This window comes from Hirundo rustica, chromosome 1, assembly GCF_015227805.2.
Source record: "Hirundo rustica isolate bHirRus1 chromosome 1, bHirRus1.pri.v3, whole genome shotgun sequence".
NCBI lineage: Eukaryota > Metazoa > Chordata > Aves > Passeriformes > Hirundinidae > Hirundo > Hirundo rustica.
This window is the reverse complement of record NC_053450.1, coordinates 116,806,606-116,928,501: the sequence shown is the minus strand read 5'-3', so window position 1 is coordinate 116,928,501 and position 121,896 is coordinate 116,806,606. Positions and strand designations below refer to the sequence as shown.

The 121,896-nt window shown below is 39.0% G+C and overlaps 2 protein-coding genes and 2 long non-coding RNA genes across 5 annotated transcripts in view; 3 read left to right on the top strand and 1 right to left on the bottom strand.

Annotated features, from left to right (window-relative positions):
• Window positions 1-333: 333 nt before the first annotated feature.
• NGLY1 (N-glycanase 1) lies at window positions 334-21,417 on the bottom strand. The gene is made up of 12 exons (XM_040079647.2): window positions 21,252-21,417; window positions 20,078-20,192; window positions 17,808-18,050; window positions 14,407-14,566; window positions 11,041-11,263; window positions 10,198-10,319; window positions 9,640-9,785; window positions 9,350-9,460; window positions 6,425-6,589; window positions 5,050-5,238; window positions 1,750-1,927; window positions 334-1,315 (listed from the first exon to the last, which is right to left on the bottom strand). The coding sequence occupies exons 1-12, from the start codon at window positions 21,377-21,379 to the stop codon at window positions 1,140-1,142; spliced, it is 1,956 nt and encodes a 651-aa protein (XP_039935581.1). The 5' UTR covers window positions 21,380-21,417; the 3' UTR covers window positions 334-1,139.
• Window positions 21,418-24,782: 3,365 nt separating this feature from the next.
• On the top strand, window positions 24,783-30,602 carry OXSM (3-oxoacyl-ACP synthase, mitochondrial). 2 transcript variants are annotated; one of them, XM_040085546.2, is made up of 3 exons: window positions 24,783-24,923; window positions 26,609-27,614; window positions 29,994-30,602. In XM_040085546.2, the coding sequence occupies exons 2-3, from the start codon at window positions 26,611-26,613 to the stop codon at window positions 30,394-30,396; spliced, it is 1,407 nt and encodes a 468-aa protein (XP_039941480.1). In that variant the 5' UTR covers window positions 24,783-24,923; window positions 26,609-26,610; the 3' UTR covers window positions 30,397-30,602. The 2 variants fall into 2 exon arrangements, with proteins under 2 accessions (XP_039941480.1, XP_039941471.1); XM_040085537.2 differs by lacking the exon at window positions 24,783-24,923 and adding an exon at window positions 24,973-25,143.
• Window positions 30,603-42,201: 11,599 nt separating this feature from the next.
• Window positions 42,202-94,336, top strand: LOC120757673 (uncharacterized). Its single transcript, XR_005702609.2, has 4 exons — window positions 42,202-42,413; window positions 89,965-90,062; window positions 91,354-91,453; window positions 92,679-94,336. It is a non-coding gene; the product is annotated as an uncharacterized LOC120757673 (long non-coding RNA).
• Window positions 94,337-107,313: 12,977 nt separating this feature from the next.
• Window positions 107,314-121,896, top strand: part of LOC120757678 (uncharacterized) — a 19,713-nt gene continuing 5,130 nt past the window's right edge. Inside the window, exons 1-2 of the long non-coding RNA XR_005702610.1 lie at window positions 107,314-107,438; window positions 113,345-113,443. This is a non-coding gene — a long non-coding RNA (uncharacterized LOC120757678). The remainder of the gene's footprint in view (window positions 107,439-113,344; window positions 113,444-121,896) is intronic.

Below are 121,896 nucleotides of genomic sequence, written 5' to 3'. Positions count from 1 at the left end.
AACATCCTTAATTCTCACCTATTTTAAAATAAAACCATCGTTTGAACTTTGCATTTTAGTTCTTTAATAGAAAATCTCTTGTATAATCCATGCATGGCCTTCCTCACATTCTGATAAAGACTATCTCATCTGAACATTCACTCCATGCTTTATTCATAGCACTGCAACATCTGTCATATCCTGGATAGTATTTTTTATTATATTGACTGAAAATAAATTTAAACACTGCATTAATTGAACAGAAAAAAAATGTATATACTTTTACATCAAATTTGGGAATGGTATTTAAAGCAAATCAAGACAATAGCTTAAAAGAACTTTGACCTACATGCCTACTTTTTAAAAGATTTATTAAGCAAATCTGAATTAATATCATTAAAAAGTATTTATATTGAATAACCTATTTTTTCATAGAAAAAAATATGATGTTCTTACTCAGTTTTAAGCCCGAATTTCATATCATAGGCCATGACAATCTTAGGTATATAATGAACACTTCTTTCAAAAAGAGGTTATTTTCCCAGCAACCATCATGCTTCCAAATAGTTCTAGGTATTAAACACAGGTTTAATACTTAGACATCTAAAAACAAAATTTTGATTCAATCTTGAAATTAACTTAATTTCAGCACTTCTGGATACTCCACAAAATCAAATTTTTCTACAAGTTTTTAAATCTTCTAATATTGTTTAAAACACTTTAAAATCATCACAAGCATCCGTTGTAATTGGAAAATAGAATTAAAACTGTTTTTCCAAGTAGATTATAAAAACAAAAAAAAAATCAGCAAGCCAATCCCAAAACTCCAAATTAAAAATAATTACAATTGGTTTGTGCTTCTATGATCATGTTTTGCTTCCTAAAAATTGTTTTCTTTTCATTGTAAAGTTTAAATCCCTTGGTTCAATCCCAATTGGTTCAAACCCTTAATTTTGGTGTTTGTTTTTATAGCAAAGAGGTTTTCATTGTGATGTTTACCTATTTAATACACGTGCAGTTTCAAGTTGGTTTAATGGAAGCAGTGAAACAGGAAATAAGCTGCCAGAAGGATGAAGAGGAATTGCCAACCAAATCTTCATGTTGTATCCATGATATAATGTCTTCAAGGAATCCAAAGTGCATTTCTGCAGTTCAGACTCTCAGAGGTCACTGAGTTTTATAATTATCTCCAAGCAATTTTCCCCAGGTCCTGTTAAGCTCTCTCTGAACAGCTGTGTGTGTTGCCATGCAGCTCCACCATCCCCTCCATTTAGAACTGCTTCCAACATCACTTCCGTTGCTCCAGAAAAATCTGAAGAGGAGCAAAGATTTTTATCTATTGGAGGAAAAGATAAATAATTCAGTAAGCCAGAGCTCCAGACAGCATATAATAATAGAATGCAAGTCAAAAAGGCTAAGCTGTAATGGACGTTTAAGGACCTCAGTTGCAACTACTCAGATTTATTTGCCACCAGACATAGAAGCATCTATCCTTCCTAGTAAAACACAAGTATCTTGTACTCTTGCATTTTTGCTTGCCCTGCTCTGTTGCAGGTAGGGCTATATGTATGTTAATAAAACTGAGTTTTGTACCAGCTTTAATTAAATACACAGTATTTTCTTGATCTTGCTAAAAAATGCTGTTGGAAAAGAAAAGAATATTCATATTTTAGTTTTAGTGTTTGCACAGTACTCTCTCCATAGAAACGATTTATTTCCAGTTACACCTCTGCTACATGATATAATTCATTATTTAAATTCCACACTTACCTCCTATCAGAGCAATTTCTGCTGTAGGAGAGCAAAGTCTCCACTGTATTCTTCCACTCTGAAATGTTTGGCTGCTTGTCCTAACCGAAATGTTATCTATTTTTAGACCAACTGACTTGCACTCAAACTTCCAGCTGATGGAAGCAGAGGATGACCCCTCTTTTCGGGCTAAATAAACCTACATGGAAAGAAGACACAACCAGCATGTCAAAAACGGAGATGACAAACACACATCAAATTAACCATTGTAACAAGGACCTAAAAATCTTAAGACAACACACCTCCGTTCTTTGTCAATCCCCTGAACCTTTAAAACTGTACAAAATACAGTTTTACATAAAAAGCCTTTTTCTATATCCCCAAGTATATTCCACAGTTAAGTAATTGTACATGCTCACAGCCCCTTGCTAGGGAACACTAAAGTATTTCAACATCCATAGTAAAGTTCAAGTCACAAAACCACCTGAGCTTATTATTTTTTAAAGAAGGAGAATTCAGGGTCTTTTTAAATGCACAGAGCACTTCAGTTGTTCAGTATTGTTGATGAAAAGAACTGTGCAAGCACTAGATTCTTCAGCTGTGGCTGCATGCTGTTTCTCCTAGGACTTGATGGGTCTCAGTTAAAGCAAATCATACATGCCAGCCATTCATAAATCCCACATTAACATTATTTGAACTGTTACAACTTTGCATAATTTAATTTAGTCCCAATGCTGTTCTGAACTTCACCCGGCTGAACAGTCACGCACACACATTAACATTCATTAAAGTTACTATGAACCCTCTCAAGAATTTGGTCACAAGAGCCTGACAGTTCTTTCAAGTCCAACATCTATTATCAGCAAACCTAAAATACAGACAATACAGATTAAAGAGTCCAAACTACCATGATCCTTCTGGAATCCTAAATTAATAAAAATTCTGCCAGGTCCAAGCTTTTGATTAGTATACTGAGTGGACTTAGTCAGATCTTTATTTTTTAATCTTGAAAGAACAACCCAGAAAAAAATTATAATAAAACACAGTAGTTTATTTTACTAAAGATCCCACCCTAATATAGAAATGTAATTGATAGACTATTAAACAGAATTTTAGTATTACTATTTTCACATTGAAGAAAGTTCAAAATCCCCAAAGGTGCAAGGTCTTACACTGAAGATCAACTATGAAAATGTAATGATTTAAGCTGTTTCCATGTGAAGATAGTCTTAATGTTCATTAAGGTGCTGACCTCCACACATCTTTTAGGTATCTCAGCTGGTTCTGGCAGGAGCTTTCCCTTGATCAGATTCTACTGAACTGTTGTACTTGAGCAAGCCAAAACAAGCCATTAAATACTACTTGGTTGAAATGTACTAAACATAGTTCTGAACGCTAAAAAAGCCTTTAGTCTGTTTCATCTTTCATTAAAATATCCAAGCATTTAATCAGAAAAAAAGAATTTCAAGTTTTCTATTGTGTATTTTTGACTTTCCTCTAACTTTCAAACTTGGTTGTTTTGTTTCTAGTATTATTTGAAAAATGTCTGAAGTCAGAGGAAAAACCTAACCAACCAAGCAACTCATTCAAGTTCTCTTCCACTGCAGCAGTTCTTCTGGAAAACAAACCTTTTAATCCAAGGATTTCAGATCTACAGGTTCTTACACTATTATTATCACCTACTGCGGTCTGCCTGTTTGAGTCCTGGATACCAGGTTGTCCCTGGGTAATCTGACTGAATGTGTGGATTGTACCTGTTTGCATTGTGTACCATAAAGCCAAGTCGTTCTTTTCTGTTACTTCTGGCTTAATACTTACAGATACATTTTCTGTGGCTTTTAGATATAAATGCCTTTCCATTCATCACATAATAAATGTTAACCAAGTATTTCTTAAAAACCAAGGTTCCCTTGGCTTTTAAGTTCTTGGACAGCTGCTGAACAAAACTCCAAAGCTTCATCTTGTACAAAAAGAATAGGCAAACCCCAAACAACCTTTCCCTCTGATGTTATCTCCCATTATACAAAAAACACTGAATGAAAAGGAATTTTAAATTCTTAGTTTCTTGCACATTTTCTGCAGGATGCAATTCCTGACATGCCTTACCCACAAGTCTGAGAGAGACCTAGAGTCGTAGCTCCTAATTTCTTAATGCCATCATCTCAACCTTTTGAGGTGTTACTAAATACAAGGGTATTTTGCCTGGTCTTATAGATCAATCCCACCCTGTCTTATCTGACTAGCAGAGCAGAGAACAATTGTAGTTTAGTTTCAGTGCAGGGACAGCATGTTTCTTGCAAAAGTGAGGATAACTGATCATTGCAGATTTGAAAGCATAATGTGCTATCAGATTTTTTGCAGATCCTGGAGAAGCAGAGAACATCTGTCCCTTACTCTGAGTTCTTTTTACTTCTCTTTTACTATTAAATCTACCCTATTTTGACATCATTCACACTATTCTCCTGTTTCTTTCCTTATTCCTTCTCTTTAGTGCAGCATAGCCTCTTCAAGTTATTCTGCCACTGCATTTTGCAAGTCAGTTATGTACAGACCAAGGTGAGAAAATCTCAAAAGGCAGATACAAACTTAGTTTTATTTTCATTAATGGGAAGCTAGAAGAATATTTGGTCAGACTAGTAAAGTGGCAGAGGAAAAAAGCAGTAACATGCTCTAGTTCCTGACAAGAACATTCAGTTCCACAACTTGCTGCTGCTGTGGAAAAAGCTGTTTGCTAGTACATGACTCCTTCCTACTTCACAGGTAGCAGCCCTCTTCTTAGATTTGGAACCTAGAACTCTTGTGCTGCTCAGTCCTGATGCTTGGAAAGGATTCTGGGCAGGGTCTACAATATTGTGGATAACTGACAGGTTCTTGTCTTCTTGCAGATGGAACTGTATTATTTAGGAGGACAATTTCTTCCTTTGGCTGTATATCAAAAAGATATTATATGCTATAAAGCTATTCTTAAAAACAACAAATACCTTTTTTTATTTTGAGAGAAATGCTGCTTTTCAATAAAACAGCATTTTCCCAAAAGCCTACAAAGCTTTTTTTTTTACAATTTGGCGCTCTGGCAAGGATCTTACTTACCACAAAGAATTCAATCATCCTTTCTGAAAGACAAGTTCCATTTATTTCTAACTTCTTGTACCATCTGGCCATCTTGCTGAATCTTAACAACAGCATTTACTAACATCAGCTAAATTCTATGGGCATCAAGAGAGCTTTTGAATCCAAACATTGGCAAAGGTGTTTTTTTTTTTACTGGAGTTACCATAATTTTACTGTACATTATAGGCTTTTAATAATTGCTATTCTTACCATTTTCCAATCTGTTTCAACCTTTCTCCAAATAGATTCTGCCTTCCAAACACCTGCTTCCCAGCCACTTATTTTTTCATTGTTATTGGAAATCCGTGTGTAGCTATCGTCTATCACATTGTAGACGAGATGGAACAGTTTAGATGTCTTCTCCTTTCCAGAGGGAATAAAAACAACTTCTTTTCTTTTCTGAAAAAGCCAAAAATACAAGCACCTTCATGCCTCAGTGTCTGAATTCCCCCAAGACCATGTTACTTTTAAACAGTATGTCATGGTTTTTCAATTCAGTTTTGCTGCCAAGTCAACAAAAATGTCCTTTTTAAGGAAGGTCATGTACAGTGCAATTTCTGCAGAAGAGAAGTCTTAAACCAGTTTCCTACAGTACATCTGCAACTTTTCCAGAGAGGAGGAGTAATTTTATTTATCATTTAAGTAAGAAATTAGTTTCAGAACAGAAAATTTATATGTTGAGTACATTGCTTGTACAATGACAAGTAAATGATTACTTTGAATAGCAAACCTGTGACTACCATATACAGGTGCTTGTGTACGCCAGTTTCCAAATCAACTTCAAAAAACTTAAAAATACAAACTTTGTAACTTCACAGTATTTTTTTTTTTAAGTCATTGTTTTTCCCAACAACAGAGCACTGTTATAAACTTTTAGTTTCTCAAACTTACACAATTCGAAGAAACTCATTAATTTCACTTAACTGTTTCTATTTAGGACCGTTAGACATTCCACATGATGGGATTGCTACAAAATTGAGGTCACACCTTTGCATCCTGTCTCAAGCTAAATATTGTTATGGTTCTGGGAAACTGTATTTAAGCATAAAAAAAATAAGCCTTGCTTTTGGAAACAGTAAAAAAAAATTGATGTGAAAATTAATCAAGCTTATTATTTAAGAGATTGCTTCATTTACACATTTCAAATTGCTCCCACATTGATTTTTTAAACAAAAATAGTTGCTCAAAACCTACTATTCATTAAAACTTGGAAATAACTAATAATACAAATACAAGAATTTTTGACAGTTTTCCCTATTTTTTTTCAACTAATTTAAATTTCCTAGTTCTGTCAAACTAATTAATTTAAATGAAAAAGTATTTTTAATTTTTAAGACCAAAGCACACTTTATATCAAGGAGTCCCAAACACTATTAGAATCAATGGACCACCATCAGTTCTCAAAAATTACTTGTGGACCCCTACTGAATTCACATCAGACTTTCACCTAACGTTTTCGCAAGATTCACTTGTTTGAGCTGAATCTGGCTACCTACCATGAAGTGTCTTTTTCCTTTTTTTTACAGACCATAATCACAAAGCCTTAGCTACCTCTAAGACGGTTATCAGTGCAAAAGTTAAATACCTCTGGACCAATTTCACCTCTGGCTACTCGCCAAGCCATTGAGCCTGATGTCCTTCCACCATATTCTCCGGGCTTAGGTGTTTTTGGAGAAATAAACTCAACAAGCTCCACAATTGTCCTTTCCAGGAGCTCTCTTTTTCTATTTTCTGACAATGACTTTTGTCTCTGAAAAAAGACATTTAGGAAAAAAGAGAACATTCAGAAAGAATGGTATTTGTAATTCTTCTCTAGAGCAACACCAACAGGGAAAAATAGAATTGAAAAAAACAGATTAACATTTAAAGTCTAGACCGATTGTTAAAAACATTAAACTTATACCACAGACACAAATATAAACCAGTCATAAGTGCAGTTATGTGACAGCAGTGCCTTCTCTAGGAACTTGCAGGCACTATGGGGAATTCTTTTAAAATAATGTTTATGCTTTGTTTTTAATACATTTACTTGGATGATGAAACACTTCCATAACAGTTTTTTATAGCTATTCTTAAGAATGCTGTACCATAGCTGTTCTCAATATTATTTGGAGGAAAGAGACAGCAAGAATCATTTGTGGTCAAATTTTTCTTCTCTAAGGTGGAGTGAGTTGGTTGGCAAACTTGGTTTTGGGATTAAGCCCAAACAAAAGTCTTTCAAAGAGTTATTTCATTGATTCCATCACAAACAAACCGCGACACCTCTATTTTTCAGATTTGAGAAAACTAAGAAAAACTTAGTTACAGAAAAATTAGTGAAAAATAAAAAGAATTACATGTCTTCTTTGCCTACATGAATAAAACAGGGAGCAATTTTTTGGTAAACAACTTCAAAAAATTTTACTGAGATGTTGGTATTTTGTCTACATGATTTTCATGTCAAATATACAAATCTGGAATACAAAGCCTTTCAGTTTTTTAACTGTGGATAAACCCACATGGGGCTGAAAAAATTAAGTTCAACACTGAGTATGCAAATTATTACACACATCATTCTTTTTTTCCTACTTTGGTGATCACCCAAGGCATGCACACTCAAGCCCACTGGGATCTGAAACTCGAGGCTGATAAGCATTTCAATTATCTCAAAAGCAGTTCTGACCCCAGCAAGTTTTGCTAACAGAGATCACAAAAGAAACATTTGAAGACTTTTTTTGTTCCAGACAACAATGTGGAACTATATAAAGGAAAGTAGATACAGAGAAATGATTAGAAACAGCTCCAGCTGAACAAAATCCAGATGCCAAATACTAGTTCTAACACAGCAAGGGGGGAAACACCTCTACTTGTGTTGATGGATGACAACCAGTGGTTGCAGCAGTTTCCCATGAAACATCAGGCCTTCCTGAGTGTAACAGTTGCCTTGACACTTAGGATATTCCCATGCAGCACTACTGATCTTGCTCCAGCTCAGAGGAAGTTTGGTATGGTTTATCCTAAATTGGTAATAACAATCCACAATTCCTGTAAGCACTTTGATGTAGGGGAAACCCAGTGTCAGTGGTCATCACTGAAATCACTGATGCCATGCTAAGAACTGGATGCCTTTGCTGAGTAGTTTTTGTAACAACAGCTGAAAAAACCTATAGAGCAGTGTTTCAACACAAAAAGGCTTCAGGAAACAGACCTCTTTATGCACAATACAAGAAATCAGTAAGTTCCTCAAGTATAAAGAGCACAAGTACGCTAACTCTTGTCATCTCCTGCCACCCAGGAGACTCTTGCATAGAAATGCAGCAGGTCTGACATGCCAAACACTCAGACTCTGCAGACATCAACACAGCCTGTGCTGGGAAAACCTGTAACTAGATTTCCTATCATTGACATGGTCATGTGAAATGGATTGCAAAAACTCCAGCTGCCATGGCTCAAACTTCCTGCCTTTTTTTTGTTGTTATGTTGTTGTTGGGTTGTTTGGTTCTAAATTTTATTCTGTTGTTGCTGTTTGATTTGTTTGAAGGTATTACCCTCTACATACCTGCTCAGGCCACAGTTTTCTTTCGCAGACAAAAGTACTAAGAAGGAAGAGGGATGGTGAACTGCACCTTTAAAATCAGTCCTGCGTCATGTTCGAATTGTGCTGTTGATGCTTCCTGAAGGACTCTGTGCCTTCAGGAGACCAATAAGCTACAGTTTATGTAGACCCACTACTGGCTGAGCAACACATAATTTGTTTAAGTTATCAGCTGTATACTACCACTGGAACTAAAGTTTCCATGCATAGGAATTAGCCCTGTAAGGAAGGGAGGACAAAGTGGAAACCTCAAGGTGGTTCAAGGTTTTATGGTATTATAGAACATTGAATCCAGTTCATGGTATCCCAAAAGCTTAGCAGACAGGTTCTGCAACCATGACATGCAGGTGCAAATGGTTCCACGCATTTTGGGGATGTTAAGCATGAATAGTGTAAATACATGCAGCTCTGAGTCAAAGCTCTGCTGATGGAATCAACACCTTTTGAAAGTCTTGGAAACAGCCCATGAATCATTCCTCTCACTTTCTAAAGCTTGTAAAAAGTCACTGAAAGCAACTTAAACCTGCATTTCTTACAACTGTAAATGCTACTGTTTTCAAGTTATAGCAGCATGGATGTGGGAAACGTTCAGTTACTCTGAAGGAGTCCATATAGCTCTTACGGAGTTGCAGTTTACTCCCAGCAAATACAAGTCTGCTGCAGAGTCCCTAAGAAAAATAATATATACACACACATCTGTGTATGTAAGAGATAAATAATGTTATGTAAAAGGATTATCATATTATCTTATTTCCCACAAGTTCAGCACTGCAACTGATTCCTTGTGTTCAGGGTATAATGGGTAATTAACAGCATTTTTTCTATCTGTAGTGCATTCCTATGAGGTTACCAAACAGATTCCTTTGTTTGAGGACTTCACATCCTGCAGACACTTGTGTTTCACTCTCAGAAACGCACTGAAGCATAGTTACATACCGTTCTATTTAGCGCATTAATTGTCTCTCGCAGTGTAGCCTCGCTGAGCGCCGTCCTCCTAGAGAGTACTTCTTCATGTTTACAGCTGTATCTCCAGGTGACATCAACAACCTCAAGAACAAGTGGAAGAAAATAAAGCAACCAAAAACTTCCAGATCTTGCTTCATTTAAAGAGGCTAGTAAATGAAAGCATACTTTTCTAGAATAATTCTGAAAATCACACCAAGGTGGAATACATTGCACGCTTGCTTCAAGGCGAGTTTGTTTATTATTAACATCATCACTCCTACCTCATCTTTGGAGAATGCAATTATGTAGGAAAGCTTCTTTCCCCAGCCAGTTTCATAGAGAAGAGGCTTATCACAGACATTTTCACAAGGATCACAGTGAAGCCATCTTTTCTGAGATGAAGAATATACTTCAGTCCACACATGATCTATGTAACAAAGGCCAAGAATAAGCAATGACTTATAGACAGAGCCTCTGCTCTAATCTTGCAGAATATTGTAACATTTTCCAATTTATTAAATGAAGGAACAGGTGAAAGAACATGTTTTCTGCTCATCTACATTTAGAAACATTACCAAAGCTTCCTCTTTCATAGGATCACAGTCCCTTACAGTCAGCCAAAGATTGTATCATTCTGAAGTCAGTCATCTGACCTCACTTGCAGAACTGTATTCCATCTCATCAGGCAAAGCAGGAAATTGTATGTATATTGTCTTTGTTAGCTGACTGCATAACTGCACGCACTGCGTGATGGCTAATACGATCTGAGAGACACAGAATACATAACCTCCTTTTGCACAGGTTTGTATTAATGTTACAATACTCCAGAATACTGATACCTGTATAATCCCAGACGTATCTTGCTTCAAAGCCGACAGCCCTGCAGCACAGTGTAAAACAGTTGGCCCACTCGCCACAGCGTCCACGTCTGGTTTCCAGAAGTTTTTCAGGGTTGTTATACCTACAGGAGAAAAACAACACAAAACAAGAACAATTGAAAATACGTTTCACCTTTCAGAAATCTTTACATCATGTTCTGCTGATCTAACCAAACTTCAGTACCAATCAGTCCACAGAAGGTAATGGAAGTAATTGCTGTACAGCACAAAATACATCTGGAGCAGAATGCTCTCTCAACTCACGTGACTTCATCACATGTTTATAGCAGCACTAAAATGAATCTGGTTAAGTTTTCAAAATTGATTTAGACATCTTAAAATATGACTTTTGTATGCTGGTCCTTTAAGTAGTTAGCAAAATGTCTAAATGTCACAAAAGTATAAATAAATTGTATTTGCTCTTCTGCTACAGACTCAGCAAAAGACGTATATTGCACCATGATTTCCTACAGAAGTGAAGTTTTCCCTGCAGTAACAAAACACTACCTACATATGTTTGCCATTATTAAAATATTTTATTTAGAGGCTGTAGTTCACCAAATTAACCATAAAAAAACCCCAACCAAGCCAGACAAGCATTCAGAACAAGCCCACATAGGAGAAAGCACATACTGTTTTTAAGAATCTCTGATCTTGTAAAGAAATTGCTGATTCATCAAACATTCTATCATGTTACTTAAAACAGCTACTCTCTGAACTAACAACTTCTCACCTGTTCACAAAATGCACAAGTGCAAAGCTATTTCTTTAAAGAAAAAAGACAGCAAGTCTCTGTATGCTCACCTTGGGAATCTATTACTGAGCTGACACTGGTTGCAGTAATGGTTTTCCACCCGACTGGCATCCCACCTTAGATCATCATCGGTAGGCAACAGGTAGTCTCTTTTAGGCTCTGTCTGCCCACCACACCTGCTGCAAGGAAGACTATTTACCCAATGAAAAAAGGAAGTCTTAAACCAGTCCAAAAGCTCCAACAATAAGAAGTCCTCTTCATTCACATGTGCACCTGTAAAATTTATACAACACAGTTAGTTCAAATGGAAAAGTAATTAAACTGAACTTGACAGTGCCTATGCAAATCAGCATCTCTGGGCCTTTATATATTTTTATGTACTTTTAAATACAAAAACTGGATTAAAAAGCCTCATATATTACTTAAACACATACAAAAAAAAAGAAAATCTAAATTGTCAAGACTGAGTAAGTTCAAACTTAAGAACAAAAAACTGCAGTCCTAAACACTACAGCTAGAATAAGAAATTGCTCAGAAAAACGAGTCAGATTTACATTTCAGCCTGGTGAAGCTCCTGATGCCCATCACATTCTTCTAGGACTTTGGAGCAGAGAGTTAATTATTTTTCTGCTCCAAAATACTTTCCTATTCTTAGCTATTAAACCAGGAAAAACAATTGCTTTAATTTCAAAATCCCAAAGAACCAGATGCTGGCAGCAGCCTAAACAACCAGGGGTACAGGCTTTCTAAAAAACAGACTTTCTACAAACACAGCTTAATTATTTTGGAAAATATGTATATACCAGGAAAACATGTTGAGTTTGTTCTAATTTCAGCAAATAAACACCTTTCTCAGCTTACCCAAGGTAGATACAGGATGTCTTTTGTTTTCTACTCTGATTCCACCACACTCATCTGGTCCATTTTCCTGATTACAATAGGTTTTAGAATCTACTCACCATGCACTCTCACTGTTCTGACACCTGGAAATAGCCCCATTTTACTTAAAAAAGAAAAAAATCTAAAAATCCAGATCCATTCCTCTAAACTCCTTAGAATCTTTAAATGCACATCCTGTTACAATGCCCAAAGAGATACTCTTCCTGCTAAGATACGTAAATATCAAAATAATTCTTCCTAATAACTTTATCATCTAGGCCACACTCCAATCATAGGTATTACTGCCTGGTTATTTTTATGCACTATAGCTTTATTCTAGTCGCAGTGCAGACAGGTTCGACTAATGAATATTAGGCTAAAAACAAATTTGTAGAAATACTGCTTAAAGGAAATTGAAGGCAGTTGCACTAAAAATTTATGCACTAGCTCCTTTTTCAGGATAGTGAAAAAACCCATAAGATGAGTGTTTAAGCTCATTTCACATCTTGCTCTGAAGCCATAGCCATCTTTGGTACAAAAGACTCTGTAGGAGCACTAACACTATTAAACACACATTGCCAAGATCATGAAGTGCATGAAGATCATCTGTTAATCAAAGCAAAACACCCTGACTTCTAATTATAGTAAAATTTCTTCCATTTTTACTCATGTATGTGAAAAACCTTTGTGCTGGAACACTCAGACAAAGGCTAACTGCTTACAAAATGCTGTATATTCAAACTTTTTGCTAAGAGTTGAATGAGAAGATTTCAAGCACAGGCCATACTCTCTTTTCCTGGATAACAACGTTCAAACTAAAACCCATCTGTGAAAATATGACTGCTATGCTACAAACATTCTTCCCTTGATTTGCAAAATAAATCCTTCATTAAAACATCACATGGAAAAATGACAAATGTGATTTACTTGAACAGAAAACAGTTGGCTGAGATACACAGCTATTTTTGACTGTTCAGTCCATCTTTCTAATGAAATGTGGCAAAGGGAAATAAAATCAAAGCCTATCTTCCTAGTATAGTCTTTACGAGCCAAAAATGCTTGTTATGTGTTGCAAGGCCTGTCCTAAAAACAAGTGTCCCCTAGCAATAAGTATTCATTCTCACAGGTGCCAATATTAATGCAGCAGGAAAGAAACCAAAGAAGCTGAAAGCCAATTACCAAACATCTCATATACAGTCCACTCCAAAACAAATGTTTCTATAAAGCTCTTGAAAAATGCTTTCAAGCTGTCACAATCCCCAACAGTGGCATCCCATCCCTTCCCCTTTATTTGTGTCTAAATTAAGGTCTGGAAGCCATTTTGGCTAAGTCAGCCTGATGGTTTGGGAAGAAGCACCCAGAACACTATCCTCCCCTTTCCTTTCCCTTTTTAAACAATGTGCACAGCAGTATTAGAACAGTGTCTAAGAGGCAGACTTGGTTTTTATTTTTTTCCTTTATAAAGAAAGTTAATAGTTGTAATTTATTACTGCTAAGTCTCTTTTCCCCATTGTGTTGTCCCATGCTGAATGAGCATGCTTTGTACTTGTTCATGTGGTTTCTTACTTCCCAAAACAGTTTTATAATAGAAGAAAAATTACTAAGAAAATCCATTGTCAAAAATTTCCTTAATGCCAAAGGCACAATTACATATTACTGTGTAGCTGTATGAGACACCACAAAGTAATTTATTAAAAAATGCATTTACAGAGATTATTTTTTGGTTTGCAAACCAACAGCACTTCTATAGTTAGCAGAATTGCTTGAAGTCTTCTATCAAAGATTCACAGTGAAAAGGACTTTTTTTTGTTCAAATATGGTCTTGGGATTGTATTTTTTTTAAACATTTATCCTACAGAAGTAACATTTCACTATACCACTGAAGCAAATCTAAAACCATCACCTGAAAATAGAAATATGTCATTTTAACTGATAAAAACTTCCTACATTCACAAATCCACATTTACAAAGCAAATATATATCTTAGACACTGATGCCACAAGTATTTATGCCTATATTTCATATCTAGCCCCATGAAAAATAGGGACTAACCCTATTCATTTAAGCATTAGCAAGGAAAGTGATCGTTTGTATCAGGTTGCATCTTTGAAAGATCTCATTCAAAATCTCACCAATACCCCTTTAAAAAATAGAAGCAGTATTTAAAAAGAATTATTCTGAATTTAGAACTGTAGTATGTACAGGAAAACTGCACTCTGAGAATTTCAAAACAATGACTACTGGAACAAGAAGTTCCCCTCCTCTTGTAGCCATTTCACCCCAAGGAATGAAACATTTGTTTCCCCAGCACTTTTTTCCTACTAATTCAGAAATTAAGAGTCCAAAATTTCTACATAAAATCAGTAAAAAATGGATGATAAAAGCAAATTAAAAATAAGAGAGTAGTAAATTAGGAAGACAGCAATTCCAATTTAGAAACAGCATTTGGAACCTGCAAACATACGACCAAACACACACAATGTATAGTTTGAAAGAACATTTCTATTTTCATATACACTTTAACTTGGCAACATTACCTTTGTCCAGTCTTGTAGCTTGTGCTAGCTTTTTCTGAGCCTTGCTTTTCAATTCCTGGAGGGGAACTGCAGCTAGTGCTTTCTGCTGAATAGCAGGATTCTCATACAACAATACAAGGTGCTCAAATTTTGTTTGAAGTGTTTTCAAGATATTTTCAGCCTGCAAAAGGATTTTCAGTCACAACATGATTTATGAAGTGTCACCTTCAGGCAGAATAACCAAGCTCTTCTATTTTAATTTAAATCAGTCATAATTCTACATTCATATTTACATTATATATTTATTTACAGGTGAAATGTTTATTTGCAAAGGTTTCAACAAAAACTGAAGACACTACCAGCCCAACTGTAAAGCCAGTCTTGCTGTCTCTGAGCATTCTGAATGATGTCTTGAGTGAAAAGTGTACTAACTTACAGAGAAAACTGTTTTTAAAGGCACCTCTAATGGGAAAGTTTTTGACTTCTTTTTCCCACCTTTCTTTTGGATACCTTTTACCCAAAATCCACAAAAAGACATCACTTTCATTTTCTGGACACTGCTAAACTGGTTTGTAGAACTATATTATTGATTAATTCTGCTTATTATTTCTTATTCATGAATGTTGCTTCTCTCTTTCTACTTCCTTTAATAGATCAACTCTGAAAGGTTTGTATCCACCCATTGAGCCACCCAGTCTGTTTCAGTAAGAACTGGATATAAGAACTAGGTTTCTTCAGTCAGTTATCCCAGTGTCACCTAGTGGCACGTTGCATCCAAGAAGTTACACACATAGACACTACAACCAATAGCCGAAGTTAATCATAATGAAGTTGGTAGCTGAGCAAACTATTTGTTCATACAGAACAATACAGAAAGTGAAATGAGATTTTGACAGTAAGAGTCTGGCATACTTTTGGGGGAAGCCTGTGACACTGCTAAATTACCTTTTCTCTATTGCTACATCATGTTTCAGCCTTTAATTTTGTTAACTACCATCTCAATTTAGTCAAAAATGCAATGCTTTCCTTAGATGCTGGCAGCAAATGCAATATAATACACCCAGGTGTGAGAACTCTTCAGAAGATAACTTCTTTTAAAGGAGCACTTAAATTACAAGTGATTGTTTTGATGCTGTTACAGTACTGCAGGATCAGTCCTTAGTCTTCACAACTGCTAAGACAGAACAGATCTGGTTTTGCTCTTCCTGGAGCTCATAAACCTGGAGTTTATGATGGTTTGATATCATAAACGCCACTGTATCCAGATTCACATTAATGCAAGCTGAAATAAAGAAATAAGGGACATTAGAGACTGACAAAGGCCTAAAGACCTTCATGGTCTGTCAGCTTCCTGAAAGGGTATGGCTTCATGAAAGCCACTGTATGAAGTGTTATGCAAATACTTCATCTTAGAAGCAAGGTGAACTTCACTGCAGTTATAAGTTTGGATACACATTTCCTCCTGTAATCACTATGCCATTCAGGAAGGGATCAGAATCCATCCACCAGAATTAACAACTAGCCATAGCTCTCCTTTTCCTAAGTCTCAAGAATATTTTATGACAAGAAATGCAGAAGAAAACAATGAGGCAAATTAATGGAGGGTTAGGTCCCTAGAACTTTGTATTTAGGAATATTCCTCTGTTCTTTCAAGAAAGCTGCTTTTCCCTGCACTAACCACGGCTCCTATGAATGACAGGTGAAATACACAGGCAAGGAAAAAAATGCTTGCACTACAGAAACAATTCTAAATCTCTCTGACATCTGTCAGCACTGCATACAACAATAATACAACCATAACTCTACAGCATACTCACTGGAAAACAAACCCCCACTGCTGTGCAAGCAAAATGGCCAAGTCACTGCCAGACTTTCAATCAATTCAGACTATAAAGACCAAATTCAATGGCTCAGAGACCTATCAATATAGTTCCCTGCAGAGATCAGCTAAACACGGCATTCTAACAGAGTGCCAACATCGCCTTACTAATGCCTCTAAATAGTAGTAAGTTTGGTCCCATCGCCCAGGCATAGAAGTGCAGAAAATGAACAGTTTCAGAGAAATGGATCCACAGCTCTGATGGCCAGGGTATGTTGGGGCAGAGTAAGTAGAAACCGGAAGGATTAACCTCAGAATATGTTGTGTCAACATTGTGCAACATTGTTGTCATTGCAGGATCAACTCCTAAAGCTTCCTGTCTTAAGCACAGCTGCAACAAATCCCTCTACAGGTTTCATAATTGCTTCCAACCACCACTGCAGAAATGGCTGAAACAGTAAAAATCAAGAAGCAGGCCAAAAAACCAACCCAGAAACACCCAAACAAAGTAAAACAAATCCAGTCAGTATATTTTAGAGGCAACTACTGCCATGCTAACATAATTAGATTAATAAAACTGTCTACACTAGCACCTTGCCCAAAGGACCTTTTGGGCGAGGATAGGTCATTTAGTGCTCTCTGTCCCCAAAAGCCATCACTTCAAACAATGCTTTGCCATTTCTCATTCAATGGCTTGGGCAGGCATTGGGAAGAAACAATACATCACAGTTCATATCCAACAATATACTGATAATATATTTCAAAACATGCAAACTGTTTAAGGATGCATGGGAAATGAGTTTTTGGAAGGATTCATCTTACACCAACTTTGAGACCAAAGTAACACTGGTTCTAGGAGAAAAAACTCTTCAAAAAGTTAAAACATCCTTAAAAGCTTCTATCAAAAGGCGTAACTTAATTTTTGAAAGTTGTATGAGGTGCTGAGTCTTCTTCCATCAGGCCAGTTAATATCAGATGAAAGGACTCTGCCCTGCCTTGATCAGGAACTTCATCTCAATCTCCTGGACAAGGGAAACTCAGCCTAAATAGCAATAAATCTGCCCTTGTCTGGCTAAATTCCTGTCCTTAATGACAAGCACACGTGAAAAAAGAAAGCCCTCCTCACAGGCTACACACAGAGATCATAATGCATGAACCAAGACACCAACAATTAGTTATGCTCCTGTTCTTCTGTTGGCTTTCAAATACCAAACAGAACCCTAGTCTTAGCTGCCCACTCTCCCCCCTTGTTCCCCATCTTGCTGTTCCTTTGCAATACATATCAGCTTTTTTCCTTGACACCCTGATCAACAGACTATTTATGGACATCTTCAACAAAATCTCTTGCTAATATTCTGTTTATGGCACGTTTCATGCTTAAGTTGCATGTAAACTGAAGAAAACACCCAAAAACCTTCAGAAACCACTGGGGGAAAAAAGTCTAGTCCAACCTTCTTAAAGCAAGATTAGCTATGAGGTCAGACCATGCTGCTCTAAGAGACTACTCAGTTTCTCTGAGCAACCTGTCCTAATAGACACCCCTTCTTCAATCTTTATATGCAAGATTATTAATGAGCCTATAAAGTTTTCAGGTTAGAATTACCATTTCAAGAGATTGCACAAGTGATGTTTCTGGTTGCTGACGGGCAGGAGCAAGAACAGAGTCAACAGGTCTCGAAGGCCGTTGTGCCGCTGTCTGAGGGCTGCTGACAGTTTCAGAAGATCCTGATCCGCGGATTTGGCTTGACTCATTCAGTCTGCTACTCCTCTCCCCAGCAATTAAATCTCTGATTTTACGTAGTTGCTCAATTGAAGCTTCCTTAGGGAAAACCAGGTGAGTTTCTCCCTGAAATTTAGACAAATGAATTCAGCGGTTAATGCAGGTCTAAGCTGGTGAATGATCTACCGTTATAGCTAACAGTTTATAGGAATCTACCATCCTAAGGCCTGGCAGGATTCAACTTTTTAGATTAGGTTCTTCACAGTAGAAGCTTGAAGCCTCTCACAGCTTCAGAAGCCTACCAGATCAAGAACCTAAAGTCAGTCTAGACAAAGAAGGCACATAACAACATGCTTTTGTTAGCAACTTATTTTGCAGAGCCATTTGTGGGCTATGCAGTTATGGTTTGGCACAGAAAGCAGCAGCAACAGAAATGAACAATTGATGCTCAGTTCTCACAGTTCAGCAATGAAATCCTAAGCAACAAGGAAGACATCCAATGTTGAGGGAAGAAGCGCCTAGAATGGCATCTGCTGGAAGTTCTGTAACATACTGGTATTTTTTATGTTTAAGTTTAAGTTGTCAGATAGGCAATATTACTCTTATTAAAACTGGTACCTGGGTTGATTTCTGGGTTTTATTTTTGACTGCAACATGATTACTGGTAGCATAACAAGAGAACAGTAACTATGACAGAATCAAATACCTGTGTATCTAACATAAAGAAACAGGTTACTAAAAACATGATTATCCTGAAGCATTCATCCTTTAACAGTTTCAGCTTCTACCACTGCAGCACTTCTATTTAATAAGTTAATTTGTTTACCTACAGTTACTTGAGGTCACATATCACTGCAGATAGAGACTTTGCCTTTACACTTAAAATCACCACCAAACTAAATGGAATGTATCAAGCCATTATCAAGCAGAAACAAAAGAAGGAACAGTATCATCAGCCATGCAGTTGAAGAGAAGTTTGTGAGCTCCAGCTTTGACTGAGACAATAACCTTAAGACTGAGCCAACACAGGCTCAGAGATCTGCCCGAGTGCTTCTCTAGCTGCACCACCCACCTCCTGGCTAAAATACACCATTAAAAGGCTCCTGAGCACCAGCATGAGAATAAATCCACTGACCATTTCTCCCCCTGCACTCACCACTTCTTTCAGCATACTTTTTCTTTTAATTGAAAAACTACAGTAATTCACTTCACCCAAAGGCAGATGTCTCGTGACAGCTGGACCTAAATAACAAAATGTACATACCCATACGTGTGGCATCAAACAAATTAAAGCAAAGCAAGAGCTTTGCACCGTTAAACAAGAGCTGGGTTTTCACATCAGCTTTCCAGTAATTACAAAAACTGCTTCTAGTTTAACAAGCTTTGGCAGTTCAGGTTCCACCAAGACCACCACTTCAGAACACAAAGCAATCATTGAAATACATCTTTCTGACTTTCTGCAACAGAATCAAGATTCACTCAACACTATTTTAGGATAACATTTCATAACTTTCAAAAATGGCTTTTGAAGGACTCACCCTCCTACAACTACTTGAACAGTCAGTATATTGCCCTTCACTGCTGTCATGACAACACCAGTACTTGTGCAGCTGCGCTGCGAATTGGCTGAAAAACATTTCTGGTTTTGTTTTGGAAGATCAAATTTCAATCAGATCAGCTTCCCTTAGCTAAATCACTACAGGACCCTACTGATGGTAGGAACATGAAGAAGAGCAGAGGTTTTAAAAACTTTTTTTCTCTCTTTAAAATGGCAGTTTCAACACTCATTTACAATGTCTGATGTTCGCCTAACAGCGGAATGCTACAAAGAGAAGGGGTTTCCACCCTGCTTCCCACCACTTCTTTTGTGCCAATATGAATATGTTTCCTGCCATTCAGCAAACCAGCAGTGTGCCTGAGTAGCAAAAAATAAATCTTGTTATGCATCAGGTTAGCTCACCATTTTTCTAAAGCAGCCACATCTAAATTCTCTGCTGGTTAGTTACAGATATTTGTCTACAAGGACTGAAAGAAAATAAAAACTGCCCTAAAATCTCCTACCTTGTAATTAGAGAAGCAGGAAAAAAAAATCCAATTTTAAATTTTACTATGCAAATTGATTAAGACACCTGAAGTTACTACATTATACTCACCTCTTGAAACCCCATCTCAAATAAACATTCAACTGCTCCTCTGACGGGCAACAGCCTTGTGGAAAATGCTGGATTTCCAATCCGAATTAATCTGTATTTTTCCTCGTAGGGATTCCTGAACAAATTGAAAGTTATAATTATATTTGCAAAGTAAGTAAGCACTTAAAAGCTGGGTAACTGCACTATGATTTTTTTTTTTTTTTAATGTTTAGCTTCATTTACATCACTTAGGCGAAACTGACTTTATAAATGTCTTTTTGTACTTTGAGAGTTACCAACTGGTGCTAAAGTTTAGCTTGCAACTTATGTTCATGAATTCATGTTTTATAGCCATACCCAGCAGGGCTAAGACACTTACAGACATCTTCACATCTCCCTATACCTGGTGCATTGCAATTGAGCCCACCACGTTAATGCTGGATGGCTTCAGTCCCACGACGGAAGCTGTGCTAAACTACCTGGAACGTGAGTGAAACGACTGTGGTCTCTGCGCTACCCCCTTTGCTCTTTTAACTCTTCTAAAACCCTTTTTCTCTCGCCTCTTTCTCTAAAAGAAGCCGGGGGGGACTCGCCCATTCTCTGTCACACAGCAGCTTTTACAAGTGGCTGGCGAGACAGATATAGACAGGGAGGGGCAGCTCAAACACCTCGAGCTGCTGGAAGACATCAAGGTCAATCACACGTACCGGCGTGTATGTGCACCCTAGAGAGCCACCTCGCAGAAAATTCAGCTACAATTAACTCTTAGTACCAACACCGCGAAGTCAGAAGCAAGGGGCAAGCGAAAAAAAGAGTAAAAAAAATAAAGTGAAGCTAAAATGAAGTAAAAATGAAGTTTAAATCAAGTTAAATTACTTGCTGTCCATCCACTTGTTTTTAGGTAGTTCAATACCCACCTAAGACGGAGAATCAGGAATAAGGCATCATTCTGTGGTTAATACACAAACTCCTAAACTTTCAAAACAAACTAACCAGCAATAAATACGGAAACAGAAAACCAGAACACTACATCTCTAGGTAAGCAACAATAATTTTAAAATAACGACAAAAACACGCGAGACGCTTCTGAACTCTGGTATTACACAACAGAACAGAAGGCGCCGCGCGGAGCCGGGGAGCGGCCGGCGGGACCCGGCGGCACCGCCCGCGGACCGAGGGCGGCGACTCCGCTCACCGGAGGATGTTGTCAGCATAAGTGAGGAGCAGCCGCGAGGCCTCCAGGAAGATCTCCCGCCTGTTCTGGCAGAGCTCGCTCACGGCGGGGGAGCCCGGGGAGGACGAGAGCCCCACGGCGGCCGCCATCGCCGCCCGCCCGCCCCCCGCAGCCTCAGCCACGCCGCACCAGCCGCTGCGCCCGGCGCACGCGCCCCGCGAGCACCGAGGTCACCGCCCTCAGCCGGGCAGCGCCGCCCGCCGCCGCACGCATGCGCAGTGGGAGCGGTGAGGTCACGGCGCGCAGCCCCCGCGCGCACAGCCGGCGCATTGCGGGGGCCTTAAAGGGCCCGAGCGGGTTTAAAGCGGAGCCCACACCCCCTGGGCAGCGGGATCTTCCGGCCACACCGGGCTTTCGGTGTCCCAAAGCAGCTTCTTGCACCCCGTGTGCAAGGGGCCAACCCACGGCCAGGGTCAAGGTGTTTGTTTTATACATAGATCTGCGCAGAAAGGGGTGCACAAGGCCAGCACGACTACGAAAATGTATCACTATATATACATTCTTGTCGCTAGTGGACACGAGTAAATACTCACAGATTTGACTCCACAAGATGAAGGCTGAAGAAAAACTTTATTCTTTACAAAGACTTCGCTTTTATAGGTTTTGAAGAAGGACCAGGGGTTGGAGAACAAGGCTACCACCTCTCCATCCCACTGGCCAGGCTAGAAGTCTATCAGTTGACTATTATCAGAAAGGAATGTGAAAACAAGATGTTTACATCAGCAAGCTGTAGAAAAAATTCAGTCAGAGCTGTAAACATCTCACAGAAGCTCACATAATATGGCAACACATTCTAGCAAGAAAAAGCATTAATGTTCGTTGGATACAAGTTACACAGCTCTTTTATTAGTTAACATTCTATCTTCCGTTGGTTAAATGATTCCCTCACTTCTTATGCTGATTACTGCACGTGCTCGTTTTTTCTCTGGAGTCGACAGTTGCAAATTCTCCCTGCCAGAATTACCTTTTATCCAGTCAGAGCTGATCCCAGCACAGCTGCTGAGTTGCCTCGCTACTTTCTTCCTTGTCTTGGGAGTTCTGCCAAATGTCCTTGTGTCCCATGAATCCTGCATTCTTTGTGCCCACTGTCAGTGGTACATCCTTCTTCCCAAGCTTTGTAAACCTCCACCTCTTTGAGGTTTCTCATTGAAACATGTGGAGTCCTACAATAGCAATTCTGTCAACAAGCAATTTGTCTTTCTAACACCAGGGCATAACTTAGAGCTTGATTAAATCTCCTTTCTGGTTGATTTGGCTTGAACAAAGATCAAACATCAAAGAAAATAATTTCTTAGAAAATGTTTACCTATCCCATATTTTGCAACATCGGGAGCCCCTTGGCCGGCAGTAACATTGTTAAGAATAATAAATCCCCTTTTGTACTGCCCTGGTTTGACAGTACTGAGGGTGCCACACTTTCAGACTCACCTGGGTTACCATGAGCACGAATGTCACTGCAGCGACTCGCCCCTGCCGACACATCTGCCCTGCACTAACTAAAGTCCTTCCCAGAGAAGCAAAAAACCCTCGGTCATCCTATTCTAAACAGCTCATTTGTGCTGCTGCTGAAAGAACCGTGGTGAAGAGCCTTGGACACAAGGGTCTGTGGAGATTTGCTTTATTAGGAATGCAGGTTCAAAGAGTTCCAAGCAAGAGAAGTCTTCAAAATTCAAGGTGCCTTCTGATTTTGTAGGTGATATTACACTATAGCTCGGCTGCCTACAGGTCACTGCTTAGCTTCTATGACTTTTTAAAGATAGTGTTACATATCCCTCACAAAAGCTGAGATTTAACACAGGGCAGTTCACTTTTGCTGAGATTGACTTATTAAAGAAATATGGGTAATTATCTAGTATCAATACCCAACTGTGACGGACAAAAACTCTCTAACAGTTTAAAGTTAGAAAGTGTATTTTTATTACTGCCGGACAGCACGCGGGATATTTCCCTAATTCGCACTGCGAATTCACAGGTAATTACAAAGCCTTTTATTTACAAAAGTGTTGAATACCCAAAATACAAATACATACTCATACCCCTGTCACCTCCCATTTCTCGCTTCGTATGCTAATTGGCAAAAAGGCTATTAAGCATGCGTACTTTGTTTCCTAAAATGAGTCGGGGGTCTATCTTGGGGAGGGGTCACCCAAAATGAGGAAGTAAGATGAGTCTTCCTCGTCCTGACCTTTCTACCTTTTCAATGCATTCATGACAAATGATTCCTTGGTAGAACTTACAGTTTCCTGTGTTCAATGGGTCCTTTAAGCAGGAAATCTGCAGCTGTCTTATGTCCTATTTACCACATTTTGTTTTTCATTACAAGCACAGCTACATAAACATAAAATTGACAAGCAATGAGTTACTAAATCCAGGGTAGCTTATCTAATATCCGGCTTCTGTTAACTGCGAACAAAGATTACCTATCTACTTCAGCTAATTCAGCAACTTATTATCTTAACTTTCCTAAAAATCCTTAGTTCCTCAAAATTAACGTCTCAAGATTACATTTATTATTCCTACTAGCATAGTTAAAATTTACTATTTCAGCCCTCAGGATCATGGAACTGGTACCAAAGTAATAAAATTTTAATTTAAGATGATGCCATGTTCCTTGGCTGCTACTTCAGCTTTTAATTTCCTTTCCATGTGTTTTATGGAGGCATGTGACTCTCAGTGTTGGCTGCCTTAGGAAATATAAAGATTAACTAAATTGCTATACATGTATGCATATAAATACATAATGCATCTCAGTATGGCATTTGTAAACAATGCTTTGGAAGTGCTCATAGGCAAGCAGTGTGAAAAATTTAGAAAACCAAGTGCCAACTTCCAACAAATCGCTAAGGCGTTAAATGCCCAAGGAATTTTATTTCTAAATTAAAAACAGACTCTTCATTTTTAAAAAGTGCACGTGTTTATTTTTTCTTTATTAAATATTGCTTTTATCTCCTTTTTGGATTTTTTTCCCCCCCTTTTTCTTGCAGTACGTGTCTCATTATTGTGCTGCAGTTTGTATTTTTAAGTAGCTGTGTTTGCAGCTAATAAACATTATTGTGTTGCATGGGGGTAAGTTTATTTCAGTTTTCTTACTGCTGTATACTAAAATGATATAAAGGCATCACCTAACAAGTAAACTCACAATGTAATTAATTCATTTCTCTGTTGACAAGATTTCGACGAACATTTTATACTCTGCCATGGCAGTCTGTCCAGGATAAAGTCTTGCCTATTACTCCACCAGAGTGTTTGTTTGAAGGCTTAGGTTTGGTGTTGGTGTGGTGCTGGTGTGGGGGTTTTTTTAATTATTTTGTTTTGGTTTGTTTTTTCGTTTTTGCTTTTGTTTTTTTGTTTTTTTCCCACCTCCTTTGCGTGATTGAAGCACGTGGCTTGGGAAGGAAATTATTTCGCCGCCTTTTCCTGTTCTCAGGGCTATTCACACGGTCCCCTTGCCCGCCCGCCCACAGCGGCGCCCGCGGGGCGGGGCCAGGCGGGAGGAAGCGCCGTGGGCCGCGCGTACCCCCACGCCTCCTTCTTTCCCCCCGCGCCTGCGGAGTGGTGCGGCCTCGCGCCGTCGAAACGGGAGAGGGAGGCAGAACGAACCATCGCGGGGCGGGGGGAGGGCGGCCTGTGGAGGTACGGCTGAGGACTGGAGCGGGGGGAGGCGGGGGTTTTAGCGCGGGCCGGCGGGGGACGCTGCCCCAGCGGGGCGGGCCGGGCCGGCAATGGCGGCGCCGGGGTTTGGCTCCTGGCTTACACATTAAAAGTGGCCATAGGCCTTGAAACGCCTGGGGGGTGTTCGGTAGCGCTTGTTCCCGGGGGAAATTATCCTGCGCCTGGTTTTGCCGCGCACCAGGTATAGGGCGTTGTTGGGTCAGACAGGACGGCTCGGTGCCGGGTGACGGCATTTCAGTAAAGGCTGCGTGGGGCTGCGGGACGAACTGCCTTGCAGAGCTCTGCAGTCATATTATACGTGTATTTTAAGATATATGTATATACACCGGTAAAATATTTTATCTTATAAGTTATTATATACATGTATAATAATTCGTATAAAGTACATTATGCATTGTATGTGGTATATAACATATATACTGTATCTGTAAAACATATGTTCTATATTATACTCCATAAATACACGTATAATATTACTGCAGAGGTGTTGTATATTCTATGTGATATATAGAATGTATAATATTCTTTATATATATATGTAACTTGCATTATATAATACATACTATGTTATACATACTGCATATTTTTTATACATATATACATACACACACTACCTCTTTTATAGAGTCCAGGCTAAGTGGCTTAAAAAATGAAATGGAAAATTTGAGTCAGAACTTAAAATAGGCTCCTTTAATTTTTTTTAAAAATAATTAAATTTATTAATTGCATAAAATATGTATAAAATATAATATGTAATTGTTTTGAAGCTAGTGTTGTAGGTGTTGGCAGAGCTGCTCCAACATGTCAGATGTGTGCAATCAGACTGGGTCTGGACCTGGCAGTGGCCAAGGCCAGGAAAAGGGACTATGGCACAGTACAGCACTATCACTGCTTGACATAGTCCTCTGCTGCTTCCTTATGTCCTTGTTCTCAGCAGAGGCTTTCTGCCATCACTTGCTGTGCCTGTTGTTACGCAGGGTCTGGTGGAGTTGCCTTCATCTGAGGTGGTGCTGTGCTCCACATCTTGCTCAAGCTACTTGAGATATTGTCCCCTGGTAGTGTAATAACCCAAGGCTGATAAAGGGTAGGTGGAGGTGGAAAGAGAAGAAGTCTTGTCCTAGATGTGTAAATACATTTGTAGCAGAACCAGAACCATTGACTCCTGTTTGAGGTTTCTCAACTGTTCTGCCTGACATGAAGGTTGAGATGATGATATCCTCAGCTTGGTGATAGTAGGACATACACTTTTCTGGTGAACACACACTTTTTCCCTTAGAAGAATGAAGCTGTTAAGGCTCATTGTTTCTGCCTCCAGCCAGCTGGGGAAAGCTGGTTAAAGCTCCAGGGGAAACCAGAGAATGCTTCACAGTCCACAGTGGTGCAAAGTCATATTTATCAGCAGCTTAAGCTAGGAGAGCCCACTAGAGGCATTCCTGAAGAGAACATGTTTCTTTGCTGTTATCTGCCATAACTCATAGTATTCTTTGTTACAGACACAGAATCTGTATCCCTTTCTCCAGGGTTGAAAATAGGCTGTCATGTAAAAAGCAGGGTATTAATTTAATGTTCTTGGAAGGTTTTCCACAATGGCTGCTTTATTGTTTTGTTTGTCTTTCCCTACCCCCTCCACCCCGCTCCATTTACAGGAATGTGCTTGATAATTGCCACCATGTTCTCACAGTGCTCACAGGATCTGTTAAAGATTGCAAATCTTCATCTCCGGAATCTGAATTTAAATCTACATTTACAAAACCCTAGAAGGGCTTTCAGCAAGTCACTGCCTGCATGTCGAAGGAAAGTAGTTGTTACAGGTATCGGTTTAGTGTCCCCTCTTGGTGTGGGGACTCAGTTTGTGTGGAAGCACCTTCTGGAAGGAGGCAGTGGGATTACATCACTAGATGGGGAAGAATATGCAGGCATCCCATGTAGAGTGGCTGCGTGTGTGCCAAGGGGAAACAAGGAGGGTGAATTCAGTGAAGAAAGCTTTGTGTCGAAGTCAGAGATCAAATCCATGAGTTCTGCCACCGTGATGGCCATTGGTGCAGCAGACCTCGCAATGAAGGACTCTGGCTGGTCTCCCCAGTCTGAACAGGACCACTTAACTGCCGGTGTGGCAATTGGGATGGGAATGGTTCCACTAGAAGAAATTTCTGACACAGCTGCCTTATTTAAAACAAAGGGTTACAATAAGGTCAGCCCGTTTTTTGTCCCAAAGATTTTAGTCAATATGGCAGCAGGCCATATCAGCATTAAATACCAACTGAAAGGGCCGAATCACGCCGTGTCGACCGCTTGTACCACAGGCGCACATGCAGTTGGAGACTCCTTTAGATTCATTGCTGCTGGTGATGCTGATGTTATGTTGGCTGGAGGAACTGAGGCTTGCATTAGTCCTTTGTCTTTGGCTGGATTCGCGAGAGCCCGCGCCCTCAGCACGAGTTTTAACTCGAGCCCTAAAACGGCCTGTCGACCCTTTGATTCACAGAGGGAGGGGTTTGTAATGGGGGAAGGTGCTGCTGTGCTGGTCTTGGAAGAGCATGGACATGCTGTACAAAGAGGTGCTAGGATCTATGCAGAAGTTTTGGGTTATGGACTGTCTGGTGATGCTTGCCACATAACAGCACCTAATCCCGAGGGAGACGGTGCATTCAGGTAAGAGTACTATGTTGATTATAATGGCTACTCATATGTTAATTGTAGTGGGTACATTTGTTTCTGTCATTGTATATTTTTTCACAGAAAAGGGATGTTCAATCTTGAATTAATATTCCAAAATCTTGAAAATCTGAAAAATGAAAGAGCTTCTGGTAATGTTGTGCCCCGATTCTCTTTTTTTAGTAGGAGGGTAAAGGCCAGTTCTTGGTAGAATCAACCTTTTTCCATAGAGTTATGAAAGCTTTCTCTGTGTGGAAATGTTTTTCCTTTGCTGCATACAGCTATTCATATAAATAAATCTCAATGGAAACCTCTTTTTAAGATATTTGTGGTGAGATCTTTTCAGGTTCTACTTCACTCTTTTTCTATCAAGAAGGTAGACACCCCCCTGCAAAAGCATGTTATTTGTTGTGAGAAATCTGAGGTGATGAAAGCTGTAGAGCACTTAGAAGATCCAGTTTGTTAGAATATTCAGTTCTTCATTGGATGCAGCTAAGAGTGTTGGTGAAGCGGAATAACAGAAATACACTTCAGTACTTTTAGGGATGTAGCAAAGCTTCATCAGTGGTTCATCAAAACCTGTTCACAAGTAAATGATACTCATCTAATCATTATCATTGACCTAATTAAATTTTCAGCTAAATTACCTGTGTAAGTTGGAGAGCTTCTTGTAGGCTGAGTACCATTGCTGGCACTGGAATCTTTAGTAGGGATTTAGTTTGCCTTATTCTGAATATATGTGAAGATTTAGTACCAAAATTCAATATATCACTGCGCAAATAGATCAAACTTCTGCATGGTATTGTAAAGCTGTGTTTGCATCTTTATAAGGTTAACAGATTTTTTTAGAAGTGTAAATATACCATGTTTCCATCTATGCTCTTTGATTTATATTTAGTTGTTCTGCAGATTTAGGTGTGAGATGAGTAATCAGGAGTGTTTATCTCATATTTTCAGACTTGTTTGTTTACTCTTGAGATGATATGGCAATATATTGTAATAGAATTTTTGTGTATTTTATGATTGCAGTGGCATATAAATTAAATTCACAGTAGGAAGAGTTGAAAGTTAATCTGGGTATCTCCAAAATGTTGAGCATTTCCACCCTTGAGATAATACATTTTAATACTGTCTTCAAGCCAGTATTTTGTTACTGCAGTGCTATATGGATTAAATCTGGAATGTTTGACTTATCTCACTTTTCTGCAGGAATTTTATTTGCTACATTAAAAAAAAAAAAAAAAAATCAGAGGAATATATTTTTTGTCATCTTCTAAAAACCACTTCTGTTGGAGGCTAATATATATGTTGGAATAAACCAGCAGGAAAGGAGAGGCAAAGCTAGACTCAGAACTGTAGATATAAAGAGTATCCTACAGAAGTAATCTGGTATCTCCTTAAGTGAATAAATTCATTGCAGATAATGTATTTAACTAAATTAATTTATCTCGTAGCTATCAGTAATCTCTTTTGCCTGAATATTGGCTCACTATCTAGTGACAGTGAGTGTGGCCTCCACCCTAAGCTAAGCTGGATGCTTCTAAGGGTAGGTGAGACATTTCAGTCCAGAAGCCTGTGCGATCTGTTTTTGAGCTTCATTTTATTTCCTTGTTTTTCATAAATTTCAAAAAGGTCAGTGGTCTTTTGTCCAGAGGTGCTTTGTTGTTATGTGCAAGGAGAGATGTCTGATTCATCTTCTAATTTGAGGGAAATCTATGAGAAATTGCAGTATGGAACAGTGTTAATCCTTCCACAGTTTTAATAAAAAAGCATGTTTTAAAGAGGCAGTCACAGTGCACAAGTCATCAGGAGTCAAACGAAGCATACCGTGCCAGGAGTAGAAGAGTGTGACTTTCAGTAAATTTCATTATTAATGAAATATAGGGATTTGTGCTATCTCCTTGACATTTTCTAGTGTCTGGAAAGCTCATATGGAGAATGAGTGCAGATTTTGTCTTTAATTTTCCAGTATTTTTGTTGTGGAGAGCCTATCTAAATTTTTGTAATAAGGTTGATAGTTATTTCTCTCTCAAATGTTTTCAAACTTTACAGTGAAAAGTATGTTTTATACATTAATGTAGTCTTGCAGAGACTGATTTTTATATCTTCTTTTCTTCTTGTTTTCTTCCTAGCTGTGGAATTTTAACAGCAAGTCTTATTTTATAGTGGGCCTCACTTCCGTTGTCTTCTTCTGGTACTTAATGTAGGTGCTAATGTGCTTTGGGAGATGAGTTAACCTCTTGTCATTTACATCTGCTAAAGCAGATCTTCAGACTTGAAAAACATTTTAGAACAACGTATACATTTTCTTTTGGTTTATACATTTGACAAAAATACATTGGGTAAGTCAGCATTCTGTTGTCTTTTTTTCCTTAGGTGCATGTCTGCAGCAATTAAAGATTCTGGGATCAAACCTGAAGATGTAACATATATCAATGCACATGCAACTTCTACACCTCTAGGAGATGCTGCTGAGAATCAAGCAATCAAGAGACTTTTTAAAGATCACTCACGTAATATTGCAGTTTCCTCAACAAAAGGAGCAACGGGACATCTCTTGGGGGCTGCAGGAGCTATTGAAGCAGCTTTTACTGCACTGTCGTGCTACCACGGGATTTTACCCCCTACTCTAAACTTAGAGAAAACAGAGGCAGAGTTTGATCTCAATTATGTTCCACTGACGGCTCAGGAATGGAAAACTGACAAACGGCGTGTAGCACTCACAAATTCATTTGGCTTTGGTGGCACTAATGCAACTTTGTGCTTTGCAAGTGTTTAATTTACACTGTGAATGGTGTGAAAAAATGGCACCAATGATGATTTTCTGTACTGCTCTCCCTGGTGTGTTCTGTAATCTTTTTTCAGCTTTGAGAGTTGCTCATTTGATACATAAGAACTTTATTCACCCTAACATTTACACCAGTAATTCTTTTAGAAAGAGGAAACTTCTTTCACTCATTTTAATAAAAATAAATAAAAGCTCCATTCTTTGCATGATGAAGAAGTTTTTGATCTTGACTAGAGGAGGAGACATGGTTAAACTATGTTAGAAAGGATTTTTCTATGCATGTGATGAAGAAATAGCTTGGAATCATTTATACAAAAGAGAGGCTGGCTAACAAGCTAGGACTCCACACCTGATTAATTAACTGCCTGGTGATACAAGGTTTATGACTGAGCTCCCCTTTGTTACCCACTCTGTGTAGAATTCTGCCTTTTTCCTCATGGTGAGTTGTCTCAAATATCATAGATTTATGTACATTCTTTCGCACAGGCGATATTCAGGGGACAATAATATAGACAGACATTCATAAGATTTCTGTCACTGGTTCATTTTCTTTTTATCTTTATTCATTTCCGTTTGTTGGGTTTCCTTGTTAGCCATGCGCTAACATTGAGTGGTACATACAGCATGGCCTGTATGTCTTCCATGTGGCACAGAGATAGAATAGTAGGTCATGACCTGTTTTGTTTTGAAGTTTTGTACAAGCATAGTAAGTTACATATTCAAGAATGGCACTGAAGGTTTCAAAAATAGTTATACAGAAAGGAATCTTGGGAAGTATCTGGTTTTTCTGCCAAAATGGAAAAGTAGAACTAGAAAATTTATGAAACAGGGCCTCTTTTAGGGGAAAAAAAAATTCTCTTCAAGAAATAAATCTGAGAGAACAGGAACAGTAAACTATACGTAAAGCAAACATATTGAGGGTGTAGTTTTGCAAAGAAATAGTAAAGGACTTTGCCTGTTCCTTCTGGCACCAGCCAAGCATCTTAGCCAAATAGTGACTTGATTGACAGTGCAGAGGTGAGTGAGGTTTGATATTCCCATTGGTGGGTTAGTTCATTAACAGACTTTTCAGCAGTGTTCTTTTTGAAATTGTGAGTCTTAGCCTTTGACCTGTGTAAGTGGAGTTAAAGTAACTCACTAGATTTAAAATGACATGAAAAGTAGCTGCACTTGTAAGTAAATTTCATTCTGGAATGAGCTTACTAATGGGCTATCATGAGGCTGAGCTGTACCCTAAAATCTCATTATTTACACAAATGGTCTGAATGCTGATATTGAACAGCATAATTTTTGCATTTGCTGTCTTTACTGGATAGAAAGTTAAGGAGGCTGTTGTGAAAAATGCGGTTGGAGAATGATTAAGTCTATTTCAGAAGCTGAGTTCATACAGAACAATGCAGCCCAGAACAGATTAATGAATGATAAGTGTGAAAGCTAAATAATATATTAGCAAAGGGAAAATGTGAAAGCATACAAGCAAGACAAAGTATGGGAGTTTGCTGTCAGGGAAAATACCAACAACTCTCTTAGCTTATGTTACTTAACAGTGGCAGTACAATGAATGAGAATCTGGATTGCATGCAATATTAAAGGCAGAATATAAAATTCAGCAATACTCTCTGCAAATTATATGCAGAAGGAAATTTGTTTAAAGAATTCAGACTCCGGGAGAGAGAGAGCAGGAGGGGGGTGAATGTGGAGGAAATCATCCAGCAAGCTTCTTCTGGAGACAATGTTTTTTCAGGTAGTTGTGATTCTGGGCAGAATAAGGGAAGATGAGATAGTGCTGCATTATTGTGGACTGTAAGTACAGTGTGAATAAACTCACCCAGTCTTGTTACTGAGCTGCAAGCCTGTAATTAACACTGTGACAGAGATGCTTCCTTTTCCCTCTGATAGCAGGGATCATGGCCCCAGGACTGTTGGGTGCAGGCTGCAGTGTGCCAGCCATAAAAAGATAGATTATACTGTCACAGAGAAAAATAAAGCAGAAACTGAAATGATTAAAAAAATTTTCTCTCTTCAGCCCACTGCAATTTAATCACCTGGTGCAGGTAACCTTTAAACCATGAAAGTTTTGTGACAACAGTTATCTTAGGTGTTTTGATTATGGACCATTTTAAGACACCTAGATGCAGTAGTAGTGTATCCTGTAGAGAATCTGGATTTAAAAAAAAAAAAATTAATAGAGCCCAAGTTTAACCCCTGTCTATTTGAATTTAGCTCATATACTTTTCATTTTTATGTACTTTTTTTGAATCATCTCTTTTTATCATATACCCCACTGAGGTGATCAGGGACTACTTACTGCTAATTACTGCTTTGTTATGGTAGCTGCAAACATAAAAGGAAAATAGGTCTGTGTTGCTAAATTATTAAGTGAGGAAATTGATCAACACATTAAAACAATGCTCTCCCTTAAAATGCTCTTTTCATCTTCAATAATTGAGAGAGCCAAGCATCCAGAGACTGGATTAAAAAAGCTTCATATTTACAAGTCTGGAATTACTAACCATCTCATAAACAAAACTTGGAGCTGCTGGTAGAGTGTTTATTTTGAAGCCTACTTTCCAAGTGGTCCAACACACTTGTGAGAGCCAAATGCTCCAGGCAGGATCAGGGAGTGGCTGGGGCTGGAGATTGCCTAGTCCAGTCCCACTGCTCCAAGCAGGGCCAACTAGAGCAGGTTGCTCAAGGCTGTGTCCTGCTGGGTTTTGAGTATCTCCCAGGGTGGAGACTTCTCTAGGCACAACTTCTCTAGGCAACCTGTGCCAGTTCTTGGTCACTCTCACTCTAAGAAGTTTCTTACATTTTGGTGGAATTTCCTGTATTTAAATTTGTGACCATTGCCTCAGCCTTTCAGTGGACACTACTGAGAAGAGTCTGGCTCCCTCTTCTTTCTTCCCACATCAGGTATTTAATCATGTTGATAAGACCTCACTGGAACTTTGTCTCATCCAGACCAAACAGTCCCAGCTCCCTCATCCTCTCCTCCCATGTCAGATGCCCCAGGTCCTTTATCATCTCTGTGGCTCTTCACTGGACTTATTCCAGTGTGAACATGTTTCTCATGTACTGGGGAGTGCAGGACTGAACCCAGCTCTGCAGATATATCTCTGATGAGTAGCGGGGAAGGGTCATCTCCCATGAGCTGCTGCTGCTGCTGCCCTTCCCTTCAATGATTTTGATCTTTACTGCAAAGGCAGCTGCTCCATGAAGACCACCGGACATTTTTTGTCAACCTATTTTGCAGCTGGTTAAAATATTGTTTAGATTTGAATCAAGGATTTTAAGTTAATATTTTTAAAAATAAATACATTTGAAACAAAAATTGGAATTATGATAACTTACCTGAACTGCAAGTGTAGAGAGCTAATATTGCTCATGTTAGTTTACTGCAGATCACTTTAGTTCAGTGCGAAGCAGTTTTTTACTTAGGTATACACCATATTTTTGGCTACTGAATGAATTTTTACTATAATGTCTTTCCAGTTCGTAAATTATTTCAAATTAAATCCAGTTAAATCTTTAAAGGAGCTCTGAGCAAAAGCTTTTATTTTGCAGAAATGGGATTTGTAGTTTATAAGTATGATAATAAAAATCAACAATAGGTATATACTATAATTACTTCGAGGCATCTATGGCATTCTTTTGAACAAAAAGCTAACTAACATGGAGACTATCTTTAGATGCAAGTCAGCATGATTTCCTGCTTACCAGCTGATGATAGTTTGCCTTTCTCTAGCATGGCTACTCTGAGTGTACTTTAGATTATATTTCATGATTTCTCAAGCCATGAGTGGGTCTGTAGTGAGAAATGTGTACTACAAAACCATGGGTGGCTGAGGATCAGCCTTGTCCTGTCACCCTTCCCACCTGACAGCCAGGGTCATGGATGGGACATCCATGCTGGGGGTCTGTGCCAAGTCCCTTGGTGCTATCAGGATGTTTGGGGTGGCATCTTTGTGGGACCACCCTTTGGACTTTTATGACCAGAAGGGGAATGGGAAAACAGTACAAAAACATCCAGGGAGTTTGTTTCCAATTCCCTGTCACCTAATTTGTCTTTTCTTTTATGTTTTAATGAATTCAAAAGCAGACTTTAAGGACAGTTGGATATTGGAGTATGTTTGTTGAAATAAAGAGAAAACTATCTGTGATAGGAGAAACATGAGAAGCTCTACTGATTGTAAAATGTTGGAATTGTTCTAGGAGGTGGATTTTTGGAAGGCAAAGAAAGGCAGTATCTCAGAGGTGTATGGCTTTTCAGGTAATGTGAAAAAAAAACCAGTATAAGTTTGCAAAATAATTAATTTTGCTATCTGTTGTTTAACATATTCTTTTTTACTTAGTGAAGCTTTACAGTGATTGTTAATGTCAGAAAAAACTCCTGAATTTATTTATATTTTCAGCTATGCACTGGTCTTCTATTAGAATATAATCAGGAGAGGAGGCATTTTACTAGTTTTTTGAGGGCTATATGGAGCATTTCTGTCCTGGACAATTTCTGAGAAAAAGTTTCTAAATACCTTTTTTCCCCCCCAAACTGTAGGATTTGGACTGGCAAATTCTCCTCTTATTCTGAAGCTGACAGTAGATGTTTTGGTATCAGAAAATGAAAAGAATGTACCATTAATTGATAACTTTTTCCTTTCCTTTTTTTTTTTTCCCCCAATCTTTACTCTCTTACATCTTTTCCTAATTTATGTGAATAATACATAACCATTTGCTTTTGCTTTCTGAAAAAAAAAAAAACAAAACCCCACCAAAATACAAACAACCCACAACTTTGCCTATTGTTTTTCAGTTTGAATCATGGGGGTAAGTACCATTTGAAAGCAATATACATCCCAAACATTGGAATGTATAAACCTTGCTTTGTAGAAGTGCGTATTTTGAAGAGAATCACAGTGTTTAAAAGTCAGCTGATACACTGGAGTACACTGCAGAATGGAAATTTTTAGTGCTTTTAAGGGAATGTAAAAATCCTGATCTCTTTGATTTCCTCTGTTTGTCTTTGGGCAGTGGCTTGTGAAAATACACCACTTTAGTTTCTTCTGTAGCTGTAAAAATGGATGAACATGCTTGCATGGTACCTGAAATACCTAGACTACATCCTTTTCCTGTCAGAGGTTCTCTGTACAACTTAATTTATAAATATTCTTACTGTTGTTCATTTTCAATATGTAAATCACATTTCACCTGGAACAAAATGACATTTGATCTTTAAGTAGCACTGTGAGGTTGGGCAAGTCTCCCAGGACTTCTGCTTGTCATCTGGACACAGTCAAACTTCTCTATCTCTTGCAATGTGGGGAGAGTAACTACCCTCAAAATTTGGATTCTGTAGCAATGTCGGTTCATAGTCACTAGTTAGCTTTCACAAAATAGGAGATTGAAGGAAGAATTAGAACTTATCACAGCTAAGACTGTAGTGAAAATATTTTTGCCTCCTGGGTATTTCCAGCAATCTCATAAAGGCTTTTAAGTTTAATCAACTTAGATTTCTAATAATGATTCTGTATCTATCACAGATTTAGGAATATGCCTTTAGTTCTTTTATCTATCTATCTATCTATCTATCTATCTATCTATCTATCTATCTATCTATCTATCTTTAAGATGGGCTCCTGTTTGCTTTCTAAAGCTAAGATCAGTAATGAAAGAAGCTAGGATGAAGGCAGTTTTATAACCTAAGCAAAATGTGCAGTAGTTTCTGCTTGGGCAGTAGATACTGCTCCAAATTTTATAACAGTGATGATTAATTTTAACTTGGTAGAAAGCCAATTTCCTACCTGCAGTTATTGAACTGTAAAGAAATATGCCAATATCAATTGCTTCTAGCCAGTACTTCTGTGTAGGGGGCACAATAATTTTAGTATGATAGCTAATACACAGGTATATTAAACTGGTAGCATATATGCTATTGCAGCCCAAGGTCTCCAACAAAATATGATAGGAATGAAGTGTAATAAAATAGCAATAAGAAGGATGGAAAAAAGACTTATACTCATGAAGAGCAGAAGAAATGCAAACAAGGAACTATAATTGAAAAATAGATTTTAATATGTGTCTTGTGGTTCTCCTGGAGTGTTGTAAAGCAGATCAGATGTTAAATAGCTGGACATACATGTGATAGTTAATATAATTTTGTAGTTTTCCTCTTTTTGTCATTGCCAGGATTTTGGTGTTAAATGTTACTGCTCTAAGCAGTGGTCAGCTGCTTCATGCCTAATGGACTGTCTCTTGGAGTTCAGAATGCCATGAAACAGTCTCTGGGCTGAAACAAGATAATATATAAAATGTATTCTAGGAATTAATTTAAGAGTCAATTCTCATGATGTTTTGAGTTTGATGGAAGAGAGGAAGGAAGGGAGGAAGGGAGGAAGGGAGGAAGGGAGGAAGGAAGGGAGGAAGGAAGGAAGGAAGGAAGGAAGGAAGGAAGGAAGGAAGGAAGGAAGGAAGGAAGGAAGGAAGGAAGGAAGGAAGGAAGGAAGGAAGGAAGGAAGGAAGGAAGGAAGGAAGGAAGGAAGGAAGGAAGGAAGGAAGGAAGGAAGGAAGGAAGGAAGGAAGGAAGGAAGGAAGGAAGGAAGGATAGAAAGGAAAATGGATTGCTGACATTGAGCTTGATGTAAAATATTTGTATACAATGAGTTCTGAAAGAATGTCAGAGTGCAATAATTCTATCTGCAATTTAATTATTTTTATAGAAGTATTATAATTTCTTATTTTTTTCCTGAGGGCTTTTTTTCCAAGAATGGTGTCTGACTAGGGAGGCTTACATGTAGCTTTGTATTGTCTATCTGTATTTAATGTGGGGTTTTTTTTTTGAATCGCCCAGGGATGCTCAGGGAGTTTCTTAAATCAAAGGTGGCAATACCCTTGGCTCTTGAGAAAATTGGATATCACTTAGATAGCAGAACCAGCAGATTCAACCACCTCCATAACTTCTCCTATTGGGACCAGCCAAATTCTTCACACTTGGTGAATAACCTAAAGCCCTTGGATGAGTGCAGAAGGCCAGGGCAGTAGAACTGAGGTTGCACTTTCCTGGTCCTGATCTAACAAAACTCAATCTGCAACCAGCCCAGATTGGATAAGGAGAAATGCTGCTGGCAGCAACACACCAAAAGGAATTTCTGGAGCCAGGCTTGTCCCAACACTTCCCTTTAGCCATCCATTCCTTACACACTAAAAATCACTTAGATACTGACATCAATCAGCTTTGTCTATTGAAACATCAATGGACAGAATGACTCCTCTCTTGGATGGAAAGTAAAGGCCAGAGCTGAGCATAAGCAAATAAAACTGAGTCTGATCTACAACCTGTAAGTCGTCCTTCGGTTTTAAAAAAGAAAGGTCTTAAGTATACCTTTAATTTAAGTGCTGTATGGGGGATGTTATTGATGTCTTTGTACCAGAACATAAGGGGGTTGCCTCTGTTTCCCTTTTTGGAAAAGAAAGAGAATAACAACCTTTGTCATGGATGTAAGTCAGTTTTTGTCAGTGCATTTTTTCACATTAATATAGGCAAATTACTCATTGCACAAACCCTTCTTAGCAGATTATGTGGGGGTGGGATTTATAGAAATAGCTCTCACTGAATTTCTTCAATAACACAGAGAGAAGAATTCAGATGAATTTAGAATTAAAAAAAAAAAAAAAAAAAAAAAAGCCAGAAGTTCTAAGAAAAGCAGATTCCTGAGACTGCTGAGAAATTGTATAGGGAGTCTAACAGAGACATGAAGACAAGGAGTATTAATTTTTCTATTCACATCTGTTTCAGGGACATTCTCTTTGTAATTCAGCAATATAAGATGGTAAGGGAGTAGAGGACACCTTTGTTCTGTTTTAGGTATCTGAAATGTGTGTGGAAGAGTGTTCAGAATAACAATTGGTGAAGCCCTTGAAAATAATAGAACGTGCTCCCCTAGAGGCAACTGCAATATCCAACAAACTAGGTGAAGTTACCGCTGGATGCATTTGGGATTCTTGCCAATGTCATGCTTATAATAGGAGCGAATAACTTGGCCTTTTTTCAATTAATTAGTCTTTGTTTCCCGTCTGACTGGCAATGATTGGTTGTGATGGTTGTGTTTTGAATGTGAGTGTCTTTCTGCCAGGAATCAGACTGACACAAAAGATCTCACTCCCAAGGGTCACCTTGCCTGAAATAATCATGCTTACTTAAAACCTTAGCTGTATTTACTATTTAGATCCACAAGTTTTACAGGGCTCCTAGAAAGAACTTGTACCTGGTCACCAGGTCACTGGGACATCCTAATTTCTGTGCAGAATGATTTGTTCCCGGTCTGGAACAACACTGTCCTCTTTAGAAACAGATTAAAAAGGTGGTATTGTGGTTCACGCGCTGTGAGCCAGGGTTTACTTGCTGATAACCACGTTCATTTGCCAGCACACTGGACTGTTCTGGAATATTACAGATTCCTGCACTGGGCCAGATTGGTCTGTACTTCATGATGGATGCTGTAGGATCACTTTAGTAAGAGGAGTGCTGTAGGATTTCTGGGAAGAATTTTAGTATCTCTTCCACTCAGCTACAGTAGGTCTCCAAAAGAAACCTTAAAAATGCCCTGGTTAAAGAGTGTGTGCTTGATCCTCTGGCCATACTCAGTGTAACAAGCTCAAGAGTAATTTCCACCATTAGTTAATGCTCATGAGGAAATAGACTTAGCAGGCTGCTTATGTCTGCGACACTTAAAGGCCAAAAGATTGTGTCAGAACAGTCTGAATATTAAGCATTTTAAACTATCATCAACTGTCAATATATTGGGAGGAGATTGAATAGACCTTTCCTGCTTTGCAAAGCAACTGCTTCTGCCCTGAGCACTACTGTTTGTCCATCTATAATGGGCAACACTGGGGAACCAGTGCAGGGCCATCAGAAACCACGGAACAGCATCTTCCGAAGCTGGGTAAAACTGGTGAGCCTCCACATCCTGAGAGCAGCCACCCCTGCTCTCCAAACATGCATCAAACTCAGGGAGCTTGGCTGGTTGGCCTGAGGGTGCGGCTTAGGGTTTGGCCGAGCGCACGTCCATGCGAGGAGCAGTTTTGCAGGAAGATCTCCTTTCTCCGCCTCGGCAGCCGGGCCCTTCCCCTCGGCGTGCCGCGCTGGGGCCGCCCGCGCCGGGAAGGTCGCGGCGGAGCGGGGTGACCGCACGGTGGCAGCAGTATCCCAGTTATGCCCGAGCTCGGGAATCCCTGGAATCGCGGAGCGGCTCGGGTTGGAGGGGACCGCTAGAGGTCATCTCGCTCAATGCCCTGCGAGCAGGGACATCTACCACCGAACCAGACCGCTCGGAGTCACTGCTTTCCTTTTCAAACCACCACCGAGCCGCTGCTTATAAAAGGAAAAGAGCAGGGCAAAGGAGAAAGACCAAACACATTTCATCCAGCCTTTGTTTTTCTTTCATAAAGTTAAGCTGAGTTCCTCTGTGTGGTTTAAACTCGAGTTTACACTGACTTACTGAAGGGCACAGACTTTGAAGGAGTCAGCAGCTCTCGAAAGCCTTGATGTTACACCTTTAGGCACTAGAAGCAGAGGCGGAGCAGTGAAGAGGGGAAACGATTCCATGTTTCTTAAGCAGCATACTGTACACTTGGTGAAAGGAAGAAAATACGAGAGAAAATAAAAAAATACGCTGTTTAAATATGCTGTAGTGTTTGAATGTCTCTGCTGACACAGCGAGGGCAGGTTGCTGTTGCTGTTGGCTCTGGCCCTGAAGGAACCATACAGTTTGAAAATCGAAGTATGTTTGGGATAACTCAATATTTTCTGTGATGCACTCTTCTTGTTTTGGACCTTCTTCATGAGTGTTTTAGGACCAATTATTTCCCATTATAAATTGCAAATTAATTGAGACAGCTTAGGAACCCCTCTACTTCACTGGATATTGAATGTGACTCAGACATTGTCCCTGCTCTTGCTTCTTTCCTCCGCTGGCTTCATCTCTTGACATCTCCATTTTCTGTGGATTGGCCTACATGACTGAAAGAAAGGAAGACTCCCCTGAGAACAGTTTCAAAAGAAATTCCTAAATTTCATTCATAGGCAAATGATAACATTTATTGCTTAGTACTGGTTTAGAGAAAAGAGGAAAGAGAGGGGAAGATTTTTTAAAAAAGGAACATAAAGACAGTCACTGTTCCATCCTCATGCTTCTTTGTAATGGACCAGGTAAAATATATCTAAAAAGTTTCAGGGATTTGGTTCTGAAGATACTTTAAGTGTTTGAGGTTGAATTCCAGAACTGGTCTGGAGGAGGGAGGTACTTACTTCCACGGTTTCTTTAGTGCAAGTGCCGGGCCCGAGGCTGTGGGCCCGGGACTGAGAGCTGGTGTGGAGGAGCTGCCTGGTCCTGCCGAGGGGAGAGGCTCTGAGAAGACTGACCCCTGCCTCTAGGAGCTGCTTTTGGCTGAGGCCATACTGCAAGGCCAAATGCCAGGTCCTGCACTTGGGTCACAACCACCCCAGGCAGTGCTACAGGCTTGGGGAAGAGCGGCTGGAAAGCTGCCTGATGGAAAAGAACCTGGGGGTGCTGGTCCACAGCAGCTGAACACAAGACAACGTGTGCCCAGGTGGCCAAGCAGGCCCATGGCATCCCGGCCTGTACCAGCAAGAGTGTGGGCAGCAGGACCAGGGCAGGGATTGTCCCCCTGATCTCTGCACAAGTGAGACGGCACCTCAAATCCTGCGCTCAGTTTTGGGCCTGACCTTACTACAAGAAAGACACTGAGCGGCTGGACTGGGTCCAGAGAAGGACAACAGAGCTGGTGAAGGGTCTGGAGCACAAGTCCTGTGAGGAAGGTCTGAGGGAAACTGGGGCTGTTTAGCCTGGAGAAAAGGAGGCTCAGGAGAGAACTTAATTGCTCTCTGCAACTGTGTTGTACTTCTTATAGCAAGGTGGAGGTCAGCCTCTTCTCCCAGGTAGCAAGTAAGAAATGGCCTTGAGTTGCCCCAGGGCAGGTTTCGATTGGATAGTTGGAAATTTTTTTTTCATGGAAAGAGTTGCCAAGTATTGGAACAGGCTGCCCAGGGGAGTAGTAGAACCACCATTCCTAGAGGTATTTAAAAGTTGTGTGGATGTGGCACTTGGGAACACGGTTTAGTTGTGGGTTTGGCAGTGCTGGGTTAACAGTTGGACTGGATGATCTTAGAGATTGTTTCCAAGATAAACCGTTCTATGATTCTATGAATATCCCCAGGCTGACTCACAGTTATCTAAGATGTTGCATTTTGAACAACCGGTGAACTCTAGGAATGTTAGAGAGGTCAGCTTCAGAAGGCTTTCAGATCCTTTCCTTACTTTCCTGCTCAAAACCTGCCTACCCTAAATTGCAAAACTGCTACTGCTTTCAGCAGGAATAAGGCTGTCAGTCTGCTCAAGAGCTCCAGAGCTCTAAGAAACCTGCCTGTTGCTCTAGGTGTGCTTGCACAATGACTTGCATATCTCAGAGGAAAAAAAAAATCAATCAGCTGAGAGAGCAAAGTGGGGTTTTTCTCCCTGATTTATGGAGCACATAACCAAACCAATCTCCTCTAAGCTAATGCAGGGAGCCATACATCCAGGACACAATGATGTCTTTTACTGAACTCTAACCAACCCTTTGCACATCTATGCACATGCTTTCGTGTGTGCCAGGACCCTGTGGGCACCTGTAGGCTGTAATTGCCCTGAGGGCCCTCAGCTGGGACCCCCACCCACATACTCTCTGCCCACCACACAGGAGCCTATTTAAGCTCAGATCCAGCACCTGGGCTCACCCTGTGTGGTGTGAGTTATCTGTATGTTTTAATTCCAGTCTCTTGCTCTCCCTGCTATGCTGTATGTACATTCTGCATTGGTGGCAAATCCCAGTTTATTTCCTAGCTTTTGGCTGAAAATCACCAGATGGTTGATGAGTTCTGCTGCTGTTTATAAAAAATGGCAGATCTAACTGGGGAGATGAGCAAACTCTTGCTGGGGACTGACTTCAATGTACAGGTAAATCAGATTACAATAATGCAATAGATTTATGTTGCTTGCAGTTTCAAAATATCCTGGTAAAATCTGAGAAGAGCTGTCTTAGCCCAATGTGTTAGTCCCTTCAGGTAGACCACATCTAAGGAAAGTATTATTACTTGTATCAATTTCTGCATTTTGTTTAAAGTGTTACCTAACTTAGGTTAGTGCCAAAGGACCCAGCAGGTCGGGACCATTGTGCTAGGTGCTGAATATGCATTCCTTTTCCCAAAATCTAAACAAGTGGGCTGATAATGGAGCCATTTAGAGGACTGTTAGGGAAGAAGAAGTTAGGGCTGTTAGTGTTTGCCCTAACTGTGCTATTGAGTCTTTTCAAAGCCATTGATTCTCCAACTCAAACAAAATGTCAGTAGGACCCTCAAATTTTCTGTATTCTGCCCTGATGGGTTAGAATGGAATTTAGAATACTGGCTGTGCCTCACCAAGAACACCTTAGGATATTTGATCCTTGGTTTTTTTGCTAGTGCTTTGGCTCTGGAGTTATAGACAGATTGGAAATAGATGTTCTGCTGTCTCTGGGGTTAGTTACTCATCTGTAGGCTTTTCCATCATTATGAAATATGCAGGGTATGGGTTAGGATGTAAACAGAGAAATAAATTGTTCATTCCCAGCATTTGTTTGAACAGAAACACACTATCTATAACAGATGGAGGGTTCCAAGATTATTCTAGTGATAGATTCTCTTCTCTTTGCTTATTAGTGAGCATTTAAATAAATTATTTGCCAGTTATACAGCTCAGGAATATTTATTTGAGGAAATAAAAAGTGTTAATTTATCTATTCTGATGCAAGAGGCCAGGAAAATAAAGAAAGTGGAGATTTAGACCAAGGTGTGGAGAACTTTATAAAGTAAAGATTAAGTAGGCATTCTAATAGTAGAATATGAAAAAAAAATTCCTGTGAATTGCTTTTTGTTTATGATGTATTTTTGTCTTTGATACATTTTTCTCTTAAAATGCTTCTGGGCTTTGTGATAGCTGGGCTGTTACTGAGAGAAAAAGTAACAGCAGGTACTGAAGAAAAACTTGTGTTCATCATGTTTCCACTATTTTGCTGCATATCTGTTGTTTTCATAAACTCTTCTTTCATGAGATTCAGAAGAGTTTTCATTGTCTTCTGGAAGGTGTGTTTTAACAAGGGACTTGTTGAAAGAGAAGTTTTCTTGATTGACCCTTTTAAAAAGTGAGTCAGACATACAGAAGGAACACCAGAAATCGAGTATCTTGGGCAAAGCAAAGGGAGTTAGTGAAGTACAATATTAGCAGAGAATAAGTGGAACACTGAATTGTTCCAGGTCTTGAGAACTAGAACTGGAATACATTCCAAAAGGCAAAGAGTGGATTATATATCTGTTCAGGAGGCTTCTGCCATCCTTATTCTTATGAAAAATAGGCAATATATTAATTACCTCTGCAGCTTTCCTGCAGATGTCATGTTAAGCTTAAGCCAGTCCCTGTCTGTGCCTTAGTGGGTATTCTGCACCCGGACTTCAACTGTGTGGTCTCTTTCAGGGCTTATCTACAGCCCTATTATTTATGAGACAAAGTCACCATTTCACCAGGTTTCCTAGTGTAGTTATTTTTGAGCTTGGTCATAGTTGCATTTAGCAGCTGATTAGCCAAAAAAAGGGCTGATACACCTTGGTTTGTCTCCTTCCCCTACAAAGCTGTGTTCCAAACAGCTGAGAAATGTTTGTTGCTTGGGATCCAGTTTTGTCCATGGCTACACCATGTTGGTGTGTGCTTGCAGGAATTGTTCTTGGTCAGAACTTCTTGTTCAGTAACATACACTACTCATGGCAAGGATATAAAGGTATGCTAGACATAAAGCCTAGAAACCTTCATAAAATTCTTAACAAACACCATAATTACAGGTGAATTCTCCCTCAGTGTTTACTTCTTACTTGGAACTATTTGCAATATTTCAAATTGTGTCTTATTCTTCCCCTTCTCTGGTTATTTTTCATCTTGAGCCAATCACCACGTATTGACTTAGTTCTTGCAGATCTTCCTGTCAGCCTTATTTCTGGTTTGGAGTAATTAACAATAACAGTAAATAACAATCACCACTTTTTTCCATGTGCTTTTTCATGTTTTTCAAAATACTCCTATTTAATCTCTGGAGGAGTTTTCTGCTATAAGAATCCTGAACTTTTGTTTGAAAGTTTTTCATATTCTGTTTTTTCTTTAAAAAAAGTAATCTTGAGCATTTTATTTGGTGGTTGTGTTATGTTTAATCCAAGCAGACTCAGGTTGTACCAAAAAGTCAGGTAATTGAGTACTAATCTCGAACTGATATCCCCTCAAGATCAGAGGGCTTAATAGCCTTGCATCAGTATCACACTGCACTGAAACATGTGGAATGGTTCAGAATACAGAAAGAATTTTACCATATCTCCTACCTTTTCCAACCGTGTCATGCTTTTGATAGCAGTAAATTCTCTGACATTGTCACTGGGGGCTCTTTTGTATTAATGCAGACTAGGGTTATCTTCCAGTGTGCTGTTTCCAATAATGCTGGGATACCTGATAAAAAGGGAAAGTAAATGTCACATGCAGAAGGCTTTGGATATGCCGGCCTGACAGAGCAAAAGGAAACCTGTATTTGTATGAAACTGAAAATCAGGAGGCTAAATTTTTAAGTATGCATTCTGTGGGAAGTGGTTTGTGTGAAGCATAGTATTTGGATGGGAGTGCCTGTAATATTTTTGTGTGAATTAAGAACATGTCTGAGCTGCTAATATTAAAGGCATTTTGATGGATCAAGTTTAAGAAATAGGAAAATGAACAATGACTCGAGAGTCAGGCTATAGGTTAGGAATTATCTCATCTTCAGGGAATTACTCCAGGAAAGGTTTGGTGTAACCGATGATAAAAATTCCAACACTCAAACCAACAAAACCCCCAAATACTGGCAATGGTTCTTTAGTCATATTCCTTTCTAATCTGTCAAGGTTTCTAGAAGTGTTTGCTTTGGAATATGCATTAGAAATTAAGACCAAAGAGATGGAACTTCATCCAACCTTCTTATTTTATGTGTTCTTTGTAATGATTGATGATATTTTTTTTAAGTATTCATATAGTATCCAGCTGCCATTTAACTTTCTGAAAGATGTAGATATATCTATCTGTGCTGTATTTTCTTGTGTTCAGGCTCAGACCAGAAGTAAAAATGTGAATTACAAGAAAGGTTTTTCAGGCTCTGGGATCAAACAGAAGAGGTCTGTTTCTTATGTGTAGTGTGGGGGGAAGGAAAGATGGAATACAGAAGGACGTTGTAGTAATAAGTAATCCAGTTTGTAATTTTGGAGGAAAAAGCAGGCTTCAGAGTTCCTCAGAAGTGTTTTAGAGCAGGGTGCCCTCAGAGCTAGGACTGAAGTGATGGCTTAATGGAACCAAAAAGCAAGTCTGTCTTTTCTTGTTTTCCTATTTTTAATGTCAGTGATGCTTTGTACCATTCACATTGCTCATGTGAATTAAATGTATGTTCACTGAAGTGATTGTGAGAAGGTATAGCTTTACTAAATGGAGTCATCAACACTTTTCATTAAATGTGGTAAAGCCCAAAATGCATTTAAACCCTCCTTTTTAGTCTGCATGTGTATTAGCTTCCCTTGAACTTCAGATATTCTTAGCTGCATGACATGCATGAGAATAAATCTGCATATTATGCAACAGGTTTAAATTTAGCAAGGCATGTTAAGAGGCATAAATTTCCCACAGACCCCTGCAGCTTTGGATCTGCCAAACTGACACTAATAGCTGCCAATTATTGCACAAAGAGATGCTGCTTGTTCAAAAAGGAAAAAAAAAAGGTAAATTCCGAGTGAAATCCTAGACCCACTGATATCAGTGGGAGTTTTGCTGCTGGGGATTTCAAAAGCTGATGCTACCCTTCTATCAATTTTTAACAGATCATTAAATAGAGACGATATTTATCTACCAAGATTTAATGTCAAATGCTTAATGTTATGCTTTTTCTGTGTGCAGTAGATGAAGTTTTTTCTACTTTTAACAGGCTTACCTGAAAAAATAAAGTAAAATCTGTTTTATATTAAATGTGTTCACTTTCCATAATTTAAAAAGAAAGAAGTAGAGAAAGAACAGAGAAAATCAATATAAGGCCACAGAAGCTCAAAAGCTAGGATTATAAAAATGACACAGAATCAGATGAATCGTTACCCCTATCTCCAATAGTGCCTATTCCCTTCTTATTTTTTAAATGGATTTTGTTTGATTTTTCAAACTGTGCATAAAATCCTGGTGAAGTTCTCACTGCATTCAAATGTGTCAGCATTTCCATACTGTGATTTGTGATATTGCACTTGGTGTGCTATGCACTAACTGGAACCACTGGATTAATTAAAAGCAGCAAGTATATACTAATATTAGGGAAAGAGTGTAAATCTGAGTGCCTGGCATTTTGTTTCTACGAAACTGAAATAATCAATAGGAAAATGTTTGTAGGCTGAAACATTGATTTTTCTCTGAGAAAATATTTTAAATATTTTAAATTCATTTGTAAGTCTATCTGCCTGAAATGCTTTAGAAAGGCACATTCATCCCCTTCAAAGTGTTCTGGCCTCCCTGTGCAAAATAAGGCTGTGCTTTGTCCCGTGTTTAGGTGTCCTGTGTATCACGGGAGTGTTGTGACTGCAGCAGTCATGGGCAGCACTCTGGTGGAGAGGTCCAGGTTGTGAGAGATCCATCATTAGCTCCATATCCCTGAAGGCTTTACATAAAATAGAAGCATTTCAGGCTTGAGCTCTAATGTGTTTTGACACCTTGAGTTTTGAAGGGAGGCAGGGGACAACTTTCCATTCAGTAAAATTTGCAACTACTGTGGCATCTGCCCTGACATGGAAACAAATATACATGGGTAAGAGTTTCCTAATGGAAGAGAAACTCCAGTTTTTGATGACATCAGTATTTTATCATATTCTCAAGAAAAAGAATTTTTCTTTGTATTAAAATGAAAACAATGTCTTCCCTAGAGCATATCCCATATGAATAAAACAGTATTTCTGGTTGGGTTTTATGTAAGCCAAATGAATGTAATGTTGGATTACTACTTTGGTATCTTTTGGGGCTAAGCATTAGTCAAAGAACTGCAGAAAATCTGTCTGCTTGACAGATTTCTGATTCCTAACTTATAAACCGATTACATCTGCAATGACTTCAGGTCTCTCTGCCTCAATAGATGCTGTTTTGACCTTGTTGCGTGACTTCCCTCCTGCTCTGTCTTCTCTTGCCTAGCAATGCCTTTCCACACTTTGCTCCAAACTTACCAGTCAGCTCTCTGTGCCTTTGAGATATTTCTTCTGGTTCACAAGTAAACATGAAAAATTATACTTTATGAAAGATTCCATGTGATCCCAAGCTGATTGGATGCTTATGGATCCAGTTACATGTCCAGCCTTGTTGGAATTTTCAAAATTCTGAGCTATGAGTATTATGGTCTTATGGTTGGTTGTTTTTTCTCATTCTTTTGGCTTCTGTTAAATCGAAATGAGCAGATTTCCTGCATATCTCTAAGGAAAATATAAATTTCAGTTCACTTTCTCCACCAGCACATTCCTACTTTTCTTGATCATCTTGATTAACTCACTTGATTTTGTGCTGATATATTTTATATGCTTTTTTGTAGAGCTAGGTAGAGTGTTTTAAGGATCTGGGGGAAGAACATGCTTTTTTATAGAACCTGGATATTTTCAAGGATTTTTAACAGCTTTGGATATATTTTTTTGGGTGGAGGGGAATGGTGGAAGGAAATTAAGTTACTTATTTTTCATTTTTCTAGAAGATACGGTGCTTGTGACTCTGCACTAAGATTTGGAGATGCAGTTTATCTTCCAGCTCTCAACTGGAATTAATCTTTTGCTTCTCCAAAAGTCTGCTTTGAATCAGAGAGTGCAGAAACTTGACTGGATCTTCAAAACCTCAGACTGCAGCCCTCACCTTCAGTGTGCTTACAAAAGCTCCTCATCCTAATCCAGACAAGCCTGCTATGCATTTTGAGGTTTAATCTGAAAGCAGACTTACACAGATCCTTTAAAAAAATCTTTCAAAGTTTTGGTTTTGACTTGAACAAAACAGAAATAAATCTCTACATTTTGAAAGGTGTCGCAAGAGGAGCTGGCTTTTCCTCATGTTTCTACTTTCATGCAGGATGAAAAGACGAGCTATTAGCCATGAACAGCACTACTGCACACATCAGAAAGTTCAGTAGACAGGTGTGAAGTATATTTGACAGTGGTCTTATTAACACAGAATTAAATCCATTGCTTGTTATCTGATGGGTAAATTTTGCTGCGCATTAGTTTTGTTTTCAGGGAAATGTTAGTTATTCTCTGGAGTATATCCTACAAATACAGTGCATGTCTGTGTGAAACTTAAATAACCAGTGATTGAAAAGTTTTGGTTCATGAGCAGTGATTGGAAAATGTACTACCTCAGTCAATTTATTTCTATTTTCAGAAAGCTGTGAAATATCAGACTTGTAGATCCCATCAGCTTTATCAGCTTCATGCTGTGCTATTTGTTTTTATTTCTAATAGGAATTGGAAAGTCTTGTGAATCACTGGAGTTAGAGATTAATGATCTGTTTTTCAGACAGTTGGGGTCTGACTGCATTTTAATGCTCATTTCACTTGAGGTAAATGCTGTTTTCACAAGTTTGGCAGTTTCCAGTTAGGGGAGCTCCAAACAAAACAAAAAAAATATTTGATTATGTAGAAACTGAAGCATGTCTGTGCCATAATCTCAGCCTTTTAAGCATCTACTTGTCCTTTGGATAGCTGGTGACTAACTTTGCAGTCACATTCTGAGCTCCAGGGGAAGGGTGATAGCAGGGGTTTAAGCACTCCCTCCTTTCCTGAGCAAGAGGTTTAATCACTCCCTCCTTTCCTGAGCAACATGTCAGATTTGTGCTTGAGACAAGCTCCTTTTCTCCTGAGTATCCCCATTTGCCTCTGAGTGGGTAGGCAGCCACATAAAGTGGTGGTAGTGTGTGAAATGCCAGCAGCTGTGTATGAGTCTGCTCCCTGGAGCAGCACCACTTATGCCACGTCAGGGTGATTCAGATGCTCCTGAAAATGATTGATTTCACTGTATTACAAAGCAATCATACTTTCTCAGAAGGGTGGTAAAGATGTCTACTTTGTTCCAGAGGTTTGCCTCAATTATTTCTTTGTAGTTAGGAGCAGACATTGTATAGCATAACCCTACCTGGTGTACCGTTTTTCCTGGCCAAACTGCTGACTCAAAATCTACTTTGATTTTTTTACAATATGGAACGTCTTTTTTAAAGTTTTCCTTGGCAAAATGAAATATCTGAGGGTGGATGAGTCATCTTATTTGCCTGAGAAACATGTTTTATTGTAGGAAAGTAACGTCTCCTTTCTTAAGGAAATTATGGACATTTGGAAAGTTAAAGAGTATTTCTGCTTTTCTTACAGCAGAGTCTTTAATGAACTTGAATCTTTATTATGAGGAAATAATCCCATCCCATTTTATGATGTCTGTTCTAGTTTGGAATAATCAAATGAACATTCTTGGAGCAAAAGCCAGAATAACTACCACTTCCATGTAGGCAGAGCCTATGGGAGGAACTATCAGGGACAAGGTTTTCCTCGGGCAATTCTTAGCATGATGGAATTTGGTGACTAGAATATGTAAACCTTTTAGTGTAGCATGGAAGATGGTGGAAATAAAATGAAATATGCATGTAGTGGGATTCTCTTCTGCCATACAGACCATGAGGAAATCAGAACAGGTGAAGCACACAAACAGTATGAAATGTTTCACGTAGTTTTTGTATTTCCAATTAATTAACATGCAAATGTACTTTCACTCTGTGTAAGAAGATGCACACTAGTGTCTGCAAAATTGGTCCCTAAAAACTGGAAGATTTTTGGAATTAAACTATGCATTAGAATTGCCCTTTGCACACACATCATAAAATCCCTGCAATTACAAGGTTATATGCTAGGTTGTTTTGTTGTGTTTTGTTATTTTAATCCTTTAATACATGGGATATATGGTGCTTCTTTAGGATAGATTAATTTCATCTCACTTAAGCTGCTTACCAATTAGGCACATAGCTTAAACCTGATGTCTAATTCTTGTCTTAAGTCAAGGGGGAAATAGAAAGAGCTCTGGATGGTTATTCTTTCTGCTCATCTCAGAAGACTACTTGGGAACATATGAGCTGCTGCTGGAGATGTCTGCATTTCTTCGACAAGAGCAGAGTCTGCGTGACTACATTAGAGTGGACTTTTTATAGTGCTAAATTTAGGTGAGCTATATCCTGCCTTTAATGGGCAGCTTCTCAAGGTTGTTTTACTGCCTTCGTGTTCAGTTTGCAGTGCTGGTCTTTATTGCCATGTTGGGTAAACATCTTTTTCAAACCCAGCTCTGAAGAAAGAAGTATTAATTTCCTCTGACCTTTTCTACACCATTTGTCACTATTTTATCTGTGTGTTTCACAAACATTATTCTTATAGCCACCTTGAGGCATACTGAGATACTATAACCCTCATTTTATAAGGCAAACTTCAGTTTTGTAATTTCCCTGGGTTTTGAATATCTGACTTTGCCACTTCAATTATTCACCTTAGTAACTTATTTTTTTAATTAGAGATAAAACTAACCATGACAATCTGGTGGTAATGCAGAGTCATATCTTACTTTCCAACTCCCTTTTAGAAGGTTTCTGCTTGGCAGGGATGATGTCTTCAAACCTGCCCCTTACTGATAGTAGCCCTGAAAGAAATGCTTGCAGTTTTGTGGGAGAGATCTCCTGACTCCTGCAGCCCAGGTCACTAGTGCCCCTGAAAATCTGAGTAATAGTACCTCTTGTTTCTCACTTTCATCTGGGTTTTCTGTAGTAATCAAATTTCAGGGTAAGAGATATTATTCTAATATGCAAACATTTTAGTACTGATAACAAAGTTGTAAGCATTTGATGTTGAACTTTCCTAGCTTCTCATGGGGAAGTCCTGAAGCACAGGAGTAATGGGAATGACTTAGCTCCCAACCTACATTTTCCTTGCTGGTTTAGGGTGACTTACTGTGTTGTGACTTTGGTCAACCTGTGAGGGTCAAATTAAGTTAAATGTGAAGTATTTTCAGTGCTCTGAAAGAATAAAATTGCAGCCAAAGTTGGAATTTCTCCTCTGTCTGTAAAAACGTGCAAATTCTGTCTTCTCAAAAGTTACTTACTTTACAGAGACTTAATATTCTGGCTTTTCCAGAGCTCTCACAGGCATTTCTGCAACATGCTGGAAGGGGAGCATGACACTTAGAGAGGAGTTCTTTCAGCATGAAGATGATGTCAGGTTTATGGATCATTCTGGCTAACTAAAGGAAGTTAAAACCACTTAAATGATTGCTTATACTAATGGATATAGGTAAGAAGGGGATTAAATTATATTCCTTTTCATCATGGGCAGTCTTTTCTAATATTGGCAAACTTCTTATGGAGATCTGACTCACTTTAAGCTTCAAACAAGTGGAAAAGTGCCTTTTTTTTTTCTTTTCTTTTCTTTTTTTTTTTTTTTTTTTTTTTTTTTTTTTTTTTTTTTTTTTTTTTTTTTTAATTGAAAGACAGTAGTCTCTTCCTCCAAATAGTCTGGTCCAAAGCATCTGGAAAACACTCATGCTGAGGAAGATTGAGGAGGACTTTATCCTGAGTGGTGGAAGCCATAAGCAATGGAAAAGAGAGGTTTTAAAAAGGAAATACTGAGAAAATGTTTTGTCAGTGCTTGGTTTGTTAAGAAATTTTTATAATGCAAAAAGGGAGCTTTCCAGTGCGCACACAGCAAGGAAAAATTGTGTTCATGGTGCCATTTTTGTAGAAATCTTGCTTAAAATAAAAATAAAGCTGAACTCATGAGCATATGAAGCAGGAATTTTAGTACTGACTGCATGATGTTTACCAAAATGAAATTATGGTTGCAGTGGGTTACAGTGAATACAGTGAATACGTTTTCCTATGAAAACGTTTGTTGAGGTCAGACTTTTGGGACAGATTGGAGGGCATATACTGAAAAATTATATTTAATATGCTATTCTACTTCTCATTCTAAACAAAAGAAAGTTTTGTTGGAGACTTTCCAAGTCTCCATGGCAAAAATGTTTATTTTGTACATACTGTTGTTAGTGTTACTTATATGTTTTGCAATTCCTAAATGAAGGAAGTATTTACTTGTTTCCAAGATATGAGTGTGGAATATCTCAGACTGTCTGGAAAAACCAAGAGGTTACTGAATTAACCCAGACAACGTTTCTTCTATTTGTTATTTTCTGATTTCAATTCTCCATGTGTGATTTTAAGTTCTCCCTCAAAGATCTGTAACTATGGTTTACAGGTTTTGCTGGTCTTGATCTAAATATCTTGTGTGATGTTTCCACACTTTCTGATGCTTAGAATTTTTTCTTGGAGATAAATGTTCTTTAACATTATGAACTATCTTTATTCGGGGTTCCATGACTTGCAAACAGTCTGAAGAACTGCATGATACAGAGATGCCTGCATTTCAATTCAAGTATCATTTCTATCTTTAATATTACTTGATGAGATGGGAAAGAGTCTTTCTAAAATCAAAAAGATTGATTTATTAACCTCTACAACCTTTAGCTGTCAGGAAACAGATGGAGACTTATTAATGATCCATAAGAACTCATTTTAAGTCTCCTAAGTCAGATATTTTCTTTAGAAATGCCCACTGGAAATTAATCTGCTGTGAGCACCGTAATTGTTTAAAAGTGTTCTTGTATGTGCCTGTACATGGAAAAATGTTTTTATCTTTACATCACTGCTAGAGAGCCTGTATTGCTGGTGGCTAAGCAGTTTTGAAATTGATTGATCTTTTCTGCTGCTATCTTTTTGATAATTAAAGGAATCCCTAGTAAAGGTTACAAAACTTTATATTGTGAGGCTGTGTAAACCTGGCTGTGGTTCCATCGCTGAGGCATCAAAGGAAATCCATTTTGCAACTTCCTTTTATTTGAACTTAAGGTTTTGATAATGATTGGTGAAGTTGCTTGCTTGCTTCTGCATTCCTCTTTTCCATAATGCACATTACTCTTCCTTTGGAGATGGAAGAGGTTCTGAGTGAGACCAGATCAACACAGTGCTCCTCCCTCCGCTGGGATGCAGTACATGTCCCTGCCTTTGGAAGATGGAGTGAAGTTTACATTTTGTAAAATGGGGTGGTAAATTTAGCCAGAGAGAACATAGTTACTATGGTCCAGAAAGTGAAGGGCAAACCCAACAATCTTTTGAAAAGTGCTATATTTTTAAAGATGAGGGACCAAGACCTTTATTTTATATTCTCTCAGAGGTCTGGGAAGAGTTTGTACACAAGTTCATACACCTTTTGGAGAAAAACCTGATCACTTTCACTATTCAAATTCACTCTGTGTAGTCATACTTCTAACTAGCACAATCACAGCTGATTTGTTACCACAGCTGATTTATGTTACTTGCTTGCGTGCCTGAAAGACTTGGATCATTATCACAGAAAAAAGTGAAAAAGTAAGCATTTCTCTCTTCTTATACAAAAAGACAAATATCTTTTGCATATGTAGGTTTTATTTTTTTATTATCTACTCTATACCAGTTTTATGTGAACTCATAATTCTGCATTAATATGTAATAATTCAACTGCATTAGTTTAATATAATTTTATCTCCGTTTGAATACATAGTATTTGAAAATATCTTCTGTCAGACTAGAGTACAGCTTAGGAGTTGGGGTTTTTTGAGTAAAAAACGCAGGCAATATATAGGACTGTTAAATAAAATACAGAGAAAGAAAGTAAGGAATGGCTGTTCAAGATATTTGTCATCTCAAGTGGCTGGTATTGGTTACTTTGAAATAGTTAAATACCAAGGGCGGAGAATTAGGCAATAGCTTGCTTAAGGTTCAGCTATCTTGAAGCCACTCTCTTCTGCTTTAAGAACAGAGGAAAATTTTCTGCTGCTCTGTTCAGAAAAGCACTTCCCCTTCTTCACTACTGGCTTAAATATTTTACTAAAGGTCCTTAAATGGATAAGTAGTAATTTTGGTGGTGCAGATGACAGAAAAGGAATGTTAAATTCAGGTCTTGAGGATGATTTGCTTTTGGCTTATTTCAAACCCTTCAAAGGCATGCCTCAGTGGGTAACTGTGGAGAAAGTGATACCTTTCTCCTTACCTTTGTTGATTCTGGTCCTCTTTGACATGAAAGTTTTTAAACCTTTGGGATGGGTAAAACAAAACATTTTAGTTTTCTTCTGTGTTTTGTGTGTAACAGCTTTGTGTTGGGATTTAACAGCTTTGTGTTGGGATTACCAAAATATTAGTCCAACTGCCAGATTTTGGACAAACACAATCCCACCAACGTTCTTTTTATCTAAGATAGTGGTTATAACATGAACAAAGTCTAGAACTTGAACACCACATTTCCTGTGCTTAAAGTATTATTGAATACAGAGAGAAATCCAGTGAAATCCTACTGTTGTACTGAGTTCCTAAGAATTTGGCAGGATGGGTTGCTCTAATGAAGTGAAAATATTTTTGATTGTTGGAAGCATTCACCTGTGTAATATAGAAATATATATTAGTGATGCAGTAACTAAGGGATCTATGAGAATCAAGTTCAGTGAGAGTTTATGCTTTGGGATAAGACCAGTCAAATTATTTCTAAATATATTTTTAATATTTTATTTTTTCTTCATATTGATTCATTTACAGCACTATACAATTAGTGTCCTGGAAGGTTTGACAGTATGGAAGTTTTTGGGATGAGCACATTAACATCCTGACACAATGGCTACAGTTAGAAATTCCATGCAAAGAATGTTATGGTCATTTAAAAAATGAGGAATTTAAACTTCCTCCACACTGGCAAGGATCTCCTGATCAGAAAAGAGACTAAAGCTTTTTCTAAAAGAAATTTTACTTGAGAAAAGCTGACTCTGTTGTTAGAAATAAGTAAGCATGGAATTATACACGCTGCTGATCCCCACGTGTGAAGATGGACTAGTTATTGCAGAAAGGGTGGTGGATTATGGTATTAGAAGATAAGTGGTTATGCTAGAGGCATTATTGAAGGACAAAAGAACTTTGTGAGAAATATATAACTCCAAGGAATTTTGGAAACATCAGGATTTTTTGGAGTTACTTTAGAAACAACTTTGAGAGAACAAAAGGAAGGGTGGTATGTCGTTTTAATAGAAGACAACCTATAGTTTCCTATAGCAGATTGATGGCAGATCTGGTGTTTAAACGTGACAATAGGAAAGAAGTCTGGACATTCTTGATATGCTGTCAAATATATTTAGACATTAATAATTGGCGGCTTATTTCTTACATTTCTGCCTGGTTTTAAAATAGGTTAGGTTTTAGGTTGTTTTGTAGAAAGAAATTAAAACAAATGATCATTATTTTGAGCCCCAGCAGATAAAGCTTTAGCTTTGACTCAAGGCTGCCATACTACATATCCCTCCAAGACATGCCTTTAGGACATTAAAATAAATGATGTAGTCTGTCAACTTCTACTTCATACTGCATTCATATGTTACCATTTGCCTTTCACACTTCAGTATCTCCGACATTCAGGATGGGCATTATTATTCATCTATGCATATTGCTGAGATATTTGCCTTTTTAACGAATATTTAGTGTTTAACTACAGTCTGAAATGAGAAAAGGTGCAGTGTGGTGTGTGTTGATACCCATAGGCCATAGCTGGTCATTCTCAGAGTGGGTGGAGATGTATGTCCCAAAGGGAGGCTACTGTTGTTGAAACGTATATACTGCTGAGTAGAATACTGAAGAACAACTTATTTGTTGTACTCCATTCTGGTGAGCTCTCTCTAGAAAATGCAAGCATAAAATTATGTATATCGATTGTCTTTCTTTTTAAGAATTTTGCATAAAAACGAGCACTTACTTGTTACTAGGTAGCAATACTAGCATGTTTCCTTGAAGAGTTCCCTTACTCACAAAGATTTCTCATGGCATGGTATCCTTTTTTTCTTGATGGTCCCTATAGGCATGTCTAGCCTGACACCACTACAGTCAAAACCAGCTGTTCCTCTGACTTTTCTCACAGTTTTTTTGTAAGATGCGCTTCCCTCCCTCCACCTTGCTCCTTTGCGAGTTGCTTTGGCCAGTGTTATAAGAGTCTCTCCTTTTTAATAATTATTTTGGAACAGTGGTCATCAATCAACACAGTATTTTGAACACTTAAATATTTTGGACTTCAGAGCACAATCCAGTGTGCTCTTGTGACTGAGTTTGTGTGGCTTAAGAAGTTGCCACCTCTTGATTTCTATCTGACACTCTCCCCTGCCAAGCTCTGGCACTGTAACATATGGGTTGAGCTTTTCAGTCAGGGACTGTGCTCAACTGACCAGTGTGTTGTACATTCTGTGTATGGGTATCATAATACACAGCCCAGTGAAGATGAATCTTTCTCACATATCAATGGTTTTAACATTGTTATCCCTGATGTATTACTGAATATCACAATTGGGGTTTTAACCCAAAGACCACTAAATATTGAGGTTCAATCTTTTATGGATTCTCAAGTGAATTTCTGAATGAAGAAAAACACTGAAAATGTTTGGCAAAAACTACACTGAATCAGTATCTTATTTTTGCTTTCCAGTTTTATTTGTAATGCTATTTAGAACTGTTGGCTATATTTCTGTCTTTATGTAAAATACTGCCATAATTACAGTTGAGTAGAGGGCATATCTTCTGTTTATCAAAATTCCTTCAAAGCCACAGAGTACACAATGCTAACATTATTTTGCATTTTATTAATTTCAAGACTTTATTTGCTATAAAAATTCTATTAAAAAACCCAACAAATCAGCATTAGCCTACTCAAATGCAGTCACCTTTTCTTCATACAGGTAAATAATTCAGACAATACTTTGTACACAGATTGCTTTAACATGATTGTTTGTCTATTTAAATGATTAGCATGTAAGCAATGTTGCAGAGCTGTGGCATTCTGTCTACTCAAGTTAGAGAACTTTTATTAAAATAGCACATCTTTGAATAACAAACTTCTTAATTGTGTCTATCAATACCCTCTCACTCATGGTTTGTACACATAATCAGCAACAGTACCATTATTTTATTGCAGACTTTATGTATGTTCTTTCTAGGCCTCAAATCATCACAGTAGTTCCAAAATTAACTAGCCAAACATGTGCTAATTAGTATGGGGACACCATGTTAATGATAATGATTAATATCCTGCTTCAGGACCCAGGCCAGAGTCTTTAATAATTTTTGATACTTCTGCATTTTTTATGCCCATAATCAGAGGGTTATTCAGCCTGATTTGCTTGGTGTTCAGATTAGGTGCCAAGAGGTTCCTGACTGAACCTGTCTACAGCCCCTGATAATTGGCAGAGTGAATGCCTCCTGCCTACAGATGTACCCTTAGAGGTGAGTGAGGCAAGAACCCCTGTATCCATCAGAAATGCCCAATGGATTTTTAGAGGGCTATTCAGAAGCAACTCTGGTACAGCTTGGACTCTTTCTTTTTCTTTCCCTTTCACTCCCTTCCTCCCTCTCTCCTTGTCTTTACTCAGGGACATATAATTCAAGGGCTGGAGCATGGCACCAATGGAGACAGTCTGAATTCCCAAAGCTAAAAGGATTGCAGCCATTATATAAAAGCATTGCATAGCAACTTTCTTAAATCAGGTGAGGTATCGATTGCTTTTCTGAAGGGGCTAATTGAATCTGATAACTCAACATAGAAAGCAATTTTTTTGAAACACTGCCTTAAGAACTGTATTATCTAAAAGACACATTTAGATGGATGCAGCAACTAACATTTTTGTCAATAGCTCCAAGAATGAAGACTGTTCTTAAAAGGTGTTAAAATTCAAACATTTAGCATTTCTCTTCCAAAGAAAAGTGGTATATTAGGTAAATATAATTTTAAAAAGCTTTCTTATTTGTCCTTAAATGTAACTTCCTTAATATGCCTTTCAAAAATAGCCTGTGCTTACTAACATTTACAGAAGGCTCATGTGGAAACTCATGTAAAGTCAGGACTCCTGATTTAGCAACTGCACTTTACACCTGTGCTTAAAGCTAAGAATATTTCTGAATGCTCTACTGGATATGAGAGAAAAAAAAATTATGTAGGATAGATGTAATATCTGATTTGAAAATATGCCAAATGTCCAAACTCCTGAAGGAAGTTTGAGTGTCAGCGTATTAATAAAGTAAAAAGTCTTGTTATATAAATGCAAAGCTGATCACTAAGTCTTCTGGTAGGTTCTTGGGCTTTTCAGTTATCCAAGGCCAAGGAGTTTTATGAGATCATCAGGACATGTGACAAACTTGAAAGTATTACAACAGTTAGTTTGAAACATGAAGGAGTATTGGCCCCTGGGAGTGGTGTTGGTTGACTTAGCAGAACCCCTTGAAACTGAAAGCCATTCTCAATATTACAGCTCTTGAACAGAAAGGTGTGACAATCATAATATTATATGAGGATATATGAGAATGTCAGTATTACATTGACCTGAAGAATGAACAACTGGATACTGTTGGGATTTGGATTGGTACAAAACAAGGTGATCAGATGTCTCCAATTTTGTTTAACTCATCTATGGACGCTGTAACAGTATAACATGGATGAGGAAGGGTGTGGGTTTCAATATTTCTTGCAAAATAAACAACTGTGATCTTTGCACATAACTTGCACCTATTGAGTGGATCCTGTGTAGGAATATTGAAACTGGGGAGGTCTTTGGTGAGTTAAGCCTCAAGACATAAAAGGATATAGAATTTACATCAAGACCACTAAAGACTCATATGATCAATTACCCATGGTCCTGGGCAGTTAACAGCACCCCCTCAATATGATTGAACCTGGTAACCCTGAAAAGTACCTGGACTATGTATTGACCCATAGACTGGTATATAAACCTGGAACTACTGGAAAAGATGAAAGTGTGGTTGCAGCAGATTGGAAAGGCTCAGTTTGAGAGATTTTATAAAGCTGACATCCTGAAAGGATTACTATTCTGTAATTACATCAGTTTGGTCTGCCAGGTAAAGCATATCCCATGTTCCTAGAAACTCCAGACTTGCTATTTGATCTGCTGTCAAGGAAAGGTCACATCTGTTGGAAAGCGCCTGCCAAGTCATAGCACAGCATGTGACTTGGGTGTTTAGTTATTACCAGACTGATCTCAGGACTGATCCCTAGTGTGGCCAGCTGCAAGACTGCACAGAATTGTGCTGTCATTGGGTGAGACATCAAGAGCAGTTGTTGAGCAGGTTGGCATTGAGAAAGATTTTGAAAGATTGTGAAAGATTGTGGATTGCAGCAGGAGGTGATGAAGATTTCATCTTTCAAATATTTTCAAATTCCATCAGTTTGAAATCTAAAGGAAGTTATGGTTATATCAGAGGAATTATGTGGTGGGGAACCAGACTTGGAATAGGGCATAACCACCGGAAAAGTAATTTTTCCTGCAACTGTCAAAACCAAGAATTCATAACTTGGACCTAGCTTGTACCCCAAGGCTGTAAAATTTTCAGCTTTGAGAAAGGTAACAGTAACAGCTGGATTGAACATTGGAGGAATTCCCCATAGAAAGCTCATTACAGAGAAACAGCTGAGAGCTAATACCTACCCAGCCTGAGAGTTTCTGACAAGGATAGGCAACTGAATCAAATTAAATCATCAGACACTGCCAGGTGGAGAATGAGACCCATGCAGTATTATTGCATGCTGCTCTGTGGTACAAGATGGTAAGATTAAGAGACATAACCATGTGACATCTAGGTGAATGAAGCTTAAAAAAAGGGAAGCAATATTAAAAAATTAATAAATTGAAATATGTAAACCAGATATGGTATTTGTTAAGGAAAATCAGGCTTTTGTAGTAGATATCATGGTTAGATATGAGAGTAAATGAACATGTATAACTTGATAAATAATTTGGTAAATATCTCGCAAGGAGGGCTTGGAAGATTACACTTTCACTCCCTCACACTCTTCATGCTGGTGATGTTCACAAAACACCTTTTGGCAATGAGCCTGTTGGGGCCACCATTGTCCACTCCTCCCCTGTCACAGGAGCAGTGTGGTCCCCTCAGCTCAAGGGATGCTCCCAGGTTCAACATCTTTGCCTGGGTTATGTGTGAACTAGGGACAGAGTTTTTCTTCCTGTCCTCAGGAAGGACAACGTGGTGTGCCTGTTATTGTCAGCCCATTAAGCAACAGGGTTTCTGCTCTGGTTTCAGTTAGTTTGAAGCCTTGGTGACTAAGTCTTGTTCTTGCAGGCTGCTATAAAACAATGTAATAGGCACTTTTACAAAGGGATCCATGGGGCTTTAGCTACACAATGCCCATTAATTTCAGCAGAAAGGTCAAGATCTTATTCTCTTACCATACTATGTCTTGTTTAGGGTACATTTAGCGTTATTGACTTTTATTAGACTTGTGTGTTAAGCATTTACTTTCTATAACATCCTGTTACATTTTCTATGAAGGTAAAAGATAAAGTTGCAATATGAGTTTGCCTGATGAGGTGCTTCCTCAGTATAAATTCATAACAATCTTGAAGTACGAAAGATTACTTTCAGATTGGTGAAATCTCCGTTTCAAAGGGAATCTCTCAGTGTCTGAAGTTTAGTCACAGAACCCTAGAACCACAGAATCTTCTGAACTGGAAGGCACACACAAGCATAATCTAAGTCCAGCTCCCAGCTCTGGTTTCTACTGCTTCCTTGAAGTTTGATTCTAAAACTACTAGCACAGGTTATTATGGTATGGCTATGGAACCTAAAACAAGATTTGAGTCTTGTTATCCTTCACCAACAGTGCACAGGGAAGATTTTCAAGTACTTGACAATTGTCTCATTTGCATGTTTCAGCTACGTTTTCAGAGCAAGAAAAATAATAAAGAAATTACCCAGCACTACAGAACATAGCCTCTGTCTGATTTGTGGTTCTATTACCATTGTGATTCATGGCTAATTCATACAAATGAAATTAGGTTATATATTACTATTAGGAGATTAACATTTCATGAATTTAATAAATGCTTCCATGGCTACCCTGAAATCTAATTCCCTGGCCTAAAATGTCACCAATGTCTGCTTGTTTTAGGCAAACCAACTTAATTCAGTTTAGTAGTGCTGGGAGAATGTTAGCTGAGATTCGTTTTGAGTGGAGTCACTGTCCTTTTCTTCTATTCTCTGGCCCCCCTCTCTGTAAATCTAAAATGCTATAATGTTAGAATGATGCAGGAAAAACACTCTTTTAGTTGACCACATGCAGGGGAAAATGACATACTAGTTTACATCATCAGGATTGTGAATTTCAGGTTGTTAAGGATAAGCTTATTGAATACAGATATATAAGAGTTAATTTATGGTAATATGTGTAGGCAGTGGTTGTATTCTATTAACTTGAGGATATGATCATTATGCTGTTCTCCATGGCATAATATGATTTTCTTAAAGGCCCTCAGCGTTGTTCATTGCAGCCTTGGAATGGGTAATATTAAAGGCTTTATTCAATTGTGGTAAATATAAATATATAATATTATTTCATCCCTAACTCAGATTCAGATTTACTCATTTTATGGATGGAACAAGGATGTCTTGCTGCATTTGAGTATAAACCTCATTTTTTTCTGCCTGTACCAGCTTCTGAAGGACTCTTCAACATTTGTTCAATCTGAACTATGACCCACCTTGCACCCACATTCAAGAGCCTTCCTTAAATAATTTGCATAGGTAAATTTTATGGACATCTTCATGCCAAAGTTCTACCTCTGCCCAACTTTAGTTTGGTCATGGTACCCTGGAGTAACTGAAGCCATAGCCAAAGCCCAGAAATGCAGGGTTTATTTTTGTCCTCTGATTTTTGGCACAGTTAAACTTAGTGGTGGATTACTTGTGGGGATACATATATATATATATATATATATTTTTTTTTTGGGGGGGGGGGGGGAGGGGGGGGGGTGTTGTTTGTGGTTTTTTCCTTCCTTTCCACTCCTGCAACAGAGAGCACTGAGAACTAGGAGGAAGGAGGGGACCTCTTCTCAAAGCCTACGCTTTGGTTTTGGAGTGCTTGTGGAGTGTCTGTGAGAGTGGAATGAATCCTGATCAGGTTGAAGAGAAAGATGGGGTGGAGCTGGGCTGGAGCTGAATCTAGATCAAAAATCATCTTATTAGTGAGCTGTTACTTAAAAGAAGGCTAGATCAATTATTGGATTTTAACTTAGAAAAATAGATAAAGCGTTATTTGTTACATGAAATAAATGGCTTGAATACCAAATGTCAGGAAATAACTAACTGGGCTCTGAAGGGAATCCAAAACCCTGAAGAAAATTGGCTGTATTTAAACTGCTCATCATGGTCAGTCTTAAAGTCCTGGCCGAGCCCCAATGCGCTTTACAACTATTAGTTATGGGTAGTGGTGCCAAGTCACAGTCTGGCTCTTCTGCTTTGCTGTGCCTGAGGGCTGCTGGGTCAGGGCCTGCAGCTTGCCCATGCTGTTGTGTCTCAGAGTTTTTTGCTTCTCCTTAGCCTCAAGACCAGAGGTCGTCCCTTTGTGAGTCTCTCACCCCTCCAGTCTCCCTGGCAATGGTGGGGGCTTGAGAGAAGAAGAAGGATCAGGCCCTAAAACTGCCTGACCTTGCATGGGAGATCATAAAACTGCATACATTTCTTTCTGCTCCGCATTTACAATTATGACCTCCTTGAGCCATTAAACAAGAGAGAGCACTTCCTTCATTTGAAAGGAAGAAGTTTCCTTCCACAAAGACTTCTCAGCCTTTTAGGTAGCGTACATTTCCCTTACCTGCAGTTTTCCTTGTTTCCAGTGTATTTGTATTATTTCAGGAATCTCTTTCCAAGTGGATATCAATCTCTAAATGATATCTGAGCTACTCGCTCTCAAAATCCATTCCCTGAATCATCTTTATTATAGTGCCTAAAAGACATATACGATGCACTGTTAATTGGCAACTGGGGATCACTTATCATTATTGATTTACTTTTAACTTACTCTGACAAGATGAGGAACAATAAACCTGAGCATGTAACTCACTTTCATAATGGTATATTGTTGCTGTTATCCTCATGTCCATAAATTCGTATCTGCAGTTTGCCTAAAATCACTGACTTGTTTTTGTTCTGAGACAACCATCTGCTAACAGGCAGTGCTTTCCTGTGTCATTCAACAGCAAATGCAATATTCCCCTGATACTCCTTAGAGAAATGGAAAGAATCTAAACGAAAGAGTTCATATTCTTACTGAGGTTAATTTGCAATATTTTGAACAGAACTGACAAAATGAAACATCAGATTGTAGCGTTTTCTTTGACCTATTTGATCCTGTTTGAAATAAAAACTTGCGTTCTAACATGGGAATGTTTCTGCTAAGCTGTCACAAGTTTTTGTGTTTATTTTTACTGTTTTTTTCATGGCTAGACACTTTTTGATTCATTATTGATAAAAATGTCTTTTAAAAAAATGCTTTCCATATATTAGTGGGAGAATGTAACTTAAAAGTATTTATTAATGCAATTATGTTAATCCTGAATTATATCCAAAGATAATTTAGAAAATTCTAAAAGCTCTAGGCTTTCAGGCTTTGTGATTGGTGACATTGCATGAATTTTAAAAATGCTCAGATAAATTTCTTTCCCTACTTGAGCTGATGAACAGAACTTGATCGTGGTGCATGCCTGTGCGCTGACTTTTTTGCCTAAGGACCTTAATGGGAAGTTTTGCAAGGCTCAACAAACAAAACTCAAGAAGAAAGGGAAGTGTGTGTCAAAAATCCCAAACAAATCTTCCTAAAATCCTCTTGTGGGCCATCTTGAAGAAGTGAAAATACTAACAGGAAACTGCAGCTTGTAACCAATCTTGGGGCTTCCCAGCTCTGTGCAACCACAGTGGGTGCTTTGGTCCCTGATGCTGCCCCAGCGCTTACACATGAGAGGCCACAAAACTCTGAGCTGATGCATTTATGAATCCCCCATAATCTTAAGTATAATTTTAAATCTTAATTTCATTTCTGTTGCTTGTATTTTATTAGGATGAGAGATATCCCAACTTCAACTTTAGGCTATCAGTGCATCTTGAGAGCTTTGTGAGCTCCTGTAAACCTCTTATTGATAAAAGAATAAAAAAGAAAAGTTTTGCAAATGGAAATAATTCTGAAAGCATGGCCTCAGATACCTTAACTTTTGGGGTCTATATTGGAACTTCTAGGAGCCTTAGAACCACGTTGTATAAATCTGCACTCATCAAAATGCAGCTTTCCCAGAAAGATGCTCAAGTAGGCTGAGACTGCAAATTAGATAACTCTGCTTCACTGCTGTGGGAATGTACTTTAAATTACTCTGGCTTCAGCTGGAGATTCAGTAAGTTGATTGTTACTTTCTAGAATTCGCAAACAGATTATTTCTTGAAGAAAATATTTCTTGAAGATTTAATACTTTCTATAATTGACTCTTGAGTCTTTGCTGAAGTTAGACCCTTGATTTGATTTTAAATTTGGGAGCAAGTTTTTTTGATTCTTAAGTTAAAATTAGAAATAATTGAATTATGGCAACATTTTCTTGTTTTTATTGATTTTTTTTGGTTGCAATTTGTTGTCAGTGATTTTAGTAACATTCATGCAAAGAAGTAAAATCAGCTATCTTTCAATAAGTAGTGTGGGTCTTAAATCCTCTAAGATTACATCCACTTTTTAAATTCTTGATTAATAAGCCTCAGGATAATATAATTGCTAGGTTTATATTGATTTTAACTTTGATCTTTTAGCCATATAGATGCATGAAGATTCAGGCATTCTGTTTCAGCTAAGCTGGAGTGCATGGAAGGGAATATAAACACTATCTGGTGATGTGGTTGTACAATAGGTTCATACAGGCCTTATTTGATAACAGGTGAAAGCATTCCCTCTGCTTCTATTTTAGGATAGCTTTGATCTTATTAACTAATTTTCATCTATCCTTTTTATGTACTGTTAAATAAGGGTATAGGAGTAGCAGCTGCATCCCAGCGGTTGGAAGACTTGTACTCATGTATGTTCCCATTAAAAAAAAAAAAAAAAAAAAAAAAAAAAGGGTAGTCTTGTGATGTTATTTTGCTTTTGATGAGACAGGCTGGGTTATACCAATGGGCTTCTGTTTCAGAAACTGTATGGAGGGATAGAGAGGAGCCCCTGAGAAGGCTCATGGAGAGAAAGTGGTTTTGGGTTGTGGTGTTGTGTGGGTGTTTTTTTTTTTTTTTTTTTTTGTGTTATGCAGTAGAATAACTCAATAAAAATTCATCAGTTTTGTTCAAACTTTTTGATAAGGAGAACAAAAGCTGAGGAATCTTTGTGAGGAAGGGCCAGGTTTCTTCTGTGCTTGGAGCAGAGCCTTTGTGTTCATTTGTGGGAGGGCTGAAGAGTGCAGGGAGAAATCTCAGCTCTCTGCAAGTAGTACTACTGAGTTTGGACACTGCCTAAGTTTTGCACCTTGTCATTAATTTCTTTAGCTGTTGAATCCCTGCTGGCCTTAGACTTGCTTTGCACAAATCAAATTGCAGACCAACAGTTTGGAAGGGGCTTGCTTCATTTTGTGCTTACATTTTGGAGAGAATTTTCCTCACGAGATGGTAGACGTGACCTAGCTTTCCTTACACATCTCCAGGTTTTTAATGAGAATTTTAGATGGATAAAAATGGCATGGAAGAGCTCCCACATCCTCTCTTATTTTTCTTGTCTGCTTTAGTGGAATATCAATATCATAAAAAGTGACACCATGAAGGGGTTCAAGCTGCTTAATGGTGTAGGTTTAATATAGAGGACCTGGACTATGACCATGATCTTACAGCATTTGTTCTCTCTTTCTGTGTAAGTACTGCTTACATGGTTTCAGCTGCAGCATTTAAGAAATAATTTTTGAGTATTAAATATCTCTTGCATGTCAAGATTTTAATATTGCTTTAATTCTCCTACCATCACTTGTTTTCATGACTCTTTTGGTCTGTTGTTCCACTCCATTGGCAGGACGTTAAAACTTACTCAAAAATGAGAAACAAATTGCACATTTCACTGATTGTAATAAGAACATACCTAATCCATTCCAGGAGAGAACATGCCTGGCTTCTTCTAGAAGGTACTCAGTTTCCTTTTATAATCCACTTGGAGTCCTTTTATGAATTAAATTAGAGATTACTGTCAGTTTTTTGGAAAAAAATCTGCATTTCCAAAGTTTAATATTATTGACAATTTTAAGATTAAATGCCTCTTCCAGCTGGCAAAGAATTTTATACTTTTGACCAGAAATCTTCAGAAAATCTGCTGCAAAAACTGGCAAAGAGAAAAAAAAAATGTTTAAAAACCCATTAATTATTTTTCTGGAGCATGTTTAAGCCTACAGCTTACTGTCTCAGAGATTTAACAGTTTAGGAAGCCTTATCATTGAGCAACTGCAGGAGACTAATTTTTATTTTTCCTAAAACTGTGGAACCATGGAAGAAAGATATGTCTGTACCCATGATTGATCTGCACTGCTGTTCAGCTGTTATATGACTCTGCTAAATGTGTGTAGTTCAAGGCAGGGTTACTCCCTGATAAGAAGGAGAATTCAGGCAGCAGGGCTCTGTGAATATTTATGTCTGCACTTTCTTTACACATGCTGCTTAAGACTGACTGTGGTTCAAAGAAAAAAAAGACATCTGCAATATCTGTGTTTTGCAATAGGTCATGTTTATAGACGTGCTAATTTCTTGCTCCTCAAAGCATTCTAACCTTTGCCACTCTTCTCTGGCAGCCTCTTACTCTCCTTTCTTCAAAAATTAGCTTTGTTAATGTTTTATTGTCTACTTCTTATTATTTTCTTTATTTAAAGTAATACAGCATTACTTACTGTCTTCTTTCAGCTGGCATTCAGTCTGTTGTTTCCAAGAGACTGCAAGTCAGCCACGTCTTCTAATTTCTTTTATGACCAAGTCAGCATCTCCGTTTTCATCTGGTTTGAACTGGATTAGATCATGGTTGTTGGGTCTGAGAAACCATGGATTTCTGGAAGAGAGTTTATGGCTGTTGTTCTGCCACCTCATATCTAGTTTTTATACTTTTTTTTTTTTTTCTTGTACTGAATTTTGGCTGCTGATGGCAGCTTTCTCCAACAGTTAAAATTATGGAAGACATACTGGTGGTAAGAGGTTTAGGAGGATTTTCTGCATGGTTGTTACACACACAGGTTGTTGATTATGCCTGGTGGTGTCTGTGCACCATGTTTCACTGGATACTTCTGGTTGCCCTGTATCTGCAAGCTTCCATGGGCCTCACCTGACTGGGGCATCTCCTTCCTGCAACGGCAACCACTCACCACTGCTGCCTATTTCCAGTCCGTTTTTCTCATTTCTGGGGTCAGCCTCACCGTGCCTTGCTCAGGCTCAGGGCCCAGCAGGGCATTTCTAACTCAGGTTATGTGTTAGGTCAGAGATGTTAGGCTCTTGTGTAGCCAGGAACAAGAAGCCCCCCTGGGGCCTCACCAGGCAGAGCCCAGGCATCCCAAATCTAGCACTGCAGCCTTTCTTTATAAGCATTGTGCCAGGCCCTCAGACACTTTCTTCTCAGCGATTATCTTCCCTAATGTGTCCATCGTGATGTATTAAATTGGTTAATTAACTTATTCACTAAGCATGAACTCAGGCTCCTGCAGCTGGCAGCATTAGACATTCTTTAGATACAATGCAACTTTAAATGCTGTCTCTGATTATTTTCCTCTTACAGTAGCAGGCTTATACTGTGTAGCTCTTTGATGAACTATGCATATCTATTAGCCTACTATCTTAGCCACTTACCAGTCATATTCTCAAGTTCCCCACTACTTCTGTGGCACTGCAAGTATAATTAGATATAATTTTTTTTTCAGGTCTGCACCACACTAAATCTACATGGCTAAGCAAAACTGGTTTAATCTCAAAGTAAGAGTTTTTTCAGAATTTTTCTTACAGCATGATCTACATAGTCATTGATTCATTCCGTTAATTAACTGAATGAAACAGTTAATTAATTTTTAACTATAAGATATTGCTAGCTATTTTTTAGGAACTGAGAACATTACAGCTGTGGAACAACTCCAAAAAAATCTTCACACTTGCCTTTTCTGCTGTGGTTGAGATTAAGACCCTGTGATAAAATACTTTTGTTACTCTGATACCTCAAATTGTACCAAAAAAACCCCCAAACCAATCCACCTGAAAGAATAAGATAAACATGAAAGTTCTTTTTCAACACATAAAGCTAAACATACATGCTGGGGTCTGTGCATTATATATATACATATCTGTATCTCCTATTGATCTTGAGAAAGGTTTTATTCACATGGAGCATTTTATTCCATGAAGTGAATCTGGGGTATTTTCCTGGAGAGACGTGTGGCCCTGTGGCACAAAGTGCTCTGACCACCTCAGTGCTGGTCAGTCCCTTGTGCCGGATGGGACTCCCTTGCTGCTGCAGGCTGCCTGTAGGAAGTGACTGGTGAGAAGGTCAGGCAGTTTTGTCCTGGAGTGCCTGAGGCCTCAGCATCTTCCTTTGCTGATGACCCAAGAAGATTGCATGTTCTAAACTTTGTCTCATAGTATACAGATGTGTCATACCCTCTTTCCTTACCCTAAATTTTTTATTCATTCACATTACTTTGATGTACTTTGTTGGATCCAGGAATTACAATAATATAGCCAACTCAAGGAGCTTTAGAAATGTATGGATTTCTGAGTGCTCAGACATTTCACAGTTTCACTCCAGTCAAAAATAAATGTGCAAGTTATAACCAAAAATCTGCAGAAATACTATCTATGTTATCATAAATTAGAAAAGCAGTGAACTGTAGGTAATTGAGAATAGCTTGGATACAGCAATTCTGAAAGTAGTGTGAATACATAACTACAACTTATTAGTGAAGAGTTGAACCTAAGCTATTTTGAAATCATTTTATATCTTACAGTAATGAAAATGTTGGACCTAAGACCTCCTTTGCAAATGCTCCCATCCACTTCATTGCATTGGCTGTGCAAAATTCTGTTGCTAGGACACGATGCTATCAGAACTTCATCTTATTTCCTTCAGAACTGATATTTTAACATCTAAGACCATGATTCCTTCCCAAAGATGTGATCAGGTGGCTCACATGTTCAGGTGGCTGGATCTCCAAGCTGATACCTGTTGGCATATACAAGAGAGAAGAGATGGCTATCTCTTCCTCCCTTGCAATGAAATGTCATAGAATCATAGAAAGGTTCAGGTTGGAAGGGAGCTTAAAGATCACCTAGTTCTGACCCCCTGCCAAGAGCAGAGACACGTCCCACTAGACCAGGTTGCTCAAATCCCCATCCAACCTGGCCTTGAATGCTTCCAGGGATGGGGCTTCCATGATTTCTCTAGGCAACCTGTTGCAATGTCTGACCACCTTCACAGTGAACAATTTCTTCCTGAGACGTAGTCTAAAGCTGCCCTTTTTCCATTTAAAGGCATCACCTGTATCACTACATGCCCTAAGAAGTCCCTCTCCCGCTTTCTTGTGGCTCTCTTTGTAAAGTCTCTATGGACACTTTTCTTCTCCAGGCTGAATGATTCCCACTCACTCAGCCTGTCCTCACAAAAGCAGTGCTCCAGCCCTTGGTTTATCTTCATGATTCTCCTCTGGGCACGCTTCAGCACATTCACATCCTTCTCATGCTGAGGGACCCAGGTAAGATGTTGCTACTTGTTTCAGTTGTGGTTTTCTTTGTAGCTGTATTGAAGGATGTGAAATAGGAATGCAATTTGTCGGAAAACTTCTCATTAAAAACTGGAAACAAAATATTAGCAAATATTTGCCTAAAATATGTTTGGGTTTTCCTAAGTGATGGTAGTAGTGGGCATAATCAGGAGGTGAAATCACAAGAAAGTAAGGAAAAGTTAGGGCACAGGTGTCTGGATATTTTTTCTATGGGTGAGAATGTAATCCTAGAGCATGGCAAAAACAATTTACTGAAGTGAAAATTGCATAGAATAAAAAAGATCTTGAAATAAAAAAATTCTCTCTTACATGAAAACTTGGATGAAAAGGCTGTTTTTTAGGGCCTTATCCCAATGCACTGCTGGAAGCCAGACAGAACTTTATACTTGCCCTGATATGGCTGTTCAGTGTACTTACAACTAAAACACCTCTATGTGTCTAGTTCCTAGGATCATAAGTTCACACATGCAATCTCTTTAAACATAATGAAAAGTGTATATATATATATATATTTATGCCTGAATAGTAGAACTTTTTAAGAGTGGTAGCGGGAGGCATGAACATACAGCTACAAATGCTTAGGAGCACACTTTAGACACAGTTAACTGATGCCTTGTGGCTTCCTGGTGCTCAAAAAGGGAAAGCCAGAGAAATGTTGGCAGTTTGGAGCAGAATATGTGTAGAGAGATATGTGTAGGCTGCTAGAGAGAAAAGGGTGAGTGTTTGATTTTACATGTTTACATGGGGCATATGTAGCTTAGGAGCCATTCCATGAGGATAAACCTGAAAGGAAACTTTATTCCTATTGGGTTGGAGAGTTGGTTTTAGCTGCCTTGAAGGTGATCCTGCTGCTTGAGCTACCTTCTAGTGGCAATCCTGGACGACAGCTCTGCACATCATGGATACTGCAGTTAAGGGCAGCCAGCTGAGCAGACTCCTGCCTGCATAGAATGTGCATTTAAATGGAAACGGGTTAGGCAGAGTCCGCTGCATGGGCTGACTTTCCCAGCCTGGGTTTTATTCTTCAGTGGAAGGACACCACCCTTGTGTGAGATAAATAGTATCCATTAGAGTTACGTGCTGCTGCTGGGCTGGACTTGTGACCTTCAGCCGCTTGACAAAATGGCTGCAGCATTCATCCGTAGCTAGTATAGCTTAGTGGGTTGTGGTGGCTTTTTATATTTTTTGTTTGTTTGTTTTATTTTTAAATGTAATAGGAATTTCCTTTTTTCATTATGGGGGCTCCATTTATCCAGGACATGGCTTCATTCTGCAGTATATGTGTTCTGTCTATATATTTTTAAAAATTATTATTTTTTTCTAATTTGTTCCCAAGGCAGGAGTTGCTTTTCCTTTGGGGGGGGGGGGGGGTGAAGTTTTAAGGCACCTTTGTAAAACTCTGTATTCTAATATTTATACAGGAGGAACAAAAAATGGTTGATGCCATCCTAATAAATAATGTAATGTGTATTAGACTCTTCATTTCTCAGAGCCCATGAAAAGAATCTGGCTTTGTGTTTGTTACCAGCTAGTGTATATTACAGAAATATTTTTACTGAATTTAAATCCAGGGGTATAGGATACAATTCTGAATTTTCCATATACAAAGAAGGCATACATAAAGTGTCTGCCTCCTGGGCAGAGAAAGCAAGCAGTAATCATACATCTGCGAGTCACAGGAATAAAATGGACTGGAAGGGCCTTTAATGCACATTTCATCTCTTGTCTTTTTTCTGTTTCAGCTCCTAGCCTTCTGGCTTTGCAATAACAGAGGCTGGAATTATTGTTGGGTGGGCACAAGATGAATGCTAACAATCATCTTCATCCTGGGATATTTTTTCACAAGAAACATGAGTTGCAATAAGTATTCTTACTAGTTTAAAATAATTGCATTTACTTCATGGACTATTAAACCAGTAAAATCTATGAGACCACACCATTCTTGCCTTGTCTCTTAGCACTTGGAGCATGCTCATGTCTGCTTTTTAAATTTCTTTGAAAGCTTATTTATGTGTCCACAAATTCATTTCTACCTTTGCTAACTGGACACAAGTATTTTGCACAAGCTGTTAATTTGAACCTATATGTTGAACTCTGAGGAATTGGTTGGGTATGTTTTTTGAAGCAGGATTTGTACCCTGGGCTCTGGGAGGAAGGGAGAAGGAAGGATATTTCAACCCAAAGACATTTTTTTTCTGAGCTGTTTAATTTGAACCAGAAAAAAGCTAAGGAGGTTTCCTATTAGTGATTAAGGGTTAATGAAATGGTAATTCATGTGATTTGGCTGAGATGTTCAAACAGAGAAAGGTGCCTTAGATTTTGGAAGCCTTGGAAAAAAAATTCTTGAAGCCTCCTTTCAAAATCTCCACCTTCACACTGACTTTTGCAGAGCTATTCAAGTAGTGGATCAACTTTTGGAACTCCAAAAAAACCAACTGAAGAATTTATATTTTTATTGCAGTAGCACAAAATTAGGCTTCCTTTCTTTCCACTTTTTATTATTCTTAAGAAGAAATAAGATGGATCAAGAGATGTGCTTTGAAGCTGTAAGTCAGATGTCTATTTACAGAGTCCCAGCCTCCTGAGGGAACAAATTTGGACCAGGAATCACAGGGAGGATGGCTGTCAAGAGCTTTCCCATTGATTTTTCCCAGAGTGCCTCACTGCATTTTGATGGCTATAGCAGAAGAGTCCCCAAAGGGGCAGAAACATTTTGTCAAGGACTTTTGAATCTCCAAGGCCTGGTTTGGGTTGTCAGCAAATACTACTGAAACAGCGGTGCATTCTTACCTTGAAAAACGCACCCTGCTCTTGCCAAATTTCGACAGGGGCATAGGAGTGCTCATCCTTCAGGTGAAGTTTAAAACAATGTTACCAGGCTTTTACCCCAAGCAGCAAGACCAGCACAGTGGGGCCAAAACAAAATTCAGGTACCTGCAGTTGTTTCCCAGGTTTGCTGGATTCCCAGGAAGACATGCTGTCATCCATTCACGCAGAACATACACAGGCTTAATTAGCACAGGATGGGCAAGAGACCATATTTCTTTTCAGTGTGAGTTCTGCTTATGAGCAGCCAGTTGAGGACTTTTGAAAAGCTGTTTATGCATAAAAAATCTTGGAGAGAATACAAGAGAGCTCTTCTGAAGCCTTACTTTTGCTATTAGATTATTAATAACAGTTGCTTGCTGTTTGTCTTGGACTATTTGTCTTCCATAGTGAGTAGGTACCTTCACCCCTCCTGCTCACTGCAGTTACAAGAAATACTGTGCCAAGATAATTCTGTTTCCTGAGCTTTAGCTTTCCTGCCTCTCTCTGGAAAGATAGCAGGGTTCAGCTCTTGCCTTCCTTCCCACCACAGCCTTTGCTGCTCTGGTTGTGAGGTGAGAGAATAAACACTGGGTGGCAAAATTCCACCTTATTAGAAACTTATTAAAGAGTTTAATGGGCTGTAAGTCATATCTGTCAGCTCAGAAGGAGCCTAGACATTTATACAGAGAACTCAGAGTGCCAGGACAATGAATAAAATGCTAGGAATCCCATTGTATAATAAGGCAGTCAGCAATAAAGATGCATTCCTCTGCTCTTACAGGAAATAGTGGTGGGATCAGATCCAGATGAGATCTAGGTTGTTCTGGAATTGCACTAGTCATTCTTACCAACAGAGGATGTTAAAGAACTGTGTGCTCAGGAGTGTGCTCACTGAGGGTGCTCAGGAGAAGATAGAGAATTTAGAATAAACAGATTGAATTTAAAGGTTCTTTTGATTTTTGTTCGATTGGATTATCCTTTAGAGTTCTGGAATCTCTGCATCTGGTTGTGAATTAAAAATTGCTTCCTTTCAAAAGAAAAAAAAAGGGCAACCATGATAGCAGACAGAAAAGAAGACAATTGTTCTCCATTGTCAGGAGACCAAAGGGACAACTATTTAGAAAGAGGAGTTTAAAAAATAGTTTAAAAGCAAATTTCTGGTGTTTTATTCTATTCAATTTGCAATAAACCATCAAGGGGGACGAGTGAGTACCAGACCAAGCACAAGCAGTAAAATACAAGCAGAAGCAATAGAGATTATTTTTTCCCTTTAATAATTAAGAAATCATCTGTCCCTATCAATACAGTGTAACAGATTGCTCTATTCTGAAAGATTCATCCTGGACAGCCATTTGCTTTAATTGCAGCCACTGATAATCTGAAGACAGCTTTGCCTAGGCTCCTAATCTTGAGCAACTGCACTAACTTGTAACACAAGTCTCTATGTTTTCTAGTTATGCCCTAGAAATGGTTCTACCCAGCTCTCAAAAGTAGATTTACTCAGTGACCAGTAGCAGACCATTTGTGGCTGGTGATCAACACTTGGCTTGTCCTGTAGTTTTGGCATCTGTTCTCTTGTGCTCCCAAGTGCCCTTCTCTGGACTTTTTCAACAGTATTTAACATGTCTCCTCTCAGTAACACAACTATGGCTTTGTTAGTGAAGCCTAGTCCCTCTACAAAAATAATAGTCCATTAGGAGATACAGATATTCAGCAATATTATTGCTGTGCTAAAGCATCTGTTTTACAACAGGCACATTAGTCTGTCGCAGGAAACTGTTATTGCCAAGGGGGAGCAAAATTAAGACATCAGACCTCCGTATGAAGATTGAGACTATCTGGAGTTTTCAGTAATAACATCCATAACTTTGAAAACACTGTCAAGCAGTAGGGAAGCATAATTAACCTCAGTAGTTAGCTGAAAGTCCCCTAGTGGCTGGGAAATGACCTAATATTAGAATGGGCAGACTAGCCCACACTCTTTGAAGCACATGACAGAAACCCTGAATGATGCCCAGTACTACTTTGTGGCTGTAACTCGGGCCTGGCTCCTAGGGGCAGCTGCTGCTGTGCTTTAGTTGTGTTTGATGGAGCAGCTCAGCTGGGCCTTCCTGCCCCATGTCCTGTGGCTTTGAGGTGAGGGAGGAGCTGTGGAGGACACTCAAATAGGGAGAGCTACAGAGAGGCTTAAACTGTGTGTAAGCAGCTGCATGGAAAATGGAGGCTTTGTAATACTCCCCAGTCTAGCAAGCTGAGGTATAAAAAACATCCCTCAGTAGGAAGGTGTTACTAGATGTGAAAAATGCCAACTTTTCACACTAGACACAGATCAAAGTGGGCAAAACACTCTGAAAGTGGCCGCAGCCAGTCGCTGGAGCAGTTTGCGAAATGGAGGATCTTTGCAGAGACATTTGAAGTTTTCTCCTTGAAAAGATATTTTGATTCACTCAGCCATTAACTAAGGACTTTGTGTTACATAGTTTAGACCAGCCAATCCTGGTGGTCCCTTCCAGGTCTGGGCCCCTACCAGCTGCTTTGACTCTCTGACTTCAACAAAACTAAGACTATAAAGTCTGTCTTTGCTGAGTTTCGTTTCAGTTCTCCTCTCCAGGAAGCATGTTTTACTGTGGCACTGGACAGAAGACTTACAGGAAGAAAGGTCTTTGAACTTTATGCCCTTGCAGGGTCAGGTGCTCTGCACTTGCTATTTGCACTTGCTTTGCACTTGCCGAGCTGTACAGTCAGAACAGATCCTTAAAGCTTTAAACCTGTGGCTAATGCTTCCCTCCTCCATCACAAAGAAATAAGTGTAACTCCAAGTGTTTGTTGTAGAAACTGTTTCGTACACAAAGTCCAGTGGAAATCATGCTGGCATGGCAAGGAGTAAGGCTTGAAAGGATTTTTCCCTGCCTCTGCAGTCCATCCCCTCAAAAGGGAATTTGCACTTGCTGTGTGATGTTGCAGTGAAAGTTTTATTATGGATGTGTATTTGCTCCTGACTTCTGCTGCTTTGCATGTCAGTCCTCATGCTGGGCTGCAGGAGGGATAAGTCAGAGTGCAGAACCTGGGAAAAAAAAACAGGTATAAAGAGGGAAGTGGGGTCATCAGGGAGCCATTTCTTTTGCTGGCAGGAATCTGTGAAGAAAACAAAACTGGATGTAGAATAGAAACAGCACATAGGGACTGGAATGTGTGGTGCCCAGCCTAGAAATATTTCATCTCCCTGTTTGCAGTGTTGTCAGACCACGGGGTGGCAATATTTAGACTCAGTGTGCAGAAGTTAGCCATTTGAGGGAGTCATGTTGTGCTCAGTATGCAGCAGAGATAGAAAACAAAATGACTTCAGTTACTGTTCCAGTTAATACTTTGTGTTCTTTGTTGTATTTCACACAAGGCTATCGCCTCCTCTGATGAAAACAACAGTATGTCTAAGGATGCAAGCTGTATCCTTTCTGGTAATCTTTGTCCTAAGTTAAAGTCTATACCTGTGTTTATATATCATATGCTGTGTCTTTTCTAGGAGGAAAACCAGCCACCTCTGGAAGAGAATAGCTTTAGATGCTAGGTCCTATGAAATAATGATGGTCAATAGCAGAGTCAAAACTTCATCACAGAGTAAAAGTCTTTGTGGAAAAAAAAAAAAAAACCACAAAAAAACCCCCCACAAACCACAACAACAACAAAAAAACCCCAAAAAACCTGCATAATTTTTTGCAAATGATGTCAAATGGAGAAGCTTTTGTTAATAAATAGGAGTGGGACAAGAAATAGAGTGCCATCTTTCATAAAATTACTGGTAAGAGCACAGATCAAAATTTAAACTCCCACTTCTGTGCTTTCTTTGATTTTAGAATGCTAATGTCCATTACTTAATTTTGTTGATGTAGAAAAAACAAGAGTGGAAGCAGATTTAAGCGCTATCTAATTTTGCTAGCTGTCCAACATACACATTGCTACAAAGTGGGTGAAGAGAGGGTGCTGATAGCTATAAGTAACTTGGCAGTTTTATTTCCATCCTGAAACACAGGAATGTTTTTTGCCTATGCTTACATACCTGAGGGAAGAACTTAGTGCTGCTTTATAAAGGCTCAAACTTTTATTAGCTCTTCAGGCTTCAGTCTTTCATGCAGTGGAGAATAAAACAAATATTCCACTGAGCTAAACAGTGGAGAAGTTATTGTGGATGGTGACAGAGTTGAACTGTGTTGTAAGAAAAGCAGTATATAAACAGAGGCTCATATATTTTTTTTATGTGTGCAGTCCCTGTTCCCTTAGAGCAAACCCTGCCACAGATCAAGGGTTTCACATAAGGATGAAAGGTCATCTCAGCTGGTTGACTACCTCAGACATCCCTGAATATTCAGCATCTTCTGAGAACTTAGAATGGGGAAAATGGACCCATCTCTTAAAGCTGTAGATTTGCATCTGAGAGATGGTGAGCTAGCTCACCAGAGTTTCACTGGAAACCTGATGCTTAAATTGTGACTGGTATTGTGGTACTTAATAGTTTTTTGTCTCTTGTGAGTTTATATAAAATACCAGCTGCTTTACAGAAATGTTCTATATAATTGAATAATTAAATGTTTTGATATTTACATAGAATAGGCTGCTACATTGAAGAACACTGTTTGAAAACTTGAATAGTTGGAACAGTGGAACATAAATGCAGCTTGACATAATGGAGCAAAGTGCAGGCTGGTGAGGAATTTGGATTCCTCTTCTATTTAAAATGACCAGCACAGAATTTCTTTAGCAGCCATTATCCTGACAAGGACTAATATGCTGTGTTTCCACTAGAATTTATTATGTGGATTTACAGAAGAATAGTTCTTGGCCTCTCTTTGCAATTTGACTTAAAAATTTACACTACCTTGGTTTTGCTGCTTGCCATTGAACTATCAGAACAATGATTTAATAGAAGCTTTCAGGCTGAACTCTAAAAGTAGAGTGAAAACTGAATTAAGCCTTGCAATGAGAGCACTCATTAGCTGGGATGTAAGGGCATTTAGCAGGCAATATTAACTTAATTGGTTATAATGTGAAACTCTTTCAAATTCCCTGTTATCTAGACATCCATTAAGACCTTGGACCAGTATCTCCAGTGTGGCATGTGTGAAGCTCTGGAGATATGTTTTAGTTGCCCAGCTAGAGGCACCATTGCTGGAAGAGTGACTCCTGCTGAAGAGGGACCCTCCAGTGGCTGAGGGGAAATATAAATGCTACTGTCAGAGCTCTTGCTCTTGGCACAGGCAAAATTTTCATTTTATCACTCAACAGACTTGAGTTGTGGTTCAAACACAAAATAGGTGCCTTTGACCAATGTCAGCTATGGTTAGGGGGTTGCTGCTCAAGTCATCCAGAACTGGGGAGATCAAGTGGCTCCATCCACAAGGATATGCAAAATCAATCACATTAACTTGACAAGCCCAGCTGTGCTTGCCACCTGCAAGCTCTTTGGTCTGGGAGCTACTGGCAGCAACTGATTAAAGAAGCTCAGAAATTACTTATTCAGAAGTGAGCAATCATTAGTCACTGAGTTGTGTCTGGTGTGCTGAGATGTAGATTTTAAAGAGGGGCTGAAGTATTGGCATCCCTTAGTAGGCTGGGCCTGAAGGTGCCTCTCCACAGATCTGTTGGCTTTATTGCCAGGTTTTCACTGTATGCCTTGAAAACATCCTCTAAGTGAAGTTGTTGTCATCTCTGGTTTGCTGAGGTAGCTGTTTGCTGCTTTATCACCCTTACTGCACCTTGCCCAGCCTCTCCTTACTGCACCTTGCCCAGCCTCTTCCAGCTGAAGACCTCTCACTTTCCTACTTCCTGTATTCTTTTGATCCCACTGTGCTGTTTCAGACTGCTGTGGCTGTGACAGTCTGATCTTTTGCAGTGCACTGTTGTGTGGTTCCCAGTACAGAGAAGTTCCCCATCACACAGCCAAGGCTTTTTAACAGGTGTTTCCAGAAACTGTTTACCTCAGATGCCTTATTTCTATTCTTGTTTTGTTTCCTGTTTAGAAGGAAATAGAACTTCAGTAACCAGTCTTCATAAAAGTAACCTGAACAGCCAGTTCCTTTTGCTCCCTGTGTTGCTACAGTCTTCCTGAACACAAATTTCCAGCTGCTGTTCTGGTCCTGTGAGGCAGTGCCTGAACAGGACAGCCTGCTGTAACTTATGTAGACAGGCTTGCCCATGCTGTCTCCAGCATATGAAGAATATAAAAGTGAGTTTCCAGAAAGTATTGCACCTTCCTTGTAATTGGCCCCAAATCCCGCTGGGTCTGGCTGTCAGATTAAAAGGTTCCCTTTGCAGTATCGAAATAAAAAGTAAGCCTGGGTTTCTTCATTGCTGGATCCCCTCTTGGATCCTACCTAGCAGGGTTATTCTGTCTCTATTTCCAGCTTTCATATTGGTTTGGCACATCTGCTTTAAGGCATCCGAAGTAATTTGTGCTGAAATAGCACCCTGGTTTTATTTACATATAAAACTGCTAAAGTGAAAAATGCATTAGACAGATCTGAACAAACTTGGACCCCTGGGGAATTTGTCTTCATCTGCAACTTTAGCCTCCTTTTCTGTCAACTGCAGAGAACAGTGTTATAGTCACAGCAGAAATCTCAGCAGCAGCACTCCGATTCAGACAAGTAGCCCACAAGGACCTGCAGCAGAATTGCCAGTTCTTGGTTTCTCTAGATGCACTGGGCTTCCTCAAAGACTTCTTTTTGGTACTGAAGGAGGTGGGCTCTGGACAAGTCAGTACAGTATTTTAATTTTATGAAGAGAGAAAGGAGTGAAATAGCAATTCAACAGATGATTCCTAGAGAACTTCTTTTTTCACCTTATATCTTGCTTAGAAACTCTGCTGAGGGGTTATCTGACCAGGATCCTAAGTAAGTGATAAGACAATCACAAATAACAAAAGTCCCCGAGCAAGGAACCACCTTGTTGCTTATGTAGAGGCCTACATTAAGGAACTGACTGGCAGTTTAAGCAGTTCTGTATTTAGCTGGATTTCTACTGGCAAGGAAAAAGACTTCTGAGCAAGTTTCCATGCTCTGCTGAGCACTATCAAGTAACCACAGTGTAGAGCGGTGCTCCCATTGCTTTTCAAATCTGTGTGTACTTTTTGTAGCCTGAGTATTCCTGGGTGCAGAGGTTGGTCTCCTGAATAGGAAATGTTTCATTTCATCTGATATCCCATCAGTTAGGCAGCTCAGATCTCTCTATCATATCCTTCCTGCATCAGTGATGATTTAAATTCTCTTTAATCCCTTTCCCAGATGGCAGCAAGCAAGACTGGTTTGTCTGGTATTCCTTTTCCCACCGACATGGATGTTGTACTTTGCCTAGCACAATCAAGTACATTTACTTACTGAACCCATATTTGTGTTTTTTGGTCACAAGAGGATAAGCAGTAGAGTTTGAAATGCATAATTTACCTTTGCATCAATATTCTCTGCGTCTGTCTTTGTCACATCTTTTGAACAATCCTTAATGCTTACTGTTAGGAAGCTTCCTCTCTGTTGAGAGGGAATATTGGTGGAGTTGTGCCGTCTCTTTTAGTAACTTCTTTTTTCTCCTAGCTAGAGAAGAAGTAATAGTGACAAAATATCTAATGCAAGTTTTGATAAAACTTTTGTCCTTACCATGAGTATATAAAACCTGTTTGTTTCCTGTGAAAGCAAGAGATCACTCAGAATTTGATCACTTGAGTGTTCTGGGCACTAGTAAATGGGACAGGAGAGTGCCATCGATAAAAATGTGTTGAAATTAACATACATTCTGGAATAGTGCAGTGTCTGCACTGTTTACAACAAATGCTAAAATGTCTCTTTGATGCCTGTGAATTTTCCCTCCTGTTGCACAGAAATTTATCCTTGGATTCTGTATATATCATGACTCATCAAGGTATCTTGAAATAACAGTTTTTGGAGCACTAACCAAACTTTGTATATGAAGCAGCATACTAGTCTCCCAGCTCTGAAGTGGCTGGACTTCTATCAGCCAGGGACTTCAAAGAGCTTGGATCTTCTTTCATGGAGTGCCCCAGGGAATCCCTAGAGATTATTGAAAGTGAAATGGGCTTACAGAAATATATGCTGAAAAAAAAGCATCATACAAGGTGAAATCAAGAAACCATCCTTGAAATGCTGTATAACTTGGTCATGAAATAGGATCTTCAGATACTCAGAGCCTCTTATGTTCTCAGATGTAAAATAAGAGGTGTAATTTTTATTCATGGTTGCTCATTTCTTGTTGTCTTCTATAGCTCTGAGCATTGTTAAATATGATGTACAATATACTGCATTCTGATATTACGCTCAAAGTTGTAAATCTGCTGAGAATCACATAGACCTGGTAAACAATATTCCCACCTACTGAAGTAAATAATAGAAAAGAATAAGGCATGTTTACAAATCAATTTAGAATATAGTTTCTGTACCCCCAGAAATATGCTGCTATCTTCCCTAATGGAAAGGTCTGATAATCGTACGTAACTCCCATTCCATAAAGCATTGCTTTCAAAACCTGTAATCTCATTTTAGCTGAAAGGAAAAGCTGACCTGCATCATTGTGGGGGTTGTTTGCTTGTGTGTAGGTTTTTTTTTTGGGGGGGGGGTTGTTTGTTTAAGTTTGTTTGTTTTTATTGTTTTTACCTTCTGAATAATCAAAAGACTGGTTGGGTTTTAGGGGTAGTTTTTTGGTTTGGTTTGGTTTGGTTTGGTTTGGTTTTTTTTTTTTTTTGGGGGGGGGGGGGTGGGACGGGGGGGCGGTGGGGGAAGAAGTGCAGTAATGGCCAAATCAGCCAAATCAGCTGTTGTAGTAAATATTCAGTAGTATATTTCAATTGCTTTGTCTGTTGGCTGAAGCCAGGAATGTTGCTGTCTATAAAAGAGAATAAATTACTTTTCTGTATAATAGCCGAACTAGACAGAAATTCTCAGTCTTCCTTTCATCGTGATACTGATGCCAGAAATACTGTGTTACAAAACAACATTTAAACAATTTTCTGATTATGCAATGCCTCTGATTATGCAATGCCTCTTAATAACTTATCACTGAATTTTTCCTAAAATTACCGCAGGAATACATTAATTCTAGAAATACTAACAAATGAGCTGCTCCTATTAATTACTTCTTAAGTTAAATTAGGAAATTAATTAATTACATTTCCTAAAAGCTATGGAGAACATTTTCTTACTGGAAAGGAGTGTCATGCTTGTAATTGTGGGATCTGTCTGTAGTTCCATCTTTTTCATAGGAGAAACAAAATTGGGACCTGGTGCTTGCTTTGTGTTGTGTTTGCCTCGTAACATATCCTACAAAGTGCTGTTCTGGAACCAAGGCTCCGTGGTCATTAGTACCAGCTCTGGCAGCTGGGATGCATGCAGCAGGATGCATTTGACTTGATTGTGGGCATGAGGCTGTATTTCATTTTGATTTAGGCAGGATACATGATAGTCAGTGTTGACTTTGAGGATTTTATATCTGCCTCCTTCTGGCTGCTGGAGGCGCTCTCAGCCGTAAAACATCCTATAAAAAAAACTTAATCTATGACGGTCTTCGAATGCATTTGCACTTGGAGGATGTGTTCTTAGATGGACTCATGCTTTGCTTCGTGTAGTGGGTGCACTTCTCATCCTGCACAGGCCGTTTTGAAACCCAATTTACTGTTTGCTGAATCATGACCCATCCTTGCAAGCAGACTTGTCAGTTGGTTGGGCAGTGTCCATTCTCAGGTAGTCTTTAGCCTCTCTCCCTCACTGAAATCGGTCTTGGAGTTTATCTGGCCCACAGATACCTGAAATAAAATTTATGAAGTGGTAATGTTTACATGGGCAGTTTTCATTTTATTAAGGGAAATCCTAGGAATACTTCTCTTCTTTGCATCAAGAGACTATCCTTGTTACCTATTATAAAATTTCAGTATTTGTTTAAATGAAGGATGGGCTGTAAGGGATTGTTGAAAACCATCAGTCCCTTATAAGGAAGATGCATGAAAATGTGAGAGATTTTGGAACTACTAAGATTTTTTTTTTTTTTTTTTGTGAAATACTGGAAAATATGCAGCACTAATAATCATACCTCACAGGGGTCTGGGATGGAATCCAAATGTCAAAAGGCAGATCAAAATATAATATATAATAATGAACTTATAAATACAGAATTTGGGGTGGGCTGTGGTTGGGTAGCCATAACTTAAAACTTCTCTCAAATTATATAAAATACAAATATAAGCTAAGAGACAAGAGATATCCACAGTAAATATGGTTAGAGCTCTAAGAGATATCTTCTGACTGTTTAATACATATTGATCATAGCCATATGAAATAATTCTGTAAAATCCAGGCAGGAGGACATTATTTATCATCTTTGCACAGATGTACATGCAAGAGGACTATGAAAAATTCTGCATTCTGACTTTAAACACAGGTTTAGGGGAAAAAAAAATAGATGTTTGAATTATTTTTGTTGAAGTTGATTTTATCAAATTCTAATAACCATTCACTGTAAGTATTTAATATTCAATATTTGAAATTAAAACTGTGTAAAGTATAGGGTACAAACTTTTGCAGTATTGTAACTGAACAATGACTAAACATTTACATAAATAGTATTTTTATCTCCCACTTAAGTGAGAATATATCTTTTTTATTTTAAGAAAGCAAAGACACAAACTTCACCATTTTTCTGTGTGTTACCAGGGTAGCAGATTTAACTAAATTACTAATTCAACTGAGGAAAAAATTTGAATATGTGAAAATAAGCTTTAACAGATCTCTCTCTATAGATCTATACAGATAGGCTTAAAATCCATTTATCTTAATATGTGAGAGTAAATAAAATAGCAGGATCAAAAAAAAAAAAAAAAAAAAAAAAGTGAATGATCTCTTCCCATGAGCAGATGACTTTATTTGGCTTAGTTACCAGGGTACTTGTTATTTAACAAGTTCGGTAACATAAATGTATTAACCTGCTCTTAATTTTGTTTAAATACATTGACTATCATAGCTAATTCCAGAAACAACGGTCAACATCTTTAGTTTAAATTATTCCTCTACTGAAGAAAACTTGTTTATAACTGTGCTCTAATAGATCTGCAAAGTACTTGTTCTTGAGATGGTTTGGTTTGATGTCTCCCATGGGTGTGCTCTTGACTCCCAGTGATTTAATGTCTCCCATGGGTGTGCTGTGTGCAGTTACTCAGCTCTGCTGCAGTTGCTCTCTGAGTGCAGAAAGTACAGAATCAGAGATCATCCAGTATTACAGCCCACAAAACAAACAGTTTTTTTTCTCATGCAGTGTCCTAAAATAACTGAAAAGTTTTATGGTTTTATCTGCAAAGCCTATGTCGCTGTTTTCTTGTGCCAAAATGCTCATGGCTTATTTATATAACAACCTGTGAGCAAAGTTCTAATTTACTTTGACATTAATTTTTAACATATTTGACATATTTCTATTACAGGTTTTCCTCTTCATCAGCTAATATCATATTTATAGCAATTTCTATTATATTTGAGTTCTTAGTATATTGCAAAAAAATTACTGGGAACTGTAAAAATAACCATGATGTCAACCAGTAAGATTCCTTCAGCTGCTCCTGCTCTCTTGTGGACTCTCTGGTAGGGTTCCTACAGCAAAATATTTTTTTTTTGTGGATATTATACGGTAGATGGCTTCTTTGCCAACGGACATACATTCAAGTCATACTTTTGTGATATTTTGTATATAATCCCACAGTTTTTTTCTGATCGGATGAGCCCTTCGTATTCATAGAAAAAAGCAAGACCTCTCTAATAGACTCTCTAATAACATATCTTTCACAATGAATCTAGATTTATAAAATTAAGGATGATTTCCAACATTTTATTCAAAAAAAGTCACCAGAAAACTAAATGGGAAGTATAAGACTGGGAAAACAGGCAATTTTTATCTATCTGCTTAACTCAAAAAGTAACTGCTAAAACTCTGCTACATCCCATGGTCATCAGTAAGTAAGCATAAATCTCTGCGTTCCTAAAACAATCTGTATTTTATTACCAAAAATGAGCTAAGAAGTTGTTTCTTTCACTAAGTTTTAACAAAATTGCTCCATTACGTGGAGCAGGTTTAAATGTCACAGGTTTGAAAATGCACAAAAGCACCTGTACATTTTATAATACAAGTAAAATATTTGGGTTTTCTGTGAATACCTTGAAAAGGCATGTTCTAATTTTTCACACACTCATTGAAAAAACTCCCCTAACACAAACACATCAAATAAAAGTAAGAAAAGAGGTCCTTAGCATCAGCTTGTCCCTCTGAGTCAATACATCATATAATACAATTGCATTAATTTCCACTGGAACTGAGATGTATCAGGTGACTGCACAATGTCTGAGTGTATCAAGTGTGTGAGTGAGCTGTACTGAGATTCAGAATCCAAAAAGGGTTCTGACTGGAAATCAAAACCAGAAAAGGCTGGACAGAGGCCACAATAAATCCTTACATTGGGATCACTGCCTGCTTCACTTACTGACTGCTTCACTTACTATCCTCAGGAGTCAGGGAAATACAGAGGACAAAGGGTAGAGGCAGTGGCTCTCTCTTCTCCCTGTTTTGACCTGGGGCGGCTGTGTGGGCACCACTCTCAGGATGGCACCCAGGCTTTTCCAGCCATAACATCTAGCTCCCTCCACTGAAAATGCGAAAATCTTTTTTGTCTTTCATTTTTTCTTCTGCCTGCTATTTCAGGAACCTTTCTAAATTTTACTTCTCCTGTTCAGTTTGTTTCAAGTGATGGCTAGCTCCCCTCAGATCCAGAGGAACATCACTGAATCCTTGAATGCAGTCTACTGCCAGGTACTATTTCCTGCTGCTTGAGCTAACTCTTCATAAAACTCCACAGGGTCCTTGCTCTGCAGATGCCCAGCAAGCTCCCCTCTGCATGGGTCTTCCACAGCTGGTGATTCTGTGTGATTCTCACATTGGGGTAGTCTAAAATGACATTACACAGGTACTATCTTTATATAATTTGCACATTTGGTCTTTTACATACATATGGAAATACTTCTATAAATATTTACATAGCTTGCATACATACATAATTCTGAAGGAACTAAAGAAAGCATTTTAAAGCCAGAAATATGGCTTTAAGAGATGCAAAGACGTCTCTGCAGGACATGGCATAATCTACTTTAGTTACTACTAAATTGCATTGCTGTCTCCTGTAGAGCTGTTGAGCTGGAGAAAAGACAGCATGTCCAGTTGGTCCTAGGTATTTGGAGTGCCTTTCTCTATGAGGAGTATCTAATAGCAGAGATCTGGCAGCAGCAGCAAACTCATTTTCTGCCTCTGGGTCTCTCCTCTCAGCATGGGCATGTCTTACAACTGTGCAATGCTCTGATAATGTTAAAAGGAAGCTGCATTGTCTAATGTTGTTCCTCAAGGGCTGCTGAAGTGAAAGTGATCGACAGGAGACCCCAGAAGACACAAAAGTGCTTTTAAATTAATGTGGCAGATGTGGTCAGTGCCTGGCATGAGTGTGTGAAACCTGGAAGGGTTGGGTAGAGAGAGATGGAAGTCCCTTCAAACCCACAGTGCTGACTCTGCCTGGTGAATCTCACCCACTTTCCTTCAGTTCAGTGCTGTCCCAGGACAGAAATGGGCTTTTATAACTCCAAGGGGAGTTGCACACCATCAAAGTGAACAGGAACTCTGCTAGCACCCATACAGCCTCAGGCAAGTGGAGTTTCTTCTCAGTGCTTCCCATTTCATGTGTCTACTCTCTCTCTCCATCTCATTTATTTATTGCAAAGCCTTTTGAGGTGGGGTATGACCTCTGGTGTTTGGAAGCGCTTGGCACAGCGGGCCCTTGACTGTGATCAGGTTTTCTGGGGCAGTGTTTTTTAATCTATGGTCTACTGACCCTTGAAGGTTCAAAAATTTCTTATATGGAAGTGATGGAAAATACAGAAGGAAAGCAAACCAATTTCAGAAGGGCTTAACCCAATTTTCTGGGGCAGCAGCTCCACTGCAAGTTTTGCAGGGATCCACATAAACAAGGTTGAAGCTTCATTTTATTGGGTTTGGCAAGTACAAATTTTTGACAGAAACAAAGAGTTTGGCTCATTTTATGGTATGTTCTTTTCTAGTATTTATGGGCTATGCACCTACATATAGTGTGTTTTATTTATGAACACAAGCAGAAACACACACGTTTCTTTTCTATCTATCTTTCTAAAACGGAAGAGTGCCTGCCAGTGTCATGAGCCCAGTTTGTGCCACACATGTTTTCTAAGGCCACACTGTGTTGTGTGTGGTGGGGTTGTTTTTTTTTTTTTTTTTTTTTTGGGTTTTTTTTTTTTGTTTTTTGTTGTTAGTTGTTTGTTTGTTTGTTTGTTTTCCCTTTCTATTTCTTCCCAGCATTTTTTTTGTCAAACATTGAAGAGCTGCACTACAGAATGTGCTTTTATCACGCAGGTGCTCCGGAGCTGCCATCCTTCAGCATTTACCATTGCTGCAGCACTGGGGACTGACTTTGCTGCTTTATTGCACTCACTGCTGCTTCCTTTCCATGCTCCCTGCTGGGAATCCTTTCAGGAAAGCTGCCTTTGATTGCTTGCTGTAGACACAATTTTGAAAGCTGGGGTTTTGGGGTTTTCGGGATTTTTATTTTCTCTCTTTCTCTGAACTCCCTCTCCTGGCTGACAATGGAAGATATGCGTATGCTGAGTAAGTACTTTCTGTACTTTCTGCGCCCTTGGGGGTTAGGCGGCTGATGTGGAGGAGCTTTACAGCTGGCTCACAGTAACTCTTGCACAGCTAGTGGTGATGCTTGCAGGGGGATGCAGCTGGCTTCAGACAAGGCTCTCAGTCTATTTTCCCAACCAATGCACCGGTGAAAATAGAAATTATTCTTTACATTTTTGGGCTGAGCTCCCTCCCACCCTAGCTTTACAACAGTCTCCCTCATTCCAAAGGTGAAGTCAAACACAGAACAGTAATTTCTGGACTGACCTTGCCAGCCAAGATCTGGCAGGTATTCTGCTGGGCTTCTGGACCTTGCTTGTGAGGCATTTGAGCCTGTTTCCTTGACACTGTAAGTTACTCATTTTTATTTGCTAGTTTTTAAATAATATGAAAGATTACTTCCAAAATAAAGACAGTACCAATGTAACTCAGCTAATGGGTATGGACAGACAATTACAAGCTGCTTGACTTTGTCAGCTGAGCTTCACTTTACTTCACAATGTTAAGTGACATTGTGACTGTCTTGTGGCCCTGAGAACGGTTCAAGTCTCAAGGTTTTATGGCTCTGATCAAAGGTAGGAGTGAGCATTTGGATGGTTTTGCAGCTCTGTAGACAAATCCATGGAGCAGTATAGCTCAGCTGCAGCTGTCTATAGTTGAAATCTCTAAAAGAGAGAGAGCTGTGAGATTTGAAGACAGATGAAATTTGGGAAAGAAATCTTTGAGCTATGAGTGTGTAGTGGTCTCCAGGGCAGTAACATGGTGTGAAAGCTCTAGGGCTGGGGGTACTTAAGAAAATTGAGTGCACTTTGTTCTGAGCATTTCTCAAAGTCCTCTGACTAGAGATAAAGGATACCAAAAAATTCTTTCAGTGGAACTTCTTCAGCCTGCAAGCCACCAAAAGGCATAACAAGTTCAATTCTTCTGTACTCTATGGATCCTGTGGGTCTTTCTCTGCAAACTCAGGCATGTCTCCAAGCTGTCAAAAGGCAGCCAAGCATTCAAGCTAGCCTGGAGCCTGTCCTGGAACACCCTCTGCCAGGTCCAAGCATTGCTAATGCCTTCTCCCATGCCCTGTTATGCTATCCTGTCCTATGGACCTCCTGAGCTCACCTCTGTTTTCCAGTAAGATGTCAAGGAAAGGTTCCTCACCTGGCAAGTGAGGTTTCCCAGGCAGAAATGTGATATGTGTCTCTTGAGTCTGTACAGGACTCCTGGTAGGGCAGAATTAACAAATGGGTTAAAGGTAAGTCACAGGTGAGAAACTGGCTCAGAGGTTGAGATTGTAGTCAATGGGGTGATGTCAGACTGGTGCCCTGTCACTAGCGGGGCTCCACAGGGCTCCATCCTTGGCCTTGTATTCTTCTATATCTTCATAAAAGACTTGGATGCAGGACTGGAAGGGATACTAAGCAAGTTTGACAATACTAAATTGGGAGGAGCTGTTGGCTTCTTCAAAGGCAGAGAGACCAGAGAGATTGCCAGGCTGGGCAATCATGAGCAGTATGAAGTTCAACAAAGACAGGTGGAGAATTTTGCATCTGGGAGAGGGCAACCCTGGATGTATGGACAGACTGGGGAATGAGAGGCTGGAGAGCAGTCCTGGAGAAAGAGACCTGGGTATTCTGGTTGACTGAAAGTTGAATGTGAGTCAGCAGTGCCCTGGCAGCCAGGAGAGCCAAGCCTGTCCTGGGGGGCATCAGGGACAACATGGCCAGCCAGGCAAGGAGGGGATTGTCCTGGTCTGCTCTGCACTGGGGCAGCCTCACCTCCAGTGCTGGGAGAAGTTTTGCAGGCTATAAAATAAAAAAGCTATTAAGCTATTAGAGGGCGTCCAAAAGAGGTCTATGAAGGTGGTGAAGCCTTTTGAGGAACAGCTGAGGTCACTTGACCTGTTCAGCCTGGAGGAAGGTGAGACTGAAGGGAGACCTCCTCATAGTCTGTAACTTCCTTATGAGGGGAAGAGCAGGAACAGACATTGAGGTCTCTCATGACCAGCAACAGAACCCAAGGGAATAACATGGCACTGTGTCAGGGAGGTTTAGGTTGGACATTAGAAAAAGGTTGCTCATCCAGAGGGTGTTTGGACGCTGGAAAAGGCTCCTCATGGAAGTGGTCACAGCACCAAGCCTGACAGAATTCAGAAGTGTTTAGACAATGTTCTCAGGCATGTGGTGTGACTCTTGGTTCTGTGCAGGGCCAGGAGTTGGACTTCAGTGATCCTGGTGGGTCCCTTCCAAATCAGGATATTCTGTGACCGGTTTTATGACGCAGCAGAAAAAACACCATATGCAGGTCAGCCTACTGTTTTTATATCTCTTGCAGTGTACTTGCTAATAACCAACCCCCTCTTAACAGCAGGTAACAGTTAATCAGTGGCAAATTGGGGCAATTAGAGGTTTTGAGTTGTCCCATTTGCAATCAGTGGCACGGCGCAGCAAAAGGCTGCTGATGGCTACCTTGCCCATCTAGTCAGGTAGCAGAGTACTGCACTGCATGGTGACAATCAGCTGTGCTGCGGGCTCCTTCCTCTAGCTTACACCACGGTTAGATACTCCATTATCTTCACAAGCCTCTTCCTTCTGCATAAACTAACTTTTCTAACTTAAGAGATCACAAGTCTAAAATGTGCTTGAATATTAACATATTCTCAAAAATACCTGCCAGGGATATTTTATATACATCTCCTGTGCATTTGTGGCTCTCTAAAGCATATTGAATGAATTTATTCTTATATTCCACAGAGTTAGCTACTCAGTTTTAGTCCCTCTCAGGAGGTAGGAGTTGAGGGAGGTGGGTCAGGACTCTGATCCTGATTAGGATCTGAACTGGTGTCTGGTCACATGTAGATATCTAAATCCTGGTCTCAATCTTGCCCACTTGTCACTGGGATTCCATGGGATTTTCTCCCTGTAGGTTTTATCAGGTTTGCAGTACCTAGAAATGTTCCTACAGGCGTAAGCAGGTTACTTTCCTTGTTTTGTAAATCGCAGGGCTTTATATCCAGCCCAGTGTAACATGAAGCCAATTTGCAGGAAGGGCTTTGCCGGGTGATGTCTCTCAGGGAACGTGACCTGGTATAATACTGCTTGAGGAGACTGTTTCTTCCCATAAGCTCTTTGGCTGCTCATGATTCTCACATTGTGGGACAGAAAAAAAAAAAAAAAATTACTGCTATGTTCAAACTCAATTTATACAGATTTTCAGAAGTCTTTCTATACTCCATTAAAAGCTGTCCTGGGTTCTTCATGGATGATTTTTACTATTTGTCCCCACTCATCCTATTTCAGAAAATACCTGTTTTAATGCTCATTGCTGCCAGGCAAGTGTCACTAATTGCTACTAGTCACAAAGTTTACAGAAAATCAAAACAAAAAGGAACAGCAATTGAAATAGGAATGGCAGTGTTGACAATGAAGTCCCATCTTAGCTTAAATCAACTGAAAAAACAATTGTTTCCTCCACACGAATGTATTTTTTATTATTTTTTTTAATTTCAATTTATTCTTTACACATAGTAGTAGAAAAAGTGTAATATTACTGAGGCAGGATGAGGAGTTTGCACTTCTGTCTTGCCTCTCTCCAGAGTCCTCTCAACATGGCTGGGATGGAAATAATGAGGAGCATCATGGTCCATGAAGCAGAGTTCCCACCCCAAGGGAAGTCAGAGAGTCAGCTCACTATTGGTGAGTGGGGAATAGTGTCTGTTTGACTTAGAAAAATAGGAGGAAGAAGAGAAGGAAAGAAAGTTGTTATATTTTACCAATATATATTTACTCTTCCATCATGGTGGGCTGGTTGGTGAATGATTACATTTATCTCCCACTCAATCTGCATTTATTTCTGCAGGTCTGTTTCTTACATGAGACATAGTGAGGAAATAAATCAAGTTCCTTTATGTACAAAGCCATAGCTTGAAATTTACCCAACATAAGCTCAAAGAATAAAAGAATTTTAGAAATGGAACATTGTTTTTTGGGGCAAGAACTACTATTTAAACCGAATGTGATTTGGAGTACACAACTGAATCAGTTACACATACAATCAATTATCTACAGATCAAATAAAGAATTGGAGAAAAATGGCCTTATCTGCTACAAAAGAGGATAAAACCCCCCATCCCTCTAAACCATCATATTCTTTGCATTTTAATTAGCAGCAACAACAACAACAACAAAAATCTAGAGAAAAAACATTTCCATACAATGTGATTTATGATCCACTGTCTAAACATTTGCATCTGAAATATTTGCAGAGGATGTTCCTAGCACCAACACAACAGATGTAACCAAACACTAGACATTGTTCAGCCCAACCTCACAACACTGTAGGAGAGCAGACCTTCCCAGCTGTCCTACCTCCTGCCTTCCCAGTGAAGGAGGTGGATGCAATAAAGCTTTTCGTTTCTCTTCCCTGAGTGCTGTCCCAGGTAATAAGGGATGACAACTCTGGCAACTCCCAAAAGCTGGTTTTTTGGCAGCAGCAGCCCCAGGAGAAGCCTAATAGAAGGACCAGGGCAAGACAGATCACAAACCTGGAGTGCATAAGTCTGATGCACACCTCTGTGAGGCTCAGTGAGGCTCCTCTCCACTAGCAGCAGTGATTGTTTGTCCACAAGAAACCTTTGCTTATTGTTTCCCACTGGGTTCTTCATTTCAAGGGACATGAAAACCTCTCAAAATAGAAAGTGCCAGAAACATCACTGCCATGTTTGTGCCATTAACATGTTGGTAAGGAAACTGCTGAAGGTCCTTCATTATCTCATGATTTATTTTGCAGTTAGATCAACCTTGTGAGACCTATTTATATCCAATAAGAACCTTGCAGAGGAGAAAATACAATATTTTCTTTAAGGCAAAACTGAGCTAAGCAAATAAATGTCTGGTGAACCCAAGCTTTTTCTATTTACAGGTTGTCTGGAAACATATTACAAACCTGGCACCTTCTCGACCCAAAATTAATTTCCAAGTAATTTATATGAATAATATTAGGTTTATATTGTGTGTGTGTCCAATGTATGTGCCTAGCTTGTTGTGAAAATCCCATACTCACAATTTCAGATGATTCTGTACATTAGACAGCATGCTTCAGTTTCCTGGTTGGATGTGGATCAGGCTTCTGGGGAGGATTTATGTGAATGATAAATAATAGACCCTTCAGAAGAAGCCAGTGAACATTCCTGTTAGATTCTTAGCTTGCTCAAGTATTTATGGAACACTTGATTACATAAGTATTATGGGCTTATTTTAAGTGAACATTAAATAAACCAAGTCACCACTCAGTTGAATATTTTCCCAGTTTCTATAACAGAGACCTTGTATACTTTCCACTGGCATGGAGAACAAAATGAAAATCACTTTGAAATTTTGCACTACTGCAAGTCTTAAGAACCATGGATTGTGTCCTCCATATGTAAAGAAATGGCTTAAATTAATACTTCATCAAACAAAGAATTTTGGAATAGATTTTTTGACTTGTCTTGACACCTAGATGGTAATTTTGAGTTTCTCTCTGGATTCATGATGGCCAGAGTTCGATGAGGAATACTGAGATTCCCAGAAAAAATTATTAAAACCATTGCATAATCTCAGACTGGAAATAAAATCACCAGAATTGACACCACTAACGTGGTGCAGGTTTTCAGCTCCATGATCAGTGAGCTCATCATAAATATGCAGGTAGGGCCTGATGGTTCAGAGCAGCTGAACACCTATTGCTCCTGCTAATACAGGCTGTGGGTGTTTGCTAAAAATCAATCCTTAATGTTCCTCTAAGCTAAGGGAGATGCGGGGAATGGAGATGTAGGGAAAGTGAAAACATGAGCAGCTGCACCTATCTCAGCAATAAAACCTTGTTTGATTGGGAAGGAAGAAGAAGAGCAAGAAGCAGCATCAGCTGAAATGATAATGATCAAGGGGAAAGAGACCTTAGAAGTAATGCAAATTATACTATGCTGTTAAAAACTTGGAGAAACTGTGGGTTTGCAAACACAAAGAGAAAGGCTGGAATATTGCACAACATCCTGGACATGTTCAGAGGATCATGGCCACTCTGTGACGGTCTTCTGATGTCAAATGGAGCTGAGGAAAACCCAGATTTCATCTTGAATCCACTGCAGCGACCAAAGCATATGAAATGGCTAAGAAAAACAAAAACCCCAGCAATCAACACCGCCTTCTTCAAACCACCTAATGAAAAAGAAAACCACCCAAAGAAAAAGAAAATCAAGCACAGAGGAGTAATGAAGGAATGTGAATTGTGAATTTCCCCAAATAGCAAGATGATACAAAATACCTTTCTCTCTGCAAAGTCTACACAAGGTGGCTACCTAAAAATGCAGTCAAATCTTCCTTTGACAAATTGGCCATGGGTGATTTGTGCATCCCAGCTGTAAAACTTAGTAAGTAATGAAGTTTTCTACGTGCTTTTAAAAGACTCCAAGGATGCTGCAGAACCATCAGCTGTCAAAATAGCATTCCCCAGCTTGTGCACAGCATGAACAAGTGCTCTTGCACCTGCCAAGTTCAATTGCACAAGAGGAAGCACCAGCTGACCAGTGCGAATCGAGAGGAGGAAGAAGATCTGCAAAAAGTGGTAAGTGCTTCTGCTGGATACAGTACACACCATTGGGAGATCAGAAATACAACTTAAAATCAGCCAACATTATAATATTCCCTAACCCTGACTTCTGCTATGGGTAAAATCCTTTTGACTTCGGTGTATTTGTATTCTCCACTGCTGTCTCTTGGCATGGGAGGAACGTAGAGGTTCAAATATTGGATTTTTTAAAGTTTGCATTATTGGAATAGAATGGGAAGGAAAGTTATGAATATCATTGAAGAACTACTATGGTTAAGATCAATCCCAGATTCAAAGACAAGAATATACCAAGAGCTGCTCAAAGTTGTGATTTGCATTGGGATTCTTCTAGGTGCCATTTTGTCAGAGAACACAGTAATATTATTCAAAACCAGGAGCAAGTGAATTTCCTTTTACTGTGGAAATAAGCTGTGTCAGGGCAGCTTATTTCTAATTCTACAGGGCAGCTATTCTAATTCTACACTCTGCGTGAAGGGGGAGGGAGTGAACAGGTAAATGTTAATGTATAGAGTAGATTATTTAAATTAAAAAAATTCATTTTTTGCTATGATCTTGAGAATTATCAAGCATCCAGGCTCCTTTAAAACTGAAGAGTGCTCTGTGTATCTGGTACCTCAAAACAGTCCATATATTGACAGACAAATACTGAGGCAGTGTTATTATCCAAACCTGCCATTGTCTGCAGTTAGGGTATTTCCCTTTGTTGGCAATCTGTATGTTTTGGGGGAGACAAGGTAAAAGGATAGCACAGTTTAGCTGGTCTAACAAAGATTCTGCCTAAAGATCAACATGAGAATGACTAATGCTAAGGAAAATTTTCCTAGAGATGCCACGAGCTTCAGTGTAAATACACAGTTATTATGCTTTGAGTTGGGCAGCTTCAGTTCAAAGTTCATAGATCTTCACAAAATGAATTTTTCTGTCTTGTCAGTCTTCTCTTTTGCAAGAGCCAGCTTGGGTGATCAATTTCAAAATAAGGGTGCTATAAACCATCTTAGGGAAACCAGGCTTAAATGCTCTACTGGGACAGGTGCAAGGTAAGAGCTCTTGTAAGAGATTGTGCAAACTGTTACACCATGGAAAATAAAACTTGATACAGTTGGTAAGGCTATGTTAAAAGGGAGTGAGTTTAAAAGAGATTAAATAAGAACAGGATGCCATATACCACACTTAAATCTTGATAGAGTGTAAGGGTTCATACTTTATAGAGTAGTGACTTAAAAGACCCTTTTAATTTTTAAAAGCCTAATCTTGGATTGGCCACTCTCTGGAAACATAATCTTGCACTCAGGTGCTAGCAATTCAGGGCAAAGAACAAGTTTTTACTACATAGATTGGTATTACTGCAGAGTCTAATGAGAGGAGGGTGAACAAAATGTGACAGCTTCTCTCCAAATATTTTGACCCCTTGACCATGGAAATGAGGAAAATGGGGACAGAGAGAGAGAATGAAAGTACACACGGTCACTGGCAAAGCAAGTGGTAAACCCATGGTTTCCTGAGATCCAGCCTGGAGTATTTTCCCTTGGACAGCACTGTGTGTCTAAAAGAGAACTCAGGGCAATACATAAATACTGTTCATCTAAACAAATCTACTGCAAGAGATGCTGATTACTAGACATGCAGTGAAAATATTACAATAAGAAAATAAAGGAAAAAAACTTCACTGAGAAAACATAATGCCCAATCTGTAATGGCCTTTAAAAAAAAAAAATCTGTTGTTAATGCTGGATGATGGCAGAATATAGAAATTTATTTGATAAAGATATTTTAAATTTTATGGAAGAGGATGTTTTTCAGGATAATCTCATTGGGTATCAAGGCACAAGTTTAGATATTTCTCTTAAGCTACATATTCATTAGGCATAAATATTTGCCATGTGATCTTTCAAGTTTGATTTAGCAGTGCTTCATTCATGTGGCAGGTGATCATTCCAAAGTACAGCACTGCTGAAATGTAGCTTAATTTATGTATCTGCTATTCTACAGAGTCTGCATCAACTTCTTTCCCTCCTGGTTTTACTGATATTAGGCAGCAGCACCAGCCTTGTATTAAAACCTTTAGATACTTAAGGTACAAGTGTAAATGATAAAAAAAAAAAAAAACAGAGGAAAAGTTTTGTGTTACTTTCAGATAAACATTATTTGAACATTATTTGAATATAGAGGAGTTATTCTGGAATAAGTCTCTGGGATTTGAACAGTTCTATTTCATCCCAGCTCTAAATACGAATAAATACAAATATGAATAAATACAAATATGAATGAGAAGCTGCAGGCACCTAGTAAGCGATTGGATTTAGGGCTGTTTAAATAATTGAGATTATTAACTAGCATGAAGTCCATGTGTAACTTGTAAGTTTGATCAATTCGAGTGAGTTGCTTTATGCAGAAGAAGAAAACTTTCACCCATTCCTTTTGAGGTGCCAATGTTGATTACAGTGTGTTCATACAGTTTAGGATGAAATACGTGGCTTTGAAGACTAACCTTCATTTTTCTTGTGTAAAAAACCCTGTAACTCTATAATTCTTAAAAGTAAATTCCGAAGTCTTTTGTTCAGTACTGCTTCCAGAAGTTTTTGGGGCATAAAATTATGGAGTATATTACTGTCTAATAGCAGGACATATGAAGGGCAGACAAGTTTCTGAGCCTTCTCAAAGAATGGAGGAGATCTTTAAGCAAATGCTTGCAGACCCTAATTACTTTTTAAAGTCTGTGTTATTATATTGAATTTCATTGGCAGCCTAACATATGGAAAGTATAACTTTATAAACACTAAAATGTATCTCAATACACAGAAAATTGTACATAGTACAAGATTTTGGAAGTGGCAAAAGTGGTATGAACTGTTTGAAAGCACTCACCATAGAGACTTAAACTTCAGAAGGATGAAGATCTTAAAGGTACTCTGTACTCCCTTTCTCATCTTCTGAGCCTAATTTCAGGGCATCCTTGAGCAGCTTTGTCAGTAGGTTAGAACTGGTATCCCTACAATGTTATGTGTAGGACAAAACCAGCTGTTCCTAAGGTGCTTCTGAAACAAAATTTCTGAAAGGAAAATGAAAAACTAAATATACTTTGCAAAACTCCAGAGAACAAGGTTTAAATAAGCTCCATGAATGTGAATATTTACCTCTGTCCATTTATCACATCAAAATTCTTAAATGTATTTATGTATCTGAAATTTATAGTCTTTCTCTGAGTCAGAGAACTGAATAGTACTTTCTTTTTCTTATTTTTTTAATGATACAAGTTGTTAATCAAATGGTTAATACACCAGCATGATTTCTCATGCCCTAAATGCCATCAACAAGAAATGAGCTACTAATCATTTAGATAAAGTGGCTTCATAAACCTGCATTATGCACTGTATATCTTCATTCAGAAACCAAGTCTGCTACTAATCTTAATTATTTCTTCTGCAGTTTTATGTCACAGATGGCTCTTATTAAATTTATTTTCCTTTAGAGCTCGCATGGTAAAGATGCTGATACAAAATGAGATCTAACATGAAAAAATATTGTCCTTCTGGTATACGCCCAGAGATACTTGCTCTCTGACACCATCTTGATGATGAGTTGTGAAATAGAAAAGTGCCATGGTCAGCTGGTGGAAGCTTTCAAAGAGAGCCTGTGTTAGAAAGTAAATCTTGCTAGTGGTTTCCAGCCCCTTCTAAAGTATACTTAATGACAGATTAAACGGGATGTAGCACAATACTTACATGTGAATTTTTCACCTGGGACTGTACTTAATTTGCATTTTTAAAATTCTAAAAGCTTAAAATCATTATGTCCCGTAGCTGCCGTAACCTTCAATGCTGAGGGCTGCTAACAGAAGAGCTGGTGTTAAGGGTCTAATCCTGCCTCAATATCATGGCACATCCACAGAGTGTCAAGTCAGGAGAGAAGTTCCATTGAAATTGATGTTGATTTTTCCATTAATTTTACTAAGATGAGATTTGACCTCAGAAGAGGAAAATATGGCTGCTGCTACACCGATATTTTTTTGTTTATTAGTCTTTGAAGTTCTCTTTTCCTGTTTTTCTCCATACCTCAGCAGAGGTTTGAGGATTATTTTTTAACACCCATTTGATCAGGCTCCTACATTCTAGCTGTTTTCAGCTCAAAATGTTAGAAAAAATAAAAAAGTCTCTTCTCTTGATGCATGAAAATTGGTTTCAATTTCATGGGCTGTCTTGCATCTTTAAATTCTGGATTAACTATGTAATACAGAGAGTAGAAATGCCTAAGAATAGGGGAATCATATCAAAGTAGAAATAAAAGAGTTGCATTTAAACCACTGCTCCTCCAAGAGCTTTTTTTTTTAAGTATGTGCTCTCACTAGACATGAAAAGTAGCATTTTACTGAGCTAGAGAAATAGCTTACACATAAAGGATGAAGACCGGAACCTACACAGCAATTTAGATACTTCAAAAAGAGCAGCAAGAAAAGTAAACTTGTACAGCTGGCAGCAAAACAGGTAACCTAAGGTCCTCTGTCTGAGAAATGAATGCTCTTAGGACTGATGGAGGTGGAGGTACCACAATAGGGGCTGTGTAACCTCAAATGAGTCTGAGAAGAAGGAGAAATATTCATATGGGTATAAATCAGGGCATTCAAGATCTGTTTTCTCAGTTCTGCTTTTGTGATATTGATCTGCAGTAGTGTTGCAGACCTTCTGGAAAGCTACACATGTTGCTGTTGGCCTGTGGAAGTTGATGTTACCATTGCCTGCTTGTGATCAGTCTGCTATAGAGAATCAAAGGTCAAGCAAATGATAAAAAATTAATATAGAAAATGGGATGCAGAGATGAAGAACAACTAGATGAAGGATGACCACACTTACTGGGGCAGCACATGATTCTGTTTTGGAGCAGGCTAATGTGCTTCTCAGCTTTCCTTATGGGGATGTTGTCCTCTGTGGAGAGGGATGCTACGACTGGGTTATTGAGAGATGCTTCTGCCTGAATCAAGGTGTAAACGTAGGCATATCTTGAGGTCAACAGTATGGATTTAATTTAGCATTGAATGTGAGGCAGGGAGATAGAAACAGAAAGAGAGGGGAGAGAGAGAGACACAGACTAGGCAGAAGATAGTCACCACCTATGAATCCAGCAGCATCTTGTTGGTCCTTTTTCACCCTGGGCTTCTCAGTGGTCAGAGAGCTCAGTACATTCAAAATTTTTCACTATTCACACATTTTTGCAAATCAATGGATAAGTGCTCATCGGCTAAACATTTCTCTTCTTAACTTGTTTAAAAGATTTTCTTGTTTCTAATGTTAAATAGACCTATGCTCAGTGTTTATCTTTTTCTGAGTCAGTGGATTTCTGGGGTTGATGGTCTGTGAGTTGGTGGTCATGATCTTCCCCTGCCAGAATTATGTTATTCTCTGCCTGGGCTGATTTCAGTACAGTTGCTGAGCTGGCTTTTCTTGTGGCTCATAAAGTCTGCCGTTATCAGCAATACATTCTTCTCCCTTAGCTTGGTTAAACTCAACTGAGGTCTGAGATAACACCCAGACAGCTGCACCACCTTCATTTTATCTCAAACTCTCACTGTGGTGGTTTAATTTACAGTCCAAGCTCCGAGTATCCACAGAGGCATATTCTGTGGGGGTTTCAGTGGCTGGTGGTCACAGGTGCCATCTACCCCATAACTTTGGATCATCCTTGTTTGACAGGGGATGTACTCATGAGCTCCTTTATACAGTTTGCCAAAGTGGGAATTTTTGTCTGGATGTGATACCCAGGATGTACTACCCAGATCTCAGCTCTACCAGGCTTGGAGTTAGTGGCATCCTGCTGCTCTGTCCTGTGCTGATCTCATGGTAAAGTCCTTTTGTGGCCTGAACAGTGTTTGAGACAGGGAACTGTGATCTTGAAGTCCTTACACTACCCTGTGACTCAAAGACTGTTTTCCAGGGAATTTTTTGTCAGTTCACTGGTTGCCCATGGGGGTGATGTGTACACAGAAGATATTAGAAGGAAAGAGAAAAGCAGCACAAACAATAACACAAGTAACCACCCAGTGTGAAATAGCTATCCCAGTCATTAAAAATGTAAATCCAAATGCCATCATCAACCAATTCTCAATAGCCACTGTCCACCCCGTGAGTCCCAATGATCAGAGTGCTCTTTAATGAACAGTGGTTGTGAGGGATTCCATAATACTGTACATGTTGGATGGAGTCCCAATGTGTTGTGAAATTAGCCATAGAATTACACAGTGTCTCTCAATTTTTTAATCCCATGGTGGAGTAACCTCAACAGACCACGTATTTGGATGCGTCTTAATCAGCCAATTCTTAAGGGGATCTTGAGCTCCCATAGAACAACTGATTACCTTTGCACACTGGAACAAGTGTGAAAGGGTTTGCTGAGGAGGTGTGTTCACATAATTCAGTGACTTTAAAGTAGGTTTTTCTCTAGACCATATCCACATACAGTTTGAAGAATTTTATAGGCAATGCTCCTGTCCAACTTGGTAATTCCATACACCACAAAAAATTAACTTTTAATGTACAAACTTCTCATGTAAAATATAGAAAAGTTTTCACACAAAAGGTTCTTATGCAAAGATATCCTTGTATTGAGCCCATACTCTGTTCTCTAGGGGGTAGTGTACAGATCTGTTGTGATTTAATCCTGACACAAAACAAAAGCTGTGGCTTTACTGTTGGTAGGGTTATAAGTGAATTTATTATATTTTTCAAATTTAGTTGTATTATTTCAGGTTGTTTTTCCTTTTTTTGAATTTCAGTGGGCAAATTGCAGTCACCATATTCATTTACAATTGCTGCTATAGTAAATTGTGCCCACAACTGAGAAGTGTTTGAGACAGGCAACTTTAATTCCTTACAAGGGGGAAGAGAGAGAGAGAGAGTTGCAGCAACTGGAATTTTCCACACCACCCAATGTGTGCCAGGACTCCGAAGAAGCCTTTTGAAAAACACCCCTCTAAACTTTACATTCCTTTCTTCTTTACCTGCTTTTCATGTTCAGTTGCTCACAGCTACATGCAGAGATAAAATCTAGTAACTTCGTCTAGGTCTTAGATTTCTTCTTTTTAAACCATGAGACTGGATGTTGATTTGTGTAGTTGGGATCTAAAACTGACATTATGCTGAATCTGGCATTAAAAAAGTTTTGGCTTATTGTATCAGCTTTTACAATGAATGTTAAATATCTTAATTATATCTAGATTTTATTATGAAATCTGTTTTTAATTTAAATGACATTTTCTTATGTTAATAAGGATAGGAGATTGATAATGTTATTATATGGTACTGCTTATGATAAAAGATCATTATGATTTTTATTAAAGAAATTTATGATTATGAATTAAGGTGTTTCTGAGATGCATATGCATATATATCATGTGAGGCACATTAATACATTTATAAAATACATAAACCATTTTGCTGTCAAGTCGCAATTCTTGCTTGCAGTTTTGAGCATGGGAAAGGAGAAAATTGCTATGCTGTAGAACCTACTCTGTGAGGGATTTTAAAAAGGCTTTTGTTTCACTATTAGTAGTGAATAATTTCTGTTTAAAACAAAATTTATTGGATAACTGCTCTGTTCTACTTACAGACTATTCTAAACCACCAGGGATGACAGAGAAATACCTGCCTAATTGAAAGGATGATGTAGCTGCTCTGCTACATCGAGGCAGCTATTCATAGTTTTTAACCAACATTCAAGTCCAGAGTAACTGACTTACAGTATTACTGACTACCAACAAAAATTCATCAGATAATGTCTGATATAAAAATCAATTGTTTGCAATCCAGGTAATTGTCTCATGCATTATTTCCCATGTAATGAAGCTATATTGTGTTTAAATCTCTGCTTATTAGGACTAGTTCCTTTACGAGTCTAGGGCTAAATATACATAAATGGATCATGAATGGGCTTCTCATAACTTGGCACTGTTTCACTTTGAGGAAATGTGTGTTAAGCTGACTTGGTTTAAGTAAAACCGTATTCGGTATTTATTCTTGGTAAAATGCTGCAGTATGGAGGGTACTGGAAATAGCTTTATATCCATTTGGTAATATTTCTGTGTTTTATATTTTCCATCTCTCTGTTTGCCCTTATAAATATATTTCAGAGTATATTTGATATGACTTTCTCTTCCCTGTGTCTGAGAGGAGTGTCAGAATCAGTTCAAGTTTTGGTGACTGTTTATAAATTATTCCTTGGTTCCTGATAGCAGGCTGCTTTTATTTAATTACCTATTTTCTTTTAAAAATATTTGGGTCAGGAAAAACAATCACGGTTAAAGGTGCAGATGTCTTACAGCATGAGAGATACAAATCAGACTCTCCCCATGCAAACAAACTTTTTTAGGGTTGTGGTGTCTGAATCGACAGCAATCCCTAGGGACTTTCTCAGCTGACTTTGTGCTGACAGCTCTCTGTCATCTGCTTAGGTGGAAACAATCCATCCAGAAATTTAATGCCACTTCAGCCCTGCGTGAAAAGAGGACAGTGTTAACAGGACAGCAGGAGATGTGACAGCCAGTGACTTTTTGATGTGTTTGATGTGATGTGATATGATGTGATGTGATATGGGAGAGGCTGTCAACAATGTGGCACAAAACTCCCTGGGAGATGTTGGCTGAGACCTGTTGCTCTATTGAAGCAAGCCTTCCAAAGACACCTTTTGGTCTGGATAAAGTTTAAAGTGAGACAAAATTGAATGGTGGTAAAACCTGATCATCTTTTTTGCCAGCTTGACTGCATCTGGTTTAGCTTTTGGCCACCTCTGTCTTCCCAGATCCAGGACTCTGGAAGATATTCTGTGGTAATGGGCTCAGAGATAGAGGGCTGTGAAACCCCCATGATGTAGGATCTCCTCAGCACTGTTTCCTCATTTCCTACTGTCTCTGCCCTCATGAACAAGTTAAACAGGACAGAGCTACAGTGGAAACATGGCAGCTCTCTGCTGTTTCATGTACATCGGTCAGGGCAGCTCCAGCATGTGGCACCTGCAGGAGCAGGACCATGTCTGTATTGTGTCTGGAGAGCTTTTTTTGCCAAGACCCTACAGCAGCAGCTGCACAGAAGAGCAGCTTATCCACACCTTGCAGATTTTGACCAAGAAGAGACTGTTTGGGAATTCACATGGAAAAAGGAAAAAACTGCAGTAGGCTTTATCACATTATTTCCTTCTAACAGGAAACTGTCTGGAGAAACTGCTTCACATAGTTTCATGCAATTTAAGGAGGAAGTGGACTATTTGCTCATCTGTTTGAAGTTCCCATAAAACTGTCTTTCTGATGCAGGGGGGCAATACAGGCTGCAAAGATGAAAGCTGTGCTCACAGACTGACTGACCACCGGTAAGGATGCAATGCAGAGGGATGGAGATAGAGAAAAAAGCCAATAATTTAATCATCACTCAGGAACAAGTCCTTTTATTATCTGGAAAAACATCTGTAAAATGTAGAAATCCCCAGAGGTTTATGTTCCCCAGTTTAGATAGTCCCTCAGAAACGAAGACCTACCTGTGTGTAGGACAAGTTTCTTGCCTTCCTCTAGTAAGGGTTAAAAAAATATGACTTCTAAACTATTGTATGAATGGTGTCTTGTAAAAGGAGAGTAACCTGAAAAATCTGTATTTTTCTATATATCTCGGGTTTTTATATAAGTAGGCTGTATCACACCCTGGTGCTTTTCTGTCAGCTTCAGGTGGGTTCCTCTATGCTTGAGGGTTACCCGAACCCCTGGAGGATCCTCTCAGCCTGCATGCCTATTTTTCTCTGAGCCTCACATAATTTAACAAGATCATCCCCAAAGTTCTTATTGGTCCTACTTTACAAATCTACTCCATCAATGTGCTTCTTTTTTTACAGCCCTCTTCCAGGTAATGCCATCTTACAGTCAGTGAAAACCCCCCTTGTAATGCTCATCTAAAGCAATAGGGATTCTTTCCCACAACCATGACAAGGCAAAGGTTCCCAGGGAAGATGCTGTATCTCCTGTCCTGCCTTCCTATTGGATAGAAAGTTAGCAGCCTGCCCTCTTCTTACAGAAATGCAAGCACTATGTCCCACAAGACTGTGTGTATTTGCTCTGCACAATTTTTAGAAACTCATTTTCCTCACCTGGAATGTGGTTGTGAGTAGGTGATTCTGGCTTTGGAAGCTTTGAACAAGATCTGTCTTCAAAGTTGAATTACTTTTAGCATATGTGTCAACTATAGACACATCTTGTCATTATCAAAATTAATCAGGATGAATCAGCAATTTAATTTTCCTATAAATTATGTTCATATGTGGTCTGGAGGCTTTTTTTGCCTTATCTTGGTACTTATAAATTAAAGTAGTGTTGTATATGCCTGCTGCCAACTTTAGTTATTTCTCTATCAGGATTAGTTTTGAAATGTTCATTGTAGGTTTTATGATAACACACAGCTGATAGTATGGGAATGTGCTCAGAAATGTAGTTTGCAGGCTAACCAGAGGTTACTTCATTACTGCATAACTAAAACTAAATCTCCTAAATCTGCTGGGATTTTTATGATGGACTGTTGTATCTGAATGCTTGATTTTTGGAGGCTTCAGTTTGAGATGATTTTATGATGCATGATTATATTTTCCCTTCCCCTGAATGTTGATCATGTTGATCTGGTACTTCTTTTTCTTTTTCTTTTTCTTTTTCTTTTTCTTTTTCTTTTTCTTTTTCTTTTTCTTTTTTCTTTTTCTTTTTTCTTTTTCTTTTTCTTTTTTCTTTTTCTTTTTCTTTTTCTTTTTCTTTTTCTTTTTCTTTTTCTTTTTCTTTTTCTTTTTTTCCCATGTCTAAAAATCCGCTCATGGTGTTTTGAAAAGCGGCCTGAATGACCCAGTGAGATAACAGAATCTCTTTCTGAATGTCTTAAAATCACTGCCTCTAGGCTTAGATCTTGGAGGTAATGATTACTGACACTCCAGGGGTGTAGGGTTCCAGTTGGTTTTGTCCCTCTGGGGAGATGGACTGAAGTCAGAGTGAAAGCTCTGAACACATCATGCTCAGTGCCCAGGCTGTATCTGTCTCTGATGCAGAAAGGATTTTGTTCCGAGCAATGTCACACCTGGTTTTCAGAAGCATTAAGCTCACGCTTGCACAACTCACTGGATCAATGTGATTCTGTGTTAGCCACCGTGATCACTAATTTCTGTAGCCTATAGTGAGCCTTACTTCTAAAAGCAGAATGTAATGATAGCATTACATGACAATCCCAGCTGTCTCAGTCAGGGTCTTTCCTCCACACCAAAAGCATAAGGTAATACCTTCATTTTCCTTCCTCTGCTGCAACCATGCGAGACCAGACTTGTCTTTTTATCCTGCCTGGAGCCTGGACAGTGCTCCCTAGGGAAGGGATTATGGAAACTCACAGTGCTTTTGGGGCATCAGTTCTTTCATTTGAGCAGATAACTTCACCAGCATGAGCATCTTGGATCGGAAGAAAGCAAATTCAAAATCCCTGCAAATTGATGTGTGCTGGAGGGGAGCTACAGGGACAGCCACTGAAAGGCAAGCAGGTTCTGTGAAATAATAACTTGGTTTCAGAACTAAAATGAGAGGTTGTAAAGGACAGGTGGCTGTAGCAAATCTGTCCCTGCCTGACGGGAGGATGCTGCTGAATCTGCTTTCATTGTGAGGAGGAAAGATAACAACAAACCTGTGCCAGAGGAACGGGTGGGAAAAATCAGGGAGGAAAAAATTACAAGCAAAAGTCAACAAAATGAGTGGGCTCTTGGCCAAGCTCTCCAAGGCAGATGGATGGTACTGCTGGTTATGACAGCTGCAACTGAAAATGCAGGAGACACCGGGGGAAGCTGACAAATATTTAAAGATTACCACCAGCTGTTTAGCCCAAGCCTTATCTCCTCTGCTGGGTAAACAAAGCTTTGTTCTGGAACTGTTTTACCTCTTGTTCATAACTGGATGCAAAGATGATATTTGAAAATCATTATCAAGACCAAACTTGTGAATATGAGCAATGTATTATCCTGCAGTAAGATCCTCAAGCCTGATGGACTCAAAGCCCCCAGTCTTCACACCAAAGCCAATGGGACACTGTGCCTTCCTCCTTCATCTGGCTCTGCAGCCTGCTGGTCTCCCCACAGCTGCTTGGGGAGGCTGGCTTGGCAGGGTGGTTGTGGCTCCCAGACAGGGTTTGGAGGGAGAGAAGTGTCCCTGTATAACAAGCAGTGCTCTTTCACATCGAGGTCTGCTTCCTGTCCTCTTGCTTGCTCTGGGTGCCTACCAAGTGCAGACAACACTGCAGTCCTGCCCTTTGGAAACTCCATGGCCCTCACCTACCACCTTCACTACATCTTCTACCACGTGCTGCTTGGCCTAGCAAACACAGCCAGAACCTCTGGCTGGTTCTCTGCCCCTTGTAGAGGTTCAGCTTGCTAAAGGAGCTGGGCTGCCCTGAGAAGGGAACTATGGCTCCATACCTGCTCTTATTAGGCACTTTTCTGTGCTGATAAATTTGGCTTCAGCCTCCAATTCTTCTCCTCTCCTAGGAGCACTTCATTTTTATTCATGACTGGAAATGCAAGCATAATCGCCGGTGCTTAAGTTTCCCATTCTAAATGTGACAGACTCTTCACCCAAAGGAGTGCTCAGAGATGTATTGGGTTTTGCCCAGAGAGCGTTGGCAAGAGTGAGACTTTGACAAATTTCTTTTGGGTCCCCATTCTGTTCTTAAACATCAGAAAAATGGATCAAAGTTAGGAGTCTGTTTTCCCTCTAATCTTGTTGTATTACTGTTTCATCTGGGATTTATCAAAAATACTGTATTAGACTGAACTGAGCTGGAGACACAAAAATTGAATTTTAAAGAATCTGCAGGTGGCTGATGGGAACAATGGAGAATATTGAGAAAAAACTTTTTTATTTCTCTCTTTTTTTTATTTTTTAAGTTACCATCAGAACTGCTTACAGCTAAAAGTGATGACTAAATGTACTGATATCATTGAATTCATCCATCTGAATCTTAATAAGAACATAAAAACAATGTTGGAGGATATGGCTGGTCACTGGCAGGGGAAAAGATACTGTGGTCTGCCAAGGTGAGTGATACTAGGACAAGATTACCTTTCTTGTCATGTACTTGATGAGCTGCAGCTCTTACTTTGGCTTGCTCCCTGGGTTTGGTGTCATATTCTATCCCCCTCGCCCCCCATGCACAATGAAGTGAAGCTTTAGGGTGGAGAAAACTGGTCCAAATGGGGGATGGGAAGGCAGATGTTCCAGGGCTGTTTCTCTGGGATTCAGAGTGACATTACTGACATCATGACCTTAGCAGGGCTGCAGGGAAAGAAAGGGGGAGAAACATCCACAACTGAGACTTGTGGGGAGAGTCCCACCCCAAATGAGCGCCTGTGCCATTGCAGCTTCCTGTTGCACTGCGTACATCTGCTCATGGGAGACTCCATCACACAGGCACTCCAAGATATACATTTGCTTGGCAGTTATATGGGTGTGTGAAGTCTGTTCATTTTAGTGTAGTATGCCCAAATCTCTTTAGCCTTTCTCTGTTAAAGTGGTATTGCCAACAGGAATTCCCTTAAGAGAGGCCATTCCTACATTTGCTGTAAGCATCTGATTAAGGCTGTTGTGGTTTGGGGGCTTAATTATGCTGCAGAGAAGCACGAACACAAGCAAGGTGCCTAAACAAATCTTATCCCAGATGTGGGCATTCACTGCTCTGTGGCAGATACCAGTTCATGTATCTGGTGTTTTCTCATGCCTGTAGTCCTGTACAGGTTCCACCCTATGAGTGGTGGTTAGCCCTGATTTCTTCTTGAAATCTTATTTAGTATGTTCTTCTAGCCTCTCCAGAAGGAAACTTGTTGGAAAATTTCAGCTGGAACATTTTAAGTTGTGCTTTATAAAAGCAAGATTGTTGCAAAAATTATGCATGCAGTGGCATTTAGAAAGGCAACAGAGATTTTTATTGAAGAGCTTGACAAAGGTGGTATGAAACATTTAAGGGGTTTAGTGTTAGATTTAATTTCATTTTCAATTGACAATGTTCAGAAAAAATGTTAAAACAAATATTTCAGTGAGCCTAGATGATTTTTTAAATCTGTTTTTTTTTGGGACTATTTTCTCTTCCACTTAAAATTTCTCATTGCAACTTTTTGCAAGTCATTTAGTCAGAGAGAGACATAGTCAGTTTTCAAGCAGCTTTTTTATGCCATTATGGCATTAATTTCTGGGGTGTTTTTCAGTTATTTTCATGAACAGTGGTGGGACAGAGCCATGATTCCAAGGGAATATGTAAGGAATTACTGGAAACCCTCAGTGGCCACTCTAATAATCTGGTACATCTGCAGAATGACTCTTAAATAGTGGCTTCCATCACAGTTAATGCATACCCAATAGAGCTCACAGAATCCTGGGGGACTTTGCACTCCTAGCATGTTAAGGCCCTGCTGGGAACTCCATGGAGATGCTGCCCTCAGCCAGGGAGTTGGCTGCCTGTGAAGCAGCTGTGTTCAGGAGAGAGAAAATGAGAAGAGAGGTGGTGGGCTCAGAATTGCTCTAAGAGCTGGTCTTCCAGAGCCTCTTCTGCTGTGATTTCACATCACTAGGTGAAAATTAGGTCTTGGAAATATTTTTGTAATATCTTCTTAATTAACAAATCTGTTAAAAATCAGAGATTTTCCTTCAGAAAACTTAGTTCAAAACAACAGGTTGACATTTTGGAGTGTGTTTTTTTTTTTTTTTTTTTTTGTTTTGTTTTGTTTTGTTTTGTTTTTGTTTTGTTTTGTTGTTGTTGTTATTGTTGTTGGTTTTTTTTTGTTTTGGTTTTTTTTCCCCATACTGAAAACTGATTCTATCACTTCTTCCATCCATGCTGTATTTGGGATTGCATTTTGGAAATGGACAGATGGACAGCCTGGGCAATATGAGATTTGAAGTCCACCCCATAGCTCAGGAAGCTTTGGAAGGGTGTTAGTGCTTTTGCAGACTAAGCGTGTCCTCCCTAGAGCAGTCCTCAAACCTTAGGATTAATTTCTTTTGTTTTCATGTGGGACAATGCAGATTTTTTTTCCTGAATCATGCATTCCAGTGTCATCCCATGCTTATCTGTCATGGATTGGACTATGCAATGCCATTCCTTTTTGACTGCGGTGTTTTCTGCATCCTGCTCACTCATTTGGAGATGCTGAATAGAGTCAGCCACTGCCGCTTCATCATCGGCACAAAGTTCATGGGTAGACGTCTGTATGCTTTCTTTGTAATTTTCTGTCATATCTTCTTGTTTGGTAGATGAGAGAAGGTCTAACAAAGACAAAGATCTAACAAAATTAGGATAAACTTCTCCTCTTCCAACAAGTATTAACCATTGCCCCTTGCAGGTTTCAGAAGTACCTGGAGAAATGATACCTGCTTAAAAACTGATTCCACAAATTATTGCCTATGAGAAGGCAGATGATATGTACTTTGAAAAATAGAACTTTACATGGCACAATGCAACATTTTATGCTGATTGGGATTTCTAAACCTATGTCTGGTTCCCAGCCTTTCTCTCAAAGCATGTGCTCTGTTTAGAAAACACACATACCTCTCTAGACTCACTAGAGGTCTGTTTACCACTGAGGGAAAAAACCCTCATAAAGCACTGGTTTCTTGCTGGCCCTGTATCAAATACAGGTTTTTGATTTGGGAATTCTGATGACTAAAGTCAAACAAATAATTCAGAGTAGAAGAGCAAAATCATGACTGAGGCTTGGCAGAAGTTATTTTGAGGAAAACAGTGAGCTGGGAGATTTTGTTGCTTGAGAGATGACTGCTAGAGATAAAAGGGGAACATGCATCCAACCTACAACTGAGGGAATACGAGGATGCAGAAATACCTCTTCACGTGGTAAAAAAAAATTCTTACCAGTAGGAGAAAATTTAAGCAATGGAAAATGTTATAAAATCTAACTGTAGAAAATCTCAGGCGCATGCATTCTTCCCCTGGAAAAAAAAAATCTTTAGAAAAGAGCACTCAATTTGTGGTTTATTCCCCACTGTTCTGAAGAGAATGCTGCTCATTTTCTTGCTTGCTGCAGTTACATTGAGAGCAAGTAAAGCACTCAGCCAAGATTTTGCGTCTCTGCGTGGCTGGGAGGCGCACAGTGCTCATCCACTGCACCACAAACTCCTCCAGGTTTGAAAAATCATTGCCAGGAATATCCTTATTCCCATCTTTTCTGTGAATTTTGGAGCTGGTTGCGTTTTTTAGCCACATCCCCAGGTACCAGGTCTTATCTGTAATCCTGGCAAGCATTGTGTCTCTGTCTCAGTGGTGTCTAAGCTGATGTGAGGTACTGTGTGTTAGCAGTTCTGCATTGCACTGTGGAAATACAGGCAGAGACCAGAAATAAATTCCTTATCATACTGTGTTGGCTATTGACTGGGAGGAGAAAAGCCAGGACTCCTTCTGTTTCTTGTCTCTCTAATTTTGGATTGCTTTCAAGTAGATTTAGTATTTTTTATGGGGACCAGAAAAGAATTTTTCTTTTTAAAAGAGATTTTCTTTTAAAAAGTATGTTTGAGTACCTTAAAATATTAAGCATTGTTTATGTATAGAAACGAAATAAAAATAAAACACCAGGATGCCTTTTGACTTTCTCTGACATTGTTTGTCTTTTTCTCAGCAGTGTCATCTTTCTGTTTTACTGGCTTGGATTTATTTAGGTGATCATGTCAATGATATGTATATGCATTACTTATTTTCACTTTTCATCTTCTTCTTTGCTGGTCTCTGCATGAAGTTGCAGCAGCATTGCCTGCAAAGTCTGGTGCCTGGGCCAATTCTGTTTAAAATAAAGTGCGAAATCATGCTAGGCAATGGAGCTTCACCAGAGAGGGTCTTGGCCTGCTGTCCTGATATTGCTAAAAACCAGCTGCTGCTGAAATTGCTCTGTAACTGCTGATTCTCACATCTGGGGTGAGAAGAAGATGCTCTGAACTCAGAAGCCTTCATGAACCTCAGGGGAGAAGTTGTGTCTTTCTGGGAAATTGTAGGGGCATATATTTATCATCAGTGAAGGAGACCTGACCTGCCTGATGTGAGTTTACACAGCAGTTCCAGCTGTGAGGTTACACAGCATTTAGAATGCCCTCCAATGACATTATAAAAAAGGTCATGTCATTTTCATGGTACAATAATTCAGGAACCCAAATATGACAGCTATGCAGAGTTTCACAGCTTTGCCCTGCTATGTCACCTCCACGTCTATCACCCTGAAACTCCAGTTAAGACACAAGGATATCACTAAAAAAAAAAGACTTTTCTTTAGAATGAGAATTTTAATTATGATTTTGCATCAAATTAGGTTGCTTCTTCAATACAGCAATGAAATATATTTGTTTTGCTAAATCATTTGCCTGGTATAAAACTTAAATTAGGATGTAGATAGATAAAGATTGAAAAGATAACGTGAATTTATTAACTTTAAATCTGTGGTCTAAGAAACTTTATCTTACATCATTGGTTGAGCACCATTTTCATACATGTGAAATATGAAGGAAATACAATCTACTCTGTTAAATGCAAATTCTACATAGGCAAATTTAAGAGAGAGACTTTTGATTACATTTAAACTAAGACTGCATTAATTTTATAACTTCCAGGCTGATTTAATTTTATGTAACTCAGATTTTACAAATTATTTCTAAAGAATTAGGTTAAAAATTTGTATTACAAATTACCTCTCAGTTGAAAATATCCTTAAACACTTATCATTTAATGGCAATTATAATATTGAAAGTTTTCAGATTTTGCTAAAAGCTTAATGGTATTTATAACTATGAATTTTATACCAAATTTGTATGTACCAATTGTACTTTATAAATAATGAAACTTTTTTTCATAAAGAATTGGTTTTTAGTATTTCCAAGGGGTTTATTTCACAAATTATTGCAGGATATTATGTCATATTTTAAATGCAATTTAAAATGCCTGTAGTGCGTTTTCAAAATTTTTCAACTTGAAGTGATTATTTACTTATGTTAAAATGCAATGCAGATTGAAAAAACAAGCCAAAATAGTTTAGCTTTTTATAATGAAGAAAAAATAATTGATCATAATGAAAAGTTTTCTTCAACTGGACCAGTATTTTTTTTTTTTTTTGTCCAGCTCTTCCATTTTTGCTTTCTGATCTAGCAAGGATGCTGATTCTCAAAGAAACAGCTGTCCTTCATTAGATCAAGCTGAGCTTCTGATCTTTTAAAATCTAAAACTGCAGTTTACATTCCAAAAAGTCCCTGTGTACTCCATCTCTTCTCCCATATGACCTCTAAAAAGAGAAGCCATATTTCTGAATTTCTCAGTGTAACCTGGTGTAATTATTCTTATGAATGATGCCTTTTAACTTTTGGAAGTTTGGGATTTTTTTGCCACCTGCTTCCAAACCTACAAAGTAGGAGTTTTCACTTGCAGGGTGATGATTTATCAGGTAAAAGCCGTTTTCTCAAAGGGGTTTCATTCTCCAGAGCCATGTGCCTGTAAAGAGCAGATATATCTTGAGTTCTGTTACCAGTACAGCTCTTCAATGCCATAGGTTCAACTGGCACTCCCAGGCTTGTCTCTTTTGTCTGTAATGTCACAGCTTCATTTAAGATACTGAAAGCTTGACTCTGATAATATTCAGATCCTATATAAAACAAAGATCTCTTTGTCAACAAATATAAACTACATTTAAGTTTCTAGCTTTTTGTAATCTTGTCTCTTTCTGGATGAAGTGAATTTTCTCCATGGCTTTAGTGGACATAATTTAGCCCAGCTTGTTTGTGGCTTTGCTGAAGTCACAGATCTTGCCCTGCAGAATTTAACTGCATTATGGCTACTGTTTGTGGTAGCAAAGGTACTAATGCTAAGCAGATAGAGTAATTACAGCAAAATTTACCTAAGATAAAATAATAAAGAGTCAGTACATTTTCCTTTGTCTGCTTTCTTTTTCTTTCCCCCTTAAAGGATCAGTAGTTTCAAGCTGTTTCAAGCCCTGCAATCCCCAGTACCAGGAACCAGCTACTGACAATGTTTGCATTCACACCGAACACCTCATTATATAAGGTAAAACTTAATTTCTTTTTTTTACACATTTCCTTTGTATTAATTCCCTACTCTGGCAAGCAGAAAGTCTCCAGAGACCCAGGAACGTGGTTTCCTAAGTCAGTCCTTGAAAATGCAATCCTTGGGGGTAAGGCAGGTGTTGAGTAAAGCTTTAGGTTTGTGGTTTGTTTGGTTTGTTGTTGTTGTTGGTTTGGCTTGTTTATTTATTTATTTACTTACTTACTTACTTACCTTTTTTTTTTTTTTTTTTTTTTTTTTTTTTTTTTTTTTTTTTTTTCCTTGATGACATATAATAACTGTAAAATAGCATAGTTTTATTTGATCAGTGTCAGAAGATGTTTTGGCTCTGGTTCTCAAATGTATCTGTGGTACAAACAGAATGAAAGCAAAATATTAGCCAGTATATTTTTATTAGGTACACTGTCAGGGAATAAGCCAGTTATTAATGGTACTTTTTCTGGTCATGGAATTAAATCCTATTTTAATCTAAGAGTGGAGAAGGAAAATTAATACTGTTTGTTCTGAAATATGGCACTGTTCTCTGCATAGCTGAGAACAGACTGGAAGTTTTCTCTTCCAGAAAACAAAAAAATAGTTTGATTACTACATACTGTCAATATGAATTCAATTTGCAGAGTATCTGTAGTCCCAGAACAGTACAATCTCAAAAATAATAGCTTTCTGCTTTCCCCTTGCCAATCTCCACCCTGGCTCGCGCCAGTGCATCACAATGTGTGGTGCAAAGCCACCTCCTCGCTGTACCGGCACGGAGCGCTTCGCCTATAAATCATGAAGGAACAGTCTGTACTCTCTTATCTCCTCTTTGACCTGGGTACTGCTCTGACCACAAGAGACTGTAATTTACTGTCTTTCACACAAGTGCAAAAGAGGTTGTGCGATGCCTCTAGGCTGAAAAATCCCAGACGTGTTCAGGTGGGTCCGCATCATGGACTGACCTTCCACATTTCTTGCCAGTTCCTGTGAATGAGGATGATTATGGGAGAGGGTCAGACACCAAGTGAGCTCCTGCAGCATCACATCGCATTCCTTATGACAGCAAATGTCAGGTTTCTCCTTCTTTCTTCTAATAACCAGCATGAGGGTGGGGTGGGATATGTGACCAGCATTCTGGAAAACCTCCCTTGCTTGCAAGGTATGGTGCAGGCCTTTTGATTCCCGGCATAGGTTAGAGGAGAGACATCTCTTGGAGTGTGGTTCTCTACCCACAGAAAAACATGAATACCACAAAGCTGGAGCAGGCTGTCATCTCCCTCTGCTTATGGACCATTTACCATTTCCTCTTCTCCTGAAATTCTTGTCAAAGTTTTGTTGTGCTGAGCTAAGTATGGCTAAACGTCTCCTAACAGGCTGCTTTTTCTTCTTCTAGATCCTTCTCCTTCTCTGTAATTAATTTTATTTACCCTTTTATCTTCCTTTGCATTGCACTATGTGCTTATTTGTCATTTGTACTTGCTTTTATTTAATTCTTTCCTTCCAAAACTGCAGCTTTTATACATTCTTCACAAATTATTATTTCCCTCTGCTTTCCAGTTCAAACCTTTTTTCCTCCAGATACATTTAATTCAGAAAGTCTTCTGTGGAATGCCATGAATACATCTTTGCCCCTCTGTGTTTGCTGTTTCTGACACACTGAACTTTAGTGTTCGTATTCTGTTGGGCAGAGGTCTGCATCAGGGTAATGACAGCAGAATATACAGAAAAGACTATTATTTCTTATCCATAAGTATGTGGCTGAAAGATGTGTAGCTTAAAGCAGAAAATGTTGGAATTCTGTAGTTTAATTAGGAGTGTTTGTGTTGCTCTGCATTTACCATGGCTTTTGTTAGATCTGAGAGGTCCATTACCTCGAAAGTAAACAATTTTCTTCTGCAAGGTGGCATTGCTGCTGTGTGACACAACATGATTAAACATCTGTTTCCCTGTCTTGATGGCCTTGTCAAGCTTGACCTGAACCTATAGGTTTAAAACATAATTCAGTCATATTCATCTATTCAGCTTTAGGTTAAACAACTTACTATTGAACAATTAATAGGGTTGGCCAAATCCAGCCCTGGTGTTACACCCGTTTTATGCCAAGACAGAATTGTGTCCTGTATCAATAACAATGAACATTTACAGATGCTCTTTTAATGGAATACTGTACTGAATTTGTTCCTTGTTTTGTTTCCATAAAAATATAAGAAAAGTGTGTTTCAAAATTAAATCACTTGGCTGGCTCACACACCATCAGGCTGAATGCTAATTATTCAGCCTAATTAAGTAAAAAAAAAAAAAAAAAGGGTTGTAAACTATCAACTGAATTCTGGTATAGACACTTTTTATAAGCTTTCAGCTTTCACCTTGACACCTTTGTGCTCCTGCTCCTGAGTTTATTAACAACTGAGATCACTTCAGCCCTGGACCACCAATGTTTTGATCAGCAGGGTTTGGCACAGATAGCTGTCTCTTGTGCTGAGCAGCTAGATCCCTGCATGGAGCAGCCTGTAGGGAGTACTTCCACGTGCCCTATGTGCTACAGGTGATTTCTCAGTCCCAGCATGTTGTGCATGCAACTTTCCTTTTTAAAGCCCTTCCAGAACTACACTGCTGAGGCAATCTGAAATTTTCCCCTTATTTTCAGCCTGAGTTAGTCAGGCTTGTTATATATCCTTTCGTTCTTGGGCCAGTATAGCCTTGTAGGTCCATTAGAGGCATAATTGCTCATGCTTAATCTCTTGCACCTCTGCCCAGTATTCCTTTTGCTGTTGTGTCTGCCAAGTTCTTATAGCATCTTTTCCTAATGGCCCTACCAGTTCTTTGCTATACCTCCTTCAGTTCAAGTTTACCTTTTGCTGTGGAGTCTTTCATTGCTACAGGAGAGACAAAGTGAAAAGCAATATTGCTGCCAAAAGCTACATGTGTGTGCAGCCTTAAGCAAGCAAGCAGTGTTCAGTTCTATAGTCATTGTCCTTGTCTTCCTTACAAAGCTAAGGATAGCTTGTCAGCAGCCCTTAGCCACCTAAGCTCTATTTCTGATTGTTATTTCTAGGTGTTAGCACGCCTGTTGCTTAGGTTGAGAACAAGGGTGTGTTGTGCAGAGGGCTCAAGATGTCTGTGGGTGGGCAGAGTGGTCATTCCTGCTCAGCTCATCCAGAACATATGGTCAGCTAAGTGCTTAGGTAGTGCTGGCATTATCCCTCAAATGTGGGCTAGAGCTTAACCGATATGAAAATTTAAAGGGAAAAATACCTGCTAGGTGGATTGGTATTTTTGAGCACCCCAACTGCCAGAGTCAGGCACCCTCTGCACAACAGTTCTCCAGGCTCCTTGCCATGATTTCAGCCCCTGGGTACCTGTCCTGGAGGGCTCCTCCCTGTTCCCCCCCAAGTCCAGGTGATGGTGGAGCCCTTTGACTGGGACAGGAGAAGGACAGTCCTTCCACTGCTGGTGCTGGGATTGAAGGATGGGCAACGAATGGGCTGGCAATGACAGGGTAGATTTTCAGAAGACTAAAATTGGAGAGGTTCATCAAACATCAAAGTCATAGACGGGAACTGTGAATCTTTCAGGTTCGTGAGTGCCAGAAGTCTCGTAGTCCATCTCTAATGGCTTTTAAAGTGTTAGGGCTGGAAAACAGCCGGAGTAGGACATAGTGATGAGTTTTTACTGATGCATCATATCTCTGAGGACTGCAGCCACAGTAAGTTAAAAGGCAACAAGCAGAAATATAATAGCGAGTACTAAGAAGAATGTGTTGGACTCTTTTTTTTGGAAGTGCTGTAAAATCTATTTCACATAGCACAAGCATTAATTCAAAGCATTTGTTCACAAGACACTACCTTACCTGATCTGCTTTCCTTGGCTGATATATGTACTGCAGCTACAGATTTATTTCTACAGATACACAGTTTTGTATTTTGGTAATAAATTCTTTTCAATAGAGTGGCTCCCCAGGACTGAGAGCTTATGAACTGATTGATTTAAATGCCTGTACGAGACTGTGCTTTCACTGTCTGGCAAAACACATGACATAAATTTGACTCTGGAGCCAAATAAATTGGAGAATTGTACTAAATTGTGCTAAAGAGGGAAGATGGATCGTGAAAGAAGCTACTTCAACAAATAATGCATACTCAGAGTGTCAAATGTAAAATAAATAAAATCCTTATGAAAACAGAAAACTTAGTACAAGCAGAAGAGTCTAAGTGAGGTCTGAAAATTACTACACATGTACTCTCATAGGAATACATATTCTGCTCCCTTGACAGAAATATTAGATGTACTTAATTATATTGGTGATATTAATTAGAAAAATGGTGATACAGAGAGAGCAAGAACAATTCTTTAATTTTTTGCTATAAATGGCAAAGTTCCCTGGACTTCAATGAGACAAGAACTGTACCAAATACCAAAACAATAGCAAATCCATAAAAAAATAAAAAACCTCAATGATTTGATTTACTTTTGTGTCACTCCAGGCTTATTCCAGAAATGTAACTTTATTTTTCCTGCTATAAGATGAAATAGTGCATTGTTGGAGAAACAAACAAACCAGAATGTGTTGCATAGCTCATTATTACAACAGAAATAAAAACAAAACCCAAGGGCATACTATTTTCAACACCTTTGATTCTTAAAAAGTTAGAGGGAGGGTAATGCATAATTGCTTTTCTTTCTTAATTTTTAGTAATTGTCTTCAGCGTTCTTGGGCTCCCCAGGAGGTTGCATGTGCGATGGATTATATCACTTTCTGGAGCTGTTGTTCAGACACATTTCACTGACACTAAATGTGACCTAACAATTCATCTTCTTTGAATTAAGTGGCTTAGTCAAATGTGAGATGAAAGACAGTACAAACTGTAAACAAAAAAGGATGTGAGCCTCCCCAAATTCAGCTTTTTCTTCTCTTGAAATGTTGACTGAAATGAAATTGTATTATATTTCATAAATCTGTTTTTAAAAGCCTGTATTTCAGTCTGCTTTTTACTTTCTTGTTTAATACAGCACCAGAAATATTTTACTGCTTCTCTCTTTGATGCATTCTTATCACACGTGTTGAGTAATGCCTTGCATCTCTATAAGGAAACAAATGACTATAATCTTTAGTGCCTAGGCTAAAAGGATCTAAAGGATAACATTAAAACAGACTTTTATACCAGGAGTGTGGGAAACAGAGAATAGGACCTCCGTTTTTCCAGAGAGAGTATTTTCAGCACACGAGGGGAGCTCATCCCTTTAGTTTGTGGACGTGCTAGGACATAATTGCATTTTATAGCCACAGATGCCTACTGCTCCTCCACTAGTGAGCAGTGCTCCCGGATAGCTGCTCACAGCACTTGGCCCTCCAGGAAAAGAAGTCTAGAAGGGATCCAACAGGAATGATGAGCTCCTTGGGAAAGAGTGAGAGTGCTTGGGAAGGTGCTCTCTCATCCCTCACTGAGGGATACCTCAGTACTGTTACAGAGCAGGACTGTAGTAGCATCATGTTATGGCTCTCTTACCAGTTTGGTGTGTCCTGCCAAGTGTGGCTTTAATGTGAGGCACCTGAACTCTTCAAGAATGGATCTGTGCACTGGCTGGCTTGTCTAACTAATGCTGAAGGAAACAGGCAAGGGGAGAAAGTGATGGTTTGGGAGAATGAAGTTTGCAAAGGCAATAGTTAAGAGAGGAGCAGGAGTGGGAGCCATGGAGCTGTATAAATACTAGAGATGACAGTTTGTGGAGTTCAAGGCCTTACTCTGCTGCTTTGCCTGTCCCTGTGCTCTCGAGCATCTCACCTCTGACATCCACTAAGGTTTGATCTGTAGTGAGGAGCCAGAGGACAATGAAACCGTGGAAACATTTTGAGGATAGTATTTATATACATTTAGTGCTGAGACAGATTGGCTGGGAAAGGAAAGAAGCTGCTGAGCTTGTTAGAGACCCACAGGGGAAAAAGTGCTCTATGAGGTGGTTTGAGAGTTGTTAGTTGTTTTGGCAACCGTTATTAGACATGGCCCATAATTACTTCTGTAGCTATGGAGGAGTATAATTTGCTTTTAATTACTGTATTAGCAAATATATCAGTAGGGAAACCAACAGAAAAAGAAAGAAATAAAAAAAAGCCGACTTTCTTTCAGTTCTCTTCTTTGTGACAGTAGGAAGGAAAAAATATTTGGACCAAAAAACCCAAAAAAAGCTCTAATGAGCCCCAAACAGACACATTCTGAGAAATGAACATGCTGAGGGGGGAAACAGCTATTCTAGATAGCAGAGACCTGGCTTCTATCATAGTCTTACAAAGTGGAAATAATAGCCTCTTTCTATTGTAATTTTAAAATTGTAACTCAGCACTGTTCTTCTGATGCTTTGTGATAGATGCCAGGAGTGGAGACTGCTCTGCTCCAAGTGTGACTCAGATAATAAAGCAATTTCTGAACTGCAGCAGCATTGCACCCTTTCTTTTGTTTCCTCTGAAAGATACTGTAAGGCTGCATTATCAAGATTCACCCTTGCAGAACAATATTTTATTTTTAAATCATCCTTTAAAAGAATTTGTGAGTACTGGAGGGTACGTCTTATCTCCCATCATGGTGGTCATGTCTCTGGGAGATTTTGAACAGAAAAATGCTGAATGTATCTTCTTACCTTGAATTACAAAGAATAGAAATTCAGTGATTTTCCTGGCCTCTTAATCTTCTCACTGAGATACTGCTCTCTACGCTAATGAGCATTAAATCGCTATTGCTCTGTTGGTGTGTAGCGCTTCAGTCAGCAGTCCTTCCAGAGTCAATAACAGCAGGCAATCTACCGCAGTTCCTCTGGTGTTTATTTTTGAAGATAATACTTGAAATACTTTAAAAAATGAAACATTTATTTTGAAGGTGACAGAGCTGGAAAAGCTGAAAATGTTCAAGATGCTTTTACAGCATGTGAAAGGGACAAACCATTTGGATTTCAATTTCGTCTCCCTGCTGCCTAGTTGGCCACTGAGCTGTGGAGGGAGCATGACCCTTGGGAGGCCAGGGGTGGATTTCCCTGCTGGCTTCCCCCATCAGCCAAGCACTGGAGTCTGTGTAAGTGCAGTTTCCCACAGTAATCACTGAATGAGGAAATGGGGCAGCTAAAACATGGGCAGGTGGTAAATGATAAAATCCTCAGTACTTTGTTTTAAGGTGAAACCCTTCATGTAGCCTGCCATATTCCAGTAGAAAAAAATGGCTTGATTGAAGATGTATCTCCAGCTGTAATATCCAGGTAAAAAAGGGCATTGTATCAGCTAGTGAGGCTTTTGAAGTGATTTGGTTGTTGGGCCGGGTCAGAGTTGTACACAGGTCCTGCATGCTGGCATTTCATAACTTCTGAATATTTGGTTTTATGGCCGCAGTAGTGGTGCCTCAACACCATTTTATGTGGGGTATTTTTAGACCACCTTGTCTATCAGTAGTAACTTCCTGACTAGCAGTTCCAGCTGAGAGCTCGTCTGTGTCTGTAAGGGAATTGGTATTTTTTCCCTGTCTGACAGCCAAAATGGTTTGTCTGATTGCGAGATGGAGGTTGGGGGAAGATGTGTCATTCTGTAATGTTAAAACAAAAATGATGATGAGAGGCTCCAGCGCTGAACTGAGTTTTAAATTGAAAACTACTGCTAGCAGTGCAGGGAGAGGGAACCAGGAGGCAGCAGCAGGGGGGCAATGCCACAGCAGGGGTGGGAGATGTGGAGAGTTTGGTGGAGAGGAAAACCAAGCAGGGCAGGGAGGTGCTAGTCTATCTCAAGAAGCTTTACCTCTACTTTTTTCACAGCAGACATCTCTGTCTTTCTATATTGCTTACATGCTTACTCAAACCATGCAGTAACAAAGAAGCAGAGTCTGAGGAAAAATGAAACTGCACATGCCAAGGACTTGTGCGCACTTAGGAGGCTCAGGAGGCAGCAGCCTGAATCTCGGTGCTTTCATTCCCCTCCTGAAAGGGTAGTGCTATCAGTTTTGCAGAGAGGTGCCATAAAGATGCATGTATTCAAATTTTGTGGAGCTCTAGGAACAAATGATATAATTTTGTATTCGGTACAAGGTAGTTTAAATAAGGCCTGCAGGCCAGACACTGAATGTTGTGGATAAAAAAAAAAAACCTTCACTGAACAAGTCAGACACCCTGAGGAAGAAAAAGTACATGAGCTTGTAATTAAAAAACAAATTTATATACAAAATGGCCTGAATTAAGGCTTCTTGTGCATCAATAATCCTGGCATCTCCTAGCTTTACAGCGCTTGATTTTGCAATAAAGTGTTACTTTTGAAGTTACTTTTCTGTATATGAATTGTAAGAAAGACACATGGAAGCACATGAAAAGGGCAAAGAAAGACAAATAGGGCAAAAAAAAAGACAAATGCTATCACTCTTATGTATGAGGTATCAGAGGGTTTTCACTTTTCCTCAAATCCCCAAGTAATGTAAGAAGCAGGGGAGAAAAGT

Excerpts from the sequence above, each read along its gene's own strand:
- NGLY1 (XM_040079647.2), bottom strand. The coding sequence starts at position 21,379 with ATGGCGGCCGCCGTGGGGCTCTCGTCCTCCCCGGGCTCCCCCGCCGTG. Across the intron at positions 11,264-14,406 it reads AGCTACAAGACTGGACAAAG|GTGCACATGTGAATGAAGAG; the intron begins GTAATGTTGCCA and ends TAAATTTTACAG. Across the intron at positions 6,590-9,349 it reads TTAATGCGCTAAATAGAACG|AGACAAAAGTCATTGTCAGA; the intron begins GTATGTAACTAT and ends GTCTTTTTTCAG.
- OXSM (XM_040085546.2), top strand. The coding sequence starts at position 26,611 with ATGTGCTTGATAATTGCCACCATGTTCTCACAGTGCTCACAGGATCTG. Across the intron at positions 27,615-29,993 it reads GAGGGAGACGGTGCATTCAG|GTGCATGTCTGCAGCAATTA; the intron begins GTAAGAGTACTA and ends TTTTTTCCTTAG.